Here is a 133,890-nt window from a genome sequence, read left to right on the forward strand (position 1 = left end):
AACCACCGCCACCAACCAGGCAGTCATCTAGCACCCACACCAACCAGCCAGTCATCTAGCACCCACACCAACCAACCAGTCATCTAGCAACCACACCAACCAACCAGTCATCTAGCACCCACACCAACCAGCCAGTCATCTTTCCCCCACACCAACCAACCAGTCATCTAGCAACCACCTACACCAACCAGCCAGTCATCTTTCCCCCACACTAACCAGTCATCTAGCATCCACACCAACCACCCACACCAACCAGTCATCTAGCACCCACCCACACCAACCACCCACACCAACCAGCCAGTCATCTTTCCCCCACACCAACCAGTCATCTAGCACCCACACCAACCAGTCATCTAGCACCCACCTACACCAACCAGTCATCTAGCAGCCTCCTACACCAACCAGTCATCTAGCAGCCACCTACACAAACCAGTCATCTAGCAGCCACCTACACCAAGCAGTCATCTAGCAGCCTCCTACACCAACCAGTCATCTAGCAGCCGCCTACACCAACCAGTCATCTAGCAGCCACCTACACCAACTAGTCATCTACCACCCACCCACACCACCCACCCACACCAACCAGCCAGTCATCTTTCCCCCACACCAACCAGTCCTCTAGCACCCACACCAACCAGTCCTCTAGCACCCACACCAACCAGTCATCTAGCACCCACCTACACCAACCAGTCATCTAGCACCCACCTACACCAACCAGTCATCTAGCACCTACACCAACCAGTCATCTAGCACCCACACCAACCAGTCATCTAGCACCCACACCAACCAGTCATCTAGCAGCCACCTACACCAACCAGTCATCTAGCAGCCTCCTACACCAACCAGTCATCTAGCAGCCACCTACACCAACCAGTCATCTAGCACCCACACCAACCAGTCATCTAGCACCCACACCAACCAGTCATCTAGCAGCCACCTACACCAGCCAGTCATCTAGCAGCCACACCAACCAGTCATCTAGCAGCCACCTACACCAACCAGTCATCTAGCAGCCACCTACACCAGCAAGTCATCTAGCACCCACACCAACAAACCAGTCATCTAGCACCGACACCAACCAGTCATCTAGCAGCCTCCCTACACCAGCAAGTCATCTAGCACCCACACCAACCAACCAGTCATCTAGCACCCACACCAACCAGTCATCTAGCAGCCACCTACACCAACCAGTCATCTAGCACCCACACCAACCAACCAGTCATCTAGCACCCACCCACACCAACCAGTCATCTAGCAGCCACCTACACCAACCAGTCATCTAGCAGCCTCCTACACCAACCAGTCATCTAGCAGCCACCTACACCAACCAGTCATCTAGCAGCCACACCAACCAGTCATCTAGCACCCACCAACACCAACCAGTCATCTAGCACCCACCTACACCAACCAGTCATCTAGCAGCCACCTACACCAACCAGTCATCTAGCAGCCACCTACACCAACCAGTCATCTAGCAGCCACCTACACCAACCAGTCATCTAGCAACCTCCTACACCAACCAGTCATCTAGCAGCCACCTACACCAACCAGTCATCTAGCACCCACACCAACCAGTCATCTAGCACCCATCCACACCAACCAGTCATCTAGCACCCACCTACACCAACCAGTCATCTAGCAGCCTCCTACACCAACCAGTCATCTAGCACCCACCTACACCAACCAGTCATCTAGCACCCACCTACACCAACCAGTCATCTAGCAGCCACCTACACCAACCAGTCATCTAGCAGCCTCCTACACCAACCAGTCATCTAGCAGCCACCTACACCAACCAGTCATCTAGCACCCACCTACACCAACCAGTCATCGAGTAGCCACCTACACCAACCAGTCATCTAGCAGCCTCCTACACCAACCAGTCATCTAGCAGCCACCTACACCAACCAGTCATCTAGCAGCCACACCAACCAGTCATCTCGCACCCACCAACACCAACCAGTCATCTAGCACCCACCTACACCAACCAGTCATCTAGCAGCCACCTACACCAACCAGTCATCTAGCAGCCTCCTACACCAACCAGTCATCTAGCAGCCACCTACACCAACCAGTCATCTAGCAGCCTCCTACACCAACCAGTCATCTAGCAGCCACCTACACCAACCAGTCATCTAGCACCCACACCAACCAGTCATCTAGCACCCATCCACACCAACCAGTCATCTAGCAGCCACCTACACCAACCAGTCATCTAGCAGCCTCCTACACCAACCAGTCATCTAGCACCCACCTACACCAACCAGTCATCTAGCAGCCACCTACACCAACCAGTCATCTAGCTCCCACCTACACCAACCAGTCATCTAGCACCCACACCAACCAGTCATCTAGCAGCCTCCTACACCAACCAGTCATCTAAAATTCTCCTACACCAACCAGTCATCTAGCACCCACCTACACCAACCAGTCATCTAGCAGCCACCTACACCAACCAGTCATCTAGCACCCACCCACACCAACCAGTCATCTAGCAGCCACCTACACCAACCAGTCATCTAGCACCCACCTACACCAACCAGTCATCTAGCAGCCTCCTACACCAACCAGTCATCTAGCAGCCACCTACACCAACCAGTCATCTAGCACCCACCTACACCAACCAGTCATCTAGTAGCCACCTACACCAACCAGTCATCTAGCAGCCACCTACACCAACCAGTCATCTAGCAGCCTCCTACACCGACCAGTCATCTAGCAGCCTCCTACACCAACCAGTCATCTAGCAGCCTCCTACACCAACCAGTCATCTAGCAGCCACCTACACCAACCAGTCATCTAGCACCCACCTACACCAACCAGTCATCTAGCAGCCATCTACACCAACCAGTCATCTAGCAGCCTCATACACCAACCAGTCATCTAGCAGCCTCCTACACCAACCAGTCATCTAGCACCCACCTACACCAACCAGTCATCTAGCAGCCTCCTACACCAACCAGTCATCTAGCAGCCTCCTACACCAACCAGTCATCTAGCAGCCACCTACACCAACCAGTCATCTAGCAGCCTCCTACACCAACCAGTCATCTAGCAGCCGCCTACACCAACCAGTCATCTAGCAGCCACCTACACCAACCAGTCATCTAGCACCCACCCACACCAACCACCCACACCAACCAGCCAGTCATCTTTCCCCCACACCAACCAGTCCTCTAGCACCCACACCAACCAGTCCTCTAGCACCCACACCAACCAGTCATCTAGCACCCACCTACACCAACCAGTCATCTAGCACCCACCTACACCAACCAGTCATCTAGCACCTACACCAACCAGTCATCTTTCACCCACACCAACCAGTCATCTAGCACCCACACCAACCAGTCATCTAGCAGCCACCTACACCAACCAGTCATCTAGCAGCCTCCTACACCAACCAGTCATCTAGCAGCCACCTACACCAACCAGTCATCTAGCACCCACACCAACCAGTCATCTAGCACCCACACCAACCAGTCATCTAGCAGCCACCTACACCAGCCAGTCATCTAGCAGCCACACCAACCAGTCATCTAGCAGCCACCTACACCAACCAGTCATCTAGCAGCCACCTACACCAGCAAGTCATCTAGCACCCACACCAACAAACCAGTCATCTAGCACCGACACCAACCAGTCATCTAGCAGCCTCCCTACACCAGCAAGTCATCTAGCACCCACACCAACCAACCAGTCATCTAGCACCCACACCAACCAGTCATCTAGCAGCCACCTACACCAACCAGTCATCTAGCACCCACACCAACCAACCAGTCATCTAGCACCCACCCACACCAACCAGTCATCTAGCAGCCACCTACACCAACCAGTCATCTAGCAGCCTCCTACACCAACCAGTCATCTAGCAGCCACCTACACCAACCAGTCATCTAGCAGCAACACCAACCAGTCATCTAGCACCCACCAACACCAACCAGTCATCTAGCACCCACCTAAACCAACCAGTCATCTAGCAGCCACCTACACCAACCAGTCATCTAGCAGCCTCCTACACCAACCAGTCATCTAGCAGCCACCTACACCAACCAGTCATCTAGCAGCCTCCTACACCAACCAGTCATCTAGCAGCCACCTACACCAACCAGTCATCTAGCACCCACACCAACCAGTCATCTAGCACCCATCCACACCAACCAGTCATCTAGCAGCCACCTACACCAACCAGTCATCTAGCAGCCTCCTACACCAACCAGTCATCTAGCACCCACCTACACCAACCAGTCATCTAGCAGCCACCTACACCAACCAGTCGTCTAGCTCCCACCTACACCAACCAGTCATCTAGCACCCACACCAACCAGTCATCTAGCAGCCTCCTACACCAACCAGTCATCTAAAATTCTCCTACACCAACCAGTCATCTAGCACCCACCTACACCAACCAGTCATCTAGCAGCCACCTACACCAACCAGTCATCTAGCACCCACCCACACCAACCAGTCATCTAGCAGCCACCTACACCAACCAGTCATCTAGCACCCACCTACACCAACCAGTCATCTAGCAGCCTCCTACACCAACCAGTCATCTAGCAGCCACCTACACCAACCAGTCATCTAGCACCCACCTACACCAACCAGTCATCTAGCAGCCACCTACACCAACCAGTCATCTAGCAGCCACCTACACCAACCAGTCATCTAGCAGCCTCCTACACCGACCAGTCATCTAGCAGCCTCCTACACCAACCAGTCATCTAGCAGCCTCCTACACCAACCAGTCATCTAGCAGCCACCTACACCAACCAGTCATCTAGCACCCACCTACACCAACCAGTCATCTAGCAGCCACCTACACCAACCAGTCATCTAGCAGCCTCATACACCAACCAGTCATCTAGCAGCCTCCTACACCAACCAGTCATCTAGCACCCACCTACACCAACCAGTCATCTAGCAGCCTCCTACACCAACCAGTCATCTAGCAGCCTCCTACACCAACCAGTCATCTAGCAGCCACCTACACCAACCAGTCATCTAGCAGCCTCCTACACCAACCAGTCATCTAGCACCCACCTACACCAACCAGTCTTCTAGCAGCCTCCTACACCAACCAGTCATCTAGCAGCCACCTACACCAACCAGTCATCTAGCACCCACCTACACCAACCAGTCATCTAGCAGCCACCTACACCAACCTGTCATCTAGCAGCCTCCTACACAAACCAGTCATCTAGCACCCACCTACACCAACCAGTCATCTAGCACCCACCTACACCAACCAGTCATCTAAAAGCCTCCTACACCAACCAGTCATCTAGCACCCACCTACACCAACCAGTCATCTAGCAGCCTCCTACACCAACCAGTCATCTATCAGCCACCTACACCAACCAGTCATCTAGCACCCACCTACACCAACCAGTCATCTAGCAGCCACCTACACCAACCAGTCATCTAGCAGCCACCTACACCAACCAGTCATCTAGCACCCACCTACACCAACCAGTCATCTAGCAGCCACCTACACCAACCAGTCATCTAGCACCCACCTACACCAACCAGTCATCTAGCACCCACACCAACCAGTCATCTAGCAGCCACACCAACCAGTCATCTAGCAGCCACCTACACCAACCAGTCATCTAGCAGCCACCTACACCAACCAGTCATCTAGCACCCACACCAACCAGTCATCTAGCAGCCACACCAACCAGTCATCTAGCAGCCTCCTACACCAACCAGTCATCTAGCAGCCATCTACACCAACCAGTCATCTAGCAGCCACCTACACCAACCAGCCAGTCATCTACCACCCATACCAACCAGCCAGTCATCTAGCAGCCTCCCTCACCAACCAGCCAGCCACCCACACCAACCAACCAACCACCCACACAATCAGTCATCTAGCAGCCACCTACACCAACCAGTCATCTAGCACCCACCTACACCAACCAGTCATCTAGCAGCCTCCTACACCAACCAGTCATCTAGCACCCACCTACACCAACCAGTCATCTAGCAGCCTCCTACACCAACCAGTCATCTAGCAGCCACCTTCACCAACCAGTCATCTAGCAGCCACCTACACCAACCAGTCATCTAGCAGCCACCTACACCAACCAGTCATCTAGCAGCCTCCTACACAAACCAGTCATCTAGCACCCACCTACACCAACCAGTCATCTAGCAGCCACCTACACCAACCAGTCATCTAGCACCCACCTACACCAACCAGTCATCTAGCACCCACACCAACCAGTCATCTAGCAGCCACACCAACCAGTCATCTAGCAGCCACCTACACCAACCAGTCATCTAGCACCCACCTACACCAACCAGTCATCTAGCACCCACACCAACCAGTCATCTAGCAGCCACACCAACCAGTCATCTAGCAGCCTCCTACACCAACCAGTCATCTAGCAGCCACCTACACCAACCAGTCATCTAGCAGCCACCTACACCAACCAGTCATCTAGCAGCCTCATACACCAACCAGTCATCTAGCACCCACACCAACCAGTCATCTAGCAGCCACCTACACCAACCAGTCATCTAGCACCCACACCAACCAGTCATCTAGCACCCACCTACACCAACCAGTCATCTAGCACCCACCCACACCAACCAGTCATCTAGCAGCCATCTACACCAACCAGTCATCTAGCACCCTCACCAACCAGCCAGTCATCTACCACCCATACCAACCAGTCATCTAGCAGCCTCCTACACCAACCAGTCATCTAGCACCCACCTACACCAACCAGTCATCTAGCAGCCTCCTACACCAACCAGTCATCTAGCAGCCACCTACACCAACCAGTCATCTAGCAGCCTCCTACACCAACCAGTCATCTAGCACCCACCTACACCAACCAGTCTTCTAGCAGCCTCCTACACCAACCAGTCATCTAGCAGCCACCTACACCAACCAGTCATCTAGCACCCACCTACACCAACCAGTCATCTAGCAGCCACCTACACCAACCTGTCATCTAGCAGCCTCCTACACAAACCAGTCATCTAGCACCCACCTACACCAACCAGTCATCTAGCACCCACCTACACCAACCAGTCATCTAGCAGCCACCTACACCAACCAGTCATCTAGCAGCCTCCTACACCGACCAGTCATCTAGCAGCCTCCTACACCAACCAGTCATCTAGCAGCCTCCTACACCAACCAGTCATCTAGCAGCCACCTACACCAACCAGTCATCTAGCACCCACCTACACCAACCAGTCATCTAGCAGCCACCTACACCAACCAGTCATCTAGCAGCCTCATACACCAACCAGTCATCTAGCAGCCTCCTACACCAACCAGTCATCTAGCACCCACCTACACCAACCAGTCATCTAGCACCCACACCAACCAGCCAGTCATCTACCACCCATACCAACCAGCCAGTCATCTAGCAGCCTCCCTCACCAACCAGCCAGCCACCCACACCAACCAACCAACCACCCACACAACCAGTCATCTAGCAGCCACCTACACCAACCAGTCATCTAGCAGCCACCTACACCAACCAGTCATCTAGCAGCCTCCTACACCAACCAGTCATCTAGCAGCCTCCTACACCAACCAGTCATCTAGCAGCCTCCTACACCAACCAGTCATCTAGCAGCCTCCTACACCAACCAGTCATCTAGCAGCCACCTACACCAACCAGTCATCTAGCACCCACCTACACCAACCAGTCATCTAGCAGCCACCTACACCAACCAGTCATCTAGCAGCCTCCTACACCAACCAGTCATCTAGCAGCCTCCTACACAAACCAGTCATCTAGCACCCACCTACACCAACCAGTCATCTAGCACCCACCTACACCAACCAGTCATCTAGCAGCCTCCTACACCAACCAGTCATCTAGCACCCACCTACACCAACCCGTCATCTAGCAGCCTCCTACACCAACCAGTCATCTAGCAGCCACCTTCACCAACCAGTCATCTAGCAGCCACCCACACCAACCAGTCATCTAGCAGCCACCTACACCAACCAGTCATCTAGCAGCCTCCTACACAAACCAGTCATCTAGCACCCACCTACACCAACCAGTCATCTAGCAGCCACCTACACCGACCAGTCATCTAGCACCCACCTACACCAACCAGTCATCTAGCACCCACACCAACCAGTCATCTAGCAGCCACACCAACCAGTCATCTAGCAGCCACCTACACCAACCAGTCATCTAGCACCCACCTACACCAACCAGTCATCTAGCACCCACACCAACCAGTCATCTAGCAGCCACACCAACCAGTCATCTAGCAGCCTCCTACACCAACCAGTCATCTAGCACCCACCTACACCAACCAGTCATCTAGCAGCCTCCTACACCAACCAGTCATCTAGCAGCCACCTACACCAACCAGTCATCTAGCAGCCTCCTACACCAACCAGTCATCTAGCACCCACCTACACCAACCAGTCTTCTAGCAGCCTCCTACACCAACCAGTCATCTAGCAGCCACCTACACCAACCAGTCATCTAGCACCCACCTACACCAACCAGTCATCTAGCAGCCACCTACACCAACCTGTCATCTAGCAGCCTCCTACACAAACCAGTCATCTAGCACCCACCTACACCAACCAGTCATCTAGCACCCACCTACACCAACCAGTCATCTAGCAGCCACCTACACCAACCAGTCATCTAGCAGCCTCCTACACCGACCAGTCATCTAGCAGCCTCCTACACCAACCAGTCATCTAGCAGCCTCCTACACCAACCAGTCATCTAGCAGCCACCTACACCAACCAGTCATCTAGCACCCACCTACACCAACCAGTCATCTAGCAGCCACCTACACCAACCAGTCATCTAGCAGCCTCATACACCAACCAGTCATCTAGCAGCCTCCTACACCAACCAGTCATCTAGCACCCACCTACACCAACCAGTCATCTAGCACCCACACCAACCAGCCAGTCATCTACCACCCATACCAACCAGCCAGTCATCTAGCAGCCTCCCTCACCAACCAGCCAGCCACCCACACCAACCAACCAACCACCCACACAACCAGTCATCTAGCAGCCACCTACACCAACCAGTCATCTAGCAGCCACCTACACCAACCAGTCATCTAGCAGCCTCCTACACCAACCAGTCATCTAGCAGCCTCCTACACCAACCAGTCATCTAGCAGCCTCCTACACCAACCAGTCATCTAGCAGCCTCCTACACCAACCAGTCATCTAGCAGCCACCTACACCAACCAGTCATCTAGCACCCACCTACACCAACCAGTCATCTAGCAGCCACCTACACCAACCAGTCATCTAGCAGCCTCCTACACCAACCAGTCATCTAGCAGCCTCCTACACAAACCAGTCATCTAGCACCCACCTACACCAACCAGTCATCTAGCACCCACCTACACCAACCAGTCATCTAGCAGCCTCCTACACCAACCAGTCATCTAGCACCCACCTACACCAACCCGTCATCTAGCAGCCTCCTACACCAACCAGTCATCTAGCAGCCACCTTCACCAACCAGTCATCTAGCAGCCACCTACACCAACCAGTCATCTAGCAGCCACCTACACCAACCAGTCATCTAGCAGCCTCCTACACAAACCAGTCATCTAGCACCCACCTACACCAACCAGTCATCTAGCAGCCACCTACACCAACCAGTCATCTAGCACCCACCTACACCAACCAGTCATCTAGCACCCACACCAACCAGTCATCTAGCAGCCACACCAACCAGTCATCTAGCAGCCACCTACACCAACCAGTCATCTAGCACCCACCTACACCAACCAGTCATCTAGCACCCACACCAACCAGTCATCTAGCAGCCACACCAACCAGTCATCTAGCAGCCTCCTACACCAACCAGTCATCTAGCAGCCAGCTACACCAACCAGTCATCTAGCAGCCACCTACACCAACCAGTCATCTAGCATCCTCATACACCAACCAGTCATCTAGCACCCACACCAACCAGTCATCTAGCAGCCACCTACACCAACCAGTCATCTAGCACCCACCTACACCAACCAGTCATCTAGCACCCACCTACACCAACCAGTCATCTAGCAGCCTCCTACACCAACCAGTCATCTAGCACCCACCTACACCAACCAGTCATCTAGCACCCACCTACACCAACCAGTCATCTAGCAGCCACCTACACCAACCAGTCATCTAGCAGCCACACCATCCAGTCATCTAGCAGCCTCCTACACCAACCAGTCATCTAGCAGCCACCTACACCAACCAGTCATCTAGCAGCCACCTACACCAACCAGTCATCTAGCAGCCTCATACACCAACCAGTCATCTAGCACCCACACCAACCAGTCATCTAGCAGCCACCTACACCAACCAGTCATCTAGCACCCACACCAACCAGTCATCTAGCACCCACCTACACCAACCAGTCATCTTGCAACCACCCACACCAACCAGTCATCTAGCAGCCATCTACACCAACCAGTCATCTAGCACCCTCACCAACCAGCCAGTCATCTACCACCCATACCAACCAGCCAGTCATCTAGCAGCCTCCCTCACCAACCAGCCAGCCACCCACACCAACCAACCACCCACACAACCAGTCATCTAGCAACCACCCACACCAACCAGTTATCTAGCAGCCAGCCACACCAGTCAGCCAGCCAGCCAGTCATCTAGCAACCAGCCAGCCAGCGGCAGCCCTGCTCTGCTCTGTGTGCCTGTTACCGATGTGATTTCCCTCTGACAGCTGTGAATACTGGGCCCCCTTCACCAGGGCAGCTTTGATCTCTGCCTCTCTGTCACTCAACATTAGTTACCCCTCAGAATGGAGAAACTCTCTCTCCCTCTCTCCATCTGCCTTTAACTCTCTCTCTCTCTCTCTCTGCCTCCAACTCTCTCTATCCCTCTGTCTCCAATTCTCTCTTTCTCTCTCTATTTGGGTGCACATTTGTGAGTTGGTTGTCAAGGGTACAGTAGCATCATTTGGTGCAAGATGGACCAGAAAGCAGTATTTTGCATTGGCCTTGGTAGGATAGTCAGCCATTGGAACTGATGTCTTCACTTCTAAGGGAACCAATTAACTATCAGTCTCAGTGACTCTACCCAACCTCACATATCTACACCAAACCACACACACTCTTGTCAACGTTCCCAAATTGACTGTACTGGGGCTAATTTCAGGTTTCGTCTGACTTATTTCTCTAATTACAGCTTCCACAGATCATGCTCTCGCGACAGGCCATTTCACATTGCCTGGCGCTATGATCTAACCCCAGTATGAACCTTTGACATCAAATATCTTGAGCCTATAATGAGTAGAGTCTAAAGGTTGTCTGCTGCGTTCAACAGAAAAATCCCACACCTCACAAACCACTTTCTTTTAAGTTTCCTGTCTCTCTTTTGGTCTATGTTGAAGAGTGAAGTCAGTCAGAAAGATGGAGCCAAACATTGCTCACTCAGATATTCAATACCACTTCATGGAATTGCCTTGGGAGGTAGGGGACTCAAGTTCAATGTGTAATCCCAATTAATTTCAATGTCTATCATGTCACAAGCAGGAAATAAAAAAGTGTGTTAAACGGTTGGCTTCCATTGAAAAACATTTAGCAGGACGTCTACTGTACACTATATGATCTAACCATCAACATATGTTTACTTCTTCCACTACGGAGCCCCCACCGTAACTGAAAAATGTGTTTTTCAGATCAACCGTCAAATGTAACCCTCTCGTGTGAAAAGCACCTCACAAAAAGGGCATAGTGCTTTGCCAGCATTGGGGCGGGTGGTTGGGTGTTAGGGAGGGCTATAGATTGTATGGGCGGCAGTAATCCCATTGGCTCTGCATTTCAGCAGGGGAAGCATTGCCTGGATTCTAAATGCTGGGGAGAACGTAAGAAAAAAGCCGTCTAGAAAAAAAATATTAATAGAGAAGGCCCTGTGTGAGACAATAAGCCTGCATTGTGTGGCCTCCTCCCACCCATGTCACACTGTACCTCTGGTGTGACATCATTCACTATGGGTTGTCCCTTTAGTCCAGGCTCAGACAAAAGAAGATAAGAGATTTAGCTAAGAATCAGTTGAATATACTTATGTACTGATGCTATCCAGGGGCATGATCTTGATTTTATTAATTTCGTTTATTCATTCATAACACGTTTTGTGTGGTCTTTTTTCGGGCTGAAAGACCCTCAGACTCAAGTGGTTGTGGTTACTAAAGACAGCAGCAGATCTGAAAAGAGAGGAAAGTATTTACTTTGTATTTAGTTTGAAAAGGTTTCAGGCAATACAAATGAATAAACATGTGGACTTTTACAATACATAGTACTGCCTTTTACAATACACAGTTTTTCCTTTTACAGTACTTAGTGCTGCCTTTTACAATACAGCGGCTTGCGAAAGTATTCACCTCCCTTGGCATTTTTCTGATTTTGTTGCCTGACAACCTGGAAATAATATTTGTATTATTTGTGAAACAAATAACAAATAAGACAACAAAAACAGAAAACTTGAGAGTGCATAACTATTCATCCCCCCAAAGTCAATACTTTGTAAAGCCACCTTTTGCAGCAATTACAGCTACAAGTCTCTTGGGGTATAGCTCTAAAAGCTTGGCACATCTAGCCACTGGGATTTTTGCCCATTCTTCAAGGCAAAACTGCTCCAGCTCCTTCAACTTGGATGGGTTCCACTGGTGTACAGAAATCTTTAAGTCATACCACAGATTCTCAATTGGATTGAGGTCTGGGCTTTGACTAGGCCATTCCAAGACATTTAAATGTTTCCCCTTAAACCACTCGAGCGTTGCTTTAGCAGTATGCTTAGGGTCATTGTCCTGCTGGAAGGTGAACCTCCGTCCCAGTCTCAAATCTCTGGAAGACTGAAACAGGTTTCCCTCAAGAATTTCCATGTATTTAGCGCCATCCATCATTCCTTCAATTCTGACCAGATTCCCAGTCCCTGACGATGAAAAACATCTCCACAACATGATGCTGCCACCACCATGCTTCACTGTGGGGATAGTATTCTCAGGGTGATGATAGGTGTTGGGTTTGCACCAGACATAGCGTTTCCTTGATGGCCCAAATGCTCAATTTTAGTCTCATCTGATCAGAGTACCTTCTTCCATATGTTTGGGGAGTCTCCCACATGCCTTTTGGCGAACACCAAACGTGTTTGCTTATTTTTTTCTTTAAGCAATGGCTTTTTTTCTGGCCACTCTTCCGTAAAGCCCAGCTCTGTGGAGTGTACGGCTTAAAGTGGTCCTATGGACAGATACTCCAATCTCCGCTGTGGAGCTTTGCAGCTCCTTCAGGGTTATCTTTGGTCTCTTTCTTGCCTCTCTGATTAATGTCCTCCATGCCTGGTCTGTGAGTTTTGGTGGGCGACCCTCTCTTGGCAGGTTTGTTGTGGTACCATATTCTTAAATTTTTTAATGATGGATTTAATGGTGCTCTCGTGGGATGTTCAAAGTTCTGGATATTTTTTTATAATCCAACCCTGATCTGTACTTCTCCACAACGTTCTCCCTGACCTGTTTGGAGAGCTCCTTGATCTTCATGGTGCCACTTGCTGGTGGTACCCCTTGCTTAGTGGTGTTGCAGACCCTGGGGCCTTTCAGAACAGGTGTATATATATTGAGATCATGTGGCAGATCATGTGACACTTAGATTACACACAGGTGGACTTTATTTAACTAATTATGTGACTTTTGAAGGTAATTGTTTGCACCAGATCTTATTTAGTGTCTTCATAGCAAAGGCAGTGAATACATATTCGCGCACCACTTTTCAATTTTTATTATTATTATATTTTTTTTAAACAAGTACTTTTTTTCATTTCACTTCACCAATTTGGATTATTTTGTCTATGTCCATTACATGAAATCCAAATAAAAACCAATTTAAATTACAGGTTGTAATGCAACAAAATAGGAAAAACGCAAAGGGGGATGAATACTTTTGCAAGGCACTGTACATAGTGCTGCCTTTTACAATACATAGTACTGCCTTATGTTTTCAAGCATATTCCAATATTTATTCGATAACTGGTTTTATTATGAACTGTACCATACACTCCCAAGCAGCCTGGTATCATAGAGACAATCTGTTCCTGCTTTGATTCAAAGCCCAGCCTCAGAGCTTGGTAGTAGTGAATTACATTACATTCATCAGTAGACTGGTCCATGAGGACACACGCTGTGTGACTCAACAGCACATCTCTCAACAGCGGTCACCTCCAGTGTCTAGACACATTCATTCTCCTTCAACCTGCCTGAACTTCAATGATGCCGTTTTGAATTCAGGGCCAATAAAAGCCAGGTTGGGGAGAGGATAAACGGGAGGTTGGGGGATCTGGAAGGGGGTTGTGGGGGTTGAACTCTGCAGCCTCCGGTTGTTTATATCCAGATTCATTAGGTCAGTAAAATACAGTCCTCAGCAGGATAAGTGGAATCTCCACCATCAACAGTTTGATTACCACTACCGGGGGGATACACTCAGACAACGGGTTCAAGTTCCCAATGTCAGTGTTTGTAATTCGAACTGCTTGACTCCAGATGAAGTATGTCTGGACTGTTTCCACATGGATGATTTGTCTGTTTATAAATGTATGTCGATTTAATGTCCATATGTGATATTTGTATTTTCTTGTTTTTGGCATTTTTTGGGTTATTCTCAGGAACAGCAGGGGACCATCCTATAACAAACAATAAGACGGTTATAGCAGCGTAGTTGTATCACTAAGATTCGTGTGAGTGGCCTGTTTCGCACACTATGCAGCGGGTCAAGTTCATCGACGATACGTGCCAAGCCGAGCAAATCGTCCATCCCCAGAACGAACCATGCACTGCCTTATGTCATCATGAACGTTTTATGCGTGGAAAAATAACAAGCTGGAAACCCAAGTGCTCAATGTAGAAAAAAAGCTAAACAAAAGGCTTCTGTTGTTACTAAATCAACGTTAATTTGCGACTTGGCAGCCCCTGCTTTAAGGAAGCCTGTGGTAAAAGGGTATTTCTTTCACATTGCTATCTGATGTCCTGGGTGGATTTTGTGTGATCATCTGGCATGACCTTGTAGATCTGAAATCAAGCCGGAACGACTTTCTTGAAAAGACGTCATTGCATATGTCTAACAGTAGATTTCTGTGTATCCAATTGCAAAGATAACAGTGAAGCATAGTTAAACCTTTGTCAAGGAGATACTGCATCCGATATTCCCCCTCTGAATCTAAATCTAAGCACAGCTGAACTGGTCAGAGAGAGAGAGAGAGGGAGGTAAAGAGAGAGAGAGGGGGGGTGGGGGTAAAGAGAGAGAGCGAGAGAGGGAGATAAAGATAGAGGGAGATAAACAAGAGAGGTGGAGATAAAGAGAGAGAGCGAGAGAGGGAGAAAAGAGAGAGAGAGAGAGAGAGAGAGGGAGACAAAGAGAGAGAGAGAGAAAGAGATGGAGATAAAGAGAGAGCGAGAGATAGATAAAGAGAGAGAGAGGGAGATAAAGGGAGAGAGGGGGAGAAAATGGCACGCTTAAAAAGAAAGTCACATTCATGAAGAGGGGAACCATTCCTGCATATTCTAAAATGAAATGAAAAATGTTATTCTCTGTGGCAACAGGCCCATTTCAGGATGTAAGGCTAAGGTATAAGAAACAGGTGAAGACCAAGAAACCAGGCCCGTTTTGGGTTTGGAGGGAATACATCATGCAGGTTCATCTGACATGGTGTTGATGACTCCGTGTGACTTGTCAATTGGCCCTGAACGACCTGAACGTCACCTGAGCACTAGTACAGCTATTACTGTAACTATGCCTACATGAAACAAGGCCTCGACATGATACAATGAGCAATCTGAGAGGCACCACATTTGTCATCATTTGGTTGGAGATTAATGTGTGTCTCGATGCATCACTAACATGTGTTCCCTGTCTGAACTCTGACCCTGTCTGAACCCCGGCCCTGTCTGAACCACGACCCTATCTGTGTAGTGTCCAGTTACTGTAACTTTGTGTATGTGTGTGTGCGTGCGTGCCTGCGTGTGTGTGCGTGTGCGTGTGTGTGTGCGTGCGTGTGTGTGCGCGTGTGTGTGCGTGCGCGCATGCATGTGTGTGTGTGTGTGGAGAGAGAGAGAGAGAGTATACTGAGATAAGAGAGAGGTGATGTTACAGTAGGTGCTAGTACAGGTCAGAGACTAGTCAAACACACTGGACAAATAGCCCAGGGTCATATTCGTTTACACTCCACTTCAGAGAGAGCAAACGGCTATGATTTTCTTACAACCAAACTGCCATTGCCAGAAGGAGAAAATAAGACATTTCTGGCACATCAGAGAATCAACTGAGTACTGAGGTATGTCTTGCAACTCAAGATTATCTTAAATACGAATAATCTATAATAATACTATAATAATAATAATCCTTTAAATTGTATCAGCATGACATCATTGCGAAGGCCCTAACTTAAAATCAAGAACATTGTTATTGAAAGTGTTTTCTTGGGAACTAGATCGTGTTATTGTTCCATTAGGGTGGCCTTTATTTGGAAATCAGACCAGTCTTGTGCAGTTAGTGTAAATGTGAGTATTCTGTGTTCAAATCGCCTCAACAACACACATCGTAGCATTATTAGCCTTCCTTCATCAGATGGTTTCAAAAGGTTTTATAGAAGTCAGGATGAAGCCGAAACAAGACTCATGGGTTGGAAAATAAGACCTGCATGTGTGCTTGAATACGCATGTAGTTCTTCAAAAAGATGAAATTGTCTGGCTCTAGACCTGCATTTAATCAAACCCTCAACATGACTGATGAGTTAAAACCAAGAAAAAATAAATTAGCTGGAATTCATAGGATAGAAAAAAAGCTCTCTAAATAAATGAAACCTGCACTTGATTACATCAAGTAATGAGATGTTTTTTTGTCAACCGTATTTTTACGAGCTGAATAAACAGCTCTCTCGGAGGGAAGGCTAGCTACATTGGCCAATCTCTGGCATAGTGAAATCTGAATCATTACAGTAGCTAAATGATTTTGGGCAATCAGCAATGGAAGATTATTTCCCTTTTGGTTGGACTCTCTGAGACTTCACCTCTATCTGAGGGAAGGTGAGGGGCACACAAGGTTCATAATATGGAGTAAACAAAAAAAAACGTTTTTACAACTTGCTCGTAAAAGACTACTTAAATTCAATATTTGTTTTTCTCTCTTAATAAGAGAACTAGAGTGTAAACAAGCCAGCCAATTCTAAAGCTTCTCAGTTAACTACTTATCGCATGTCTATTACTCTGTCCACACAACTTTCCACAACAGTATTTTCCACTTTGTGATAACCACAGAAAGAAACCACCAACATACATGCATATACTGAAGTAATTGACGGTAATAGAACAACTGTTGATTAGCTTTGCAGCAGTGCAGTAGTGAGTGTTTTATTTATAGTTGTTGGCTCTATAGTTGGAACAGTGGGTCTTTGTCTGCAGACAGAATGGTGCTCCCCATGGGTACACCACAGGATCCCAGCTCTCACAGGCACAGGGAAACTATACATTGGAATACTTGACCTCCTATGAATGTTTTATTAGCTAGGGGAGTGAATAAAAAAAAAAAAATCACCCGCCCCCAACACACACACACACACACACACACACACACACACACACACACACACACACACACACACACACACACACACACACACACACACACACACACACACACACACACACACACACACACGGTCTTCAAACTTAATGAGTAGTGCCTGAATGCAGCATCTACAGTAATGCTCTAGTTGACTTGTGAGGGTAAGGGAAGGGGTGCGGGAATTGGATAGGGAGAGGTGTGAATCATGCTTAGCCCCTTATAATATGATCACTCTTTTGTTGCTGAGAATTTTCCTACACAGCAGGAAATGTACACTTGTAGTGTATTCAAGGTTTAAAAAGGATTCTAAAGTTTGCAATTTCTACTTTAAAATGTCAGACTTGATTTGTCCTAAAGAAAAATAGATCAATCCCTATTAAAAATGTATTTGAATTCTAATCCACATAATAATTCACATTTACTGTTGCTGCAGGATGATTTTTGTGCTGTGGCAAACTGGCTCAAATTAAGATCTTACATCTGTAGTGCTCTCACTGCTATGGAAATATAGTTTATCAAAATGAAATAGAAGGACGCAGAGCTTTTTTTCTTCTTCTCCAAACAGAGGTTTCAAATCCAAGTAATATCCCAGATGCAAGGTTAAGAACTGGGATCTCTTCACTCATTGGCTTCTGTTCTATGAAGTATGGCTCTTGAGCTGTACAGCTCTATGTCTTGAGATATTAATAAAGTTTAAGAATTACTTTCCCAAGTGCTCATTCAAATAAAACACTATATTCCCCTTTCTGGTTTGAAATGGAGCTCATTCGTGCACAGGGGATATGTTTGAAGAGCTCTGCAGGTTTTACTTTGAAGGCCTTCACATCAAGGTGATGGGGGATTTTCCCTCCAATGGATCACTGTCTTAGTGGGATTTTGGTCTTCACTTTGAGGTGGTGTATTATTCGTTTGAGGGGTGAAAACTTAGATTATTACTGAATCACCCGCTGAGGATTCCCTTACGGCTGCCCATTTAATCAGCGCTTGTCATAGCTTGGACCACAGTGCCGAGATACAGGAGTGCGAGCCAACTTCCTTCCCCCGTGATGAGATTACTTTAGGAAAACTTCCAGAATCTTCTCCTCTCCCATGACACACCTACCTCCGTTGTGCACAAATAGACGTACAAGTTCGGCTCCGAAGTTATGGAAGTCTTCATACAGAGAATTGAACCATCTTCTTGACAGACTTGTGCAAATAAAGTCTGCAAAAGCGTTTGCAAATATTCTGCCTCTCACATCTTCATTTTCAAATGTGCTCTGCAGACGTCGTTAACAATTCATAGCCCCAGGCCTTGCTCCGGAGTTGCATGTCCCAGCACCTGTTTGAAGTGTTTGGTAGCCAGTCTGTGTTTCTTCGGGGGTTTGCCTTGCTCTTTCATGTATTTTAGTCATGTCTATCACCTTAAACTTAATTAGCTGCGCACACACACAAAACTTTGTGAGGTGCTGTTGAGACAGATAAGACCTGTGTGGAAAGCAAATGGACAGATAATGAAGCAAAAATGAGATGTGCTCTGAAGCTGTGGGTTATATGACAAGGTTTTGTGAGCTGTCTCCAAAACAATTGCAGTGTTGCATGTCCAGGAGCTCAACCAGCCGACCTGCTACCGCGTGTATGGCTTATTTGATTTTATTAGGATCCCCATTAGCGGACGCCAATGGCTACAGCCAGTCTTCCTGGGGTCCGACACACAACAAAAAAGACATTACAGACTAAAATACTTTACAATTGACATACATTTAAAACATTAACGAAGACATTGCAGACTTACATACACTGAGTGTACACAACATTAAGAATACCCTCCTAATATTGAGTTGCACACCCCCAGTTTTTTGCCCTCAGAACAGCCTCAATTCATCAGGGCATGGACCCTACAAGATATCGAAAGCGTTCCACAGGGATGCTGGCTCATGTTGACTCCAATTCATCCCACAGTTGTGTCAAGTTGGCTGGATGACCTTTGGGTGGTGAACCATTCTTGATACACACAGGAAACTGTAGAGTGTGAAAAACCCAGCAGCGGTGCAGTTGTTGACACAAACCGGTGCACCTGGCACCTACTACCATACCCCATTCAAAGGCCCTTAAATCTTTTGTCTTGCCCGTTCACCCTCTGAATGGCACACATACACAATCCATGTCTCAACTGTCTCAAGGCTTAAAAATCTGTCCCCTACCCCTTCATCTACTCTGTTTGAAGTGGGTTTACTAAGTGACATCAACAAGGGATCATAGCTTTCACCTGGATTCTCCTTGTCAGCCTGTCATCGATAGAGCAGGTAATCAGAATGTTTTGTACACTCAGTGTATATAAAAAAGACACACATTTGCACAAAAAAGACACAAAGTATACAATAAATAAATAATACTACTAATAATAAAGCTAAAGAATTGTGCAAGACAGAGGGAGTTAAACTCAATTTTGCCATGGGGGCAGACCAGAGGAGGCTGATGAGAGAAGCTATAGGAGGACAGGCTCATTGTAATGGCTGGGATGGAATTAATGGAACTGAGCCAAACATGTGGTTTCCACATGTTTGATATGTTTGATACCGTTCCATTAATTCCATTCCAGCCAATACAACGAGCCCTTCCTCCTATAGCTCCTCCCACCAGCTTCCTCTGGGGCAGACATGTCGTCATAATCACCAATGGCATTCAAGTCAGCACCAACAATGACCTGCGGTCAATATACAGTATTTGCACATTCGTGAGCTATAAAAAAAATCTCACTAAGATCTTTTGGAAACGTAAAGTGTCACTGTGTATTGCACTATGAACAGTAGGCGTATACTCTTTGTGTGTGTATTGCATGTATGTATGAGTGTATTTATTTGTGTACGGTGTGTGTGTGTGTGCAAATGTGGAAATATGGTTGTTGTCTTCTGTACCGTGCAGTTGGCTGGACAGCGAGATCTCTGTTGCTCAGACTAAGGTGTGTCTTGCCCGCTGAGGAGTTGTCTAGGCAAGAGCTAGAACTTGTCCTGGATCACGCTGTCAGGCCATCACACTTCAGACTCAAAGCAACTGTACTGTGAACAACTGTTCAGAAAAGGATGTTATAGAAAGGGATGTACAGTGGGTTTTACTGATCATATGGGGACTAAAGTAAACCCCTGAGCAGTGTGTGTATCCCATCTTAAGATAGCAGAGACAAGTTTAAGAAGCTTAGAAGTCTTAAAGGACCTTGATGAAAGACTTCAGGCAGCCAATAAGCATGCACGCACACACACACAAACACACCAGGCTCTTATTTTACAACCTTTAACTAAAAAATTGCAAAGTGGAGGTGACATTTTTACAAGTTGTTCCAGCAGGGAAGCATGCTAATTTCAGCTAATTTACTTGTATTCCGCTATTCTCGCACTTTATAGAGCTGAATGTAGTGGAAAACGGTTCTTTTGACAGCTTTGGAACCGACGCAAAACAATCAATTGAACTTTATTCTCTACCGTTCTAGTTTGTTAGGAGGAATAACTAGCAGACATATAATGTTGTGAACCCAGGTTATGGTGACATCGTACAGAACAGGATTTCCCAAACTCGGTCTCGGGGCCACCCCAGGTACACTTTTGCATTTTGCCCTAGCACTGCATAGCTGACTCAAATAATCAAAGGTTGATGGTGAGTTGGTTATTTGAGTCAGCTGTGTAGTGGTAGGACAAAAAACAAAATGTGTACCCGGGGGGGCCCAGGACCGAGTTTGGGAAACCCTGCTATAGCACGTCTTTCACTCTTTTCAGGGTATAGTTACACAGCTGCCTTATAAAACCAACCTCTTCCTCACTTTGCATTTTGTCTGTTGGCTATAAAGATATCCTTTAACTAGACTCCTCATCTCCTGTTAAATCATCCTTATTCCACCAGTGGACCACTCTGCTACAAGGACACTTCAAGCACGTCTGAGCGTTAACCTCCACGGATCGGTGTCCCTAAACCGGGACAGTTTGTTGCTTAATGGAGCATTAACATAAAAGCTATGGAAGTGTAGCTGGGGCCATGAGTGTTTTCTAATCACATGACCTGGCCCGGATAAACTCAGGGCCCTAAGTATGTATGGCCAATCTCTTTCCTGTCATGATCTTATCACTGCTATAGCCTACAGGAGTGCCTCAACCTGGCTCCAAGAGCAAATTAGCCCAGTGAAGCAGGCCCTCCCATCTTCCATAAGCTTGACATTCACCAGGCTGTTTTGACGAACACTGACCATGTAAAATGGAACCAATACGCAACTGTAGAAGTATTTCTGTCCGTATTATCTACCAATGGAGGAAAGCATAATATGTCAGGATTTACTGATGTTGTCAATCCAGAGTGAACGAGGTTTGTAGCTACTGGCAACAGATGTCCCTCTGTGAGTTAAAAAAGAGTCACGTTGGAGCTCGCTTTACCCAAATAAGTGGTCATGACTACTGGGTGGGGGATTGGTCAACTCACCAAATATCATCCAAGAGGCCAAATCCTTCAGCGTGGAGTTTCCACTTCAATATGTCTGTCAAAAATTCAAGTGGTTCTCATAATTTGAGCCTTTCCTGTTTTGGGGCCAGCCATCAGGGTGGGTGAGTGCTTAACATTGGGACCTTTAAAGATGGCTGTATGGAACTGACTGTGCATAAAGCTGTCCTTCATAAGGGATACTGCAGTACACCCAAACAAATGCACCGATCAATATGACATTTGTTACCAAGCCACCAAAGCACAGCTTATGGAATGGGAGTATGTAATCGGAAGACAAAAACGATTTGGAGCAGTTTTTGTCGAGCAGCGGGGGTGTGTCTGTGTTGTGGGAGGTGTGCCAACGACCACGGTGTTAGTTGGGGCTGTAGTGGGCCCATGACCACCCATGCTCTGGGAGAGAGAAAGTGTGTGTGTGTGTGTGTGTGGTGTGTGTGTGTTGCCTGAAGAACACCAGCACACAAAGCCCTGTCCCCTCCTGCTGTGCCGCCTGTGAAAGTCAGCTGCTAATGGCCCCATATTGAACATATAAATACCATTCCATAAATGATTAGCCACACCAGCTAACGAATGGCTGTGGTTTCCTCCATAGGAGGAAGGTGTAGCCAAACAATAAACAACATGGTGTTTTATGAACGTCCCCTCATTGAATCGTTTCTACATCAGCAAAATGCTGGCTATAGCATTGTAATGGTCAGGCTAAAGTGTGTATTTTTCCTTTTGTTCGACTGAACGGATGAAAACATTTACTGTAAACTCTCTCTCTCTTTCTCACACAACCCCCTTAACCCCGCCATGCTGGATGTGTCCAACAAGTTGCTTGGAGCCATGAAAGTCTTTACTCAAAACCAATGTTGAAAATAGTTCAGCCAAATAGACAACAATACTGACCATAAACGCTGGAAAACCCGGAATGACTTGGAAACCCCACGGATCATAATGGCGTGTGGTTAATATATTACTATTGACCTTTGGGTTGGACTGAGTAATATCTATTCAATATTTATCCTCCTCCACCATTTTCAGAGTGAAAGAAACCACAAGCCTATGCGATTCATTCTTTTTCTTTTAAGAAAATAAAGTACAAAGATAGATTGGTGCCAGAATTATTGTAAATGCACAGCATACAAGTCAATGTGTACCATGATCTGTAAAATACAAAGAAAATCACAAATCTATCTCCATAATAAATGCCTAACCTTTGACCAACATCGATATGTCTTTTCTATAGCTCACATGTTCTATCTCTTCACTGGTTATTCATTTGGGAGCAAAGTCTCAGACTGAAATCCAAATATTCCTAAAGGTACTGTTTCTGTGGAAACAAAATATCAATTTGTTTGACGTCTGATTAACAAAATGATGATGAAACTCCACACACAGGCACCTGGAGAAGGCACGGAATTCATCCTCATGAGAAAAGGACTTGACACATTTCTCCTGAAATGATAGCAGAATCAGCATATTCAGAGTCATTTTTCTCTTGGCAAGGAGACATCACCGTAAGTGAAGCCGAGTTGCAACTGTCATCAAAGCCAGAGGGTGGAATCTAGTTAGTGAGAATAATGGTGTCCTTAGCATTGGCAGATGGAAGAGAGAGACTTGCCAATGGAAGGTATACTCATATCCTCGGCTCCGTGGTCATTGTCGCAGGAGCAGTCATGGAAATATAATATTTTATTATCGCCCGCAATTTTGGGAACTTCACACGAGGTTCAGAAGACAGCAAGAGTGGGTAATTATTGTGAGTGTTCAAGCCAAGCACTTTGCTCTTAAAAGTAGGACACATTTTGCATGCTAGCAGGACGGAGGAAATAGGATTCCGAGTGTAAAACGGACAGACACTGCAGTCTCTCAGCACTCTGTCCTCTTGATGCTATTATTTGTGTTGTTCTTGGACTCCTGGAAACTGCTGGAGGCCCAGGAAAGATCGCCATTGACATGTAATTATTCATCAACGAAACAATTTATTTCCAAATGAGTTTGTCATAGAAATTCTCTCAGAACCATTCCCGTGGAAGAAGAGCTATGAAGATTTGTTCACATCTTCACATTTAGGTCTGCAGTATATACAACAATTGCAAACAAGTGTAAAATTAATCTCACTTTAATCAATGTGAAAGAGTTGATCCAACCCTGTTGCAGTGAGTCTTCAGGTGCACAATTAACGTTTGGGAATGGTATATTGGTATATTGGTATATATAGACGGGTATATTCCTAGCACAGTGAACAGCCCCGGGGAGAAATGTAGTTGATGATGTTCAGTCAGTAAAAACGGAATGGCTTGCTTCTTTAAAAGGTGCAATCTGCAGTTGCTGCATCCATATTTTTTCACTTAATTCTTGATTCTTGAAGAACATAACGTATATTCATGAGCTTAGTTCAATTGCCACACCCCATTCGAACCCAAAACACACAATGTTTTACTCCATTGTTTGTAAACAAAGTAAATGTGAACTGACACTGCGTAGCATCAAAACATGGTAAACATGATAGTTGAGAGTGGTTACATTTCTACAGCCCCGTCCCTCAGCTTTTTACCAAAATGTTGTTGTGCCGAACGGTTTGTTATTGTTTCAACTGCGGATTGCCCCTTTCACTTCATCCAGTAAGCATAACATATTAACATTGCTTTCTCTTCTATGGTAATAGTGGAACTGTACACTGAACAAAAATATAAACGCAACATGCAGCAATTTCAAAGATTTCACTGAGTTACAGTTCATATAAGGAAATCAGTAAATTGAAATAAATGAATTAAGCCCTAATCGATGGATTTCACATGACTGGGAATACAAATATGCATCTGTTGGTCACAGACACCATTAAAAAAAGATATGGGCGTGGATCAGAAAACCAGTCAGTATCTTCTTCAATGGCTGTGCGAAGTTGATGGATATTAGCAGGAACAGAAACACATTGTCGTACACGTTGATCCAGAGCATCCCAAACATGTCTGGTGAGTATATAGGCCACGGAAGAGCTGGGACATTTTCAGCTTCCAGATATTGTGTACACATCCTTGCAACATGGGGCCGTGCATTATCATGCTGAAACATGGGGTGATAGCGACGGATGAATGGCACGACGATGGGCCTCGGGATCTTATCACGGTATCTCTGTGCTTTCATATGGTCATCGATAAAATGCAATTGTGTTCGTTGTCCATTGCGTATGTCTGCCCATACCATAACCCCACCTCCACCATGGGTGTTTAATCAGCTTCTTGATATGCCACACCTGTCAGGTGGATGGATTATCTTGGCAAAGGAGAAATGCTCACTACCAGAGATGTAAACACATTTGTGCACAGCATTTGAGAGAAATAAGCTTTTTGTGCATATAGAACATTTGTAGCTCATGAAACACTTTACGTGATTCGTTTATATTTGTCTTCAGTATATATGTTAGTGTTTACAAATGTTATCATCATAGTGTCATATCTCTCCTCCTCTTTTCTATTTGCGACATGCGGAATGTCATGTACTTATTTACCTTATAGCCTGTGGGCACGGCCCAATAATGCACATTCCTCACGCTTGCTGTTTAACCAATGGGCTCACAATGATCACCTTCCTCTCTCTCAACCAATGGGCGTAAATCTTGGGATGTATTTATGTCAACTTACCCTTGTTCTCTCACTTTCTGTTTCCAGCAACCACCTCCCCACCACCACCAGCTTAAGGCCTGTCATCAAACTCCTTTTTCCCAGCAGGGGGGTCTCTGGCACCGAAGATCATTCCTATTTTAATGCATTTTCATATTGCACTTAGTCTCGGTTGTTCATTGAGTTAGCCTTTCCTCGAATGAACTGAGAAACAGAATCTTATTTCGACAGTTCTCCCTGGACCTCTGGCCCTCCATGGTTAACCACTGCTGCTATCTGATGGTGAGTCTGCTGTGGTAATGGATAAGGGCCCCTGGTCCTTGGCAGACTGACTGTACGGTACTGTGCTTTATTGTACACCCAGCAGATGAGGATCACTAGCACCATCTATTGGTTTATACATAGTGACCCTGGATATGTACCTCACACACACACACACACACACACACACACACACACACACACACACACACATGATTCAATCTCCTGTCATGTGCTCCTACAAAGTCAACAAAGATTTCTGTAAGCAAAGAAAGTATCTAAAAGTCGGACATGAATCTCAGTGCATCACCCATCTCCTCCTTTTATGTTGGGGACCTTCACCAGCATGTCACCTAAGATATTTCAGTATGAAGATATGTAGAAACTGCTTCTCCAATAGAAATCCCTGATCACGCTTGTAGGTGATGTAATGGCGACGTTGGCTAGCTAAGCTCATGCGTAGAAACACGTCATCGGGTCTAAAGGTTGTCTCGCGCTGAACTGCACATGTGCAGGCCGTCAAATCAAAGTCAGTCCTTCGATGTAAAGTTGTTTTTGTCCGTTTTTCACTTTCACACGGTTGGAGTAATAACATGTTCAACTACTTAAGACGTTGACTCGTATCTAGGTTGTGCCTTTAGATTTGGAGAAAATGAACAACTAAGGAAGAATGTTTCACTTCTCTCATTGACTTCTCAAACCTCAGTCTGGTCTGCCGAGACTGCTTCACAAGCATTCCCGGAAGTCTTTCGATGTTGGGCCTCTGGGTTTAGAAACTCTGTGATGTCACCGAGGATCAGCTCCATGAGCTGTTCAGTTCCGTCGGCCCATTATACTCGAATCGAAGGGACATCACCTGCCGATTGCTGGAATATGTTTATGTCAACAACTATCAGCCAGCCAATTCTGAGTGAGCCCCGATCGAGTTCAACTATGAGATGTTTGAAGGAAGAACTCTGCTTATCATATCGTCTCAGCCTAACCCCCTGAGGAAGAGCGGGGTGGGTAATGAGAAAAAAGTGGTTATTGGGCACTTTAAGTCTCGCAAAGAGCGTGAAGCGGAAATTGGAGCCAAGGCCACTAACCAGTTCATCAAAATGTTGGTTCAGAAATGGATGAACATTTCCCAAGCCCCAGATGCCATCTCAGCTGATGGCCACCCAGTTCTTGGTCAAGCGACCTAGCAAGAAGTATGAACGCCCTGCCTTCTGCAGAGGCAGTATCACCGTAAACGCTGCGTGGCCAATGCAGATGTTGGATTGTCCATGCAGTGCCTTTCAGGTGGGGGAGGCAGTGGTGCTGCTGCATGCCCACCAAAAAGGAAATACATCTGTCAACTCTGTTGGAACTTGAAGCCCAGAATGGGACTGAGAGCCTTGAAATGTGCTTAACATTGAAAAGCTTAAAAAACAACACTGAAATGGTCTGCAAGATAAACTATTTCTGTATTTGCAAAGTTTTTTTGTTTGTTTGTATTTGGCCATGTCTAGATAAAGATAAGCTCAATCTGATCGAAATTTGAAAGTTGATTAAACAAAAAAAGTTGAGGTTTGAGATAATGTGAATATGAGAAAATTCCTTTGGTTTATTTTACTGTGTCTGTGCACAAAATATCAAATTGTATATAAAGAGACAAGCTGGGCATTTAAAATTGCTGGCTGTAATAAAATGGCAAAAATCAGACTCACGAACGCATCAATGGAGGCTGCTAAGGGGAGGACGGCTCATAATAATGTCTGGAACGGCGATAATTGGAATGGCATCAAAAAACATAGAAACCATGGAAACCATGTGTTTGATACCATTCCACTGATTCCGCTCCAGCTATTACCAAGAACCCACCGTCCCCAATTAAGGTGCCACCAACCTCCTGTGGCACGCAGAAACACAGATCAAATCAAATCAAAGTTTATTTGTCACGTGCTCCGAATACAACAGTGAAATACTTACTTACAGGGTCTAACCAATAGTTCAAAAAAGGTGTTAGGTGAACAATAGGTAAGTAAAGAAATAAAACAACAGTAAAAAGACAGGCTATATACAGTAGCGAGGCTATAAAAGTAGCGAGGCTACATACAGACACCGAGTAGTCAGGCTGATTGAGGTAGTATGTACATGTAGATATGGTTAAAGTGACTATGCATATATGATGAACAGAGAGTAGCAGTAGTGAAAGAGGGGTTGGCGGGTGGTGGGTGGCGAGTGGCGGGACACAATGCAGATAGTCCGGTTAGCCAATGTGCAGGAGCACTGGTTGGTCGGCCCAATTGAGGTAGTATGTACATTAATGTATAGTTAAAGTGACTATGCATATATGATAAACAGAGAGTAGCAGCAGTGTAAAATTGGTGGCTGGGGGGAGGGGTTGGGAGGGGCACACAATGCAAATAGTCCGGGTAGCCATTTGATTACCTGTTCAGGAGTCTTATGGCTTGGGGGTAAAAATTGTTGAGAAGCCTTTTTGTCCTAGACTTACCACTTACCATGCGGTAATAGAGAGAACAGTCTATGACTGGGGTGGCTGGGGTCTTTGACAATTTTTAGGGCCTTCCTCTGACATCGCCTGGTGTAGAGGTACTGGATGGAAGGCAGCTTAGCCCCAGTGATGTACTGGGCCGTACGCACTACCCTCTGTAGTGCCTTGCGGTCAGAGGCCGAGCAGTTGCCGTACCAGGCAGTGATGCAACCGGTCAGGATGCTCTCGATGTTGCAGCTGTCGAACCTTTTGAGGATCTCAGGACCCATGCCAAGTCTTTTTAGTTTCCTGAGGGGGAATAGGCTTTGTCGTGCCCTCTTCACGACTGTCTTGGTGTGTTTGGACCATTCTAGTTTATTGTTGATGTGGACACCAAGGAACTTGAAGCTCTCAACCTGCTCCACTACAGCCCCGTCGATGAGAATGGGGGCGTGCTCGGTCCTCCTTTTCCTGTAGTTCACAATCATCTCCTTAGTCTTGGTTACGTTGAGGGATAGGTTGTTATTCTGGCACCACACGGTCAGGTCTCTGACCTCCTCCCTATAGGCTGTCTCGTCGTTGTCGGTGATCAGGCCTACCACTGTTGTGTTGTCTGCAAACTTAATGATGGTGTTGGAATCGTGCCTGGCCATGCAGTCGTGGTTGAACAGGGAGTACAGGAGGGGACTGAGCACGCACCCCTGTGGAGCTCCAGTGTTGAGGATCAGCGTGGCAGATGTGTTGCTACCTACCCTCACCACCTGGGGGCAGCCCGTCAGGAAGTCCTGGATCCACTTGCAGAGAGAGGTGTTTAGTCCCAGGATCCTTAGCTTAGTGATGAGCTTTGAGTGCACTATGGTGTTGAACGCTGAGCTGTAGTCAATGAATAGCATTCTCACATAAGTGTTCCTTTTGTCCAGGTGGGAAAGAGCAGTGTGGAGTGCAATAGAGATTGCATCATCTGTGGATCTGTTTGGGCGGTATGCAAATTGGAGTGGGTCTAGGGTTTCTGGGATGATGGTGTTGATGTGAGCCATTACCAATCTTTCAAAGCACTTCAAGGCTACGGACGTGAGTGCTACGGGTCTGTTGTCATTTAGGCAGGTTGCCTTTGTATTCTTGGGCACAGGGACTATGGTGGTCTGCTTGAAACATGTTGGTATTACAGACTCAATCAGGGACATGTTGAAAATGTCAGTGAAGACACCTGCCAGTTGGTCAGCACATGCCCGGAGCACACGTCCTGGTAATCCGTCTGGCCCCGCATATTGACCATATTGAGTATATTGACCTGTTTAAAGGTCTTACTCACGTCAGCTATGGAGAGCGTGATCACACAGTCGTCCGAACAGCTGATGCTCTCATGCATGCCTCAGTGTTGCTTGCCTCGAAGCGAGCATAAAAGAGATTTAGCTCGTCTGGTAGGCTCGTGTCACTGGGCAGCTCGTGGCTGTGCTTCCCTTTGTAATCTGTAATAGTTTGCAGGCCCTGCCACATAAGACGAGCGTCGGAGCCGGTGTAGTAGTATTCAATCTTAGCCCTGTATTGGCGCTTTGCGTGTTTGATGGTTCGTCGCAGGGCAAAGCAGGATTTCTTGTAAGCTTCCGGGTTAGAGTCCCGCACCTTGAAAGCGGAAGCTCTACCCTTTAGCTCAGTGCGAATGTTGCCTGTAATCCATGGCTTCTGGTTGGGGTATGTACGTACAGTCACTGTGGGGACTACGTCCTCGATGCACTTATTAATAAAGCCAGTGACTGATGTGGTGTACTCCTCAATGCCATCGGAAGAATCCCGGAACATGTTCCAGTCTGTGATAGCAAAACAGTCCTGTAGTTTAGCATCTGCTTCATCTGACCACTTTTTTATAGACCAAGTCACTGGTGCTTCCTGCTTTAATTGTTGCTTGTAAGCAGGAATCAGGAGGATAGAGTTCTGGTCAGATTTACCAAATGGAGGGCGAGGGAGAGCTTTGTAGCGTCTCTGTGTGTGGAGTACAGGTGATCTAGAATTTATTCCCGTCTGGTTGCACATTGAACATGTTGATAGAAATTTGGTAGAACCGATTTAAGTTTCCTTGCATTAAAGTCTCCGGCCACAGGGAGCGCCGCCTCTGGGTGAATGGTTTCCTGTTTGCTTATTTCCTTATACAGCTGACTGAGCGCGGTCTTAGTGGCAGTATCTGTCTGTGGTGGTAAACAAACAGCCACGAAAAGTATAGCTTGTCCCATGATTCCTGCCACTACATAATGAGACTCCTCCCCCTCTATTTACATAACCACAGCAGAGGAATAATAGCCGTCCATGCATGGACTCTAACAGTAGACAGTAACACTATGAAACTGAACTGTCTATCACACAGTGCCAGAGGACTTTACAGTAATATGCTATGCCTGCCTACATTGATTGGTCGTGAGCAGTTGTTGAGTGGTTAGCTCAGTTTTAACATGTACTATGAGTGTGAATACACTGCTGACATCTGGTGGAAAACACTTGTGTTGACAGTGATTGATTCACGTCGTCTGCCTCCTCCACTCAGGATGTTGGGGCTTTCTGCATGGCTGGATCCAGGTGGAGACAATGTGACCCCAGAGGTCAACTCCGATTAGCCACATTTCCTCTTGTGTAGCTCTGACAGCACTCTGATACTCACCCACCCGCTCTCATTCATCAGTGTTTCATTACATGGACGGCCTGATGATTTATATTATATGACCATCGTAAAGACCAGGGTACTTGCCACCCAAAAACAGCCCCAATGGAAACCAGCATGAATCTTTATGGGTACAAATATACATTTGGTCGTACTATGCTGAGAGATGGACAGATACAGAGCTAGAATTTACAGTTCTGGCATGCCCTGCTTCTTGTCCTGGGGGAAGCATTAGAGGAGGAGAGAGGGAGCGAGGGAGGAAGGATTTAAAGGATTCTTTGAGCTCAATGCCATTATCTTAAAGTCAAATAAAATGGGCCTGGACTGAAGCTCCGGGGCGTTGTTAAATTTCTTCTCTTCTCCTCTCGGAGCTTCCCTGAGGCTCTCGTGTTTCTGATCGGAGGAAAAACAATGTCTTTAATTTGACTTTGCTTGTTTGGATTCTGGTTCTCAGGGTTTGACGTTCAGAGGCAGAGAGAGAGAGAGTGAGGTCTTGTAAAAGCAGTGCTGGAGGGCTGTGGTCTCACTGCATTTCACGCAGGCTGATATTAACGGCTCAGTGTGGAGGCCCACGATTTGTCTGTTTACTTTGGCCATGACCCTGGGTGGTAATACCCTGCAGCGATGGTATAGAACCTAGAGGGTATGGTGGAAGAGAGCACACGCAGTGGATGGCGGATGGAAATGACCAGCTGAGGCCTGTCTGGGGATTACATGTTTTTTGGTTGTGCTCTGCTGCCTGGGAGGGTCCCCGTGAATGAAAGTGACATGGCATCCTCGTTGCATAGTGTTATTTCACTGATCTGACTGAACGTGAATTGTCATTATGTTGAAATGATTTGTGTTCTCTCTCTCTCTCTCTCTCTCTCTACCTCTTTCTCTTCATACTGTAAAATGAAAACAGCCAGCTTGATTCATTTCCTTCGCACTTTTTCTCATATAATCCTGGACTGGTCTGTGAGGATACACACCATATGGCGGCAATGGAGCATGTTTTATATAACTGGAAGTTCGCCCCATTAACCCAGTATTTTAAAGTCCCCATGCAATGCTCTACTGTACTAGGCTTCCTGTGTCAAGGTGAGAATCAACACTCAACTCTAACATCTGAGTTTAACTCCATGGTTGTGAACTTGTGACTGTGGAAAATAGGCTTTGGTGAGGCCCTAGAAAAGTATAATGGGGAGAGGGTTGGAAAGAGGCCCAACTAAACACTGAATGTGCACTTTTGTTGAGTTTGAGTTACCAGGAGGTACACATCACTGGAGTAGATAGAAGATGCCCTTTACCACTGACACAGAATCAGATATAATATTAAATTAACGCTTAAAGTTAGATTAGTGTAATCTGATCCTAGATCTGTGGTAAAGGTAAACTTCTACTTCAAGCCCTTTCTCCATATCCCAATGGCTGTTTCAGGTAATGGCAGAAGTTTCACCTTGACTGAGGCCCATATTTCAGGTTTTTGGCTTCACCTGCAGCAACTGCAGTGTTTGGGGAATAACCTCCATTTCCCTAAGGCCCTTTGATCCATTCTGCAGATGTTTCCCCTCAGGAAGAGGTGAGTGAAAATGGGATCTGTGAAGTCTTTTGGATACTGTGCACCTAGTTTTTCCAAGACCTTTAGTATTATTTAGCCAAAGGCAAGACTGACGTGGGATCTGTGGGAGAAGGACAAAGTCAAAACGACTGTATGGAGTATGACTATAAGCTTGAAAACTGGTAAAAATCTCATCACCAAGTTGAACAAAATGTAACCCCTCTGTGGGCGAAAGTCTTTAACCTCAAAGTCAGTGCAACGCAAAACCCTGAATACATCATTCAAAGCTGTCACCCTCCTCTCCCCCCAGAAGCCAACCCCATCCCCTAGCCAACCACGTCCTACACAATACCGAAACGGGGTCTGCTGTGCACAAAACACCCGGACTTTGTTTTCGTTTCCTAAAGTGGAGAGACTTATGCTGTGGATTTCCGTTACGGGATGTATTGAAAGGCTCTCCTGTGTGTTACCGTGCGGTCATCACAGGGACCTCACACGGAGAACAATGTCAACATGTTAACATTGGACACCAGGTCCAGCCTGTATAGTTCCTTCTCTATTTTTCTCTTCCCCCTATTCAGTCTGCAACCCGTTGGACGTATTGAATTTGACACACTTTCACTGGTCCTTTTTAAACACTCTTTAATAGACAGCGAACCTCAATTATCTTTCTCCTTGTGTTTTTCCTCATCCCCTCAAAGCTGGAATGAGCCAGAAACTTTACAAGTTGGCCGGCTACCACTCATAATGTACAATTAGTACTGTTTCGATTGTCAATATGAAGTATGTGGTCAGGCTGTAATCACAGTTAGGATGTCTTTTTCCACTCAAATAATATCTCAACATTTGTGATTTTCTTACTCACCTTCTCTGAGGCGGTGGCTTTTTCCATGCCTCTTGGCCTCATCAGCAGGTGATGCATTTGAAGCCTTCTCAAAAATAACAGTGTCCCCCTTTAATCGTAGCTTGCCACTTAACACATTAGCACAGTCACTTTAATTGGGGAAATAGCTGTGTGAGAAGCACATCAAAGACACAAGCAGAACACACACACTCACGGACGGAGATGGATTGCGCGTCAGAGCTGTGGAAAAAGTGAATCTTTCAAAATCTCTCATAATAGAGGGAGAAGGTTTCAGAGCTGCCAGACTGCGACACCATGTCCATTCGTCTAGCTGGGTTTTTTTCTCTCTGTTATTCTGGAGGAGCAGCAAGGTTGGCACTCTCTCTCTCTATAAATATATACACAGTGTTATAAAGTCAGGTCTGCAACCCCGGAGCCACCCACAGTGAAACGGACTGAGTCAGAGATTCTGATTTCCATGATCTCGGTGGGAGTCACGTTCAGAACCCTGTCCCAAATGACTTTACCGCTGTAATTCACCAAACCTCCTTGGGATCCTACTTCTTTTTTTTATGACCATGCAGCACTCACTATTAAAATTGCCTCTCGCTGGCAGTGGCTGTGGATAATGTGACCACAATGGAAGACATTGTGGAGGATTCACCTAACCACAGAGAGGATCCCCAAACCCACTGATTGCCGTCTCTGCTCTGGCTCAGTGGGAAGAGTGAGGAGAACATCAATGTCCCAGGTTACCTCTACTTGAGACAGCGAGAGAAACAGCGAGTGAGAAATAATGAGAAATAGAGGGAGAGAGAGAACGAGGGGAATGGGGTAGAAACGAGGGAACCAAGCCCAAATGGGAACCATATTGATCAACCAACGGTGGGTTTCCCCCGAAATACAGTAACCCTTATTTACGAGGGGAGTTGAAGGGTTCCTGGTCAGGGGAGCGGGGTTCATCTCTATCCCCCCCTATCCAGACTCCCAAAAGAGGATGGCCCCCTGGCTTGTATTCCCTCTTGGGGGTTCAGTCTACTCTGGAGGTCAAAGCCAGTCTGAAAGCGGACTGGTGGTTGGTGAAGAACATTATACATCCTCTTGGGAGCCACTGGATTTCCAAACACAACATGTAGATGCTAAACTCATTAATGTACCTCCCTGTGTGTTAACATACAAAACACACACACAATCTGGAGGCCACGCACTGCAAGCCTGTGTACATGCCAAATATCAGCACCACCAGCTTGCACCTACACCCGAGGCTGTCCAAGCGTGCCACGTGGGGCTGGTATTTAAACAGCGTCTCTGCAGAGGCCTGCTTCATGTAGCCGTCACAAGAGCAGCCCGCTTCCAAAACGAGCACCTCCCCCAAAGAAAAACTATATCGGGCATATTTGGCACACATCAACATCAAACCAGTTTCCCCTTACATAATAATTCCAGCACGTGTGCTGTTGGTGAGACTACTTGTCTCACCTCGCTGGCTATCTGGTCAACAAATCAAATCAAATTTTATTTGTCACACGAGCCAAATACAACAGTGAAATGCTTACTTATAAGCCCTTAAACAACAATGCAGTTTTAAGAAAATACCAACAAAAAAAACAAGAGATAACGAACAGTAACAAATAATTAAAGAGCAGCAGTAAATAACAATAGCGGGGCTATATACAGGGGGCACCGGTAGAGAGTCAATGTCAATGTGCGGGGGCCCCGGTGTTGAAGTAACAAGGCGGTCATGTCTAGCAATGTACAAATCCTTCTATGAACAGCAGCCCTTCACAACCTGGGCAATGGACTCCATTACACTTGACTCATGTATAATACAACATGGATCATGGTTTATAGGGTACCAGAGTGCTAGATTATATTTAGTTGGTAGAACTTGCAGCCTCACCTTAACAGTAAAGGTGAGAATGTCCTCGCCACACACACACACAAACACACACACACACACACACGCAAGACCGCCGATGATGTCTAGAAGAGGTCTTTAATACTGTAGAATTCAGAAACAAGACCAGAATCTTACGTAACTATTTCTCGCCCCATTGATGGGTACCCATCATGCAGTGTGGCTCTAAGGACCATGTCAGAATCAGTGGGATCCTGCAGACGTTTTGACTAAACAGAGGTAGGAGTTAATTCAAAGATGAACGTATGAGTGTCTCAACAGTCAGACGTAAGGTTCATTCCATGTGTTTCAGGGGCTGCCACCACTCTGCATCATATGGCGTTCTGTAGCTCAGTCTGTAAATAGAGGAAAAGATCTATAACAAACCAAAAATCTAGCAAAACGACTTGTTAGTGAGAAATCTTTGGTAAGACTTTCCCCAACCGACCTGGGTTTGAGGCAAAGGAGAGATGAGATAGGGACAGCAACAGTGGGTTGTGAATCATTTTTAGCCCTATGCTGCCTCCCAGTGGACAATACCTTTATGGCTCAAATAATTAGTGTTAATTGCTTACCTTTTCTTTGATTAGGCACTGCATTAGTGGTGCAATCTGTCCGAGATCACCCTCCAGGCTATAAAATACACTGTTGAATAAATAAATAATAATATATGAATAATACATGTAAATGTAAATTGTCCAGCAGGATAAAAAGGTAGAGGGCATGCCATGTGGCCCTGGGCATTATGTAAATATCAGTTCAAATCTGGGATCCATTTAACTAGTATGTTTTACCTGCATATGTGTGAATTGATAGTTGCACTAGCAGGCAGCGAAAGGCTGAGATCACTCTGTAAGAGCTCTGTTCTGTTCGACCTTAAATAGATGTGATCAGTGGATATCAGTGGATATTGGCCAAAGTACTTCACCTAACTAAACCCAGGTCACACCTTAACTGGCTTACCACAGTCAAGGTTTTACTCTGATGACCTGATCTCTGCTCATGAACACCGCCAGGGGGATATATAGACTGGTTGGCTGACAACGTCACGAAAACGATGCGTCCACTTCAAAGGGGGCAGAAGGCCGTGTGTTGTTATGGTTCTGGATGGCCAGATAGCTAGCAACGACAAGAAACTGCCAGGTGGTGAATCGTAAGTTCCTAGTTTCAGCTCGTTTTGAACTTGTTCTTGATACCATGTCTTGTTTTGAGATGTCTATGCTACTACGGCAAAATATTTGCCAGCTAGCTAAACAACAACTGTAAAAATGTATTTGAGAGACAACAAGTGCTCATTGTGCAATTTTATTTATGTTTAACATAAACATTGGAGACAAAATATAGTTTACATTTTATCAACGATCTAAGCCAACCCAGTCTGTTTTGCCCCTTAGTTGAGCATACATTGGTTTTGTTGCTGAACAACCAACCTTAGATAACAGTGAGATGTATTTAAAACCTGTTCAACTCTGACTCCCTCTAGTGGCATTTTGTAAACGATGCATAATATTGTATACTACCCTCATAAAGAATAATAACATTTCGGTTTCAAAACTATAAATCTTACAAACAAATGATTAATATTGTTAGAAAAGGTAAGAACTGAGGGTATCTGATAAATGTGTCAGAAACATTACAGAATCCTGAAATGTACAGGGTTTCCCTCACTTTTTTCATCATACAGGAATAATGTTTCATATTACAGGAATAATGTTCCATATGACAAAAATGACATTCATATGAGGAGAAAGCAGAAGCCTCTGCCTACCCAGTTCTGTGAATATATCCCCTGCCTGATTCCCAGTTTGTCCACGAGACAGGAGTAAGAGAGTACATGATGTCTCTTGTCCATGTGAAACCCGTTACATCTGGTTTTGGTAGTGAGTCACAAAATGGCTAAACAGATTGACAGACTGACACCTTAAAATGATCCTAGCAATCAGAGCTATCAAGTTAAAAAAATAAAAATAAGACACAGACAGGTGAAGAAACGTTAAACTTATTTTCCCATTTACCATTCCTATTGAGAACGAGTGAGAGATCGATGGCGCATGTGGAGGATGCATACAAGGTAATGTGTATAGAGAAGAAAATGCATTGCTTTACAAAGACCGTCAGAGTGTACCCTTTCCCTGCATACTAAATGTTTGCACTTTTGGTGACTTGACCTACATTGCATACTCTATGAATTTGACCATAGCACATGCTTTATGCCCTTCATGGGAGGTGGTCTGGGGTGAGATTCTGATGGTATTGCCTGCAGTAAGATTTGAGTTTGATTTACAATTAAAAAGAAAAGGGATTTTCTTGTCTGGATCCTCTCATGTGTAAATAAATAAATAAATGCAGCTTTCACAAGCCCCATGTTATGGAATAGGTACAAACCTTATATCGGCGGAAAGAGGGGTTTGAGCTGCAGCCACTACAAGAAACGGTAAGTCTCTAGTATAAACACACTGGGAGCTACTCAATATTCAAAATGACGTCACTTTGTGACGCACGGGTGCGTCAATCGACGATCAGGTTATTAAAGCAGGACGGGGGTTAAGTCCTGCTTCTTTATCAGGCCTCCCTATGTGACCATAGTACCTCAACCATACACCTTTTCTATGTTTGTAGACTGTCTGTCTTTCTATGCCAGAACTGAAACCACATCCGCATTCAGGGAAAACCACACAGTTCACAGAGCCCCTCACCATACAGTCCCCCTCACCTTCAAACCAATTGAGCTTGTGTAATAGTTCTCTCCTCATTGTCAAGGGTTCACACTGTAGAACCCCCACGCCCCCAGTCCAACCAACTCTCTCGCCTCTTCTGGTGTTCAACAGAATCTTGGAAAAGAGAAAAGGTCATTGCCTTGATCTGAATATATATATTTCATACATTAATGTCACTAGACTTTAAACTAACTATTATTTACCTAAATAGCAAGAGATTTCCATTGTTTAGCATTTTCTTCACCTCACATGAGTTGACCTCAGCAGTGCCTCCTGGCTGTTGTAACATGACACAGTTGGTTCTTGTCTGCGGGGCGACTCATCCAACTCCTCTGACTCATAGAACGCAGAGATGCTGAAAAGAATAATTTCATAAATATTCAGGTCACATTTTTGCAGTCTTTAAACTGAATCTGACATTATGAGGTATCTTGTGATTTGTCTTGCAGTGCTGGTACTGCCCATCCACCCACCATCCAGGTGGGTTCTGTAATCCATCAGGTCAGGCCCGGGGCTCTGCTACAGGGTAGGGAGGGCCAGGCGTCTCCCCCTGTCCTACTCTTTCATCTGGACAGATCGTCCCCTGTCCCGCTCCTCGAAGATCTCCTGTCTGTCTTTCAGGAAGTATATTCCTGAACTCCCATTGGTGCTCACTTACTGTGGTGTGACATCACTCAGGTGCCAAACAACGTTTCAATGGGAGGCAGAATTCCTTGGAAGATATCAAAATGGAAAGGGAAGGAATGAAAAATACATGCAGCTTGATGTTAGCCTCTGCATAAAAAGACAACTTCTTTAGGTGTGAAAGATGAAAATGTGTCTTATAAAAGCTAACATTTAAATGAATTAAAGCTATTACTTTGTGAAAGGAAAAACTGTAAATTGGATTATGTTGTCTGCCCTGTCCGGATAGCAGGTTAGCGTTTTTCATCATGGATCTTGTTCTGGAGGCACAGCCACAAAGTCATAAAATCAGATTTTAAACCTAACCCTAACCTTAACCACACTGTTAACCCCAATGCCTTTTTTTAATTTTAAATTTTATTTTACCGTTATTTTACCAGGTAAGTTGACTGAGAACACGTTCTCATTTGCAGCAACGACCTGGGGAATAGTTACAGGGGAGAGGAGGGGGATGAATGAGCCAATTGTAAACTGGGGATTATTAGGTGACCATGATAGTTTGAGGGCCAGATTGGGAATTTACCTAACCCTAACCTTAAATTAAGACTAGAAAGCTAGTCTTCATTTTTATGAATAAAACCTATTTCTACTTTGCAGCTGGCCTATCTAAGAGAAAATCGCTCAGTTCTGCCTCCAGGACAAGACTCATGGCAATAAACATCAACCTGCATCCGGATGTGTAGATGTGTTTACCTGGAGCAGGACGGCACAGAGACAACCGAACTTCAGGAGGAGAGCCTCTCAGCAGCGTGACCACCCTCTACATGCCAGAGAGACAACCGTCACTCACTGTCACATCCACAACTATGGAATGATGGGTTAATTATGGAATGATGGGTTAATTATGGAATGATGGGTTAATTATGGAATGATGGGTTAATTATGGAATGATAAATGGCCATAATAATGTATAGTAAGCCTTATAATGAGTAGTGATACAGAAATATTGAACGGATCAATCACACTGAGTGAAACAAAAACCCTATCTCTCACACTACATTTCCACAATATCTCTGTCTTCCAATGATCCCACCCACCCCCATATACAGCATGCCAACTCACAGCTCTAGCTACGGTTGAACAATCGTATTACGTCACACCAGTCTGCGTCTATATTTACCTGGTAGGACAATCCCTTCAGCGGTTCTCCATTGACTGCCAGGATGACGTCTCCCTCCTGGATCCGCCCACTCTCTTCCGCTGGCTGGCCAGGGAAAAGCTTCTTGATCCGGACAAGACCACAGCCCGAGTCTCCTTTCAAGGGGTCGAGCTCAGGGACCAGGAAGCTGAAGCCCAAGCTATTCAGCTTCTTATTCAAGGTCACCTCCAAAGTGTTCCCTGTAGGGTGGAGGGGTTAGGGGATTGAAGTGTGTCAGAGTTCACCTTGGAGGCTTGGACTGTGGATCCAGACTGGGTAGCTGTCAAAAGGTAACACTCTCTCTCACAAAAGCCGAATAGACCTACTGTATTCACTCACACTATACTGATAAGATGGTTTAGTTGCCTGTCAGTGGGTGTGCTTGCTTGTTTTTACACCATCTGCTGGTCATTTTTGTCAGTTTGTTTAAGCAGATTTCTCCTGTTCGTCTGGCTGATTTCTAATCCCTCCTTCAGTCATGGACAATGCTTCTGAGCTCAGTCCCTCGAAGCACCAGTGTTCCCCTTACACTAAAGTTCCCTTGTCGATGATATACTATCCCTTACCGTCAGACACGAAGCTGTAGTCCTTGGGCTTGACCAAGAAGGGGGTGATGACGGCAGGGCAGCTGTTGTTCCTCTTCTGGGTGATGTCCTGGTGGGAACTCTGAGGGGAGAGGCAGCAACCTGTGTCTGGGCTCAGAGACACCCAGGGCAGGCTGTTCATGTTCTCCCTCTCCAGGACCAGGGTCACCACCTAGGACAGGAAACAGTTACATAAAGACAAACAACAGTTAATGCTTCTCATTAGTCCGTACCTTTCAGAAACTAGTTTTAAACTACTCTCTTCGAAAAAAAGGCTTCCAAAAGGGTTCTCCAGCTGTCCCCATAGGAGAACCATTTTTGATTCCTGGTAAAACCCTTTTAGGTTCCAGGTAGAACCATCTGTGGAAATAGTTCTAGATGGAACCCAAAAGGGTTCTTCAAAGGGTTCTCCTATGGGATCAGCCAAATAACCTTTTTAGGTTCTAGATAGCACCGTTTGTTCTAAGAGTGTACTGTATATACACAGGTATATTCACATTGCACAAGATAAACAGCACATAATCAGAACAATGTTAAAAAGTCAGTGTTTGTTTGCACTCAGTTCTGTACAGTTCGGTTAAAGGCAAACGCAGAAGCAAAACGATGATGGTGTTGCCTTGCCCTGGTGTTGCAGCTGAGATATTGATGTTCCTTTACCTTTCCTGTTTTCACCAGACATTCCACAGCCTGCTGATATGTGAACCCTTGAAACCTGATTCCATCAACTTTCAGCAGTCTGTCACCTGTTAGATGCACGCACGCACGCACGCACTCACGCACACACGCACGCACACACGCACGCACACACAAACACATCTAAATTAAATTTGCGCAGCAATAATCCAGTATAATGTTCTTCTAAATGTCACTATTATTCCAGGTGCTTTACTGTAACAGAGTAGCGCTTGTTCAGCATTATACTGTACCTGACTGAATGCGGCCATCTTGCTCAGCAGCCCCTCCACAGACTAGGCTTTTGATGTAGATACCTCCATGACGCAGGCCTGTGTTCACACCCCCCTGACAAATCAGAAACACAAGGTTATTATCCAACAACATGACAGTCTCGGTTGAAATGAGAGTGTATCAATATACTGTACACCATAAATAACATTTGCATGTCTGACTAAATGCTGAAGCGGCTTAATATGACAATGTACCATAAAGGGTTAATTCCCCATCTTTTTTTTCATACTAATATAATAAGTCGCTACTCTCTGGGCTCTACTTTAACAAACCGAACGCCAAGGTAAATCTTAGCTCTGGCAGTAGGGCTACAGTTCCAGGGGTGTGTAGGCAATATTTGTGCCATTTTCACTGCGCGAATTATGTGCGCAATAGCTGGCGGTGCCGCAAAAGGACAGGGTTTTGATGAATAAATAAATTAGAGGTGTGACGAGGGCTTGGCTTGGCCAAAAGACGTGTTTCATGGGTTAATACTGCATGCTGTTGTCTCATGTTCTGTAGGTTATTGACGGTCTTTGAGTTGTCATCAACAGTAATTCGGCTGGGTGCACGGAATATTCTCTTCCTGGTTCATTGTGGATCGATACAGTTTATTAAATAGCATAGGCCACAGTAATGAGTAATAGCAACAGTAATAATTAATGCAATGTTTGCTCAATATGTTCGGCGTGTTGACAGTCAACATTGTTGCAATTGGCTTTAACCAGTATAGGCCTTAATGCAGCGCACTTTTCCCTGAAATAAAACATACTAGGCTACCGTAAATTGTATTGCAAGTGTTGAGCACGTTCTCAATAAGCAAGACACCGTTGATAGGGCCTTAAATGACTGATTCATTTGAATAAGTTTGGAGCAGCCAGTCTTTGGTAACCAGACAAGAGGCGCTCTTTGAAAATGGAGTTTGAAATAAAGTTTGCACGGCAGGTTGGCTTATGTGAATGGAGTATATTGCAAAAGCCTCACAAGTAGACCACTTAGAAACCTTTTATGGATAGGGTACTATGCCAATGCATTGCCAGGATAAGGAAGCCAGCAGACACATTGCTGTTGTACCAGAATTTGTTAGAGTAGGGTAAGTGAAGCTTAGAGGGCTTTTATAAAAATGAAATGGAAAAACAAGCAATTGTTACAGGCAAATAACTTAAATGTTTCTAAATACGAGTGTGACCGGATCATCTCATGTCTAGTTCCATGATTGGCTTATACAGTAGGCTACAGGGAGGGTTATTTAAGCAAAAAAAGAGCAGGTTAAAATAACGTACAAACTAACCCTAACCCCACATAGTGACAAATAAAAAACATTTTAATAACGCTTTGGTGATTTAAGAATGACTGTATGTGGTCTCACGAGTCAAACCCTTTATAATCGTCTTTACTACTTGGCAAATGCATTAGGCAGGACAAAAGAAAACAGTCTTCATTGAGAGGAGGGGAGGTTATGACTGGTTTTTAAATCCGATGAAACTACATGGGAGGTTTACGGGCACAAAACGCACATCTATCTTATCCCATTTGCATTTTGGCAGTGGGCGTCACGGCTGGATAAGCTGCATTTCCGCTGTTCAAATCCATGCCAAAACCAACCGCGTTACCGGTAAGATCAGCTTTGGTTGGTCTCAAATATCCCCACCAGAGCTGCCAGAAATTGGCACTTTAGGGCACGTTTTTAAGGACACACCCCGCCGACCTCTGTGCAAGCGAGCTCATATAAGACATGTAAATGACCGATCCTTGCGCTAGGGTTTGAAAACAGAAGAGTGCAGGTTTTAATAGGGCGTGCGTTTGACAATTGCGCTGGCTTGACGCCAGCCGAAAATAGAGCCCTCAGGCTGCTAGGTGAGAGGGATGTATCAAGAATAAAAGGAATATAGTATGTTTATTTGGTTATACGATCTTACACTCTATCGCTCTGTCTCTCACACATAGGGGGTAAACGAATAGAATGTCTGCCAACAGACACACCGGGAGTGTGGTGTGGGATGCTCTCATCCCTGATCCACCTTCACATCATCCGAATCCCAGTCAGGCCTAATGAGAATTAACAGGCATCTTAATGACGTCTTGGATGGCTGTTACTCCTCCCTTTCTCTCTGCCTCCTGTGTCTCTCTCTACATGGAACCCAAAAGGGTACTACCTGCATCCAAAAAGGGTTCTTCAAAGGGTTCTCCTATGGGGCCAGCCGAAGAACCCTTTAAGGTTCTAGATAGCAACAGACACACCAGGCGTGTGGTGTGGTATGCTCTCATCCCTGATCCCCCTTCGCATCAACCCAAATCCCAGCCAGGCCTAAAAAAAATTAACAGGCCTCTTAATGACCGCTCGGTAGGCTGTCACTGCTCCCTTTGTCTCTGCCTCTCTCGATCTTTCACTTCGCTCCCTTGCTCTCTCTCCTTCCGTCCCTCCTTCTCACCCGCTCAATCTCTCTCTCGTGGCCTACTGTACTGTCCAGTAAGCAGGCAGGCTCCAAGCTGCATGCTCTAGTGGGTCCAGCTCCAGCTCCTCCCTCTCCAAGGTGATTAACCCCAGGGGTCTAAAGGATTACTACCCAGAGACACAGAAGCAGCTGACTTCCTGACTAGACTGATTTCTCTATCCCAGACTTAAATACAGTAGGTCCATCTCCCTATAGTACCACTGACCAGTAAAATAAACCACTTCCGTACAATGGAGTGAGATCACCGATCTCCGATCAGATGTTGAGGAAAAAATGGGAGCTTGTCTGACCCTCTCTTAGGGTATTGGGTGGGAAATGTTTTCTCTGGCCGGAGTGTGAGGTTATATCATGTGTATAACAGTCATTTCTAGAGCTGTCCTAGGGAGTTAGACGTGAAATAGTTAACTTACAGCGATACTGATCCCTAAACCTACTCCAGCTTTCTTCTTCAGCTCCACAGAGATCTCATCACCCCTGAAGCAGTTTGTGGAAGGAGACCTTGAGTGGCAGTCCTGGATAATGGATAGGGAATAAGAGTTCATGATGAGATTAAGATGGATGATACAATTCACAACAAAGGCACGATTCTATTGTATTTGTTTCTATTTGTTCATTTAATTGACATTATGTAGAGTTGATTGCTCATGTTCGTTGTCTTGTTTGTGTACAAAATGAATACAATTGTTCCCCAATCTTAGCACATGTGGAGTATTATCCTTAACATGGAGGAGATGATGGTCAGTAGCCATTGGTTACCTGAGCGTTGAGGATGCGTACATCAGGGAGTTGCAGTCTACTGCCAGTCTTTGGGGTCAACATGACACACACGATCTCATCCAGGTCGTCCTCCCCAGAGCGCATGTTAGTCCTCGAAGTGGTCTGGGACTCGTAGTTCTTCAATAGCGGAGATCTCACGTTGTTGGGTGTCGAGGAAACTGTAAAGAAACATCAACAAAAACACACCAAAAAATCCACATTGTAATAAAAGTTGAAATGTGTAATTATCAACTAATAGCGAAAGCCTGGCAATGTATGTAGTGATGATCCAGAGAGGACAAAAACGTTAATTCCCATTTGGAGCTCTAACTAAAACATCTAGCTGAAAAGCCAGTCTACTAAAAATATATAGTTTATCACTGAATGTAAATGAGCCTGTCAAAGGTTTGGACACACCAACTCATTCCAGGGTTTTTCTTTATTTTTACTATTTTCTACTTTGTAGAATAGTAGTAAAGACATCACAACTATGAAATAACACAATCATGTAGTAACCAAAAAAAGTGTAAACAAATCAAAATATTTGATATATTTCAGAATCTTCAAAGTAGCCACCCTTTGCCTTGATGACAGCTTTGCACACTCTTGGTATTCTCTGGTACTGATTGGTACTGTATATACGCACTTCCAGTACCTTTGGGCTGGGTTACGATGAGTGTGACCTCCTGTGGGCTGTTCTGCATGACCTCTGCAGCCTCACTGAAGGTCATGCCCTCCAGACTGGTGTGGTTCACAGAGATCAGACGGCCACCTGAGGGAGAACATCACCACAACATTTCATATAAATAATCATGTTGTTGGTATCCACCTAGTCCTGGTCCAGAATCAATAGATACCCTTAGCCCCTATCCAATTCCTTCAGATTTGTAAAGACCATAAAAATAGGGGATACGAAAATAGACTGGGAGTTGCATCTAAACTCAGCAAAAAAATAAATGTCCTTTTTTCAGGACCCTGTCTTTCAAAAATAATTTGTAAAAATCCAAATAACTTCACAGATCTTCATTGTAAAGGGTTTAAACACTGTTTCCCATGCTTGTTCAATGAACCGTAAACAATTAATGAACATGCACCTGTGGCAATTAAGGTCACAGTTATGAAAACTTAGGACACTAAAGAGGCCTTTCTACTGACTCTGAAAAACACCAAAAGAAAGATGCTCAGGGTCCCTCCTCATCTGCGTGAACGTGCCTTAGGCATGCTGCAAGGAGGCATGAGGACTGCAGATGTGGCCAGAGCAATAAATTGCAATGTCCGTACTGTAAGACGCCTAAGACAGGGAGACAGGACGGACAGCTGATCATCCTCGCAGTGGCAGACCACGTGTTACAACACCTGCACAGGATCAGTACAACCGAACATCACACCTGTGGGACAGGTACAGGATGGCAACAACAACTGCCCGAGTTACACCAGGAACGCACAATCCCTCCATCAGTGCTCAGACTGTCTGCAATAGGCTGAGAGAGGCTGGACTGAGTGCTTGTAGGCCTGTTGTAAGGCAGGTCCTCACCAGACATCACCGGCAACAACGTCACCTATGGGCACAAACCCATCGTCGCTGGACCAGACAGGACTGGCAAAAAGTGCTCTTCACTGACAAGTCGCGGTCTTGTCTCACCAGGGGTGATGGTCGGATTCGCGTTTATCGTCAAAGGAATGAGAATTACACCGAGGCCTGTACTCTGGAGCGGGATCGATTTGGAGGTGGAGGGTCTGTCATGGTCTGGGGCGGTGTATCACAGCATCATCGGACTGAGCTTGCTGTCATTGCTGGCAATCTCAACACTGTGCGTTACAGGGAAGACATCCTCCTCCCTCATGTGGTACCATTCCTGCATGCTCATCCTGACATGACCCTCCAGCATGACAATGCCACCAGTCATACTGCTCGTTCTGGGCGTGATTTCCTGCAAGACAGGAATGTCAGTGTTCTGCAATGGCCAGCGAAGACCCCGGAACTCAATCCCATTGAGCACGTCTGGGACCTGTTGGATCGGAGGGTGAGGGCTAGGGCTATTCCCCCCAGAAATGTCCGGGAACTTGCAGGTACCTTGGTGGAAGAGTGGGGTAATATCTCACAGCAATAACTGGCAAATCTGGTGCAGTCCATGAGGAGGAGATGCACTGCAGTACTTAATGCAGCTGGTGGCCACACCGTTACTTTTGATTTTGACCCCCCCTTTGTTCAGGGACACATTATTCCATTTCTGTTGGTCACATGTCTATGGAACTTGTTCAGTTTATGTCTCAGTTGTTGAATCTTGTTATGTTCATACAAATATTTACACATGTTAAGTTTGCTGAACATTAACGCAGTTGACAGTGAGAGGACGTTTCTTTTTTTGCTGAGTTTACTTTCAGTAAAAACGGTTCCAAAGTGGTTATTTGGCTTTCCCCATAAGAGACCCCTTTTTGGTTCCAGGTTACCCCTTTTTGGTTTCAGGTAGAACCCTTTTGGGTTCCATGTAGAACCCTCTGTAGAAAGGGTTCTACCTGGAACCAAAAGGGTTCTACCTGGAACCAAAAAGGGTTCTACCTGCCACCAAAAAGGGTTCTTCAAAGGGTTCTCCTATGGGGACAGCCGAAGAACCTTTTAAGGTTCTAGATAGCACCATTTTTTCTAAGAGTGTAGATAGGGCACTAGTCATGACTAATTAACCGGCAGTGTCAAGAGAAAAAGCTTGCATGAGAACTTAAAAATAAACCTGGCATGCAAGGCTATTGTTCACCAATGTGCCCAGGCGTCATAATCCGGTGTGAGCTTTGTGAAGAGAAGCCCAGAAATAAAACCTAGTCACCTACCTGGTCTGATGCGGCCATCTTTATCCGCTGGTCCTCCCCGCACGATGGACGCTATGAAGATACCCAGGTCGTACTTCCCCACCGTGTCTTCTCCAACTATCACAACACCTGAATAAATAAAAGTACTTTTCCATTTTAGTTCTATTCTACAACATATCCTTTAATGGATATATGACTAAATGTTGTAAGCGATGAACTTACCGACGCCGAGCTTTGGGTCTTTCTTTAAGCACACACAAATGACTTCTCTCTTTGGTATGACTCTCTTCGTTTGGGCAAAAACATCTGTTGACAGAAATACCGCAGCTACCTTTTAACGCATTACTGTACATTAACCGCAGCAGCTCATAAGAAACCCGTATGCCATTTCTTTGGATGATATTGACAGGCTACTACAACGGTTGCGAGGATGTCTTCCGCACGGTGCTCGGCTTTGGAACGCTTCCAGAATGTGAACACTTGATCCTGTACCTGATTACCCAGTGTTAAGGGGTTAATTTTCTTAGGAGCTGATCATCTATCCATACCTCTGCCTGCTGAGGACATGGGGTTGACCTCTGACCCACACTTCCCAGACCCACGAGTCAGGGCTGGAGACAGTTTCCCAGGCAATGGTCTCCTTCTGCTGAAAATTATACAGGGAGAAATTACTTACAACATGCAGGGAAATAGAAACACTTACAATATGCAAGAAATGAAATGCAAAGGAATGTACAGTAGTGTATACAGAAAGAGAATACAGTGAAGGATACTTTACCCACTGGACACAAACTAGTTGAATCAACGTTGTTTCCACGTCGTTTCAACAAAATAATTCAATGTGATGACGTTAAATCAACGTGGGAAACCAAGTGAATTTGCATAAAGTCATCAACATAAGGGGATTTCGTAATTTTTTCACCCAACTTTTAACCTAAATCCAATGACATGGTGACATTTGTTGATTTCACGTTGAATTCACGTTACTTGACAAGTCAACCAAATGTCATTCAAAAATAGATGTTGAACTGGTGCCTGTGCCCAGTGGGTATCCTCTCCATCACTCCTACCCCTGCTCGTGGAGGACACGGTGCTGTTTGATCCGCGCCTCGATCTTGGCGGCGATGTCATCACACAGTTTGGTCATGGAGCCGTCCTGCGGTGTGGCCAGACCGCTGTCTGTCAGTACGGTCTCAGAGTTCCTGTTCATCCGGCTGTTCATCTGGCTGTTCTGTGCCCGACACACTGCCGCATATTGCACTATGTTGTCCTCTGAAAAGAAAAAAGGGCTCTTTCGTTCAAATCAAGGTTGGTCAAAGGTGGCTATAATGAAATCAAGATAGATGTAGATCCAATAACTGTGCTATAATCCAATGATCCAGAAGTTTCTCTTTTTGGCCGATCAATAAGCCCACGTGGTACATTAGCGAGATATATAGCTTATTAGCTATATACTATATATGGCTGAAGGGTCTGGCAAAAAATATTCACCAAGAACAGGACACCAACTGTATAGAATCAGAACAAGCTGTCACTAGACACTATTTACAGGAATGTAGAAGAGGTTATGGTTTGGGCCAGGAGTTTTCTTGACCATGTGACTTTAACAGTTATGATGTCATTATAAAATGTTCCGACCTGAGGCCAGACTGTGTCCGAGCTGGCGAGAGTTCATCTCATTGTGAAACTTGTGCTGGGCAGAGCAGAGGTTGCACAGGTATGAGGCCGTCTTGGATCTCTCGGTGACAAAGGTGTGCTTTCTCGCGCTCCCTCTGCTCTCGATGACAAATTTCCGACACTGTGGTGGGACAGAGAGCGAGGAGGGGTTAAGGCATTTACAGACATAACAAGCTAACAAAACAACAGCTACAGAATTCACTGACTAAACAAACACTTTAAAGTCAACTATATTCACTTTCAATATTTCTCAGTTTCCTTTATTAAAATGAATCTCCAGCGATAAAAAAAGAAAAAGAAAATACTTTTACTGCTGAAAACTAATATCCCAAGTATAAATAGAGTAAATACATACACTAAAAGGGTAAAAATAAATACATTTTGAGCATAATAGTGCATTTTAAACACAGCTGCAAACTTCAAGGAGTAGGGCAATCAAGGAGTGTGGTCTGATGGAGTGGTCTGATGGAAATCCGTTTTGTCATCGGCCTCCCTCCTTGCTTGAAGAACAATAGAGAACCAATAGAGAACAAAAGGGTAAAGGCCAGGGGGGTTCGATCCCGGGCTGTGTCGCAGCCGGCCACGACCGGGAGACCCATGAAGCGGCCAACAACTGGCTCAGCTTCGCCCGGGTTAGGGGAGGGGTTTCCTTGTTTCTTTGCCGGGATGTCCTTGTCCCATCGCGCTCTAGCGACTCCTATGGCAAGCCGGGCGCATGCACGCTGACACGGTCACCAGTTGTACGGTGTTTCCTCCGACACATTGGTGCGGCTGGCTTCCGGGTTAATAACTTCTACTTGGTCCCAATCCCGGATCTGACTAGCATAGCCTAGCATCACAAGTAAATACTAGCATCTAAATATCATGAAATCACAAGTCCAAGACACCAGATGAAAGATACACATCTGTGAATCCAGCCATCTTTTCCGATTTTTTAAATGTTTTACAGGGAAACCACAATATGTATTTTTGAATAGCTAACCACGATAGCAAAAGACCCAACCGCATATTTTCAAAATTTTTTTTACTGCATAGGTAGCTATCACAAATTCGACCAAATAAAGATATAAATAGTCACTAACCAAGAAACAACTTCATCAGATGACAGTCTGATAACATATTTATTGTATAGCATATGTTTTGTTCGAAAAATGTGCATATTTCAGGTATAAATCATAGTTTTACCTTGCAGTAGTCTCACCAAAGCAGCTAGAATAACTACAGAAACTAACGTGAAATACCTAAATACTCATCATAAAACATTTATGAAAAATATACGGTGTACAGCAAATGAAAGACAAACATCTTGTGAATCCAGCCAATATTTCAGATCTTTTAAGTGTTTTACAGCGAAAACACAATATAGCATTATATTAGCTTACTACAATAGCCTACCAGCCGCATTCATTCAAGGCACGTTAGCGATAGCGAATAAACCAGCAAAAGATATAAATGTTTTCACTAACCTTCTCAAACTTCATCAGATGACAGTCCTATAACATCATATTACACAATACATATATGGTTTGTTCGAAAATGTGCATATTTAGCGGTACAATTCGTGGTTGAACAATGTGAATACTAGCCAAACAGCACAAAATAATCTGGATATATTTCTGACACTCACATCATCTAATCAAATAACTAATCATATACTTTACTAAAAAATACAGGTTGGACAGCAAATGAAAGATACACTAGTTCTTAATGCAACCACTGTGTTAGATTTTTTTTAAATAACCTTATTACGACATACAGCTTACGTTATAGCGAGACAGCGCCCGAAATCTGGGCGGAATATAGTCTAAACATTTTCGACAGAAATACGAAATAATATTATAAATGGTTCCTACTATTTGATGAGCTTCCATCAGAATCTTGTACAAGGTGTCCTTTTTCCAGAATAATCGTTGTTCGGTTGTAGAATGTCGTCTTCATCTGTCGATTTAGCTAACAAAGATGGCCTTGCGGCACGCAAGTGCCCAACTCACCAGAACGCATAACAAACAAAATACCGAAAATCGCAATCAACTGATATAAACTGCTATAAGTCGGTTTAATATAACTAGTTTATGATGTTTTTAACACACATATCAAATAAAATCAGAGCCGGAGATATCTAACGTCGATAACGACAGCTTTTCAGAACGCAATCCAGGTGACCGATTCGCGCCATGGTGAAGAAATTAAAGAGTGGTCGCGTCATTCCAACAGGTCTTATTCGGCCTCAGGTAGAGCTATACACCCCATTCCAATTCTCACTGCCTACTGACATCTAGGGGAAGGCGTATGCAGTGCATGTAGACCCATAGATTCCATGAAAATTAATAAACTGACCCTGGAACAGAGCCCTCGATTTCAGATTTCTCACTTCCTGACAGGAAGTTTGCTGCAAAATGAGTTCTGTTTTACTCACAGATATAATTCAAACGTTTTAGAAACTAGAGAGTGTTTTCTATCCAATAGTAATAATAATATGCATATTGTACGAGCAAGAATTGAGTACGAGGCAGTTTAATTTGGGAACGATTTTTTACAAAGTGAAAACAGCGCCCCCCCCCTATTGAGAAAAGTGTGTCAAGAACCAGTGTGGCTTGGCAGGGTCGTGTTTCGGAGAACGCAAGGCTCTCGACCTTTGCTTCTCCCAAGTCCGTACTGGAGTTGCAGCAACTGGACAAGACTGTAAATCACGAAATTGGGGAGAAAAAGGGGGTAAAAGAATATATTATAATAAAAGAGGGGGAAAAAAGAAAGGAAAGGCTCCCCCACTTGTGCCATGTCATGAGGATACCAGGACCACCTATTGAGATGTGCCTTTTGTTAAGTAAATCAGGATTAACACCTGATTTACGTTTTTGAGGTGAAAAGGAGATTGGAGTGCCACTTTAAAATAAAAAAAAAATGAGTTTTGCATTATCTAAAAAGGTATAATACTCACAGAGGAGGAGATACTGTTTGTTTCCCACCAGTGGAATGTCTGACTCGTGGAGCGAGAGCTATCTTTAACCTCATACACTATGACTCCTCTGGCACACACTCCTAGGATCAGCTCTCCGATGACTGGCTTCTTCTCGCGCCCCACGCGGTAGAACAGAACACCGTACTCAGGAAGCTGCTGGGTGGCCTGGGAAGGAAGTTAGACGTTAGAACTGGGTCGTCACTAGCTTCCACAGCCACAAAGTCATAAACCACGCCTATTTCTACAATTTCTCTTTATTACATTTTATTTTAACCCTAACCCTAACTACACTGCTAAACCTATGCCTAACCCTAACCTTAAATTAAGACCAAGAAGGGAATTTTGTTTTCATAAATTTTTATGATACTTTGACTTTGTGGCTGTGGAATGTAGTGGAAACCGGGAACTGCCGATGTGCAAGTTTACCACACGGGCTAAGAATACAAGCCAAACGTTTATGTAAAATACGATATTACCATATGTTCACCATTAGACCACTGTGCAGGTGCCACAGCCTTTTGGTGTAATGATTCAAATATCAGTCCACTGAGTATGGAACTAATAACATGAATATAACGATATAAAACGTAGAACTCTATGAAGCGTTTTCATTGGTTCATGTTACCTTGAGGAACTCAAGCTCGGACTCGTCGGTACTCATCGTGGAGTTGTTGGCATGTAACCGTAGCAACTCCTCCTTTAGGTAAGGCAGGGCTCTTTTCTCCATGACGCTCTTGGCAATGTACTGGTCTGGTCGATAGTAGTTCCTCCCATAAACCTTTATGTAAAGATCAGACAAAGTTAGTCATCACTCAACTATAACATTTCCAGAGCTAATATTACGAAATACTAACAAGGTAATTGATATTTAAGTATGCAGATCAATCCGCCTAGACCTTGACCAGTCATGTGACAATTGTGTGATACAGCATATCAAAGATACTTCATGACCATATAACTCAAATAAAAAAGTAGCAAACACCTCAGGCATGCAGTCTCCATACTCTGCTTGGAGAGCCAAGGCACCCAGATATAGGCCTGTCTCTTCATGGCAGGACAACCTGTCCTCCAGTATATCTTTCCTCAGCTGTAAGTAGTACTGGTGACGAGTCAGTTTGTGCCTGCCAAAAAAACACAATATGCTTACATAGAGAAATCGGTGGACCATCTACAATGTTGCCTGACCTCTATGGATTCTATAGGTCGTCCTTCAATACAACACAGTGTGAGCATAGGAGGATGTGTCGTACTGTACTTACAAAAGTAGAGCAATGTCGTGGACAAAGAATTTGACCCTGAAGAAAAGGACAAACGTGGACGTGGGCACTTTCCTCCAACTATCGGGGGCAACCTTGGATATCTTTGTGTCATTGTCCAGGAAGAAAAACTCATTATCTAAAAACCGAGACAAGATGAAAAAGAGTGACATGCTTAACACATCAACCATGTAAAGACTTTTTCAGAACTGTAGTTAAACAACAACAAATCAGCAGGTAGTGGACAAGAGCCATTCAAAACAAAAACACTCATGAACCTGGTCAATTACCATCAATGTAAGCAAGGCCAAAGTAGAAGTGTTCAACCAGGTTGGAGTGGGCAACAATCATATCAAAGACATCCCCTCCTCCTGACTTGACGTCACACTTAACCAGGATGCTCTGTCCGTTTGGCATGACCACACTCAGCTCCCTCATAGTGGAGGGAGACTTCCCTTTCTTTGACTGGATTGACAGACAGAAAGATAGTGATTAATAGATAGACAGGCTGGTGATAGTTGGGATGATGTGAAAAAGCATTTGATGATGGAGTTCTTGATGATGAAAAGTCATAATTACAACAATGGATCCGGGCAGCTCCAAGACAACCAGTGGCTCATCTAACATTCGAAAAAACTCTGGACCCACATCCTGCACAGAAAAAAAGAGGGAAACGTTAAGAACTACACTACGTGACAAAAAGTATGTGGACACCTACTCGTCGAACGTCTCATTCCAAAATCATGGGCATTAATATGGAGTTGGTCCCCCCATTGCTGCTATAACAGCCTCCACTCTTCTGGGAAGGCTTTCCACTAGATGTTGGAACATTGCTGTGGGGACTTGCTTCCATTCAGTCACAAAAGCATTAGTGAGGTCGGGCACTGATGTTGGGCGATTAGGCGTGGCTCGCATACGGTGTTCGATGGGGTTGAGGTCAGGGCTCCGTGCAGGCCAGTCAAGTTCTTCCACACCAATCTCGACAAACCATTTCTGTATGGACCTTGCTTTGTGCACAGGGGCATTGTCATGCTGAAACAGGAAACGACTTTCCCCAAACTGTTGCCACAAAGTTGGAAGAACAGAATTGTCTATAATGTCATTGTATGCTGTAGTGTTAAGATTTCCCTTCACTGGAACTAAGGGGCCTATCCCGAACCATGAAAAACAGCCCCAGACCATTATTACTCCTCCACCAAACTTTACAGATGGCTCTATGCATTGGGGCAGGTAGCGGTCCTGGCATCCGCCAAACCCAGATTCGTCCGTCGGACTGCCAGATGGTGAAGTGTCATTCATCACGCCAGAGAACGCGTTTCCACTGCTCCAGAGTACAATGGTGACGAGCTTTACACCACTCCAGCCGACGCTTGGTATGGCGCATGGTGACCTTAGGCTTGTGTGCAGCTGCTCGGCCATGGAATCCCATTTCATGAAGCTCCCGACGAACAGTTCTTGTGCTGACGTTGCTTCCAGAGGCAGTTTGGAACTCGGTAGTGAGTGTTGCAACCAAGGACAGATGATTTTTACGCGCTGCACGCTTCAGTACTCGGCAGTCCTATTCTGTGAGCTTGTGCGGTTTACCACTTTGCAGCTGAGGCGTTGTTGCTCCTAGACGTTTCCACTTCACAATAACAGCACTTACAGATGACCGGGGCAGCTCTAGCAGGGCAGATATTTGACGAACTGACTTGTTGAAAAGGTGGCATCCTATGATGGTGCCACGTTGAAAGTCACTGAGCTCTTCAGTAAGGCCATTCTACTGCCAATGTTTGTCTATGGAGATTGCATGGCGTGTACTCGATTTTATACACCTGTCAGCAACAGGTGTGGCTGAAATAGCCGAATCCACAATTGTTTTATATTTATACTATATCTTCTGGTATTTCAACCCAAAATGTCACATGACTCTATGATATCATACCTTGGCTGTCTTTTCATTAAGACTGACAGTGGACTCGTTCAGATACACATATGGTATAGGTCTGATGCTGCCACGGCGAAAGCCATCCAGGTAAGGGCGACAGGGGTTACGGAATTGATAGCTGCAGTAACTCTCTCTGTGACGTAACCCCTGGGCAAATCTGTAAGGAAAAAAGAATACATGGATTCTTTAATTTATTGTCCACAGACTGTTGGGTGAACTATCCCTTTAAAAAACTACATTTGTAAAGCTGATACTTTGTGTATTACGGTCAAAATGAGCCTTTGTTGTTTGAAAGGCGCCGGCTAGGTTCTTACCCTCTGCTGAGCTCGGCTTGGAATGTTGAGTTGCTTCTGTTTCTCAGCGCCCAGGTAGAGTTATGGTACGAGGCACTTCCTGAGAAACTGTGAATCCTCTCTCTGACCATCTGACTCTGGTCAGTAAGTTGAGGACCGTTCTCAGCCATAGACACATGATTGACCTAGAAAACCCAATACAATTGCAGCTACTGAATTAGAAAAGTTGCACTGACCTATCGTTAAAAATAACCGCATGACACAAACCCAGCTTCAGATCGCAGCCGAGACAGACGTTCAGCCAGGAAAGAGTCCGTAGTGTCACAATATGGATGCCAACATATTTCTATGAACTTTGACCTTATGTCATCGTGCTGGATGGCACATGGAGTGTAGGGTGACCCCTGGCATGCTTTAGTGTACATCACTAAGAAATCAGCGGGGTGCTGTGGTATTACCCTAAACGAAAACGAAGACATACAGAGCTAAAAGATCGAGTTAATGACTTCATGTCTCCCCCACCCCTTCAACGGATGCTTTATTTAATTAGGCAAATCAGTTAAGAACAAATTCTTATTTACAATGACGGCCTACACCGGCCAAACCTGGACGACGCTGGGCCAATTGTGCGTCGCCCTATGTGTAGCCTATACCAAACTGGGCAAGACTGATCTCAATTTCAGCTTATCGATAACAAATGGACAAAATGAAGAGATAATGACTCACATATGACTGCCAAATGTATACCTGTAGACCAGGGTATTGCATACACAACAGCCAGATAGATACAGTGATACCTATACTGACTACAGGTGCATTTCATTCACCAAAGGAAATGTGGGTGAACTCACAGAGTCCCTAAACACATCTTCTACTAGCTGTTTGATGAGCTTCTCTGGTGGGGGCAGTTGAGCAGTCTTGATGTGCTGGTCACAGGTCTCCAGCACGGTCACGAGATCCGCTCGTCTCTGGACCGTGTCCTCACACATACTCAGCAACAGGTTGTTCAGTTTGCCACTCAGCTGAATGGGCTGGTTTTGAGGTAGTTGATAATCAACGGACCAGTAGAGGGTCATTCCTAGGGAATATACAACCATCTGGGAAAAAAACACAAAAATGAGTCAAATCCTTCCAGAGGAATTCATGTAAAACCAAAAGTCAAGAACCAAAACAGTGGTGAGATGTCATGCCAATAACCATAGGAGTTTTCCAGACAGCACAGACAGATCTGGAACTACGCTAGTATTTAAAAAAAATGTGTACCATTTTTTTTAACCGACTTTGAGATTCTACTAATGAAAAGCGCTATATAAAATACATCTATTATTATTATGATTACTCTAAGAGCAGGATTTATTGATGACCTTTTCTGAGGCTGTCCTGTTGGAGGCAGCGTGTCCATCCTGTACCTCTGGAGCAGTGAAGGAGCCCAGGTCCCCTGACCGGGCACAGCTTTTAAAAGCAAGGTTCCCACTGGATGACAGTAACATAGAGCCGGGGCTCAGTACACTGCACATGTTACCAGGACCTGACAACAAGACAAAAGACAAAAGCCATACTATTAACTTGCATGTCTGCATGGCTATAGGAATAACTCACTCCAAAAAGGTATGTTTGTCAGACGTTAGAAGTAGAGCAAGATATGATATGGTGGTGCCTATCTTTCCCATTAATTTCAGGTTTGAGGCCTATTTGTTCTAATGCATAAAGAAGCATGTAACAACAGAAGTCATGAGATATTAGACCACTTTTGACGTCTGCAAACATCGGACAAATGTTTGATGGGCCATGAACAATCCCTTTAAGACCTAAAGATCCTTTTAGCACCTGCCAGTGGGTATTATCATGGGTCAGGAATGAGATATAAATGTGCCCAGGTACCTTTGTGGGAGATGTCCGTTAAGGCCTCGGCGGTGCCCAAAAGCAGACGCCATACCTCATCCTCCTCCAGAGGTGACCCCCGGGCCTCCAGCACCTCTGCCAGGGTCACGAACGTGCCCATCCTGGGGGACACAGCCATGGGTAGATACAGTCATATATTATCTAAGGGAGGGAATATTTGTTGTGATTTAAGTTCAAACGCTGTACTAGCGAACTTTATTCCTAGTTACATGTACATACGTACAGTATCTACCTCAATTACCTCGTACCACTTCACATCGACTAGGTACTGATACCCTGTGTATAGAACCAAGTTATCGTTACTCATTGTGTATCTATTATTACGTGTTTTTTTTCATTTCTGTTATTTCTCCATTTTATTTTTCTCTGCATCGTTGAGAAGGGCCTGTAAGTAAGCATTTCACTGTTAGTCCACACCTGCTGTTCACGAAGCATGTGACTAATTCAATCTGATGTTATTTGATGAGCAATATATGTTTCATCATAGTCTCTGTGAAAGAATAAGCGAAGCTGAAATTTGGATTACAATGAAACTGTTGAATGTAAGAAACTTAATCATTTCCAGAATAATTCCTGAGTTTTAAAAAGGGTCCACACAACCGTACTGTCTTATCGCATAAATCATTATCTCAAAGTGATCCTCTTCGCTGAGAATATAGAGATATTAGGATAACAAAGGTACATTTGGCCCATTAAACAACTATCTACAGATAAATATCTAGTGTACAATGAGTAAGGCCAATGCTTGGTCTAATGGGAGGCAATACAGACGCCCCCTCCCCCCATCTGTTTCTTTCCCCCTCTTCCTCACACACGCACACCAGGCTTTCACACATTCAAACTGAGCTTTCAGTTGGCAAATACCGGTAATTGGCTTTCACAGAGCCTGAAGGATTTGCTCTAATGTCTCTGCTCTCCCTGTGCCTTTGATTTTTTTTCTCCCTCTCGTCACCAAGGTGACGGCGAAGCGTTGAGATGAGAAGTGACAGTGCTGAGGTTCTCTGACATATTAAATTAGTTTACCTCGTGTACAATTTCACTAAACAGCGATGGCATTTTAGAATTAGGGTCGTTCCACAAGAAATTGGGACAAATAAAAACAACATTACTGAATGTAATTCATGAAAAAGTATTTTGGAGCAAGGAGATTGGAACAACACATGAGGTATTTTGGTTTTGTGTGCATATAAAACCTTATTTTAGAGGTATGCTGGTTCACTCTTCTTTAAATTAAACCTCAAAGTTGTGGAGTTATACACTGACTGAGTGGTAAATGGAACAACAAGGCGGTATCCCATTTCACTCTAAAATCATACGTTGATTACTGAAAATATAAACTAAATCAAATGATAACACAGAACTATAATAAAATTAACGTCAGCGATTTAATTGATTGTGTAGCATCTCTGGTTCCTGCAGGTGGAAACGTCTCCAAAAATATATACTCTAGGGAGTTAATTATGCTGGGTTCGTCATTACAGTTAAACAATATATCGTGTAGCCTTGTTAGTGTTTTGAATCGGGGATAACAGTGGGTAGATGGGTATTCATACTGTAGCTAAACTCAAATTAAATAAGTAATCTTCATACCAATACTCAGAGTGAGCTGAGGCTCTGTACCAGCATTTGATCAAGGATTGATCTGGACCAACAAAGGCTGTCCGGGAACACCAGGTTTAGTGGGAGATCTAATTGCTACAAAGCCATTATATCTGCTCTACAGGAACACAGTAGTTCCTATTGTTTTTCAACCTGGGTGCAGTTGAACAGGACAGCATTTACAAGCCGAGACTAAGCATTTTCCATCTTGGGTCATGATGACATTACTTTAAAAGTAGTCCTATAAGATAGCGTTTCTCATAAACAACAGCAAACTGAGGATTTCTTTTATCCCAAAATAAGTAGGTAGGCAATCCCTCAACTGTAACACACAAGGTTGTGTTTTCTGACAGAAGAGAGTAAGCACTACTGCTGCAATAACAGGCATCAGTAAAATGGCAATACTGTATCTTAGATTAGAAGGCGGAAGGCAGGTACAAAGGTCATCAACAAAGTGAGACTTATTGATATTTAGGTAGTGGGTACCCCCATTACCTAAATATCACGTTCCCAATTGGTTTACTCTGAAAATAAACAATTATCATACATCATGCTGCCCAGCCCCAGGTCAGACAGGGTAGGTCTATTTTTGCACCAGGACAGTTTGTACAAAAATATATAAATAATTTAAATATAAAGGCATGATAACTGGCTATATTCATGCTGTCGTTGCATTTAAAACATATTTACTTACTCTTATCCTAGCAAAATATCAAAATCACTTGCCCAATAATTAAATTGATGTGCTGAAACTATCGATGACGATAAACTCTTTAGGTTATTGTCTAGAAACTGTCGATGGAATATGTTGTAATTAAACTGTAAATACCTAATGGCAAGATCGGGCCACAATTACCTCCCGATGACATACCGGCATTCATTCACTTACTCATTGGTCGTGTTCCCGCAACTTTTAGACATTCATAGAATACCACATTTTGTGTTGAATAGATGTAGGTCTATATTTTTGGGCAATTCTATCCAATTAAACCCAGAACTTTACCTAATTTCATTCAATATATGAAGAAGTCCCTCTTCAGAAAACCTCCAGCTCGAATGTAATCTTCTCAAGCATCACACCGCATTCCACCTGTGGCTGTACTCTTCATTCGCTACTTTTTCTAGCCAATCAGGCGAATTTTCATCTATCCATAATTCCATCACAAGATAGCGTGGAAATAAGTCATTTTCTCAATTGAATATAATGTTCTGTACACAAACGTAGCGATGTATCGATACTGGGTTTTCGGTCAATTTGGACTATTTTTAGACTCCAGGTATAAGAACTCAATTGGATTACGCAGGAGCGGTTTGACAAGCAGCAAGGTAGTGGTCAACCAATCGGTGTGGGCAAGAACATTTAGCTAATCTTTCAATAGTAAAGTGATACACGTATTGTTCTGCTCAATTCTACTAATCCAACCCATGTTAATAATATATATGTATATATATATATTTTTTTTTACTTCGACTATAATGTGTGATTGTTGTTCGGCTAAAGTCACCAACACTTTCTTTTTCTCTTGCTATCTGTTTTACTTTCTTACGCTCTCTCTCCCTCTCTCTCACACACACACACCATTTCCATTCAAAATCCTGACGCTAAACCTAACACCTAACTCCTGACCCTAACCCTAATTGTAACCCTAAAAGAATGACGCTGAAGTGAATAATACTTCAATTAGTTGGGGCGAAGGACATACTACTCATCCCGGGAGGCGTTATAGAGGCCAGTGTGTGGGATACCAGATGAGACTAGGTTGGCGAGTGGATAAACCGCATTTCCCTTCCGTTCTATTGGCGAACGTTCAATCCACTGGAGAATAAACTGGACAAGCTCTGTTCGAGACTAGCCTATCAACATGATCTGTAATATCCTATGTTTCTCAGAGCTGTAGCTGAACCAGGACATGGGAAATATAAATCTAGCTGTTTTTTCTATATATCGGCAGAACGGCAACAAGCCGTAAGCAATGAAGAAAATGCTCACCCAGAGAGCGGGCGCTAAGATACAAGACTGTTTATTAGTACAGACTGGAATATGTTCCGGGATTCATCCGATGGCATTGAGGAGTTCGCCACAGTCAAGTGCATCCATGTGGTCGTCCCCACAGTGACTTTTGTTTGCCAATTATTCTTACTTTTTAACGGCGTTGTTGGGAAAGGGCTCGTAAGTAAGCATTTCACAATGAAGTCTACAGCTGTTGTATCTGCGCATGTGAAAAATAAATTGAAAATAATTTGATTTGAACCCTGAACCTAACCCCTAAACCTAAAATAGCTTAGGCCCATGAGAACAAATGCACAGTTAAAAAGTAAGAATAATTAGCTGGGAGAATTTTTCTTGTTTTGCTATCCTTGTGGGGACTTTTGGGGATTTCCGGTACCCAATCTCAATTCAATTCCTGGGGCTCTGTGGAGTCTGTTTGTGTTTGTGAACATAGCCCCAAGACCAGCTTGCTTAGGGGACTGTTCTCTAGGTTAATCTCTCTGTAGGTAATGGCTTTGTTATGGAAGGTTTGGGAATCTCTCCTTTTAGGTGGTTGTAGAATTTAACGTCTCTTTTCTGGTAATTAGTGGGTATCGGCCTTATTCTGCTCTTTGTGCATTATTTCATGTTTTACGATGTACACAGAGGACGTTTTTGCAGAATTCTGCATGCAGAGTCTCAATTTGGTGTTTGTCCCATTTTGTGAATTCTTGGTTGGTGAGCGGATCCCAGACCTCGCAACCAAAAAGGGCAATGGGTTCTATTACTGATTCAAGTATTTTTAGCTACAAAGATGACTTTTGAGGAGTAAGACATGTACAGTTGAAGTCGGAAGTTTACATACACTTAGGTTGGAGTCATTAAAACTCGTTTTTCAACCACTCCACAAATGTCTTGCTAACAAACTATAGTTTTGGCAAGTCGGTTAGGACATCTACTTTGTGCATGACACAAGTATTTTTTCCAACAATTATTTACATACAGATTATTTCACTTATAATTCACTGTATCACAATTCCAATGGGTCAGAAGTTTACATACACTTAGTTGACTGTGCCTTTAAACAGCTTGGAAAATTCCAGAAAATTATGTCATGGCTTTAGAAGCTTCTGATAGGCTAATGGACATCATTTGAGTCATTTGGAGGTGTACCTTTGGATGTATTTCAAGGCCTGCCTTCAAACTCAGTGCCTCTTTGCTTGACATAATGGGAAAATCTAAAGAAATCAGCCAATATAATATAAATATAGTAGACCTCCACAAGTCTGGTTCATCCTTGGGAGCATTTTCCAAACGCCTGAAGGTACCACGTTCATCTGTACAAACAATAGTACGCAAGTATAAACACCATGGGACCAAGCAGACGTCCTACCGCTTAGGAAGGAGACGCATTCTGTCTCCTAGAGATGAACGTACTTTGGTGTGAAAAGTGCAAATCAATCCCAGAACAACAGCAAAGGACATTGTGAAGATGCTGGAGGAAACAGGTACAAAAGTATCTATATCCACAGTAAAACGAGTCCTATATCGACATAACCTGAAAGGCCGCTCAGCAAGGAAGATGCCACTGCTCCAAAACTGCCATAAAAAAACAGACTACGGTTTGCAACTGCACATGGGGACAAAGATTGTACTTTTTGTAGAAATGTCCTCTGGTCTAATGAAACTAAATAGAACTGTTTGGCCATAATAACCATCGTTATGTTTGGAGGAAAAAGGGGGACGCTTGCAAGCCGAAGAACACCATCCCAATCTTGAAGCACGGGGTGGCAGCATCATGTTGTGGAGGTGCTTTGGTGCAGGAGGGACTGGTGCACTTCACAAAATAGATGGCATCATGAGGCAGGAAAATTATGTGGATATATTGAAGCAACATCTCAACAAGTCAGGAAGTTGAAGCTTGGTCGCAAATGGGTCTTCCAAATGGACAATGACCCCAAGCATACTTCCAAAGTTGTGGAAAAAATGGCCTAAGGACAACAAAGTCAAGGTATTGGAGTGGCCATGACAAAGCCCTGACCTCATCCTATAGAAAATGTGTAGGCAGAACAGAAAAAGCGTGTGCAAGCAAGGAGGCCTACAAACCTGACTCAGTTACACCAGCTCTGTCAGGAGGAATGGGCCAAAATTCACCCAACTTATTGTGGGAAGCTTGTGGAAGGCTACCCGAAACGTTTGGCCCAAGTTAAACAATTTAAAGGCGATGCTACCAAATACTAATTGAGTGTATGTAATCTTCTGACACACTGGGAATGTGATGAAAGAAATAAATGCTGAAATAAATCATTTTCTCTACTATTATTCTGACATTTCACATTCTTAAAATAAAATGGTGATCCTAATTGACCTAAGACAGTGAATGTTTACTCGGATTAAATGTCAGGAATTGTGAAAAACGGAGTTTAAATGTATTTGGCTAAGGTGTATGTAAACTTCTGACTTCACCTTTATTAAAGCAACAGATATCATTAATAAGAAGGGGCTAGAAGCGTCTTATATGGTGAGCTACCAAGTGACTAGAACAGGCAAGCCACATACTATTGTGGAGGACTTGATTCTTCCTGCTACCGCGGATATGGCTGGGACAATGCTGGGGGAAAAGGCCAACAAAAACTATACAGGCAATGCCTTCAAACAACACTGTTTTATGACACATCAGTGAAATGGCAGGAGATGTTTTGAAACAATTACTCTTTCGCATACAAGCCAGTAAATTCTATGCGTTACAGCTGGATGAGTCAACAGACGTGGCGGGCCTGGCACAGCTCCTGGTATATGTCCATTATGTTTATGGGGGGGTCAATTAATGAAGACAAATGAACTCAAGCTTACGGACAATGTAAAATGTGATATAGCGAAGCACTTGATTGAGTTGGGTGCGCAATTACGCCAGTACTTTCCCGAAACGGACAACACAAACAACTGGATTCGTTATCCCTTTCATGCCCTGCTTCCAGTCCACTTACCGATATCTGAACAAGAGAGCCTCATCGAAATTGCAACAAGTGGTTCTGTGAAAATTGAATTTAATCAGAAGCCACTGACATATTTCTGGGTAGGGCTGCGCTCAGAATATCCTGCCAGCTGTGTCACTAGAGATTCTGGGTTCAGTCCAGGCTCTGTCGCAGCCGGCTTCCCACGAGCCGGGTTGTGACAAAAACTCACACTCATTCTTATGTTTAATAAATGTATCATACAGTGTGTGTGTGGCAGGCTTACAATGATGGCAAAAAACAACATTGGAGAGTGCACTGACCCTGGTGCTAGAGGGGGTACGCTGCTGGAGGTTGAATGTTTGAAGGGGTACGGGACTATAAAAAGTTTGGGAACCACTGCTCTACTGAGATTTACTGTCAGGGCCCAGGTCTGACAGAATCTGTGCAGAAGATCTAGGTGCTGCTGTAGGTTCTCTCTCGCTCTATGCACGCGCGTAAGTGCGTGTGCTTATTATGGCGAGATCACAGAGGTGAAATGCCTAAATGCCTCTAATTTGTCCTGCATAGTGTTGCTACATAAACTAATACCGTGAGAAGTAGGCTACCGCAGGCTATACAACACCGCAGGACGATTTGCTCTTGAATGTCACCTAGTTCTCATCGGCAACTTCCGGCAAACATCGCAAGGTTTCGACGACATCGGTATGAAATGGCAGAAAATGCCTCTGTGTCACGGACTCAAAGATTAGGCTACGTAGTACACATGTATTTGGCAGAACCAGGCCTGCCAGTGGAAGCAAACGCAGTGGATTCAGAGGTTGTCCTACTAAGGAAGAAATAATATAATATCTTCAAACATTCTGCTGTATATTTCAACGGAAGACCAGAAACCGCGGTTTGACAGTTTTGGAATTTCTAACGCGTTCTTTTGGAGTAGGGTGAGTTCGATATTAAACCTTTATAAGACATGTTATTGTTTGCAGTGGGGGAGGGTATTCGCACTGATGGGTTGCAAAGAACACAGAAAATACATTAAATAACAGCAATTAGCTAGCTGGACCATATTGTCAAGTTTTGGCTTTTAAAGACATACACCGAATAAAAAAAAGATGGCTATTGGATATTCTCAAACGCGCACGAGAGGCTACAAAATGCGCAAACGTTACATTGTAAGACTAACTACCTGCTAACAGCTAGTGCTACATTGTAACAACGACCTAAGTATCTTCGCGGCATATAGGCTACTGACAACATCAACGGCGTGGTTACATTTGCCATGCTATATTTGGATTTGTAACATCACCTTATTTCTAAAATGAATGAGAAACACAAGCCCACCATTCGGTCATAAATGGGCTTTTGACAATTAGCCTACCACCAATGGACTAGTATAAACTTGTGAGTGTAAGTTAACTTATTGCCTGCTGCTAGTGCGTCAAGCCGATTTCTATTAAACAGGTGAGAGGTGTATAGTTGCAATTTGTCTACATTTAATCCAATATACCTAAGAATAGCAGAATAATGAATCGACGACTTTATGATCACATCGACAACCATCTATCATAATATGAACGCTATTTATCATGTAAATATGGTTAAATCATATCTTAATTTGACTATCTATTCAATTAAAGATGAATACAATTTCGGTGATGTTTAGTGTCGCATGTTGTTTTTGAAGGATTTTGGACACCTTCATTAACCATTCCAGGTGTGTCATATAGAAGAATGACCTCCGTAACAGATGAAGCCAGATGCTTTTGGCACATTGCTTCTAATCGTGATGTCTGCTCTGTGGTGATAGGCTTCAGTGTCTTCATTAGCTGGAAAAGTAGGCTGGTGAATCCCAGAAAAACACATAGATAATGTGAGAAGTCATATTAATTTAGGTTAGATGTAGACCCCAGCTGGGCATTGTGGTATGAAAGAGAGTCATGGATGGCCCTGAATGATTTGACAGCTTGTTTGAAAGTTTCAACAACCCATTTTCATGTTCAGCTTTCTTCCAGTTATGCATTTCATTTATTCCTTGAAATGAAATGGCCCCCATTTTACTGAAATGCCCCATACCGCGAACGTGTGATTAGTGAGAGACCTTGAAACAGCGTCAGACGATGTTGCGCGACGACATGCTGCATGGCTATGGTTCTCTGCCTCCCTCTGATCGCACATTCTCTCAGATTCTCTGTGATTTGAAGCAGCACTCATCTAAGTTTCACGTCTAAAGACCAACTGACATGTCATAAAAATGCTCACATTCCAGTGATAATGTGGTGGAAAAAAAGTGTCATTCATGTTGTTTTAATAAAATTACACGCATATCATTCAATTTAATCTGACTGTATTGCTATGGTCATCCTGTTGTTCACACCGCCATTCATTCTGCTCCAGAGCACACAATTGGATGGAGCGACTGCACAGAAACGATTTCATTTTGAATTTGGCAAAGCATTCTGTTCAGGCTTCTCCAACCCCTGTTTTAGTCCCTCCATCTCATAGCAGGGCTTCAGGCCGTTGACATGCCTTTCAACCGAGATGAAAAAACCCTGCTGAACGCCCCTTCATGTGGAAAAGGGGAAGGGGGTGGCTGTATAGGCGTATGGAGGTCAAGTCATGGTCTGTTGACCGTGCAGCCATCAGCCAGTGAAAATGTCCTCAGCACAAATGTTCTAGATTTGACTAATGATTTCTTCTTCTAGCTCCTTATCAAATCCAGCGCTCCCTCCCGCTCTCCTTTTCTCTCTGTGCCTCAATACTTTCTTCCATTTGCCTGAACAATGAGTCTTAAATGTACATTTCTGCATGCTCAAATGGTCTATGGACAGTGGTACTAGTCCCTCTTGTTGTGATAGCTGTGGGATTTCTCTATAAGCTAGTGATGAACTTTTCTAGCGCTGGCCAATATCTCGCCTGAACAATCATCTAAAGACATTGTGTTCGTTTTACATTTTCTATGTTAAAATCGAGCCCGGACGTCTCGTTACTATTGTGGCAAGGAAACAAAACACAAAGTGGATTTAACTTCTTCAGGAAAACAGCCCTAATGTTTGAAATTAACATACTTTTAGTGTCATCCAGAGTCACATTTTAGTTATTTTCCCTGCTTTTCCACACAGTATTTTACATATAGCAGGTTTTTAAAGGACCAGAGTGTGGTCTGCTTTGTTTTAATTTTTGCCATAGAAAACGTATTGCGACACTGGTATCCTCACAGCCCTAGTTCAAATGCTAGCAAAGCACAGCCACAACCCCCAGGAAATGCCCCTGTTTTCTGATATTGGAGAAGTTTTTAAAGCTGTAGAAGCAGGATGTATGCAATGGATTTTTTGAGCTGAAGGTTTGGCCAGCTTAGGCTAACACAATTGTGGCTGAAACATTGGTCCCTGTTTAGACCACAATTGATTGGTGGTGGCAGACAGTTTGCTGGGCTTTTGTTTTGCTTTGCAGTGCTCTGGTTTTACATTTTTGAAAGCTGTGATCCAAATCCTGGAATGAATTTGTACAGTATATTGATTTATGATAGGATATAAAATACCAGCTAATCCTATAAACCCAGAACTATAATGTGTTGTAATGCATTTACACCTATTTAGATTAACTGTATGTGTAATGCAGTATACCCTCGCTAGCCTAAATGACCCAAATGTCATCGCTATTCAGGGGGGACTTGATTTCTCTCATATACTGAATCATTTCGCCTCATGAATTTTGACACACAATGCAGCCTCTGTCAATCGTATTCCCATAGATTGACAGCTATGGCTTGGAAGGTCCAGGTAATAAGCTGATAATATGCTAATTGCTTTTTTATCTTTCTGTTTCTTCTCCCTCTGTCTTAGGTCTTGAGACAGAAGTCCCACTTGGATGCCCAAAACACACACTTTGTCCAGATTTCATCATGAATCGGAATAAGCGTGAAAAGGAGTATTACAGTTTAGACGTCGGGGATTCCACTTTTACGGTGTTGAAGCGCTACCAGAATTTAAGACCCATAGGCTCCGGAGCACAAGGAATTGTCTGGTGAGTAGATGGAGCTGTGAATTGGAAAGGAAAAGAGATGCCCTGTAGCCAAATGCTCATTTTCCAGTGGCTATGTTAGAACTGTGTGTGTTACTCTGGGAAAGAACATCTCGTCTGAATCATACTATAAAATATCACAATTTGCCAGCTATTTGAAATGGTATTGGAAGTCAATGTGATAAAAACGTTATTAGCTGCTGTAGGTTGAAATGGCATTGGAAGTCAATATGATACGTTATTAGCTGCTTTAAGTTTGTTTATATGCTATATGTTTGCCATTGGTCCGGTATTACACTTCAATCATTTGGACCCTGATATTGATCTAGGATGTGGGAAATAAGGAACAAAACTCATATTTCATTAAATATATATATATATATATTTAATGCTAGCCTTCTTCAGATACATCATAAAGTATGGACGTACATTTGTATTTTTGTGTTTCTAGCTCAGCGTATGACCACAACCTTGAACGAAATGTGGCAATTAAAAAACTCAGCCGGCCTTTCCAGAACCAGACCCATGCCAAAAGAGCTTACAGAGAACTGGTGCTTATGAAATGTGTCAACCATAAGAACGTAAGCTATTCACCTCTCTGAATCTGTGTGTCTGATTCGAAAAAGGGGAACAGCAAGTAGGAAAGGGAGTTGTCCCGATTTATAGAAAAGAAAGTTGCGAAAGCATTTTCTCTTGTACAATTGAACCAAAATGTAAGATTCACCACAGATCATTCTAGAATGCTGCGATCCTCTTGTAGCTCTTACATGAATTCTTGATTAATTTTTCTAAAATGTCATTGTCTATTTGATGTGGTGTTGTTCATTTTCGGAAGAACCCTTCTGTAGTTTTAGCTCGCCCTTAGGCAGCATATTGTCAGCATGAAATGCAATGTTCCTACATACGCTGCTCACACAACTATGATGCACTGATGCATCTTATATCTCCACAGATTATTGGCCTATTAAATGTATTCACGCCACAGAAGACGCTGGAAGAATTTCAAGATGTGTAAGTAACGTCATCGTCGCCTTTGCTTATAAAATCAATAAGGATAAATTGCAATACTGTATAATCTCTGTTTCCTGGTAGGCTGTAGTGCTGAAATGGCCAAAAGTGTATTTTGGATGTGTGTTTTTTTGTACAGTGTAGTGGGGACCAGGGTCTATTGTGGGATAACTGAAGGGTTAGTACATTGTAGTGCATGGGAGGAAATGTGATTCAATCTCAGAGCGGAGGGAGGTACTTTGAGAATCTCTGTCTTTCTGATTTGGATCTAAAAAGAAAAATGAACATCATGGCTGGGGGGTAAACAAGCCCGTTGCACTATGACGGAGTATGACGGCGGAGCAGTCCACTCCTGTGTTTGTGTGCGTGTATGTATCCTGCAGCATCACACAATAGAATACATTTGAGTCATTTATGAAGTAATTTACAATGCTTTTTTAAGAAGTGTAATAGACCAGGGTTTTTCAAACTTTTCTTGCCCAGGGAAAACCGGTGACCGAGGGACCACCATCATATGTTAGCAAAAAAAAGAAATCACATCTTGTCATCATTAAAAGATGACTGCTATGGTGTGTGGTCATCCACACTTCCTCCCAAAATGGCTGCTGTGCCATTTTTTTCCCCCTTGCATTACTTGACATAGATCCAGAAAAACTAGATGTGTAAATCCATAACTGGCATAGTTCTGGGTGAATGATAATGGCAAGTAGAAGTAATAAACATTTTAAAATTAATAGATTTGGTCAACAGTTATTATTTTGACCTCCCCACAGTTTATTGGAAGAGGAAGTGTGAACTCTAACATAATTTATTAGCTAGAAAGGTAACTTGCAGTTTTTAATCTACACAGTTTGGCATCGAGCTGAGAAACACTTTTGCCGTTTTAAGATAATTTCCTTCAATTCTATGTATTTTGCTATGGCTAATGCTGTGTTCCTCTGCTCAAACATTTATAACAAAATCAATGGACATGTGGCCTGAATGACCATTAACGTTTATTTTATTTTAGATTCTCCCTGACTGTCTAGCTGTTATTTGATTGTTAGTTCTCAGCCATTATTTATATATACACACTACCGTTTAGAAGTTTGGGGTCACTTAGAAATGTCCTTGTTTTCATGGAAAACATACATGAAATGGGTTGCAAATTGAATAGGAAATATAGTCAAGATGTTGATTAAATAATGATTTTTAATTGAAATAATAATTGTGTCCTACAAACTTTGCTTTCGTCAAAGAATCCTCCATTTGCAACAATTACAGCCTTGCAGACCTTTGGCAGTCTAGTTGTCAATTTGTTGTGGTAATCTGAAGAGATTTCACCCCGTGCTTCCTGAACCACTTCCCACAAGTTGGATCGGCTTGATGGGCACTTCTTACGTACCATACGGTTAAGCTGCTCCCACAACAGCTCAATAGGGTTGAGATCCGGTGACTGTGCTGGCCACTCCATTATAGACAGAATACCATCTGACTGCTTCTTCCCTAAATATTTCTTGCATAGTTTGGAGCTGTGCTTTGGGGCATTGTCCTGTTGTAGGAGGAAATTGGCTCCAATTAAGCGCTGTCCAGGGGGTATGGTGTTGCAAAATGGAGTGATAGCCTTCCTTCTTCAAGATCCCTTGTACCATGTACAAATATCCCACTTTACCACAACCAAAGCACCCACAGACCATCACATGGCCTCCGCCATGCTTGACAGATGGCGTCAAGCACTCTTCCAGCATCTTTCAATTTTTTATGCATCTTACGAATGTTCTTCTTTGAGATCCGAACACCTCAACACCAGTGTCTGTGTTATTTTGCCCATCTTAATATTTTCTTTTATTGGCCAGTCTGTGATATGGCTTTTTCTTTGCAACCATGCAAAGAAAAAGGCCAGCATCCCGGAGTCGCCTCTTCAATTTTGAAAGTTGAGAACAGTGTTTTGCGGGTACTAATTAATGAAGCTGCCAGTTGAGGACTTTGAGGCGTCTGTTTCTCAAACTAGCCACTCTAATGTACTTGTCCTCTTGCTCAGTTGTGCACCGGGGCCTCCCACTCCTCTTTCTATTCTGGTTAGCTGTTCTGTGAAGGGAATAGTACACAGCGTTGTACGAGATCTACAGTTTCTTGGCAATTTCTCGCATGGAATAGCCTTCAATTCTCAGAACAAGAATAGACTGACGAGTTTCAGAAGAAAGGTCTTTGTTTCTGGCCATTTTGAGCCTGTAATCGAACCCACAAATGCTGATGCTCCAGATACTCAACTAGTCTGAAGGCCAGTTTTATTGCTTCTTTAATCAGAACAACAGTTTTCAGCTGTGCTAACATAATTGCAAAGGGGTTTTCTGATGATCAATTAGCCTTTTAAAGTGATAAACTTGGATTAGCTAACACAGTGTGCCATTGGAACACAGGAGTGATAGTTGCTGATAATGGGCCTCTGTACGCCTATGTAGATATTCCATTAAAAATCAGCCGTTTCCAACTACAATAGTCATTTACAATGTTAGCAATGTGTACACTGTATTTCGGATCTATTTGAATGGACAAAATATTTTTCTTTCAAAAAACAAGGACATTTCTAACTCACCCCATACTTTTGAGCGTTAGTACGCATAAACACAAACTACCGGTCAAACGTTTTAGAACTCCTACTCATTCAAGGGTTTTTCTTTATTTTTATATTTTTTACATTGTAGAATAATAGTGAAGTAACACACATGGAATCATGTAGTATCCAAAAAAGTGTTCAACAATTCAAAATATATTTGAGATTCTTCAAATTGCCACCCTTTGCCTTGAGGACAGCTTTGCACACTCTTGGCATTCACACTCTTGGCATTTCCCCCGCAATTGAAATAATATGAAGGGGGGAGAGAGTGTGAGAGGCTCACTCATTACAGCAAACAAGCAGGTACGCTTTTATTACAGGAATCATGAGAATAATGCACTTCACTGTTGAACAAGTTCATGGTTTTATCCACCCAGAAATAGGACGTTTTGATTGAGGTGACCAGGTAGAATGTGCAGCTTGCACCAGTCGGAACAATTAAATGGTCACAGTCTGAAGCCCTGGTGTGTGAGTGAGAACGCGAGACGTGTGCACTCTGTGCATATTCTTTCATGTGTGTGGGTGTATCTGTGTGCGTCTGCCTGTGTATGCATACGTTTGTGAGTGTATACGTGTGCACTGCACATCTTTCTGTGTAATGTCATCCACCCTCCCTTCCCTCCTCTGTATCCGTCCCCAGGTATATTGTGATGGAGCTGATGGATGCCAACCTGTGCCAGGTGATTCAGATGGAGCTGGACCACGAGCGGCTGTCCTATCTGCTCTACCAGATGCTGTGTGGCATCAAGCACCTTCACGCCGCGGGCATCATACACAGGGTGGGCACACACCACCACACCTTGCCTGGCCAAGCAACCTTAATATGACCCAGTCCTCCTTTGTATTCCTAAAGGGTTCCCTTCTCTTACAATGCATTCACCTTTGGAGAATAAAATAAAAATAAATAAAAATACATTTCATTGGTGTGGTGTGAATGGAACTTAAGCATCGGTAGAGAGTTATCTATCTCTAAAGCGTATCCCCCTCCTGTCCCCCAACCTCAGGATCTGAAACCCAGCAACATCGTGGTAAAGTCTGACTGCACGCTGAAGATCCTGGACTTTGGATTGGCCAGGACAGCGGCCACGGGCCTCCTGATGACCCCGTACGTGGTGACCCGCTACTACCGCGCCCCTGAAGTCATATTGGGCATGGGTTACCAGGCCAATGGTGAGTGAGCGACCGAGGGATCGGCCAATTGGAGCTGTGCGTGCCGCAGAACGCTGTTTGTCGCTTGCCCCGCCCACAAGGTCCTGAGACACCCACCTTCAGCCACCCCCCCCCCCCTCCCGTGTCAGTGTCACAGTCAGAGGGGTAGGTGGCACGCCTGGCTATGCGTTGTGGGTTCCTTTCCTGCTGCATAGAGAGCCAGTGCACAGCAGGCGTAGTGCTTGTGTTTTGTAGGAGGCTGTCCAGAGACGGCGCAGCTGGACTAGATGTCAGTGTGATCCAGTCCCTAGTTTGGCTTGTCTTTAACAATTAACGTTTACTGCAAGAATGTGCAGATGTGATGGGGCTTGATATCTCCGAATCATTGGACTCGCTGCGATAAAATTCAAAGATTAAATACGAGGGAAAAAACTGCCTGAAAATATGGGCATCCCTGCAGTGTCTAAAAACGACCCAAACTTTCCTGCTGACTTGTTGCTTTGCCTTTCTTCTTCTCCTTCTTTCTATGCTACACATATTTAGTGGATATATGGGCTGTGGGCTGCATTATGGCAGAAATGGTTCGCCACAAAATCCTTTTTCCAGGAAGGGACTGTATCCTTGTGCTGCTTGAAGCAGTTCAGTTCTGCATTTGAAAAAAACATCAGTTTATTTTTGAAGGCTTGTTACAATGGATTGCGGAGATCATGTCAAAGAGCAACTGTCAAAATGTATTTATCTTCTGATATGCCTGACACCTCCACTCCCCCCCACACCTTCCCTCTATCCCCCAAAGCACCCAGTGCTGTAGCTTGATGCACTTCTCACTTATGCAACAAGCACCTGAAATAGAATTCGACAGTGTTTTGCGCTTTCATTTTTTACCAACACAATTGCAAAAGATACCCTTTTAAATCATATTGTTTGATGTACTTCTTCAAAGATAAGCAGCCATTTTGGCAGAAAATAAGAAATGGACCCTGTCCTAACACAGAATATCTAATATCAATGATTGACTGGTCGATCTTTTATCAATGATCAAAAATTGGACTTTGTCTATTAAACTAATAGTATTAATTTGCCCCAGTGAAAATCTTGAGGGTTTTATGCATTTCTGCTGTCATAATACAGTTTCTGCAGGCCTCGGGTGTCAATGTCTTGCTAGTCGAAAGCCAATGTGGGCAGTTCTTTGGCCCACTTCCACTTTGTTTAATAATATGCCAGATAGTGAACCAAAAAACCCTCACCTTATCATGATGCACTGCCTAGTCGCACACTGACAGCGGTTTGACATGAGAGTTGGCATGCCTTCATTTTCTTTGTTTGTATTCACACACATCACCTTGTCTGCATCGTAATTACTTCCTTGTTTTATGATTTTTATTTTGTATTTTTTTGGATTGCTATGAGTTCTGCATGCTAATTTGGTTGTCATTCCACTTTTCAGTTGATGTCTGGTCTATTGGCTGCATCATGGCAGAAATGGTCCGAGGTAGTGTGTTGTTCCCAGGCACAGATCGTATCCTTCCCTGGACCCTCGTCGTCCCTCCATTGTGTGTTTGAATATTTGTCTGTATGTGTATGCAAATGTGTTTGTTATGTGTGTGTTCTGGTGGTCAGCGTATCATACTGCGTTTACATGTTAGTCATTTAGCAGATGCTCTTAACCAGAGCGAGTTACAGGATCGATTAGGGTTAAGTCCCTTGCTCAAGGGCACATCGACAGATTTTTCACCTAGTTTGCTTAAGGTTTGAAACCAGCGACCTTTCACCCTATCCAAATTACTTTCCACTGGGTTGGGTATATGTGAAAGGGTTTGTAGCTGTCAGCGGCCATTTCAACTCAAGGGAAAAGTGTTCTGATCACTTCACCTCATTACACAGTCCCACGTCGATGCTCGTGGCTTTGTTTTCAGTCTTCTTTGTGTCTGTCTCACTGGAGAAGAGGTGATCGAGCAGCTTTCCCTTGGTTCCTCAATCACAGTTGTTCTACAACGTCAACAGTGAAATAAATTCGCCTCCTCTGTGTCCAGTGTCCGTAATCCTCCTCCTTTATCCCAACTACAAGCACAAAACCGTGCCAATATTCCGCTTGTGAAAAGCCTCTTTGCAGCATTTGTCTTACATGTTGGAACGTCAGATATTGATCAGTGGAACAAGGTGATCGAGCAGCTGGGGACTCCAAGTCAGGAGTTCCTGATGAAGCTCAACCAGTCAGTGAGGACTTACGTGGAAAACAGACCCCGCTATGCCGGCTATACCTTCGAGAAGCTCTTCCCCGACGTCCTCTTCCCAGCCGACTCAGAGCACAACAAACTGAAAGGTAAGCGGGGAGAGCACACGCCCCTGGGGGACACCCAGCATGGAAACTGCAGTATGGTGTATCATTGTGAAATGCAAAATGTCTCATACATGTCTGTATGACTAGAATATCCCATATATAGTAGTCAGTTATTTGCTGAATATAAGTATATTATGTGCCTAACACTGTCTCTGATATGCACTAACTAATCGAGTCCGACTTATGTGATCAATTGGAAATTCCACGGAAAGTAGTCTGATGATCATGAATAGCATTTTATGTGGTGGTTTGAAGCCTTACTCTGCTTTGATTCGGATCATGTTTGACTAAGGGACTCTATTCTGGCCCACTACACTAATTTATCAGCACAGTGAATGTCAGCCGAGGGAATGAGAGGGGAATTTTCCCACGCCATTAATTTATCTATTTGTCTCAATTGTCTCGCAGCAAGTCAAGCCAGAGACCTATTATCGAAGATGCTGGTAATAGATGCATCCAAACGTATCTCTGTGAGCGAGGCTCTCCAGCACCCCTACATCAACGTGTGGTATGATCCAACTGAAGTGGAGGCGGTAAGCACTTACTGGCCCATTATGTGGGCGTGGAGGGGTGGTTCTTGTGTTAATGATCTACTCTTACGTTAGATAATAACATGACTCTTCAGATCTACTGTGCGTGTGTGTTTTTATTTTCTATGCGTGCATATGCCTCGAAATACACATTGAGTGTTGAGAGGGAACGTCAAAACAGCCACACGCAAAATGATGAAAGCCCTGTGTTTGCCTGCCTGTGAAAAGCTTAGCCCGGATCAGATCATAAAACTCCCTGACTGTTTAAGCAGGGGATCTGGATTTGACATCCATTGACAGCCAGGTCGTCATCACCGAGAGTGCACTTGCCATTTTTCCTCTGTCAACCAATCAGACCCCGGCTACCGTAAAGTGCGGGGGTGGAGAATGAGATGTTGCACTCCACTCAGTCACTCGCATGCAAACGTTCCTCACAACTGACAAAATCGGCCTTGAGACGTGTAGATTTGGCTGCAGTGCAGCGCCTTGTGCAAATGTATCAAATTTGATTGTGACTCAGCCAAGTGAAGAGAAGGCCAACAGTCCCCATGACACCCCACTTAAAGTACACTGTGCCCTGTCCTGTTCCTCTTGCAGCCCCCACCACTGATCACAGACAAGCAGCTGGATGAGAGGGAGCACACGGTGGAGGAGTGGAAAGGTACATTAGAGAGCGAGAGAAGCCATTTTCCTTACCCATGCTTTGATTCATACACTTTGAGCATGTTTAAATGTTTCCACTATGTTACATTGCAATTGCACATTATTCTAAGACTCTACATCTCAAGATGTTCTTGTGGGACATTCAATCTTAATATTTGAGTTTTATGCAGGTTTTGCCCTTTGTCTGTCTCGGTCCTAAAATGCCTGTCTAAAGTGAGACGTGTTTATGGTGCATCCTACCCCTCCCTGTCTAATCTAAACCTGGTCTGGTGATCTAACCCTGCTTCCTTTGGGAGCGTGATAATGACGACAGGGCATTCACACCCAAGTCTAGCAGAGCCCTGTTTATTATGCTCTATTCTCAAGTGTGGACTCCGTGTCATATCATGCTAGCAATGTTCCTGTCTGTCATGTTCTTCTTAGGTTTATGTCTCATGTCTAGGGTTGCAAAATTCCCGAGATTCACAGTTTTTCCAGAAATCCCAGTTGGAAGATTCCCAGATATCCTGCTTGTTCCCTCCTAATTCCAGGAATCTTCTGACAAGAATTTCTGGAAAACCTGGGAGTTTTGGTGTAGTTACCAGAAGTTCAACTGTAGGCACTCTTTTGACTAAATCTTGTGATCCATTGCAGATTTGATATACTTGGAAGTCCAGGACTGGGAGGAGAGAACGAAGAATGGAGTGATCCGGGGACAGCCAGCGTCTTTAGGTTAGTTTAGAGAGTTTTCTGCAAGGGCAACCTAGCACTCAAACTCTGATAGTTATACTCTATAACTAGTTCTTATAACTTGTTCCTGGTCAGGTCTTATGGTCAGAGAAATCTCCTGGTTCTAGAGTACTATGTGTGGGAGCAACAAATTGAGACTGGCACAGTCTCTCTGCCCGTGGTTGACTTCTGCTCCAGATCCAGCTCTTAATGAAGAACCGTTCCTCTTTCTGCCTAACCAGAAGTGGTTTAAGTCTGACTTGATACCCCCTCTCTGTTTCTCCATACATGTAGCACAGGTGCAGCAGTGAGCAGCAGCTTCCAGCAGCACCCTTCTGCGTCGTCCTCGTCCGCCAACGATGTCTCCTCCATGTCCACTGACCCCACCCTGGCCTCGGACACAGACAGCAGCCTGGAGACGGCCTCTAACACGGACCCGCTGGGCTGCTGCAGATGACCATCACCCTGCCCTGGTCCCTGTCCCACCAGTCCCTACACTTGTCTTCGATGGTGTAGAGTTTAGGCCAGTTTTGATGTTTGTTTGTAAAAAAAGAAAAGAAGAAAAAACATTTTTTCCCCTTAAAGTACTACTACATTTTATTACATTTTATTAATATTTTTTTAGTCCAGGCTGTAATATCAATTTATTTTTAACCTAAGAACTTTATGATTTCACTACGCTGCAGTTTTGGCCAATGGTGATATTTTGAGAATGTCTGTAAAAGCTTTTTACATGCTTTCATTTTGTATCTTTGTTTTTAGTTTCATCTACTTCTATTTCAGGCTACTGCTGTTTCAACTGGCCATATCAATGTAGAATGAGTTTGTACAGATTTTATGGTGAATATATTTTTTTCAAATTTAGTTTGCAGTGAGCCATTCTACCCATCATTTATGATTTTAGTACTCCCCTTCCGAATATTACTATTTCTTTGTCTATTCTAATCTCTTTCATATAGAATACTGTTTAAGGCATATCCATTGGGTTGGATTTTGAGATATACAGTTTTCCTCGTGAGTCACTACCTCCTTGAAAAAAAAAAAAAAAGTTTATTAAACCGCTTTCTTTTTTTCTTTTCTTATTAGTTTAGTCTTAAAATATCTCAAAATGCTGTTAGATTCCTGAACCATTTTCTCTTTTGGTAAAAGAAGACATTTAGTATTTCTTTTTTGTTGTTGAATTTTTGTCTGAATTTTCTTTTCCAATATTATGGGTGTTACAGTATATGACGGAAATGGCGCAGATAGGTCCAGAAAGGAAACTAAGGAGCTTTTGATAATTTTCTTTGTTTGTCAGTGCTGAAGGCACTGGTCAGTTATTCTCCAGTGATTATTTTCTACAGGTTTACTCTTTCTTTGACAGTGGGGCTATGTTGTACGCTAGGACTGAGAAACGTGGCAGTGGTCGTACTGTACAGGTGAATGCTGAAGAGCTTTGTGAGAAATAGTATGTTACTAGTTAGAACACATGACTTGAGACGGTTGAAGGTATATGAAGAATGTGTTTCGATTGAGTCCAAAACAGGGACGTAGAGAGGGCTTGTGTATGTAGTGATGTTGGTTGTCTTTGGAGGGATGGACATTCTGCAGGCTTAAAGCGCAGAAACAAACTATTTAAAGAAACAAGGTTCCTAATCTGTGCTCATGTTATTCATGTAATATAAGTGTGCAGTCAGCTTGCAGTGTATTGAACATTTCAAATTGGAAAATGAGTGTACAATACGTAAGTAATAAGCTGGATCTCAGAGAAGATAATTGGCTGAACCCTTTGCAGAACTTGTACGTATGCATGCACTAAATAAATGTCACCCTATGCTTAGTACATCACAAAATAGCTACAGAACCACTTCAAAACCCAAGTGAATCAGTGATTCTGAACTGTATGCAATAATGGTGTCCTTTAAAAAAAAAAGAGGCTTTTAAAAGGAAAAAGTGCCTGTGGTTTGTCAAGCATTCATTCCTGAGTATCTAGGAAGAGGATGAGTAGGCCTGTTGTGTCGAGGTCAATAACGTTTCCTGATAATGACTAGTAGTTTCCACAAATAAGTCAATCACATTTGAGGCGTTTATCGTTAATGTATTGTACATTTTCTTTTCCTACGGCATTGGTAAGTCTCCAACTTTACGGTCAATGTTCTGTCAGGATGATGTATGCTTCTGATTATTTTAGCTCATACATTTGAAAATGTTTCAGAAAGGGGGCAGTTTTATCAATGTAGGTCTTTCATCAAAGTAAAATACGTTTTTTTTAAAATTACAATGACTGGTAGGTGTGTATGGTTTGCGGCTTTACTTTGCATAATGAGAATGTGCTTGATGATTTTAGGAGGGAAATTATCATACTGTTTTGCCTCATTTCCTCAATATTAAGCCAAATGTATTTGTGCTGAATGGTGGCTGTGGCAGTGTAGCTGTTATGCGGTGGTGTTGAAGAATGCCTGTGCTAAATGATGGAGTTGTTTCAGAATGTAAAATACCATGTAGTGTGTTGTTGAATGGTCGAAGGGGAAGGTATGCAGAATAACAGCCAATCATATGTATCCATTATTATAGTAGCTGTGTTGTAATTCAATTATGATACATTTTTTATTTTAAGTGCTCTTCTGTTTCTTAACCCAGCATTATTAGGGACACATTCAGAATTGTTTGACTTTCTGTGGCTTTTTGCTTTTCTATCACATCTCTCAAAATTGTGATTTTTAAGTAGGCTTTGATGAACTACCTCACACTCAATTTCTACAAGTTCTTGGATACCTAGTTGCCCACATGATTAGCTATCGAAGACATGTGAATACAGATTCCGTTATTTATTTATTTGAGAGTGTACTATTGTCAATGTTAGGAAACTTCTAGTTGTGTACGGTGTGTACTTCACCTAGTTGTTTATGTAAATGTCATTTCTCCCCCCCTCTTTTTCCCTCTTGTTTTTACAGTTCATGTGCAATACCTTCTGCAAATTATGCTAGTAGTAAACTAAGTGATGGATCTAGCCTGTTACTTTGTATTTTTCTGAAGGTAGAGAAATGTTTGGTACTGTCAATTCATGTTTTCCTTTTTTATGAATTAGGATGATTCCTTGTGACTTTTAATCTATGATGTTACGTAATCAGTCCTATACCAGTCCTTAATCTATGGCCAGAGGCGGTTATATCATGCATGGCCAATAGATTTTGATTGGGATCAGGCCAAATAATGATAAAGGAAAAAATGTAAAAGATAAGTAATGCCTAAAAACAAACTCATATATATATGGTGCTGGTTTGTTATGCAACTAGTTCAACATGTCTGGCTCTGCATCCCGACCGCAGCCAATGAAAAGTACACTACTGGAATAAAAACACTGGGATCTGATGATGCCAACTTTAAAAAAACATGTACTGCAAAATAAAAGAAACAAAATTTGATTCGTGCATTTGTAGGTCTTTTTTTTGCACTTGATCTTAATATGTGGTATAGTATGTGGGAATTGTAAGACACTCTGAGCTAAGTAGAAGATGCACTGAACACAAGCTTGCTGACCCGTACATAAGGTATCAGTCACGAAATGACACCTGTCATCTTTATTTACTTAGATTGCCATAATGCCATTCATTACAAGTGTGTAGATTCATAATAAATAAGCAACTTAAATCTTAATCAAAGACATAAGAAACATTCAGCCTAAGTTTGTTTTAAGAGATACACATTTCAACTGCAATCATCGACAGGGCGAACACTAGATGCTTGTCTATAACGGTTGTCTTTCAAAACACCACCTCGTAAACATTAGCATATGAAAAGAGTCTGTATAAAATGTAAAAACAAAAAATAGTCACATTACCTTAATGAATGCACATTATTATACTGCTTATAGTGGTCTTCAAGAACCAAATCATGTTTCGTGTTCAAGCCTCAAGACATTTCTATGCAGTAGCAGTAATCATTTGCTGAAAAAGGGGATTCTATCAAGTTTCACCACATGCAACACTCACATGAGAATGTTCTGGGAAATGTATATAGTTGTTATCCATTCAAATCTATATCAATGTTTTAAGAATTAGTTTAGGCTCAATTTACAGGGCTGGCTTGATCAACAACACAGTTACATTCACTAAAGTATACACCATTTTTCAAAATGTTCAATGAATGGCGGTGCATAAAGATGTCAGAATTCAGGTTTGACTTCATTGTTTTACCGCTACAGCCTGCGACATGGTTCAACACGCCAATAAATCAGAACATTATACTTTGTTTTTAAATCGCCGGCGTCTTGGAACTAGAATTGGGATCATGTATACTGTGCTAACGACAACACTGGAGTACAGGAGAGCAATACAGCAAACTTATCAAACGAGGTATTTGCGGCAAGTACATGGGGGCCACCATCTTTAAGCACCTCCACGATTTTCGTCATACTGCAAGTGACTCTGAGGATGTCATGTGGCTCTTCAACAAATTTGGAGTAGTGATAAAGTTAAGCAATACATGTACCATGTGAGTATTATTGACAGTAATTGACTAACTACACCTCTGGACAAGCACGCAACATTTTCTTTTATCAAATTCAAAAAGACTGCAAAGGCACAGCCAGCACACTTCTTCATTGTTCCTTTGAGGGCAGTAGTCAGCTTCATGTGCCCCAAACCAACATGGCGGCTTCAACCCTGGTCCTTAGCAGAGTCCAGCTTTGGTAATGTTGTATTTGCATATTGTGTACTGTTGTAGGCAGCATATGATTAACACAGCAGGGATTATTGTATAGTCATAATGGTAGCAGTTGAAACCCTTTGCTTTACATTAAAAATATACTGACAGAGTTGACCAGAGTAAACCAAGGACCGAGGCTTTGTCACCAAACGACACGGAATTCCATCCAGATAGATACTCATGGTAGTCATAGGCACACTTTGAGGCCTGAGGAAACATTGAGAGACGCAGCTGCCTGCGTTGGACAACATGCAGTATTATTCACTGAGTCCATGTAGTTGTCAGTCTTGCTTGCCAGACTCATGGCACTCGGCTGTGGGAAGAGACTATAGAGGTCTATAACCAGGGCTATTAAATGTCACTAGTCCTTGCTCCCAGAGCCAGGTCCCCCAGAGTGGAGAAGAAGTCCTCCATTTCCTTCTCCAGGAGCCGGTTCCTGTTCTCTGCGTCGTGACGGGCTCGCTCTGAGTTGCGGAGCTTGATCTCCAGCATCCGCTGCTTTTTTCTCTCCTGCTCCATCTCCTGCTCCAGACGCTCCATCTGAGCACACAGCTCCGCACTGGACTCCTCCAGCCTGCAGGGGGCACACACACACACACATGTTGATTTACACAAATGTAGAGCTGGCGCTCCTTAATACATGTAACCCGAGAAAGATTGTTGACAGATTTACAGCAATATTGAGTATTTTAGAGGGGGAAATACTTTATTCCTTTGATTTTTTGGGACACTAGGAATCAATCTACTCAGTGCATATTTTGTTATGTTCACATGAACTGTTTCTCAGAAGTTTCATTAAAAATTCTGACTTATAAACCCCCATAGTACAATAAATAACCTTGCAGACTTACTTTTTGATCCTGGTCTCGTAGGCCACCTTCTGTTTCCTCAGCTCATCCTTCAGACCCTCCACCAGGCTGGTAAGTGCTTTGGAACCGCCATCATGGTCTTCTGGCGTCACGATGGACGGCACCACCATATTGGCTATGGTGTTCCCGTTGTCACTGCAGCCTGCACTGCTAACACACAGTTCCATGGCTTCACTACTGTCCTGCTCTTGCTCTGAGACCCTATCTCCAACTCTCTCCTCCACCCGGCCTCCCCTCTGACCCTGGCCCGGGCCCTGGGGTGAGGCTAGCTCCTGCCATTGGCACTCCTCTAGACCCTTCCCATTACCACAGTTAGGCCCTGAGGGCTCGCTGCCTGAGTCGGATGCGGAGATGTCACAGGAGGAGGTAGACCAAGGCGTGCTGGCTACACTAGGGCCACTGCCCATGCTGGAGGAAGATGTGACGTTGTCGTAAGTGGACAGTCTCTGGGAAAAGCCAGTGGAGTCCCTGACACGCTCCCCCGAGGAGGTGCGCCTGTGGCTCCTCAGAGAGGACAGCCCGTTCATCAGCCAGTTGCCACTGGGGGACACGGTGGTGACGTCGACCTGAGGAGGGGGCCGTGGCGTTGAGGTGCCCTTGAAAGAGTACTTCCAGGAGGGAAGGTTCTTGGTCTGCTTGCTGGGGCTGACCACCGTCTCCCCCTTCCCTGAAGGAGCTAGTCTAGGTGGAGGGGTGGTGGCAGCACAGAGCTTTGCGTCCAGAGAAGAGGCGCTGCTGCAGGCGAGGTCCTCGTTGGGGTTGGTGGGGCAGTTCTGGAGGTCCTCCTCAGAGATCCAGCCACCGATGCTGTGCTGCTGGAGCCGTTGGCCCTGGAGGGTCACCTCTGGCTGGGGAACAGGGACCTCCAGCTCCCCCCTCCCCGAGTACAGACGGTTATGTTCACTGATCAGTACGGTCATGAGGCTTTGGACTAGGGAGGTCCCTTTACAGGAAATAAAAAACAATAAGGAACTATACTGTACAACGCTGCTCTACTTTAGATTTGACATGTTTTATGAACTAGAGATAGACAAGATGAGTCATGAATAGATAACATGCAATAGTGACGTTTCTCTGTACTCCGCTTTCCAAAGGCTAATGTACTGTATCTACTCTGCCTCATACCTCCCAGACAGTTGTATAAAAAAAATATTAGGAATGTCTCATATGATTAATACAGTGCCTATTAATATCAGTATAATATAAAATGAATGAGAGTTCACACCTTCCATAATAGCCACTGGGTCCTCCATTTTGGGTCGGAGGATATTTGGTCCAAATACTGTGGCCAGGTTCTGTACACTCATCTTGTTTTTGTTTGCGTGAGACTGGACCTCGTCAAGAAACCTACAAAGGAAGGCATGGCACGGTGGGACGGAATTAAAACGATATGAAAATGGCACCGTGATAAAACAAGATATTTGAGATCTTCAAAAGAAGGAGTTGTATGTTTATGGACGTACATGCATATATACTTCAGGAGATTGTAGTTGGCGGGAGGAAGATTGCTCACTTGCTTGCTCAGCTCCTGTACACCCTAAAAGATGAGATGAGAACATACAGTATCACCATCACTTGTTTCTTCACATAGACAACATGTCCTTGAACACTGGCTTCTATCGAATGACAGAGCAGTTCTGTTCTTTGGCTTCGGTGTCATAGTGTGAATACTAACATGAACTGGAACTAGTGCAGAGAAGTGTCTCTTACCTCCTCCACGTCTTTGGCCAGCAGCTGAGCACAGGAGAGGAAGTCCTCATACTTGGAGAAAGGGACCACAGGCTCAGGCAGTTCACGGAGGTAGAGCTTCAGCAGGGATGCCACCGTGTGGACGTCAGTGTTACTGCAAGAGGGTACAAAATAGTTATCTAGAGTGGTCTACTAACTGTATGAATCAGTCCAATAGCAAGTGGCCAACAGTAGAGGGATTTATTGTGTTTCACAGGCGGCTGGTGGCACCTTAATTGGGGAGGACGGGCTCATAGTAATGGCTGTAATGGAATGAAGTCAAAACATCATACACATGGTTTACTTATGTTTGATACCATTCCATTCACTTCATTCCAGTCGTTGTTATGAGCCATTCTCCCCTGACCAGCCTTGTGTGTATAAACTGTCACAGTACAGGATGCGTACTCAGAGCAGGCACTGACCAGCTGTCTTCATTGACATTTTCAACCTCTCCCTGACTCAGTCTGTAATGCCTACATGTTTCAAATAGACCACCATAGACCCTGTGCCCTAGAACGCCAAGGTAACCTGCCTAAATGACTACCGCCCCGTAGCACTCACATCTGTAGCCATGAAATACTTTGAAAATCATGGCTCACATCAACACCATCATACCAGAAATCCTGGACCCACTCCAATTCACATACCGCCCAAACGGATCCACATATGACGCAGTCTCTATTGCACTTCACACTGCCCTCTTCCAACTGGACAAAAGGAACACCTACATGAGAATGCTGTTCAGCGTTCAACACCATAGTGCCCTCCAAGCTCATCACTAAGCTAAAGACCCTGGGACTGAACACATCCCTTTGCACCTGGATCCTGGATTTCCTGATGGGCCGCCCCCAGGTGGTGAGGGTAGGCAGCAACACATCCGCCACACTGACCCCCAGCACGGAGGCCCATCAAGGGTGTGTGCTTAGTCCCCTCCTGTACCGCCTGTTCACCTACGACTGCGAGGCCACACATGATATCCAACACGACAGTAATATGCCTGACCACTCACGACGATGAGACAGCATACAGGGAGGAGGTCAGCGACTGCCAGGACAACAACTACTCCCACAATGTGAGAAAGACAAAAAAGCTGATTTTTGATTACAGGAAAAGGAGGGCCGAGCCTGACTGGTTGATCACTTCTTGGTATGGCAACTTCTCAGCATCCGACTGCAATGCGCTACAGAGAGTAATGTGTACGGCCCAGTACATCACTAGGACTGAGCTCCCTGCCCTTCAGGACCTCTATACCAGGCGGTGCCAGAGGAATGCCCTCAAAATTGTCAAAAACTCAAGCCACCCAAGTCATAGACTGTTCTCTCTGCTACCGCATGGCAAGCAATAACGGAGAGCCAAGTCTGGGACCAAAAGGCTCCTGAACAGTTTCTACCCCAAGCCATAAGACTGCTGAACAACCATTAATCAAATGGCTACCCAGACTATTTGCATTGACCCCCTTTTGCACACTCACTGGAATCTAACCATAAGCTCGCAAATACCACACACACACACACACACACACACACACACACACACACACACACACACACACACACACACACACACTGCTACTATCTGTTTATTATCTATTTATAGTCACTGTACCCCTACCTACATGCACATACCTCAATTACCTCGACTGACCCGTACCCCTGCACATTACCAGTACCCATTGTATGTAGCCTCGTTATTGTTATTTTATTGTGTTACTATTTTTCCTTTAATTAATTTTTTTACAGGCTTGGAAGTAAGCATTTCACACTAAGGTCTACACCTGTTGTGTTCAGCGCATGTGACTAATAACATTTCATTTTATTTGACTGTCAATAATTGACCACTGCCACCATTACTGTGGCCACCACTTCTACATCCAGCTGAACAAATAGCAAGTCAGCACTTTTTGCCATTCAATAACAGCGAATGCAGATCTACCTGTCAAACAGAGGCTTATCCCCACAGTCAAAGGCTTCCTGTAGATCCTTTACCAGGTTAGCCTGCCCTGGCATTCGAAAGAGGCCCTCCTCATCCAGACCTCGTTCCTTTATGAAGTCCACACACTGCTCCACCAGAAGAGGTGCCAGGCGGTGCCCAAATTTCTTCTCATACTGGACGGTGTCTTCTAAATGCTGGCCAAATATCCCTGCAGGCAAAAAACATGGTTTATATTTTATGATGGTTGTCATTCATTCAATTAAAAAAGTTTTAACATATTAAAATTACAAATCAATGGAAAGTTATCATCAGGAATACCAATATGCAGTTTGTCAACATTCAGTAGTTGGATGAACAGTAAACACAAAATGCAAATTAAATAAAGGAGAAACAGAGAGGAAGGAAAAACAGTTCAGACAGTCTTCACATCTACATCGATCAATCGCGCACCGCATCTCACCTGATTGTGCGCAACACCGCCTCTCAACACAGTCGCAACCACTAGACCCTGACAGATCAGAGTAGTCGTAGTACGTCATCGAGCAAGTGCTACACAGAATCAGAGCGCGCTTTTCATACATTCCAAAGCCACATTTACCAAGCAGCGACGGTCGAAGTAATTCAATCCAGTCTGGCTCGTGCACTCGAGATGACTGGTTTTCTAATAACACGTAATGACACATCTATAGACGTTGGTAATAGCGCAGCGTCCGAGCAGACGTGAGAAGAGGATGAGCAAGAGATAAAAGGTTTGGTGGCAGATAGTCAGCACATAAAAATTTAAATAACAGACATGGAAGCGCCACGGGTTCTGCCAGCAGTATTCCTGTTAACGACAGTTCTATAAATTGGCAACAGTTCTATTCTTGATGGAGAGCGAGAACTGGAAAGCATTCCTGCAGCCATGTAAATTCGAGACGATGGAAACGAAATACACTCCAGTGCAACAGAACATTCAGGGGCCAATACAAAACGTGCCAATAGGCCTCAAATACTGTACAGATGAAATCCTGCTGTTATCAGCAATCTCGTGCATATCCTCCTGATGTAAAATGGAAATGATAGCCAACCGTTTTCAGTTTAGGCCCTATTTACATGAATTAGACATGTCGGGCTAAAGAAGAGTGATCTTCGTCATTGCACGCTCCTTTGAAAATGTAATGTATGAAGCCACAAGTACTGTCTACAATACAGTGCCTCCCTTCCAGTTCCAGAGAGTTGGTTGGTTTAAAGTTACGGCAATGATCACAGACACACTGTGATCCTCCTATTTATAACGTCCTTTTTGTAACATAATATCTGTATATTCAGCTGCCTCCACACAACCTAGCCTAGTTATATTTCTGGACACACGTCAAGGATAGTAGCATACAGTAGACTAGCCTCCAGTGCAACGTTAGCAACTGTACAGGGTGTAAAGACAGACTAGTGAGGAAATGAAGACTTCGAGCTCTGAAAGGACCTTTTATTCTGTTCTGAACATACAGTGCATTCGGAAAGTATTCAGACCCCTTGTCTTTTTCCACATTTAGTTAATTACAGCATTATTCTCAAATATATTACATAATGACAAAAACATTTTAGACATTTTTGCAAATGTATATAAAAATATATTTAAAAAAGATGACATTTACATAAGTATTCAGACTCTTTACTCAGTACTTTGTTGTAGCTCCTTTGGCAGCGATTACAACCTTGAGTCTTCTTGGGTATGACATTAAAAGCTTGGCACACAGATCCTCTCAAGCTCTGTCAGGTTGGATGGGGAGCATCGCTGCACAGCTATTTTCAGGTTTCTCCAGAGATGTTTGATCGGGTTCAAGTCCGGGCTCTGGCTGGGCCACTCAAGGACATTCAGAGACTTGTCCAGAACCCACTCCTGCAATGTCTTGGCTGTTTGCTTAGGGTCGTTGTCCTGTTGGAAGGTGAACCTTCGCCCCAGTCTCATGTCCTGAGAACTGGGGCGAAGCAGGTTTTCATCAAGGAACTCTCTGTACTTTGCTCCGTTCATCTTTCCCTCGATCCTGACAAGTCTCCCAGTCCCTGCCGCTGAAAAACATCCCCACAGCATGATGCTGCCACCACCATGCTTCACCGTGATGCTTGGCATTCAGGACAAAGAGTTCAATCTTGGTTGAATCAGACCAGAGAATGGTCTGACAGTCCTTTAGGTGCCTTTTGGCAAACTCCAAGCAGGCTGTCATGAGCCTTTTATTGAGGAGTGGCTTCTGTCTGGCCACTCTACCATAAAGGCCTGATTGCTGAAGTGCTGCAGAGATGGTTGTTCTTCCATTTAAGAATGATGGAAGCCACTGTGTTCTTGGGGACCTTCAATGCTACATACATTTTGTGTTACCCTTCCCCAGATCTGATCCTCGACACAATCCTGTCTCAGAGCTTTACGGACAATTCGTTCAGCCTCATGGCTTGGTTTTTACTTTGACATGTACTGTCAACTGTGGGACCTTACATAGACAGGTGTGTGCCTTTCCAAATCATGTCCAATCAATTGAATTTACCACAGGTGGACTCCAATAAATTTGTAGAAACATCTCAAGGATGATCAATGGAAACAGGATGCACTTGAGCTCAATTTTGAGTCTCATAGCAAAGGGTCTGAATACTTATGTAAATAATGTATTTCTGTTTAAAAAATGTTTTTTAAATGTTTTTGCTTTGTCATTATGGGGGTATTGTGTGTGATTGACAAATATTTTTTATTTATTTAATCAATTTTAGAATAAGCCTGTAACGTAACAAAATGTGGAAAAAGTCAAGGGGTCTGAATACTTTTCGAATGCACAGTACGTCATAAGATCTTCTGTCTATCAAACCACTGACCCCATAAAGCACTAGACAAAGACGTTTGAGTGACATATACAAAGAGCATAATGTGAGCCCGTACCAGAATATGCTTTCACTGAGATTTAGAGTGCATTTTGTAATCATTCTGTCTAGTAATATAACTCTGGGCAAAGCAGTTTACCTCTAGCCCGGCTAAACCAGCCTGAACAAAGCAAAACAACGGTGAAACATAGCAAAATCATTTGGAATGCCAGGCTAGTTTACCTCCTCCAAAGGGTGCCCAGATGACCCGTCTTATGGCCTTGACCCAGTCATCCATGTCACTCTGAGAGTTGGCCATGAGCAGAAAGGCCTCATGACTGAGCGCAGCACGGTCCTTTTCTCCTCCTGGACCACCTGAGCGAGAAAGAGAGAGAGAAAGAGGAAGAGAGAGAAATTGAGAGAAAGAAAGAAAGAGAGATGGAGAGAGAAAGAGAGATGGAGAGAGTGAGAAAGACAAAGAGAGAGATGGAGAGAGAGAGATGAGTGGAATTAGTCTTTGAAAAGTACATATTTTTGCCAGACTCCAATCTTGGGGAAGACTGGACTGATGTTAATTAAAGGTCAATGAGTCCAGCAGCCACTTCAATATCCTCCCATGTTTTTCCCCATACCACAGCTCTACAGGGGGAGATGGTGTCCTTCAAGATCCCATCCCTGTACTAGGCTACAATATGAGATATTGTGAATGGTCAACAACCTCTGACTCCTCAAAAATCTAATTGTCAAAATTAAAATTCTGATTCGATTTTCAGCAAATCAAGCTAATTATCATCTGCCCTCATCTCAGACCTATCAGTAAATAATGTTGTAACTGGCATTAGTACCACTAGATGGTGGAGTTGATTTGTTTAGAATACAGTGACAGCTACAAACTTAACAGAATGACTGAAATACCGATATAGACTACGTGTCTCAATTGATTGACCCTAATTGTCACATTTAAGTGATTAATCAGATATAATTATTTATATGTCATTTTACTGTGGTCCAGTTCTATGTTATGGTATCTCTTGCCATGTTACTCAATAGCATTTAGCTTCGGGAAGGTAAACCAAATATAAACAGCAGTGCCATAAAGTTAAATGCCTTTGTCACCCAGCTCAGCAAACTCACACCTTTATCACTGAGCAGACCAGTTGCTGTGTACTCATGTGACTTCTACACTCTTAGAAAAAAGGGTTCCAAAAGGGTTCTTCGGCTTTCCCCATAGGAGAACCCTTTTAGGTTCCAGGTAGAACCCTTTTTGGTTCCATGTTGAACCCTCGGTGGAAAGGGTTTTACCCTTTGGTTTATTTGGTTTACCTTCCCGAAGCTAAATGCTATTGAGTGCCTATAAGTGTAACAAATCAAAATGAATACAATCTGAACAACCAAATAATAGAATATTGCACCATATCAAAGAAAAATAAATAACAATGTATAAAACTGCAGCATCCCACTTAAAACATCAAACTGGTCCATATTTTCTCTCTTCTTTAGAGGGAACGGATGTGGCCACTATGCAGAGTCTCCCTGTCATGACTTTAGTAAGGTAGGTAGACAGAGGCCTTGTTCTTCCACCAGCTCAGAGGATCTGCAGATCTTTGGAGGAGGGGCTCCTCCAAATAGGATTGGACCTCCATTATGGCATCTACTGAGGGATTCCTTCGTACTGCATCCCCAGTTGCTCTCTCGTCAAACAGCATCCAAACAGCAGACGTTTGTGGCACTACTGCTTGTGCTTCTACTCCATCTGATCTCTCTTCTTCTTATTGCCCTGGTGCCTGAGCCAGCTGACTGCTGGGGCTGTCCCTCCCTGCTGCTGAGGTTATTCTTTGAAGAGCCTCATCAATCGCTCTGGCATCACTGAAAGCAAACTTCTTAAACCTGGGGTCAAGTCCAACGGTTTCTGATAGCACGTGATTATATTCCATTCTGTGGAACTTTCTGTCCATTGATGAACATAGGGTGTCCATGAACTCTGTCACACGTCCTGTGGTTACATTTGCTTCTCTCTGGCGGCTGGGTGTGATTCGCTGAAGACCCTTACACAGGAGTATCATTTTTGAGGCTGTCACATAGCTGAAAGGAAAGAACAGTAACTTATTAGTTCAGGTTCATGTTTTGTCTACTGATACTACATTCTCATCTACTGCTCATATACATACATAATACTGGATTAAATAATGATGTAGTAATAACTGTTTACTGTACCTCTCTCCACTGATCTCCACAGTGACCTGCTCCAAGGGTTCCAGGACACTGTACACCTCCTCCACCACCTCCCATTCCTCTTGGGTCAGAGCATCAACAGGTGCATTGACAATGGCCAGGGTAGAGATGATGGCATCCTTTGACTCAAGAAACCGCTTTAACATATAAAATGTTGAATTCCACCTTGTAGTGCAGTCTTGTTTAGGCCTCAGCTCAGGCATCCCCATCTGGCGTTGTGTAGACTTTAGTTTTTCAGCACCTACTGTGCTCCTGTGGAAGTATTCCACAGCTGCTTTCACTTTGTCCACAGTGGGCTTCATCACCTTCAGAGCATATCTTACAATCAGGTTGATTGTGGGTAAGACATGGATGATGGGTCCATTTAAACATTTTCATGGCTTTGGTTATGTTAGCTGCATTGTCGCTAACACAACATACCACTTTTCCATCTAATTGCCATTCTCAACAGTTTCTCTGTCAAGTTCTCTGAGGAGTGTGTCGCTAAACTCAAAGCAGTCCAGAAAACAGCTAGACATCAAAAAATCTTCAATGAAGTGACATGTAACCAACATGTAAGAAGTGGTTACCCTTGATGTCCAGCACTCAGTGGGAAGGCAAACTGCAGTAGCTTTTTGGACTCTTTCCCGCACTGAAGCCTGTATGCTCTCGTACAGTTATGGAATAAGTGATTTTGAAAGGGTTTTCCTGCTTGGAATTGTGTACATTGGATTTAGACTATTGCTATAATAATTTCTAAAAACCTGTCCTCCACGATCGAAAATGGCTGGAAATCGGTGGGAATCATCTTAGCCAATATGCAATATCAATTTGACCTTGTTTTGCTACAGACTTTGGCATAAACTGGTCCATAGAAGACTGCGTTGCTGTGGGTCACAGAGTAGGCCTACTTGACTGAGTGGATACGTTGAGGTTTTGGCTCCACCACTATCACTAGCAGGCCCGCTAGTTTCTCGAAGCTCCGCTAGCGCTACAGCTAGCTTCACAGTTGGGTGCACAGTTTGCATATGCCAGTGTAGGTTGTGCGTAGAACCGGCTTGATAGATTTTGTTTTGGCAAATTCTACACTGTGCTCTAACATAGTATACATTATTAAAATGCATCCAAATGCTACTGTGCTTCCGACTCATTTTCCAGCTATTGTTTTCACAGCTGTCCTTCCTTTCTCCTCGGCTTCTAAGTGTGTGACTAGTGCTAGCAATCTCGTCACCATCTCAAAATGGAAATCTGACAAACAGAATCCATCTCCTCAGTACCTGTAAATGAATGAAGTTGACACCGACCAGAATAATTATCCTTCGGAATAGGGTCCTCTCCCACATTGCTTGGTCTGCTGCTCCATCATTGTAAGCTTGCATGCATGATATTATACATGCTACGATTTTTTGAGCTTGTAAAAAGTTATTTAGCTTACTGTTTATGATTAATAGCCAGAATAGTGGTTTCACTGTGAAACTAATACTGCATTGGAGCTGATGTGCTTCTGAGTAGGCTTGCATTGCGATTAGGCTTGCATTGCGAGTAGGACTGCAGGCTTGCATTGTGAGTAATTCATATAACTATCACACCGTGCATATTATTTTAAATTACATTGATTTAAGATTTATATTTGTTGATAACTAATATTGAAAGGTGATATGATGCATTCTAACTAGATTAGAAGGCCTAGGCTACTTCATCCTAATGTAAGCTAATGCATTGGATACAAAACAAATACTGGCATGTGATAAAGGACAACATATCCAATATAATTATGTAAATGTGTATGAAAAATAAATATATATTCAATTAAATGAATATAGCATTGTAATATGATTGATGCCTTTCTCTCCTTGCAGTGGATTAGACAGATGCAGTCACCAGATACTGTAGATGCCCAAGCCTCTCAACCAGAAACATGAGACATCAACAATTGTAGTTTTAAATAAATGTTAACTTTTTATTGGTTTTCCTGTATCTGTGCATGAGTCCTTAAAACACAGTCCATTGTACAAAATAAATAATTACCAAGTGAGGGATTTCAAGGAGATTAACCTCCAACATTCATAAGCTTGTTCAGTACATAATCTTGTTCAGCCAAAGTGTTGTTGTTTTTTTTGACAGGACCGGAGTTTACAGTTTTGTTCCAGCCCTTCACTAACACCTAATTGTGGTCTAAATTGAAGACTTGTTCAAAGTGCAATACCCTGGGTAATACCCTGGGTCAGACATCACATCTGTATCTTAGAAAGAGCTTCATAAATTACAATGTCCTAACAAATCTGCATGATACACAATAACATGGGTGAATCTATTTCTATCTAACATTGTGATGTAACACTCCTGAATAATATCCTGGGATATGGTGATTATGCTGGTGCCTGGGAAGTTCACACCAAGTTATTTACATCTGCAGGGTGTCATGGTGGGATCCTTCAACCTGGAACAAGTAGAGACAAGGGAGTAATTAACCTCACTGCGGTCCCGTGTGGCTCAGTTGGTAGAGCATGGCGCTTGCAACGCCAGGGTTGTGGGTTCAATTCCCACGGGGGGGAACAGGATGAATATGTATGAACTTTCCAATTTGTAAGTCGCTCTGGATAAGAGCGTCTGCTAAATGACTTAAATGTAAATGTAAATGCTCAAATTTCACTAACGTTACTGGTTCAAGTTTCTGAAGCCACAACTACCTTTATTAATGTGCAATCGTTTTGTTAACAGTTTTGCATATTTTTAGGCTTGGTCAAGTTGTTTGCAGTAAGAGTAGAATTCCTTAGCTTCTAATTTGAACTAGTAACACCAACCCCAATGGTGCAACACAATAGGGGAAGGGAATGTGGCAAGAAAACGTTAGCTAGGTAAACAGACACTGCATACAGCTAGCTAGCAAAACACTCAACGAAATGCACAAATAACTTGGCTGGCTAGCAAGCCTAGACTGAACAATACACAATGAACAGCTGTTAATGTTTTACCTCCAAACGAGTCGGGCAGGACTGTTTTCTCCTGCCAAGCCAATGTAATGGAGTGAAACGGGATCAGGTGCCCACTTTAGTTCTTAAAAATAAAAAAATATTTGCGACATGTCTTTAGCTGGCTAGCAAGTTCACCAGTTCATGACTTAACTGTCCGATTCTTCACAATTGACCCATTGCTGAATCTACGATTAGTTAATTTAGTTGTTCATCTCTAAACATACGATAAGCAGGATGAGATCGCCTGCAAGTTAGTTATCGTGTCCGCCCCATCTCGTCACACACTGGTTGAATCAACGTTGTTTCCACGTCACTTCAATTAAATTACATTGAACCAACATGGAATAAATGTTGAATTGACGTGTTAGCTAGCTAACTTGGCAACAAGCGGATAAATACCAGTTACTCAGCATTTTAATCAAACATTCATATGAAAGTAATTTGTTGATTTTTAAAAACATAATTTCATGAATAAACAAACGTTATACTTACATTAAGCAAAAGTAATCATCTTTCTTCTGGAAAATGCTATCCCAAGCAGGGACTTCTGTTGGCCATTAATTCAGAGGTTAAAAAAAAAAAAAAACTTTCGCTGCGTTAAGGGATTTTTTATTTTTTTAGGCTCACTATCAGGGAAAGGATGATACCTTGTAAGTTGTAGAACTGAATGCATTTCAATGAAATGTGTCTTCCGCATTTAACCCAACCCCTCTGAATCAGAGAGGTGCAGGGGGTTGCCTAAATCGACATCCACGCCTTCGGCGCCCGGCGAGCAGTGTCTCCCTATACTGCCTTGCTCAGGGGTAAACGACAGATTTTTACCTTGTCAGCACGGTGATTCGATCCAGCAACCTTCCGGTTACTGGCCCAATGCTCTAACCAACGGCAAAAGCTAGTCTTACTGGGGTCCGATATAACCATTAACATGTATGTGTGTGCATCTATCAGTTAACGGCTACCTAAATCTATCTATCAATGGCTACCTAAATATGATCCCCAATCAGAGACAACGATAAACAGCTGCCTCTGATTGGGAACCATATCAGGCCACCATAGATATATAAACCATAGATATATAAATCACCTAGACCTACAACAACCCTTGACATACAAAAACCATAGACAATACAAAAACGAACGTACCCACCCTAGTCACACCCTGACCTAACCAAAATACACTGCTCAAAAAAATAAAGGGACAAAACTCCTGTTTTGGGGGGTGTCTTGCTAATTGGGGGGTGTCTAGTTTTGGGGGGTGTCTTGCTAATCTTGCTAATCACACTTCTGTGAAATCAAACTGTCCACTTAGGAAGCAACACTGATTGACAATAAATTTCACATGCTGTTGTGCAAATGGAATAGACAAAAGGTGGAAATTATAGGCAATTAGCAAGACACCCCCCAAAACAGGAGTGATTCTGCAGGTGGTGACCACAGACCACTTCTCAGTTCCTATGCTTCCTGGCTGATGTTTTGGTCACTTTTGAATGCTGGCGGTGCTCTCACTCTAGTGGTAGCATGAGACGGAGTCTACAACCCACACAAGTGGCTCAGGTAGTGCAGTTCATGCAGGATGGCACATCAATGCAAACTGTGGCAAAAAGGTTTGCTGTGTCTGTCAGCGTAGTGTCCAGAGCATGCAGGCGCTACCAGGAGACAGGCCAGTACATCAGGAGACGTGGAGGAGGCCGTAGGAGGGTAACAACCCAGCAGCACGACTGCTACCTCCGCCTTTGTGCAAGGAGGTGCACTGCCAGCGCCCTGCAAAATGACCTCCAGCAGGCCACAAATGTGCATGTGTCAGCATATAGTCTCCCAAGGGGTTGTTCCACCTTTGTGGCAACAGTTTGAGGAAGACCCTTTCCTGTTTCAGGATGACAATGCACTCGTGCACAAAGCGAGGCCCATACAGAATTGGTTTGAAGAGATCGGTGTGGAAGAACTTGACTGGCCTGCACAGAACCTTGACCTCAACCCAATCGAACATCTTTGAGAATAATTGGAACGCCGATGGCGAGCCAGGCCTAATCGCCCAACATCACTGCCCGACCTCACTAATGCTCGTGGCTGAATGGAAGCAATCCCCACAGCAATGTTCCAACATCTAGTTGGAAAGCCTTCCCAGAAGAGTGGAGGCTGTTATAACCCATGATTTTGGAATTACATTTACATTTAAGTCATTTAGCAGTCGCTCTTATCCAGAGCGACTTACAAATTGGAATGAGATGTTCGGTGAGCATGTGTCCACATACTTTTGGTCATGTAGTGTATGTTCGCCCTATGGTTGGTATTGTCATCGCAACAACTTAGTCCTTTTTTAACAGACTAAGGGCAATTTATCTATTTGACAAGTATTCTGTAAAGTATTTAATTGGTTACCACACAAAATCTACTGTGGCAATTTACTTGACAATTTGTATGAATGGAAATTAACATTGGTGTAGCCTACTGACTGTTATTATTTTATTTGTTAATAGTTTCCTATTTACGTTTATCTAAAAGTGTAATTTCTTATCAAGATCAGGGGGAAAATAACCATAGACTGTCCACATTTGAAATGTGTAACTACATCAAGTCAATCAGGGGATTGATTTATTTGTGCCAGAAGGGCGTGGGCTGGAGTCGTATCTCAGTGACACGGTAGGCCTATACAGTGGGGAGAACAAGTATTTGACACACTGACGATTTTGCAGGTTTTCCTACTTACAAAGCATGTAGAGGTCTGTAATTTTTATCATAGGTACACTTCAACTGTGAGAGACGGAATCTAAAACAAAAATCCAGAAATTACATTGTATGATTTTTAAGTAATTAATTTACATTTTATTGCATGACATAAGTATTTCATCAACTACCAACCAGTAAGAATTCCGACTCTCACAGACCTGTTCGTTTTGTCTTTAAGAAGCCCTCCTTTTCTCCACTCATTACCTGTATTAACTGCACCTGTTTGAACTCGTTACCTGTATAAAAGACACCTGTCCACACACTCAATCAAACAAACGCCAACCTCTCCACAATGGCCAAGACCAGAGAGCTGTGTAAGGACATCAGGGATAAAATTGTAGACCTCCACAAGGCTGGGATGGGCTACAGGACAGTAGGCAAGCAGCTTGGTGAGAAGGCAACAACTGTTGGCGCAATTATTAGAAAATGGAAGAAGTTCAAGATGACGGTCAATCACCCTTGGTCTGGGGCTCCATGCAAGATCTCACCTCGTGGGACATCAATGATCGTGAGGAAGGTGAGGGATCAGCCCAGAACTACATAGAGCTTTTTTTTTTTTGTATAGAGCTTTTTGGTCTAAACTCCACTTGCCGTGTTTGGAGGAAGAAGAAGGATGAGTACAACCCCAAGAACACCATCCCAACCGTGAAGCATGGAGGTGGAAACATCATTCTTTGGGGATGCTTTTCTGCAACGTAGACAGGACGACTGGACCGTATTAAGGGGAGGATGGATGGGGCCATGTATCGCGAGATCTTGGCCAACAACCTCCTTCCCTCAGTAAGAGCATTGAAGATGGGTCGTGGCTGGGTCTTCCAGCATGACAACAACCCGAAACACACAGCCAGGGCAACTAAGGAGTGGCTCCGTAAGAAGCATCTCAAGGTCCTGGAGTGGCCTAGCCAGTCTCCAGACCTGAACCCAATAGAAAATCTTTGGAGGGAGCTGAAAGTCCGTATTGCCCAGCGACAGCCCCGAAACCTGAAGGATCTGGAGAAGGTCTATATGGCGGAGTGGGCCAAAATCCCTGCTGCAGTGTGTGCAAACCTGGTCAAGAACTACAGGAAACGTATGATCTCTGTAATTGCAAACAAAGGTTTCTGTACCAAATATTAAGTTCTGCTTTTCTGATGTATCAAATACTTATGTCATGCAATAAAATGCAAATGAATTACTTAAAAATCATACAATGTGATTTTCTGGATTTTTGTTTTAGATTCCGTCTCTCACAGTTGAAGTGTACCTATGATACAAATTACAGACCTCTACATGCTTTGTAAGTAGGAAAACCTGCAAAATCGGCAGTGTATCAAATACTTGTTCTCCCCACTGTATGTGTGCACTGAAGGCAGCGTCCCTAACCGCTAAACCATCTCAGGCCACAATTGAATTCAATTTTGACAGTTAATTCATAACCTTAGGATACACTAGACATTTGTATGTCGTAGTCTGGTGGAGACCATGTTCTATCTTGTTGTTAATCTATATAAAACAACGGTTGTGTATGGCTGAATTATAGATAAATGTTTGTACATTTGAATGTTGCAGTAACTAGGCCTAGAGTTTGCGCAATCAAGAGAATATTAATTTGATAGCAAGCCTGATCCCAGTGATTCGACTACCTCTGCATGGAGAGAAAGAGCTCTGATAATTTTTAGCCACTCACAAGGCTCATTTGAATTTCCTGATGCGGCACAAATTCTCTGCAACAGAAGTTTGATCAAGTTAAGAGCCGACATCTGTAGATTTCCTGTTAGTGCATTTCTACTATATTACTATAGTCTTAGAATCAGTTGAAACCCCTTATGCCTGAGTAAAAAGTAATGAGAATTCCCTTGCCTTCATAAAATATTGCATTATGGTCTTATCATTTGACTGGTGGAATATTGGTTCCGTGAAGGTATACTGTATTTCCCACTTGTCTTCTGCTTCAAAACAACTTACTCATATACCAGACAGGCATAAAGCAATAATGCCCAGCTAGCTGCTGCCATCTGATATGAACTTCAATAAAACAGAATAAATGGACTCCCACTGTAGGAGGTGATCATATCATTCACCAAATATACCTTCTAACCGTCTTCTCTTTGTTGGCTACTTTCGGTTCTAAAACATAGGACTCATATCGTTACAGCTTGAAAAGCACTTCTTCAAAAAGCTTTTCCTTTATGTGGTCTGATAGGAAAGCTAAAGCTTCTCAGACCCAATTCCTGTCGTTTATAACCGTGTAGACCAGATGGATCCCTTCCCACCAGGTTGCCTAGCCAACAGGAAAGAGAGAAATCAAGCAAGTGATAAAGATGTCTTGCCGACGCAGACATAAAGGAGCCTGAACACAGCCAATAGTTTCTCTTCCAGCCCACTGCCAGGCGGATAAGACAGCTTCACAAAATCAATCAAGAAACGTCAGACTGTCAAAAATCTAAGAAAATCCTCTGTTTGAAGAAAGAAAGTAAAACGATTTGATTTGGAGACAAGAGCTCTGGGATTTAATGAAAGTAAGTCTCACTCCTACAGAGCACAGTGAAGGGCTGGTATTTTGAAAAGGACACTTCATGTTCCACAGAAAACTGCAATGAAGGTCATTTTTTGATGATAATGATTCCCTCAGGTTGGTAAATGTCAGACTGCCCACTGTGCTTGTGGATGAATGGATCCTTAGTGGAAGATGAAGGATGGGTTTTACTGCGAAAAAAAAAATTCTTCTTATCGCTGATTGTACTGTGTGAACTTAGTTAACTGACTACAGTAAATGGTAAGCAGTGGCGTTGTGTGTGTACGGTATGTGTGTGTGGTCAGTGTTAATAATTGGCCGGAGAATTATTCTGAGGATTGGGAGTGGATTAACTCCTGTTGACCATCGTGATTGTCCAACCTTTGTTGGATAATCAGAAAAGTTTACCCTTCAAGTGAAATGAAGGACTCTTCACAAAACCTGACTGCAGTATGTTATACAACAACAGAGCCACCAACTAAAGATAACACTTCTTTGAGCCCCTATAGTGCCCCTACTAAGTACACCTTCTGTCGGGGTATGACAGACTGCACTATGGACAAAACAAGTGAAATCCACAACAGACTGATGAATCTCAACCGCCAACCTGGTCTCATAGCATTTCCATTGGTTCTGTATGTAAATCCGAAACACTCCATTTAGTATGATATGTTACGTTTCGTGTGGTATGTATTAATTTGTGGATGTCCATCATCCATTTCGTAGGATATGTTACGAATTACAATTCGCATGATATGTTACAAATTGCAATTCGTACAATATGTTACGAATTTGCAATGCGTATGATATGTCACCAATTGTAGCTATAGTTAGCTAGGCTAGGGATTAGGGTTAGGGGATAAGGTTAGGGTTAAGTTTAGGGTTAGTAGTTAGGTAAAATGGTTAAGGTTAGGGGAAGGGTTAGCTAACATGCTAAGTAGTTCCAAAGTAGCTAAAAAGTAGTAAATATTTGCTCAAATTGTCCTTGATGAGATTCAAACACGCAACCTTTGGGTTGCCAGACGTTCACGTCCAACCCAACCAACCACCCTCCTTTCGTTTATTCCTTAAGTAATCATCTGTCTTATGTAACCATACCAAACCTAACATATCATACTAATTTGGGTGTCACGGATTTACATTTACTACAGTATTTTACATCTAATCTATGAGACCAGGCTTCAACCACCCATAGCTGTCCAATGTACATTGTAATTACAGTACATTACATGTACTCAAATTAAATTAAATTACATTTCCCAAATATAACTCTTAAAAAGGTAGCTAGCATTACCTTGCAGGTGTTCCTGTTTGAGCCCGGTGGGCTTACAGCAGGCCAGCCCCATTCCCATGCTTCACTGAGGGGAGCTGACAGTGCTACAGCTGGGGCATGAACGTACACACTGCCCTCCTGGAGGTTGTATATCTTTATCCACAAACAGGTACTACTGGGCAGACGGTGCCAATAAGGCATGCTCGATGCCAGGAAAAACAAAACCCCAAAAACAAGTCCCTTCTTATTTTTCATCCGTTCACACGGCCCCTCATTCACTAACATGGGCAGCAGAAAATCCCTCTATCCCCTAGCTCCCCTATGGAGAGGCAGGTCCCAGAGGAAGAGCTAAGCTCTCCTTGTGTTGCCTTGCCTTGCTCTCCCTCCCTGGCTGTGTGCAGCTGTGCGTGGAGTGACAGGAAGATGGGCTGCTCTTCCTTTCCTTACCAAACAAACCTCCACCGTCCCCACACAGAAAACAAACAGACCCTGCTAATCAATTGGGAAGCCTCTGGCTGGCTTGCTTTGTGATGGTGATCTATAGTATGTCTAAACCGCAACCGCAATGTAACCGCAATGTACTGTATCAATGTAATCATGTTGTTGGATCATACGATGCTGTAGGCTAGTTTGTCCTACTAACCCATATTTAAAAACCCATACACAAAAAATGAAACATGAAAATATATTTGATATTTGAGATTTTTCAAAGTAGCCACCCTTTGCCTTGATGACAGCTTTGCATACTCTTGGCATTCTCTCAACCAGCTTCATGAGCAATGCTTTTCCAACAGTCTTGAAGGAGTTCCCACATTTGCTGAGCACTTGTTGGCTGCTTTTCCTTCACTCTGTGGTCCAACTCATCCCAAACCATCTCATTTGGGTTGAGGTCGGGTGATTGTGGAGGCCACGTCATCTGATGCAACACTCCATCTCTCTCCTCGGTCGAATAGCCCTTACACAGCCTGGAGGTGTGTTGGGTTATTGTCCTGTTGAAAAACAAATGATAGTCCCACTAAGCACAAACCAGATGGGATGGCGTATCGCTGCAGAATGCTGTGGTAGCAATGCTGGTTAAGTGTGCCTTGAATTCTAAATAAATCACTGACAGTGTCACCAGCAAAGCACCCCCACACCTCCTCCTCCATGCTTCACATTGAGAACCACACATGTGGAGATCATACGTTCACCTACTCTGCGTCTCACAAAAATCTCAAATTTGGACATCAGACAAAAGGACATATTTCCACCAGTCTAATGTCTATTGCTCGTGTTTCTTGGCCCAAGCAAGTCTCTTCTTCTTATTGGTGTCCTTTAGTAGTGGCGTCTTTGCAGCAATTCGACCATGACGGCCTGATTCACACAGTCTCCTCTGAACAGTTGATGTTGAGATGTGTCTGTTACTTGAACTCTGTGAAGCATTTATTTGGGCTGCAATTTCTGAGGCTGGTAACTCTAATGAACTTATCCTCTGCAGCAGAGCTAACTCTGGGGCTTCCTGTGGCAGTCCTCATGAGACCCAGTTTCATCACAGTGCTTGATGGTTTTTGCGACTGCACTTGAAGAAACTTTCAACGTTCTTGAAATTTACTGGATTGACTGACGTTCATGTCTTAAAGTAATGATGGACTGTAATTTCTCTTTGCTTATTTGAGCTGTTCTTGCCATAATATGGACTTGGTAGGGCATCTTCTTTATACCACCCTTACCTTGTCACAAAACAACTGATTGGCTCAAACGCATTAAGAAGGAAAGAAATTCCACAAATTAACTTTTAACAAGGCACACCTGTTAATTGAAATGCATTCCAGGTGACTACCTCATGAAGCTGGTTGAGAGAATGCCAAGAGTGTGCAAAGCTGTCATCAAGGCAACGTGTGGCTACTTTGAAGAATCTGAAATATAAAATATATTTTGATTTGTTTAACACTTTTTTGATTACTACATGATTCCATATGTGTTATTTCATAGTTTTGATGTCTTCACTATTATTTTACAATGTAGAAAATAGTAAAAAAATAAAGAAAACCCTTGAATGCGTAGGTGTGTCCAAACTTTTGACTGGTACTGTATGCAAGCATGACTGTAAGTCGCTTCGATAAAAACATTTGATAAATGGCGTGTATTAATTCCAGCATGCTACTCAGAGACATGGGACTCAAACCCAGCACTTAGCTCGTTTCCTTTCATAGACATGGGACTTAAACCCAGCACTTTGCTTGTTTCCATCCATAGACGTGGGACTTAAACCCAGCACTTTGCTTGTTTCCATCCGTAAACATGGGACTTAAACCCAGCACTTAGCTCGTTTCCATCCATAGACGTGGGACTTAAACCCAGCACTTTGCCTTTTTCCAGCCGTAAACATGGGACTTAAACCTAGCACTTAGCTCGTTTCCATTTCTTACGCAACACTATCTGGGGTCATGAAGTGAACCATTGTTGTAGTTGCTGACAGTTTATGCATATCAAGTAAGAAGAGCTCACACTGAAGCTCAGATGAAATGTAGGTATGCATTAATATTGTCTACTTTTCCAACATGGGTTACATTACTCAAGTAAACAAGGTCATAAACCAATCAGAATCACGTCATTTCACACAGCAATTAACTATAGAGACTTACAAGGATCTTGTTGTAGTCTATCCCTATTCCGTGTCAGCCTGGTCTGTAAGGAATGATCAGACAGACATTCAGCACTGACAGCAAGCTGAACTCAGAGCAGAAGTACTGTAAGTCTTTAGAGAGGAGGACTGTCCCTTTGTCTAGAACTGTTACCGGTGTGCTTTATAAAACCCATGGATGTTGCACGTGTGGGGGAAGGGGATAGACAAACAGATATTTGATAAGGCTGAACTTAGTTAAATACTCTGTGGGAGAGCTGGGGGCAGGGGGACAGGCTCCAAGTGTGTGTGTGTGTGTGTGTGTGTGTGTGTGTGTGTGTGTGTGTGTGTGTGTGTGTGTGTGTGTGTGTGTGTGTGTGTGTGTGTGTGTGTGTGTGTGTGTGTGTGTGTGTTTGCACATGCACTGGCTAAACAAGTAGCCTGCAATAATGAATTCGCTGAAGTAGTCACGTTTACCCAGGCTTGTGCTTTAGTGTGTGTGTGTTTGTGTATTAGTGCACCATCCTTTCCTGGCTGTTGTTTCCCAGCTGGCTTTATGGCTAGAGACCAACACAAAAGGAAGCTTAGCCTTGAGTAGCCCCCTTAAGCACAGACAGCATTTAAAAACCACACATTATTACAACTGCTCCTTCATCTGATAGCCTTTCAGTCATAGCCGTATACTTTCAGTTGAACCAAAATGGATTGTTGGATTTGGCTGTGTTTTGGTTCATTGCTTGCTTTCTAGGTCCCAAGGGTATTAGGCCTCCCAAACTAGTTTAATAAAGCCCTTGGATATGAGGACAGAATAAATGCTATCAGAGAGGCTCATTTGGTCATCCAGGATGTCTATCAACGTAGATCTTCTTGTGGAAATGAGTGGAGATGTATCATGCCTCCATGTATCATCACCTGCCAAACTTTGGACCCCAAAGAAAATCTAGCTACTTGTACCCTTGACGAGTTAGTCTCAGTTTGCAGGGGCCTTTGCTTCTCTTTCGTTTGTACAGGGCAAGGACCTTAAAGTGTCCACAACAAACACGACCTGCAAGGGAGTTTATTGCCAGAGCTCATGCATGGAGAGTCAGTGAGTTGAGACCCAGGAACACCCTATCACCCAGCCTTGCTCTGAAAGGATGACGCAACGCAGTAACAGGAAACGAAAGGTGCTAAGAGGAATTCATCAAACGTATATGAACATCATATAGACAGTAGCGTCAGGAGTCATGGGCTCTCTAACCCCCTGCAGTCAAAAGCCAAATTGTTAAACGAATTGCAGGCACTGCTCTGTGCCAGAACCGGTGTTGAAATGGATAGTATGAATGAGGACATAGGACCATCGGTCCAAAGTGGATCTGACTCCATACTGTATGGAGACATTTTGGCTGATATGGGTCAATGTATTATTCCCTGTGGACCCACTGTAAGAAGTGTACAGAAAGCTTCCCTGCGCCTCTGTTGAAGCCTTACAGTAATGCTTGTTTACCATGATCCCCTGTTTCCCAACCCCTCTTACTAAAGTGCTAGAGTGGATCTTTATCGTAGTGCGAAAGTCAACCTAAGCCCTCAGTGGCTGTTCATTTCAAAGCTGAGAAGCAAAAAAGCTTTTCATTTAAGCTGATTAAGAATAAAACAAAGGGGAGAAAGAGAAACAAAACAAGGGCCTGAGGGTTGAATATCTTGTAAACATTAGATGTAGGGGGTATTGAGGGGATGAGTTGGGTTTGGGAGTGAAAGGTATGTAAAGTGCACAGACCAGATTGAAATTCAATCCCCTTTCTATTCTCACCGTCGCACTGTTTTAATGGTCTTCAGAAATGGCTGTGTCTGCCTGTGTGCTGCCTGCCTGGTCCATCCACACTTGGCTGATTGGGGTCACACTCTCCTGCAATATTTCCTCAGCATAAATAAAACACACAGGGACCCACTGGCCCGTCGACAACAATAAACAGGGGGAAAAACCACCAAGCAAATACCCTTTACTGAGTGATATAGCTAACTCGCATACTCTGAGTGACTTTCATTGAAAATGACCATTTGGCTGTATTGAACGCGACCAAAAGCTTGAAGAGCTGATTGAGTAGGGTCTTTCCAGCACACTCGCCCCCAGACGACCCTGTGTGTTGTCTGTGTATGGGTGTCAACAGTAACAGACTCCTGATAGACATGAGACCCAGGTATTGGGGTCGATAAGCCTGGACAAGCCTAGGAGATTCTCTTTTCTCCCTGAGGTATTAATGTGTTCTTCGAGATTAGTTCGGATTCTGGAGTCTTAGTTTGGAAATGATGTTATGAGAGAGATTACCATCCACAGGATTTCGAAAGCAATTCTTAGCTGGTCATTTAATTGCACAGTGCATTGAGTGCAAGCTCATCTACCAGTCAGTAGTGTGTACTGTATGTGTCCTACATCTACATTCTCTACACCAGACGCCGTTGTTAAACATCAGCATTGCCCCCTGCTGGCCTACTGTGGTATTGAGAAAACTGCAATGTTAAATATCAGCTCTGTGCAGTGATGCCTGACTTTGACAGCACATGTATTTTTTTTTGTGAGAATAGGAGAGGGTTTGGCGTTGATGGATCACCTCACCTGGAACGATTTCAAAAAGATGTCTCCCTGGTTCTTCTGAGTTGGCGGTGAGCTCATTCACCTGACAGCCCTGCAGGGGTATGCAGCCCTGGAACGAACAAACCGAGAAGGACTTAACTGGAACACAGGAATCAGCAGCATTTGGGAATCGATCAATTTGAAACCAAAGATTAACGATACCTCAGTGAGACTCTAATCGATTAAATCACAAATATTGATTAAATCATGATGAGAATATTAGGGTAGAAAATAGACCGAAGATCTCGTTATTTATATTAATCTCTTTAATCTATCCAATGATGAAGATGTACACATTATCAAATGCAGATCGATAGTAATTTAACAACGGAATCAAGGCCTGTTAATTAGAGACTACGCAGAAGGAAAATTGGTCTCATCCTACCAGTCTGGAGCTGGCACTATCCCACATCAAACAGGCTGCGATCTTCCAAATGGCCAAACTAGAGGCCAAGCTGTCACCACATTAGTCGCCATGGCAACAAATTGGTAGAACGTTGGCGCAGGGCTAGCAGCCCCGTGTGGCTCAGTTGGTAGAGCATGGCGCTTGCAACGCCAGGGTTGTGGGTTCGTTTCCCATGGGGGGCCAGTACAAAAAAAGTATGAATGTATGTACTTGTAAGTCGCTCTGGATAAGAGCGTCTGCTAAATGACTTAAAATGTAAATGTAAATGTAAGCACACCTCCCAAGCGTACAATGTGGCTTGAATACTGCTGGTGGGAACGAATGAATGAGAAGAACCAAAATGTAACTCAAGATCTGAGATTGTTTTTCCTTCAGAATGTGTCTTGGAGCAAACTCTCTGGCTCTAACACCAATCCATTCCTTAATGACCTGCTCTACATGATGAGGAATGGCTATAGATCGCTTTTGTGCAAATGTCCTTCCTCCAATTATAATTTCCTTTCATCTCAGTGTGAGACCTTGATGTGTGATGTGCCTACGCAGTGCCCTGCTCCGATTCCTATTGATTAGATGGGGGGAAAGCGTCCAGATTGACACTCGCACACATCCTGAATACTGCACAGGGAGGTGTGTGTGTAGAGAAATCAGTTCTGGCTGGATGACTATTGACAGCCTGTGACTAAAAGGTGTCAATCAACAGGTGTCGTGACTCATGACCAACACTGAGTGACGGTATCAAAATTATGTTTTATCCTGATTTTCCTCCTAGGCAAGGCACAATGACAATGTAATCCATCCAGGCTAGGTCATGGTATAGAAAGATCTTTATTTTCTATTGGCCATTTGACCTGCGTGTCTCAGGAATGGATGGAAAAACCACAGCAAACAAGCAAAGTATTTGTGGAGATGTTACGCTCGTCGTTGGAATGAGGAGACCAAGGTGCAGCGTGGTAAGCGTACATCTTACTTTATTAGATGAACACCAAAAAACAACAAAATATAAACGAACGTAACATTCTGCAGGCTACACAGTAACTATACAAAATCAAGATCCCACAAACTAAGGTGGAAAAAAGGCTGCCTAAGTATGATCCCCAATCAGAGACAATGATAGACAGCTGCCTCTGATTGGGAACCATACCTGGCCAACAAAGAAATAGAAAAACTAGAATGCCCACCCAAATCACACCCCGACCTAACCAAATAGAGAAATAAAAAGGCTCTCTAAGGTCAGGGCGTGACAGTACCCCCCCCCCCCCCCCCCAAAGGTGCGGACTCCGACCCCAAAACCTGACTCCATGGGGGAGGGTCCGGATGGGCATCTAGCCTCGGTGGCGGCTCCGGTTCGTGACCCCGCCCCGCTCCGCTTCCGTGGAACCGGACCGTGGATCGTCGCCGAAGGCTCCGGACTGTGGATCGTCGCCGGAGGCTCCGGACCGTGGATCGTCGCCGGGGACTCCGGACCGTAGATCGTCGCCGGGGACTCCGGACAGTAGATTGTCGCCGGGGACTCCGGACCGTAGATTGTCGTCGGGGACTCCGGACCGTAGATCGTCGCCGAAGGCTCCGGACCGTAGATCGTCGCCGGAGGCTCCGGACCGTAGATTGTTGCCGGAGGCTCCGGACTGGGAACCCTCGCAGGAGGCTCCGGACTGGGAACCCTCGCAGGAGGCTCCGGACTGGGAACCCTTGCAGGATGCTCTAGGCTGCAGACTGTCACTGAAGGCTCTGGACCGCAGACTGTCGCTGGAGGCTCTGAACTGCCGACTGTCGCTGGAGGCTCTGGACTGCCGACTGTCGCTGGAGGCTCTGAACTGCCGACTGTCGCTGGAGGCTTCGGGCCATGGATCATCACTGGAGGCTTCGGGCCATGGATTATCAATGGAGGCTTCGGGCCATGGTTCCCCACTGGAGGCTTCGGGCCATGGATCATCACTGGAGGCTTCGGGCCATGGATCATCACTGCAGGCTCCGGGCCAAGGATCATCACTGGAGGCTTCGTGCCATGGATCATCACTGGAGGCTTCGGGCCATGGATCATCACTGCAGGCTCCGGGCCATGGATCATCACTGGAGGCTTCGTGCGTGGAGCAGGCACAGGATGTACCAGGCTGGAGACACGCACTGGAGGCCGGGTGCATGGAGCTGGCACAGGATATACTGGACCGTGGAGGCGCACTGGAGGTCTGGAGCGTAGAGCTGGCACAACCCGTCCTGGCTGGATGCTCACTTTAGGCCGGCAAGTGCGGGGCGCTGGCACAGGACGCACTGGGCTATGAAGGCGCACTGGAGACACAGTGCGTAGAACCGGCACACATTGTACCGGAACGGTGACACACACCTCAGTGTGAGTGCATGGAGGAGACACAGGACGCACCGGACTGAGGAGGCGCACTGGAGGCCAGATGCGTGAAACTGGTGCATATGACACCGGACTGGTGTCACGCTCCTCAGCACGCCCGTTCTGCAGTACTCTCAACGCCCACACCTCTCTCTGGAATCTTTCGTCGAGTTCCTCACTCGACTCCCTGACTGGCTCTGGTTCACCCCTGGGCTCCCGCCGACCACTCCGTGTGCCACCCCCCAAAACATTTTTGGGGGGCTGCCTCTCGGGCTTCCGTCGTGGTTGTGAACCCCGGAGTCGTCGTTGATCCTCCTTCGCTGCCTCCGCCTGCTTCCATGGCAGGGTCTTGTCTCCTGCCATAATCTCCTCCCATGTCCATGATATTCTCCACTCCCTTTTCTCCTGGGCCCAGGATCCCTGCTCCTCCTGGCCACGCTGCTTGGTCCTTTGGTGGTGGGATCTTCTGTCACGTTCGTTTCGAGATGGATTGGACCAAGGTGCAGCGTGGTAGAAATGAGACTTTTATTTAAATGACACCGAAGAAAAAAAATATATACACTGCTCAAAAAAATAAAGGGAACACTTAAACAACACAATGTAACTCCAAGTCAATCACACTTCTGTGAAATCAAACTGTCCACTTAGGAAGCAACACTGATTGACAATAAATTTCACATGCTGTTGTGCAAATGGAATAGACAAAAGGGGGAAATTATAGGCAATTAGCAAGATACCCCCAAAAAAGGAGTGATTCTGCAGGTGGTGACCATAAAAACGAACGTAACATGCAGTGCAGAAAGCAACTACACACAAACAAGATCCCACAACTAAAGGTGGAAAAAAGGCTGCGTAAGTAGGATCCCCAATCAGAGACAGCGATAGACAGCTGCCTCTGATTGGGAACCATACCCGGCCAACAAAGAAATAGAAAAACTAGAATGCCCACCCAAATCACACCCCGACCTAACCAAATAGAGAAATAAAAAGGCTCTCTAAGGTCAGGGCGTGACAGGATAGGATCTGAACCTGCGACGTTGACTTTATAGTAAGGTCCCAAATTCAACCAAATAAAGGATGTCAGCTAACCTCTGTAAGAACATGAAGAAGAGCTTAGGTGTGAACGTTCAGTACCTGTGGCTTGGTCTCCTCCTCCTCTTTGTAGAAGAAAAGCTGGTCGGAGCGTAGGACAAACCATCTCAGCTGCCAGTTCTTCATGATGCTCCTCTGTTTCTTCAGCCAGCCAGCTTTCAGAGCCCCCTCCTGGAGACTGGGGGAGGACGGGCGGATTGGGCCCCGGGACACATCTCCCATCACCATGCTCTTGGACCGGGCTGGAGAGTGGAGATACACATACAAACATGAATACAAATACACATTTAAGCAGCAGGGAGACAGGCACATACACACAGTGTGTGTGCGCTCCAGGGTTGCCATGGTGAGGCACATACCACACACACCATGTCCCGCCCTGGAGCTGAGGCTGAGGCCCCCCTTCCTCCCACGGGTAGAGGTGGCTGGAGACCCACCCGGCACAGGGAAGAAAGGAGAGGCCTCAGGTGATATAAGCGATTAATGTAAAGCCCCTGGAAGAGAGTTATTGTCAGTTCTGGCAGACCAATAGAACCAGGAACCTGTTTGAACTGGGATAACAAGGCCTCCTGGGATTGTCTCTGGGTTTTAGTGTAATGTGAGCTCAGTCAAGGACCGTTTCAGATGCAGTTCATGTCAGGAGGCTCTGGAGTCCCGCGCTGTCCCTCATCCTGTATCAGTATCAGTCTGCTCTCTATTCAACACAGTTGATGAAATGAGATACATTAAAAAGTACAGGAATCACTCAGTATTACACAATATCTTTTTTCAGAGAGAAGATGGCGCTGACAGACATGGCAGTTCTTCTTCTAGCTCCTAAGCAGCTTTGCAGTATTTTTTTTTTTTTTTTTGTGTTATTTCTATTCAACTCAAATACAAGCATTTCACTACACCCGCAATAACATCTGCTAAATATGTGTATGTGACCAATAAAATGTTATTTGAATACAGTACAGCCTGTGCAGAAAGTAACATCTGGTGATCACTAGTGGAAAAAACAGCATGCTTTGATCATGCCATTTTCCAAAATCAACTAAACCCTGAATACAGCTTCTAGAGACCATCCTGAGAGAATAACCACTCAGCAACACATCTCACGGAGCCAAACAGCACCAAGGCAAACAAGACTAAACTATTTGATTATGATGTATAATTTATAAGAATCAATCCAGCATCCTGCGTGACACACTCAGGATCAATGCACAGATGGCTTAGAAGCGGAAGGGGGGGATGAAAATCAATGTTTGTTCTGTCATTTCTCTCTTATTCTCCTTCTGCTTCTTCTTCTTCTTCCTCTTCTACCCCGATATGGGATGGATATGGGATGGAGGGCCAGGAGTTTCTCACATGGTCAAAGAAAACTCCTGACCCTAAGGATGGGGAAGGCTATGGTATAGATGAAGACACCCGGAAAAGACACTTCCCGACATATCCCCGGCACCACCAACCATGTTTCATTGGAATTAATTGATAGTTCAAACTGTTCATTCATTTACAGTCATTGTATACTATACTCTTTGGTTGTGGGCTTGGCTGTGGCACGACATAGCATGGCCACTATAGCCTAGACATCATGGTCCCCTTCCACTCCTACCTCCATCGCTGCCTGGCTCCATTCCTAATCGGTTAAACTCACAAGAGGAACATGGGCCGTATATCACATTAACCATCTCTCTCTCTCCGTCTACAACCATCCCTCTCTGCCTCCGTCACCGTGTCTGGCTGCACTGCTGGTCCCACTCAATCACAGCCCTGTGTTCTACCCTGGAAGCCTTATTAGAGTAAGTGCATACTGTACACTCAAGAGTCATGGAGGGAGTATAAGCATGGTTAGTACAGTGTCGTTTCAGCTCTTTTGTTTGAATTGGTTTATTGTGAGAATTAATTTGAATTGGTTTATTGTTTATTGCCTTTAAATACAATGGGCTCTAGTCAATCTGTTCAAAGCTGAAGCGTTACAGATTCCACACAAGAAATGTTAAGATCATTTCCGATTGAGCCCGACATATTCAGCGTTTACCGTGAATACAGTCTCCGCAGAAGCGGGAACATTGCCTTTAAATTTCAATCATTCTCTAAAGCTGAACTTCTGCGATGCGGATTGAATAGAACCCAATATCAAAGAATTATCGAACAAGAACAATATTGTCTTAATTGGAACTATAACAAGAAGGTCTTTCACTACTGTAGTCATTATTCGGTCATTCCGGACAGATGTATTTCATCAGTGGTGTTTCAGGACACAGTGGCGGTGTGGGTTTTCTAAACGGACGTTTGGGGGAAACCTCATGAGTCTTGTTTTCCAGTTTCCACACTGTCTTTTCAAATTTGTCTCCACAGGAAGAAACCAACTGGGTCCAAGAGGAATAAAGGAATGATTTGTAAATGTTCCCATAGTAATGTCATGTACTGTAGTTCGCACCAGCTGTTGCAATCCGTGGGCGCTTTGGAATACACTGCCCAATTATCTGAGTCAGTGTGTGTGTGTGTGTGTGTGTGTGTGTGTGTGTGTGTGTGTAGGCCAAATGCTACACTGAGCCAGTTTGGACATTTCTCCTCACAGTGATTCATACCTTCCCTGTGTTGACATGGGTGTAGCTACAATGTGGTCTCACTCAATTTGTAACATTGGGACTGTGGTTCAAAGTGAACATTTTCACAAAATACTAGCAATTCATTGAGTGTGCGTTCATACTAGTTCTTTCCATGTTTAAAGTTAAGTAAATGGATGATTCACTCTCCCAGTAGCTCTGGGATTCAAACCCACACTTGCTATCCCCTCCATAGGATCTATAGTTAGCTTCAATGAACAAGTAGTAGATTGGTGGTCCACCATCTTGATTCTATGTATCGTGTACCCCCTGACCCTAGAGAATAGTCTGCCAAGGATGTGCATCATGAGTAATGTATATTGTGTATGAGCTTCATTAATACCATCAATCAATGAGCTAATGTCTAAAAGCGCCAGCTAAGATGTGCTCTGTATAACCTGTTTATTTAGCATGCTTAAATGTGCTGCTACTAGCGTATGGTGTATATGTCTAACCCATAGTAATTACACATTGTTGGATTTAATCCACAGCAGAGCCATATATTTAGAGATTTGAGACATTGAGGTTTCTGCAATATGATGCATTTACATGACACTACCACATTCTATGGCAGCCATGTTGGCTCCCCATTAACATTACATGAGGAATATCATGTCTGGAATGAGCATTATGACGCGTTTACAAGACACTACAACATTCTATGGCAGCCATGTTGGCTCCCCATTAACATTACATGAGGAATATCATGTCTGGAATGAGCATTATGACGCGTTTACAAGACACTACCACATTCTATGGCAGCCATGTTGGCTCCCCATTAACATTACATGAGGAATATCATGTCTAGAATGAGCATTAGGATGCAGCCACGTTAGCTAAACACATGGCTCTGGTCCATAGTAATGACATAGACTAAGTGTGGCTGTTTTCCTGTTGATCTCATACCTACCTTACAGTATGATGTTTCAACGTGGGTGAAGACTCAACCCAGAGATAGTCATCATGACCGTAGAGAAATATGACTGCATGATTGCATTGCACACACACGTACTATGGCCTATATCCAGTCACTATTGTTAATGCACTTTTGAGCTGTGTATTCATCATCCCACGGTATAGACGTATAGTCCCCTCTCCACATCGAAGAATAGCTATCCATTAACCTGTCACGATGGGTAGACTTATCAGCCACAAGACAAATTACCTGGCTCTTTTTCTCCAAGCATGGAATCCATTTTGAGAAATGAAATTTCCTGAATCTGGTTGCTGTGTGATTTATGATGCCTGGGAAGGAGCTGGGAGAGTTACAGGTGCATCATTTCCACTGACTCATCTGCGGTTGATGAATGTATTAACCCATTGAGAATTAGTGGAGTGTTTGCGTTGCCGGAGAAACTGTAGTAGCCTCCACTCGGATTGGGGGGGGGGGGGGGGGGGGGGTAATTATATATGCTGTGTGTGTGTACTGCTGTGCCTGTAGCTTAGCTGTCAGTACTGTCCATGATGTGTAATATAGTACAGTAGCGGGATCTCTCATCCCAAAAAAACATGGTGAGGAGAAGAGTGAAACAGCTGCGATGTGGGCTGTTTAATGAGGTTTCCATGGACCAGGAAATAGATTTTCTATGGACCAGGACTTGAAATTGGATTTCGTCATGTGTTTTGTTGAATGAATAAAAGGAAGCAATCACATTCCAATTACAACATCTATGCAGAAAATGTGTGTATCTTAGAACCACAAAGCTAATTGAATCTATTTAATTAATCCATTTTGTTTCTCAAACACTCTCAATTGTATCTTATTTCAGAGAGAATAACAGAACAAAGATAACAAAGTGACCTATCCCTATATCCAGTGATATTCACCGTTTCACATTCACTATCTAAACACACCTGCATCATTTTGACGTTCACCATTCAATGCATCAAAAGCAGCAATTGACAGACAAGCATCTGATCAGCATTATCAAGATGAAACAGGAGATGATGATGTCATTGACAGCATCGTAGTAGAACGACCCGTGTGTACCGCCCATATGCTCCATTCAGATATGTAGTGGTAGTAGTAGTAGTATGGTTAGGTAGTAGTGGTAGAGAAAAATACAACGCGCTCGGCTCTCTCACCTCTCCTGGTCTGTCTAATCTTGGGACTCAGCATGGCTGTCATCGTAGGAAGACCACACTCTCCCCTCTGGGCATGTTCATCCGTCCGTCCGTCCGGCACCCCACCCCTCTTGCTCTTGCTCTCTCTCACTCTCTCTCAACACACCATCCTCTCCTCTGTCCTGCCTCTCCTCTCTTCTCTCCTCTCTGCCACTGACGTTCTGCAGTAGGCAACAGCAGCAGCAGCAACAGCAGGCTAGGGGGCTGAGGCTGAGGGGGAGGGATCCCTCCTCCTCGCACACGCTCAGTGGCCTCCACCCACCCCTGCTGCATTATTCATCGCCAGGGCGACCACGCCGGTAGGGAGGGTGGAGGGAGGGGGGATCTCATCCCACTCTTACTACACCACACTGACAGGTAAATGCCTGTGTGTGATCAGAATGTCCTTTCAAGCGCAGGCTTCACTGGGGCTGAAACACACAAGGAGTAGAGCTGCTGTTCTCTCTCTTCCTCTCTCTCTGGCTGGCAGCTACCATCTTAATCGGCTACAGCTGTGTGCTTCCCGGTTTTTCACAGATGTTCTGACATTTTCTCACTTTCTCTCTTCTTCTCCCTCTGTGTTCTTCCTTTTCTTTCTCTCATCTCTGCCTCTCTCATCTCTAGATCTCTGTATATTATCTCTCTCTGCCTCTCTCATCTCTAGATCTCTGTATATTATCTCTCTCTGCCTCTCACATCTCTAGATCTCTGTATATTATCTCTCTCTGCCTCTCTCACCTCTATGTCTCTGTATATTATCTCTGCCTTTGTCATCACTAGATCTCTGTATATTATCTCTCTCTGCTTCTCTCATCTCTAGATCTCTGTATCTCTCTCTGCCTCTCACATATTTAGATCTTTGTATATTATCTCTCTCTGCCTCTCTCATCTCTAGATCTCTGTATATTATCTCTCTCTGCCTCTCTCATCTCTAGATGTCTGTATATTACCTCTCTCTGCCTCTCTCATCTCTAGATCTCTGAATATTGTCTCTCTCTCCCTTTCTCTCTCCCTCATTTCCGCATCTCTCTAAGAATGTGTCCCTCAGTCAGGCAGCAGCAGCCCAGATATCCTCCACTTCTTCTCTTCATCCTCATCCTCCTCCTCCACTTCTCCCCCTCTTCATCCTCCTCTTCCCATATGGAGGATAATAGCTTTAAATCCTCCATTGCAATTGAATCAGCACTGCCCTGTAGACCACAGATGCTCTTATTACAGAGCCCAGAGGGGGGAGGGCAACACACACCCTAGCACAAGCCCAAAATGAGACAGCAATATAAACCTCACCACCATGGATAGCGTATAGGGCTATGGTTAGGGTTGGGCTGGGCACTGCTGTTTTTGTTCAGTCATAACCACTGGGCTGCTCATGAAATATGGGCTCCTATGTCTATTTCAGAGGTGCATCACATGTTGTATTGTTGTTTAGTGGTTTAAGATGGATTGTTTGAAATGGGAAATATCATGTCACTAGCTGTGTGAAAACCTGCAAGCAATGCTGTACAGTAATTAAGCGATAAGGCTTAAGGGAGTGTGGTATATGGCCAGTATACCATGGCTAAGGGCTGTTCTTATGCATGACGCAAAGTGGAGTGCCTGGATGCAGCCCTTATCCATGGTATTGGCCATATACCACAAACACTGAGGTGCCTTAATGCTATTATAAACTGGCTACCAATGTAATTAGAGCAGTAAAAATCTATGTTTTTTTCATACCTGTGGTATACTGTCTGATATACCACTGCTGTCAACCAATCAGAATTCAGGGCTCGAACCACCCAGTTTATGATACACATGTAGCCTCTCTTCTTGTGTCAATGCATGTCCTTGTACTGAATTGGAATATGCTGACTAGCGCTACTGCTGACTGTCTACAAATGGGAATCCAGAGCTTTGCTCTCAAGTTAAATATTCATCAGAGGAGGCTGGTGAGAGGAGCTATAGGAGGATGGGCTCATTGTAATGGCTGGGATGGAATAAATGGAAGGGTATCAAACACATCAAACATATGGAAACCCCATGTTTGACCCGTTCCATTCATTCCATTCCAGCCATAACAATGAGTCTGTCCTCCTATAGCTCATCCCACCAGCCTCCTCTGATATGAATAGTTTAACCTAAGGACATTTTCATAATGGATACGTGTGGTAGTTGTTGTGAGATTGTCTTGGCTGTCTGTTGAAGGTGTGATGACTTAGAATGACTTATTGATTTGCAGTGTGTTCAAGAATCAGCCATCCATTCTTATGGGGCCGTTTGGCAGTGACTGTATTGACAGAAGGCTTTGCAGATCTGCACCATTTGTTTCTACAGTAAAGATTTTTTTTCGATGGTTGACACTGTGCCAGACATACTATTCAGTATACTCAATGTAGCGTTAGTCGGAATGCTGGGGACTTACACTTCATTAAATATCTGGCATCTAAAGAAATTAATGGGTCGTTTACAAACAGGTATAGACTAAATTACTTCACAGATTGCTGTTCTACTGACAATTATTTAGGATGCGATGAATGGAAATCTGCGTCATATCTGGGTGGGCCCTTACTGTAATGAATGATGTAATTGAATACAAAAATGAAAAGCTATAACCACTGTTTGGGCTATTCCAGTGCCAATCATTCTTTAATCTTCTTCTAAATATTTAATACTATATATTCAGTTATACCAGAACACAGACATCTGTAGTAATAATTTGATGTGGGAGGTGGACTCCAACCACGCTGAGTGCATTCTACAGTCATAATTGACCAGTGAAAAATCCAATTGGGGCTTATTAGTTCAAACCTGTAACGTCTGTATAGACAAAGTTGATTCCCATGTGCCCCTGCAGCTCCCGTTCTCCCCGACACAATGCCTAAACCCCCATTACCCTGTCACTGGCAATTAGCAAGGGCCATCATTTCATCTGCTAATGGATGTGATGGGGACAGCAGAGTATGTGATTCTGACAGCAGAGTATGCACTGGCTGCCACGTATGTCTGAATGATGAGTGTTAAAGTCCATCACACGCACGCACGCAGGCACGCACGCAGGCACGCACGCAGGCACGCACGCACGCACGCACGCACGCACGCACGCACGCACGCACGCACGCACGCACACACACACACACACACACACACACACACACACACACACACACACACACACACACACACACACACACACACACACACACACACACACACACACACACACACACACACACACACACACACACACGGCTTCTGCTCCACTGCATTCTGCCAGCCTGACTGTCGGAGTGTGTGCATGTGTGTGTGTCTGTGTGTACTGGTGCATTGATTTCCTATAGCGCTGACACAGTGGTGAGCAGTGTGTAAAGCAAAGCATGTTAGACAGCTCACCTGTGACAAGGCTGCATAGACAGAACACAGAAAGGAGGATCTTATAAGATACCGCCTCTTAACATTGATAGTGACCAGATCTTATAACGGTCAGATCAATACTGTGTAGTTTCTGTTGGCTAACTAGTTAATCTATCGATTTAGCGTCTTTATCTTCTTGTTGACTCAGCACTTCTCTGGTCAGCGTCAGCCCCAGGCAGCCATATTGTAAATACGGTGTAATGTTGGAGATGGTGATGACCTTGTATCTCAAGGGTTTATTCAAATGGAAGATAGGGTAATAGCAAGGCTGTTCCACTGAGGTGTGTGCACAGACCTTATCAAGCCGTCACGGTTGGTGCAGAAATGTGTTGGCAGTCTTTGCCAGCCTGGTCCCAGATCAGTTTGTGCTTTTGCCTACTTCACTGTCATTGTCAAGCCAAACATAAAGTACCAGTCAAAAGTTTGGACACACCTACTCATTCAAGGGTTTTTCTTAATTTTTTTACCATTTTCTACAATGTAGAATAATAGTGAAGGCATCAAAACTATGAAATAACACAAATGGAATCATGTAGTAAACAAAAAGTGTTAAACAAATCAAAATGTATTCTAGATTTTAGATTCTTCAAGGTAGCCTTTGCCTTGATGACAGCTTTACACACTCTTGGCATTCTCTCAACCAGCTTTTCCTGGAATGCTTTCCAACAATCTTGAAGGAGTTCCTACGGCGGTTGGAACCAAAAATCTCAAATTTGGACTCATCAGACCAAAGGACAGATTTCCACTGGTTTAATGTCTATTGCTTGTGTTTCTTGGCCCAAGCAAGTCTCTTCTTATTATTGGTGTCCTTTAGTAGTGCTTTCTTTGCAGCAATTTGACCATGAAGGCCTGATTCTTGCAGTCTCCTCTGAACAGTTGATGTTGAGATGTGTCTGTTACTTGAACTCTGTGAAGCATTTATTTGGGCTGCAATTTCTAAAGCTGGTAACTCTAAAGAACTTATCCTCTGCAGCAGGGGTAACTCTGGGTCTTCCTTTCCTGTGGTGGTCCTCATGAAATCCAGTTTCATAGCACTTTATGGTTTTTGCAACTGCACTTGAAGAAACATTGAAAGTTCTTGAAATGTTCCGTATTGACTGACCTCCATCTCTTAAAGTAATGATAGGCTGTAATTTCTCTTTGCTTATTTGAGTTGTCCTTGCCATAAAATGGACTTGGTCTTTTACCAAATAGGGCTATCTTCTGTATACCACCCCTAGCTTGTCACAACACAACTGATTGGCTCAAACACATTAAGAAGGTAAGAATTTCCAACAAATTAACTTTTAACAATGCCCACCTGTTAATTGAAATCAATTCGAGGTGACTACCTCATGAAGCTGGTTGAGAGAATGCCAAGAGTGTGCAAAGCTGTCATCAAGGCAACGTGTGGCTACTTTGAAGAATCTGAAATATAAAATATATTTTGATTGTTTAACACTGTTCTGGTTACTACATGATTCCATATGTGTTATTTCATAGTATTGATGTCTTCACTATTATTCTACAATGTAGAAAATAGTAAAAATAAAGAAAAACCCGTTGTGTGTCCAACGTGTGTACAAACCTTTGACTGGTACTGTATATTTTTGCCATAGGTTTCCAATTGTCTGATTCATCCCCCCTCCTCTCCCCTGTAACTATTCTCCAGGTTGTTGATGTAAATGAGAATGTGTTCTCAGTCAACTTACCTGGTAAAATACTAAATAAAAACTATGTCTGGGATGTTGTTGTCTTGGGCCTAGTGTGATTCCTTACTGGAACAGAAGAGACAGATAATCAGATGAAGAATGAGAATGAAATCATATTTATTAACAGAAACATGTGACAGGATTTAGAATACACCAAATGAGAATACTGTATAGTGAAGCTAAGGCAGGTTATCTTCCAATCGTTTGTTGAAGAACATTACAGTAGTCCAAACTCTAGAGGGTGGTAGAGTAGAACAGACCACAGACCCAGCAGCTTATAAAAAGCTGTGGTTACGGATGTGTGACTGTAACCTCTGTAATGTTTTTGTCTTCCAGAATTCCTGATATGCTTAATATACATTGTTTGTAATAAGTAGCTATCGCAATGGAGCACCTGGACTGTTCTCATCTTAAATAATCTGTCCTTGATGACCTTTTGATGACATCATGTTGGACCTGGTTCCTGGTTCTGTCTTGGTGGAATAGAGCTTCCCGGAAGGGACTTTTTTGTAGCAGGTTAGGAGAACTTACGCAGCAGATTAGCATAAATAATGCAGTAGGTTAGGAGTATTAGGTTAAGGTTAGGAAAAGGGTTAGGGTTAGCTTAGAGGCTATCCTAACCTGCCATGAAAAGTCACTTCCGGTCATAGCTGTACTCCATCTAGTCACAACCCTGGTTCCTCAATCACCTCCAGGTGGCCTGGTCCTCCTGCGCCACCGAGTTGGGTGTGATCAGGCCGGCGAAGATGGACCTCCCATGAGCAGGGGCTCTGCTTAGCCTGCTGTCCAACCTCTGCCTGGCGTCTTTGACCTTCTTGAGGCAGGAGGTACACAGGCAGCTCTCCCTCACCAGGTACAGACATTCCACCCTCTGGATGGGGTCTATGCCTTTGTCATCCCCCGAGGGGATTGGGTTACACTTCAGGTTGACGCTCTCAAGGTGGGGCAGGTTGCGGAGGCACTCGGGCACCCGGGTCAGGCGGTTGTTGAACAGGCCCAGGTGGCGCAGCTCCTTGAGGGCTGCGATGGAGGACGGGATGCTTTCAAGGAGGTTCATGCCCAGGTTGAGGCTCCTCAGCTTCTGCAGGAGGCCAATCTCTTTGGGGAGTCCTATACTGCTCAGTAGGTTGTTACACAGGTTGAGGCTGTTTAGGTTCTGGAGGTGCCCGATAGCTTCCGGAACGTGGTCCAGCTGGTTGGTGTGGAGATCCAGCGAGCGGAGGTTGACGAACTTGTCGATGGAGTCAGGGATCTTCTTGAGCATGTTGCGGCTCAGGTCCAGCTCGTCCACATCACACAGCTTCAGGATGCACTTGGGAAAGCTGGCGATCTCCATGTTGCTGAGGTCCAGCCGACGTTTGCCGTCCACGGTCAGCTTCAGCGCCAGCTTTGCCATCTTCAGTGTGATCTTCCGGCCTTTGGGCTCTTTTGACTGCTTGTTTCCCTTGGCCATGGTGCTTGAGTAAATAAAGGAGATGCAACTTGTTATGAGTTTAGTGTTTAACGAGTTGGATTAGAGGTGGTTTCCTTGGTTAAGCTTTAACCTGTTCCATCAATATGTTATTCCATTTTCTATGGTTCTAACTACTTCAGGGATCGTAACAAAGCTGTTAATTTCTCCTTTACACATGAAGTAGACAGAAGAACAATGGAATTACTAGTAGAACCAGAACTTGATGTAATAGATATTGCCATAATCCCTTGTATCGATGACAATAGGTAACTAAGCTCATCACATTACAGCTAAGGACATGACACAGCCGGCTGTTGTTTGCCACTGTAGCAGAGAATGAACATACACCTTGACCACAAGAACTCTCAATCCCATCTTTTAGTAGAATAAAAGAGTGAATAGTCATTGATTTTACTGTATAGCTTGTCTTTAAATTAACAATTATAAATAAGTTTAACCTATTCTCACATTCCCCCTATTTAACCTAACCTCTTACAACACTGACATCAACACTAGAATCTGCTGTATGACTTTTCATCAAGTTTCTTTTGTTCTGAACTTATAGAATAGAAGAAAAATATGATGTTTTGTTTCTTACCAGCATTGGAGTTAGTCCACCTCCCCCAGATCAGTGCAGAGCCAGAGAGGGTGCAATCTCCAGAGCGAAGACACAGGAATACTCTCCCAAGGTACAGCCGTGTTTGTCGAGGATCATTCCATCTCCCTGGCTGTGAATTAAACATAAGAGCCACCGAGAGCCATGTAAATAAAAACCAGGAAGTGCATCGCTCTGACGTTTTTAAGTGGACACAGCTGAGGCCCTGTGTTTAACTGTCAGCCTGGCCTGGGTACACTGTGAGTGTTGCAAGCTTTGTCACGTTTTTTTCTTTGTAACCAAGCAACTGAATTTTGTTTATAACAGGGTCTGAGGCCAACAGGGAAAAAGCTAGTGTACTGTTGTTGCTGTTAATACCTTACTGTGCACATTCTGTACACAGTTAGCATACAGTTGAAGCTCAGAACAAATAAGCACAAATAAGCCTGTCATGTTGAGACATAAATGGTGGAAAATCTTAGACTATTTTCGTGTTATATTCTCATATTTCTCAAGTCTTTTACTCCTACATTTACTTCCTTGTACATGGAAGTACCTAAGTGGGTCCTCATCCTACAGGATTAGAAAAGCAAAAACAACATGTTTTCTTTTACTTGGAGATAGAGAGATTGATCTTTGGCTATTGGAAGCCCTAAGAGAGCATTGTAATTCAACATAAAGACATCGAGATGGAGTCAAAAGTAGGGCATATAAATTAACTTGTCCCCTTCGGTCTGGTCCCCTTCCCGTGTTTGTAAATAGCATAGACTATGACCCACATCTCAAACTTCGCCCAATTAGTTTTATGAAATCTGTCACATGGTTCATAAGACACCTTAAAGCCACACACATACCTTATAGTGACATTACTCAACCCTGTCAACAAGTGTATTTTTAGCCAGATGGATATTTCATAACACATTCAAGATACACTAATCTCAGTCAGTATCATTTAGCACCAATAGATGGCACCGTGATAAGGGGTGATGGAAATTAAATGAATGTTACCTTGATCCAAAACTTTAGCAGCACAGATTCATGTAGAATTCTTACCATTCCATGATTTGGTATTCTACTGAGAATGGTTCTAAGAATGAAACAGGTATTTATGATGTCACTCACTGTTGTAAATCGATACATTCTAAATCTATGGTCAGTCTTATTTTTATTTATTTATTTATTTTATTTCACCTTGATTTAAGCAGGTAGGCAAGTTGAGAACAAGTTCTCATTTACAATTGCGACCTGGCCAAGATAAAGCGAAGCAGTTCGACACATACAACAACACAGAGTTACACATTTGCATGTATATGAAATATTTTGAGGTCATTGTTGATATAAATGTAATCTGAAGGAGGACTAGCAGTATAAAAAATGCTATGAAAAGTAATAGCGTCTCTGGTGCTTGAAAATACTTAAACGTACCTAATAAAGCACACATTTCCATCAAATCTGTGCTCTTGACATTTACCATGGCCGTTGTAAATTTAGTTTGTTTGACAACTGAATCTGGTGTCAATAAAATGTAAGGGTATCGTTTACCCTAGCCAGTTAGACAGAACCAACTTCGCTTCAGTGCCTGAATTTCACATAGACCATATGCAAATGTATGCATGTAATGAAGACAGACAGACGAACTGACCTACTTAATTGAGCAAGGCCCACTGCACCTTGTGGACCTTTGAATTGGCTGGATAGATTACGCTTGATGATCTGCAGAGCGAGAGAGAGTGAGAGTGAGAGTGAGAGTGAGAGTGAGACTGAGACTGAGAGAGAGAGAGAGAGGGCGAGATGGAGAGGGCGAGGGAGTCGGCGAGGGAGAGAGAGAGAGAGAGAGAGGGAGAGAGCGAGAGAGGGCGAGAGGGTGAGGGCGAGACGGCGAGGGAGACAGAGAGAGAGAGAGAGAGAGAGAGAGAGAGGGAGGGTGAGAGGGCGAGGGCGAGGGAGACGGCGAGGGAGAGAGAGACAGAGAGAGAGACAGAGAGAGAGAGAGAGGGAGAGAGAGAGGGAGAGAGGGCGAGAGGGTGAGGGCGAGGGCGAGACGGCGAGGGAGACAGAGAGAGAGAGAGAGAGAGAGAGAGAGAGAGAGAGAGAGAGAGAGAGAGAGAGAGAGAGAGAGAGAGAGAGAGAGGAGTGAGAGAGAGAGAGAGAGAGAGAGAGAGAGAGAGAGAGAGAGAGAGAGAGAGAGAGAGAGAGGGCGAGGGAGACAGCGAGGGAGACAGCGAGGGAGAGAGAGACAGAGAGACAGAGAGAGACAGAGAGAGAGAGAGAGAGCGAGAGAGAGCGAGAGAGAGAGAAAGGGCAAGAGGGCGAGAGGGAGACGGCGAGAGGGCGAGGGCGAGAGGGCGAGGGCGAGAGGGCGAGAGGGCGAGGGCGAGAGGGTGAGGGAGACGGCGAGAGGGAGACGGCGAGAGGGAGAGTGTGAGAGTGAGAGAGAGAGGGGGAAAAAATGGTGTTCCAAAAAAGGACCAGTTGCCAGGAGCGTAAATACAAATTCCATCTAGACACCGTTGTCCTCGAGCAGAGAAAAACTATACATACTTCGGCCTAAACATCAGTGCCACAGTAAACTTCCACAAAGCTGTGAACGATCTGAGAGACACGGCAAGAAGGGCCGTCTATGCCATCAAAAGGAACATCAAATTTGCCATACCAATTAGGATCTGGCTAAAAATACTTGAATCAGTTATAGAACCCATTGCTCTCTATGGTTGTGAGGTCTGGGGTCCGCTCACCAACCAAGAATTCCCAAAATGGGGCAAACACCAAATTGAGACTCTGCATGCAGAATTCTGCAAAAATATCCTCCGTGTACAACGTAAAACACCAAATAATGCATACAGAGCAGAATTAGGGCGATACCCGCTAATGATCAAAATCCAGAAAAGAGACGCTAAATTCTACAACCACCTAAATGGAAGCAATTCCCAAACCTTCCATAACAAAGTCATCACCTACAGAGAGATGAACCTGGAGAAGAGCCTCCTAAGCAAGCTGGTCCTGGGGCTCTGTTCACAAACACAAACAGACCCCACAGAGCCCCAGGACAGCAACACAATTAGACCCAACCAAATCAGGAGAAAACAAAAAGATAATCACTTGACACATTGGAAAGAATTTACAAAAAAACAGAGCAAACTAGAATGCTATTTGGCCCTAAACAGAGAGTACACAGTGGCAGAATACCTGACCACTGTGACTGACCCAACATTAAGGAAATCTTTGACTATGTACTGTGAGCATAGCCTTGCTATTGACAAAGGCAGCTGAAGGCAGACCTGTCTCTCAAGAGAAGACAGACTATGTGCACACTGCTCACAAAATGAGCTGGAAACTAAGCTGCACTTCCTGACCTCCTGCCAAATGTGTGACCATATTAGAGACACATATTTCCCTCAGATTACACAGACCCACAAAGAATGTGAAAACAAACTCCCATATCTATTGGGTGAAATACCACAGTGTGCAATAATACCACAGTGCCACAGAAATACCACAGTGTGCAATCACAGCAGCAAGATTTGTGACCTTTCGCCATTAGAAAAGAGCAACCAGTGAAGAACAAACACCATTGTAAATAAAACCTATATTTGTTTATTTATTTTCCCTTTTGTAATTGAACTATATGCACATCATTACAACACTGTATTTATACTTAATATGACATTTATTTTTTTCTTTATTCTTTTGGAACTTTTGTAAGTGTTATGTTATTTGTACATTTTTATTGTTTATTTCACTTTTATTTCACTTGCTTTGGCAATGTTAACATATGTTTCCCATGCCAATAAAGCCCTTAAATTGAAAAATAATTGAGAGAGGGAAAGAGAGAGAGAGAGGATGAGGGGCAGGAGGGGGTGGGTGGGGGGGGGGGGGGGGGGGGGGGTTATATCCACAGGTTTTTTGGGTTGTCCACAGACAGAAACCAAGCTAGACAGATCCCCCAGGTCATTGTGTCTGTCAATGGGATCCTGTTTCTGGTCCCCAGGAGGACAACACATCACAAGGGCCTCTTGTTTACCTGTGTTCAGTCTGTCATCCTCCCCTGTAAAAAGAGCTCCGCTTTACTTGAGGGGTGATGATTCCTCTGTAACAGTCAGACAACCAGTTGAGTGTAAACACACATACCTGCATTTCATTAACTGGTGTTTTAACTAACCTATTCATTTAGTTTATTATGGGTTTATTCTACTTATACACACTGATTCTATTTATTGTTTCATTCAAGAAAACCCTCTAGTAGCTGACAATGTCAAACGCTAACACTCAGCAATCAATCATACTTGGCTATCTACTGCTGCGATACTAGCACATTGGCCAAGTGCTGAGGCTGGACTGCTGGACACAACGGCTGCATTTAGACAGGCAGCCCAATTATGATATTTCTTTCACGAATTGGTCTTTTGACCAATCACATCAGCTCTGAAAAAATATCTGCTGTGAAAAAAATTGGACATAATTGGTCAAAAGACCAATTAGTGGGAAAAATATCGAAATTGGGCTGTGTGAACACAGCCATTCGTGTTCACATCGTTGTTAGCAGGACGTCCGTTCTGTCCGGTCTAGCTTTCCTGACAGTGTATGTTACAGCCTCTCGGTTTTCTTCCTCTGTTATTGTGTAACTGCTCCATTGGGTATGTCACTCCCTGATCTGTTTCACCTGGCCTTGTGCTTGTCTCCATCCCCCTCCACCCCCCATCCGAGCTTACCCGAGTTCTCCAAGAGCCTCCGGAGACTGCCGATTCACATCTTCCCGAGCCGATGCAGCTCGGCAGGGCTAGGCTATCTCCAGCCGAACGCGTACGCAGACTTGAGACCCAGAGTTGTCTGTATTGCGTTCCATCCTGCGGTGGGGTGACAATTCCAAGTCTCTATTCATTGACTCGGGGGCCGATGTGAGTCTCATGGACATTACCCTGGCGTCCGAGCTGGGCATCCCCACTCAACCCCTCTCCATTCCCATGGGTGTGAGAGCACTGGACGGGCGCTCTATAGGCCGGGTCACCCACCAGACCCACCCCTCCCGTCAACCTACGAGTGTCGGAACCACAGCGAGACGATACAATTCCTGCTGGTTGACTGGGCTACTGGTGCCATCGTGGGCTGGAGCCCATCCTGCCACACTCATTGCCTGACGTCAGCTCTGCCTGCCCCGGGACGTCTTCCTTGGGGCTTGGAAATTTCCCCGGACCTCTCCGCCAGCTCAACAGAGTACCAGGACCTCTGGGAGGGGTTCAGTAAGGCCCGGGCCACTTCGCTTCCGCAGCAACGACCTGTATCCAACAAGGTCAAGCCTGAGGAGCTGGTACGCCACTGTAGTGCCACGGCTACATCCCCGGAAGCTGAGACTTTTCCCCCCCGCTCCAAGATCATTAGCCCCTCTGCTGTTTGTCCTCTGTTGCCCCGTACCCTCCGTACGTTTCTTAACTTGGCTCTGTCTAGAGTCAAAACCTTGTCTGACTGCCCCTTGTCTTCTGTTTCTAGGCTCATCCCTCCCCCTGTGTCATCGGTGGCCAGCCAGCATACACTGTGAGACGCATCCTGAAGGTTCGTCCACGAAGCAGTACCTGATTGACTGGGAGAGTTATGGCCCAGAGGAGAGGTGCTGGGTTCCCGCTAAAGACATCTTGGACCCGGCACCCATCGCCGACTTTCACCCCCGCCACCCCAGTCTACCAAGTATCCACCTGTCGTCCTGTACCTTTGCCGCTACTCTGGATTATTGACCCCTGCCTGCCTTGACCTGTTGTTTGCCTGCCCCTGTTGTTGCAAGAAACATTGTTAATTCAACACAGTCTGCACTTGGGTCTTACCTGAAACTTGGTAGGGTCACCAGGTACAGAGGTTTCATTATGTGTTAAATATTTAAGGCCCCAAGTGACTAATTGTCTGATGATACTCAAAGAGGATTTCTGTACAATTCTCATTTCTTTTCTTGGCATGTTTTTGACTGCTGAGCTGTTTTGTTTTGTTATTGTAATTCCTTTCAAAGATAGCCAAATTAGCCATGTAGCCTATTCAAGGGATGAGTTATAGTTTGTTGGACATCATGTTTAGGAAAACTGTCAAGAATGGGCAGAAACATGTCGTTCTGTTTATTCAAGTCCTGAATGGATGGGGTTTTGTTCTCCTCTGACTCAATACAACCCCGTCATACAGTCTAAAGATCCAATTTAAAGAGCTCTTCCTTATATACATGTTTCTGGAGTTACTTCGAAGGTACTTGACTGAGTATCAATAATGATTATACTTGGAAAAGTTGTATAATGTGTCTAATGGTGCTATGATGTCCAGGAAAATGGAAGGGCTTGGTGGTGAGAGAAGTTGGATACTGTGCCATTGCTTACCGATGTGATTGTGGAAAACAACTCTGTCGATACAGAAGAACATCTTGAAAAGAAAATAGTACTCTTCTGTACTCTGTAAAAATGTAATGCTTCGTTCATAGTGTGTCACTAAGGACTGATGTCATCAGCATGGGAGCAGAGGGGATCAGTTACCAAAACGGTTTTCATTAGTTACGGCCCAACACTTTCAGTGTGAGCCAATGACCTAAACACTCTTTGAACACAATGAGTGTTTAACAGAGCCAGTGGGTAATTTGCAGTGAGACATGACATGGCTAAATAGCCTAAACCATTTATTTCCTATAGCTTATTGAGTCTGAGTCAGAGATGTCAGACTGGTACTTTGACAATCACGGTACCTATTACCACACAGGATATACGTAGGCAACAGCCACACTATGTTTACTGTACACTGCAATTCAGAAACTTTGTGATGTCTGGAGACTTGAGATCTGACCCCCTCCGTGACACACAGAAAAATGTGCTTTGATTTATCACGTATTTTTCGCTGGCCTCTGTAGTTTAATCTGTGTGCAGGGCGGGGAGGCAGACTGTTGTTTGTGTCTATTTAAAGTCTATCTGTTTGCTCCCTCTGTCAACCTGTCTGGGCCTGTCCCCCTCCCTCCCTCTCTCTCTCTCTCTCTCTCTCTCTCTCTCTCTCTCTCTCTCTCTCGCTCTCTCGCTCTCTCGCTCTCTCGCTCTCTCGCTCTCTCGCTCTCTTTCTCTCTCTCTCTCTCTCTCTCTCTCTCTCTCTCTCTCTCTCTCTCTCTCTCTCTCTCTCTCTCTCTCATTACAGTCCCTCCTTCACAAGAGGAGACACTCCCTACCCCACCCTCCATTTCCCTCAATTAAGCACACATGGAGGTATGATCAAACCACAACATCTCTTTTTCCTGCTACTTGTTCAATTTCCCTTTTCCTTCTAACATGTCATGAATAATCATTGACTTTTCACTGAAGTGATATCCTGTTGAGGTTTGAAAGAAAGCACAAGGAAACATGCCATTAACCACTGACCATATGCATCCGCTTTGTGTTTATACAGCACATATGATACATTATATACACACATATGATACATTATACACACACACACATATGATACATTATACACACACACATATATCGTCGCTGTCTGATGAAACCCTATCTCCAAAACAGAAACTTTTCAGTAAATGAAAAAAATGACCATATTTTCCCATTAACGAACATACAATTATGAAACTTCAGAAGCTATTTTGTATACATTTTTTTGGTCCTAGAGTCATGAAATGTTGAGAGTACATTGAGGGGATATATTGCTTTCAATAAATGAAAAAACATTTCAATTGGCAAACATTTTGTTACAAGGTTTTCATCAGACAGCGACGACGTAATTTTCAAATGACAAAAACAAATAACAGAAGCGCTCCAAATGGAATGGAGAGTAATGTTGATGAGTGCGGGCGACGGCACTCTCCGGGTGAAACGAATGGCAAAGGAAAAGTGCAGAGGAAAGTGCAGAGTTCAGCGTTCACACATGGTTCTAGTTAGAGGTCCACGCAGTGGCCTCCCATTAAGTCAAATGTGGTTTGGAGGAGACTTCAATTTTCACAGTTTAAAAAGGTTTTAAGACGTTTTTCTCACCCCAGGACGTTTACTTTGAGCCATTGTGTAGATGTGTGTAGATAGATATAGATAGATTTCGTTGTTGTCAATGTATGTGGGAAGGATTTGTTTTTCCTACATGGAATCGTCTCACTGCACTCTGGTGATTATTAGTCAATGTATAGATCTTCATATATGAGAGAGAGAGAGCTGGTGGATGTGGAATGGTTATGGTGCCTGAATGTCTGGCATTTCAAGTTCACAGGGGGTGAAAAAAAATACTGTTGTTTTGCTCGCTTTTCCATGGTTAAATCCAAGGGGTCATTAAACATACGAAGCATTTTTACACACACTTAAATTCACAGAAAAGTAAAAACCAGAAGACAAAATCTCCACTGTTGAGCAGATCTTGAGAGATAAAGAAACGGCATTTGGTCATTGGTGTTGTTCTTATCAGGAGTAAAAAATAAAAAATAAAAAAACCTTAAGTAATCATGTGCTATGTACTCATAAGGTGAGAGGAAAACACTGGTGCCACAAGTCAAACCAAACAAGGCCTTCGTTTGCAGCCAGTTAAACTGCTCTGTCACAGCTGATCACAGCTCTGGGTACAAGTGTGTCGCCAAGAGCCCGTTGACTTTGGCACCAGTTGAAAGAGCTGCGTGATAACACAAGTAACACAAATGGGTGGGCGTCTAATTGTTGCCTTAATGTCAACCTTTGCAGCTGCAGTACTGCTGTAATAACATATGCAGAAGATGACAGACATCATGCAGATGTTGTGGGAGGTCAAATAAAAATTCAACACAGTACAGAAAACCTGTTTGTATCTCATCTCATTTTGGCTTTGTAAGAAAAAGAAAACTTGCCAATCACTTATTGAAATAGACAATATAAAACAATAATGCTGATCATAAATATAACATTTTGTACATGAGCTTCAGCTAAAAGTGGTGTGTTTCTCATACTTGCCTCTCCTCAAAGAGGATCTGGGCGTACACAGTGCTTGTGCACGAGGCTTTGTTGTCCGGCAGAGGCTTGACTAGCTCCAACTCTGCATATGTCAGGCTCTCCTCTGCGATCTTCGGCTGCAGGGGACAAGGAGAAAGATTAAACGTGGGAAGAAGCATACTCGTCAATTGAGTTATTCATGTTGTGTCTTTTAGAATATGATACTGGACAAAATGACCTCGAGATAACAGTCACATATACACAAAAATCGAATGAAGTAAAACTTAAAGTAAAACAACTTAAAGGAACGTGTTAGATTTCTGGACAGCCCTCTACTGAAATACTGTAGGTGTTGCCTTTTAAATTGTATGTATGAACCAGGAGTTACCCCAGAGCACTTACCAAGACCACTTTCATCGGTTGTACCTTTAAAAGTTTGGGCTTTGGGATTTTGTTTGCTATGGGTGCTGTGGAAGAATACAATGATTACATACTTTATGCAGATAGGGAACACATTGTCTGTGTCACAAGAAACATTTCCCCCCTAAAACCCAAACCCAGAACCAAAATGTTCTCCGTCCGCAATGTTTACGTGCCCGTCCTGTCATTTATTAGTGATGATTTGGACGCAGACGTCAAAGCAGAGTTGAACAGACATTCAACGGTACATGACATGAACTCCTTGTGAGACAGATGCAACACTTTAAAACTGCCCAACATCAGCCTATTCGTCTCAAGGGTAAACAAAAATATCATCATCAAGAGCAAACCTTACACTCTTGACCATAAACTTTGCACCATTTCTGGTAACACACTGATATCACAAAGACTGATATAGAAGTTGCTTTGCTCTTTTTCCAGTTTATCTATGCCAGCACGTACGGTATAGTAGATCCATATAAGGGCTCAAAAGGTAGTGGCAAGTAAAGCAATGTTCCTCAGATAATTCACAACGTCTCTAGCATCAGGAAACAGAGTGTTCAGAACTCCTTTATCCTCTGATGATCACTTTAACCACATTCCCTCCCCCAGACCACATACCCAACTGTGGGTATAAAGATAGGCTTCTACGAAAACATACATGCTTGGGTAAGGGAAAATGTGATACAGATGTATGATGTTGTTGATAGACTGTCTGTTTACCTTTAACTGGTATCTCTGGTGGTATCTCTGACTGGGCTTTGCTTCGTTTCTTCCTGTACCTCCTCTGCTTTTTGGGCAAAGCAGGAGACACACTGACTAGACTGGTCACCGTCTCCCCTGAACTGCAGACAGCAGACAGGCATGTTTACAGCAGAATTAGAGCAGGGAAATGTAAGTAGCCATCACGGTCATGGAAAAAAATAGTCTGTGTGTACCATAGTGGCTAAAGTACAGTATAAGTCACAGTTACTTTAGCTTGGATGATGAAGCTTACCTGTTCTGGAGGCTCTTGACCAAATGGTAGTTGTCTATGAGGCAATGAGACAAAACATAAGCGCATGAGGGGCAAAAAACATCCTGCAATGTCATCAAAAAGCATGCCTTGGCTTTTACATATCAGAGTCCATTATCTTGAAATGATCTGGTAATATGGCCCAGATGAGGGCTTCAGTGTTGGATGGAAGGAGCAGGGATAGAGGGTTTACTCACCTTTTAACTTCTTCTTCCTCTGAACATATTGGCAGGTCACCGCCACAGTGAACATGCACATGCACACCAGTCCCACAGAGCAGATCAGCACAGCGCACAGGTACACGTCTGAAACACACGAAACCGACCAGATTGGTCACAGTCATACTATCGTACCACCCTGAAGACTCATGTTTCAGCTTTTAGTCACTTATGCAGAAATATCTTTGCCATTTATGACCTATGCATTGTTGTTGCGCTATTTTAGTCAAGTGCAATGCAGAGAACAAGAGAGTCGCGTTCTTACCTTCAAACAGTCTCCACAGACTCTCCTTGGCCGTGGTCGCTGGTAGGACATGCACTGAAAGGAAACCAGGGAAAGTCCATGGTCATCAGTGTGTCAACCGTCCCGCCTGATTATACATTTGCGATACATCTAATTGTACGTGGCTCGGCGTTGGATGACAGCATTGAGGTTATCCTCTCCCCTGGATCCTCTTCCTGAATCACTGGCTAGTGGTAGCTAACACCCACCGAGTTGTCCTGAAATACCCCAAACCGCGAGCAGCTGACAACAGCCTCTCTCACACATAGCAGCCATCCTTAGCTTAGCTAGCCACCAGAGCTCCAGGGTTACTGGGCTGAAGCCTGGCTGGGTGTCTGGGTGTGCTGCACGTTAGCCTGTCCACGGGGTTTAAACTGGGTCTGTGCCATCCAAGATCATTGGGACTATCACGTTGAAGTTGAAATGTAAAATGGTCAAGGTAAGGGTTAAGGTTAGGGTTATGGTTAAGGTTAAGGTTAGGGTCAGGTTTGGAGTAGGGATGTTCCAAGGAACCCGGATAGCACTGACCCTTACGCTGGGGTTACCTCTAGAGTATTTCCCTTCATGCTAAACCAGCAGCACTTGCTTTGTTTGTGCCGACCATAATTATGGCCTACATTCAACTATTTTGAAACGTTAGTCTGGGGTAGATGACAGCGAGCTATGAGTCTTGGCTCAGTATTTGCTGTAGTTGTGTTCGCCAAGTATGTACTTTTTTTGCCACACGTTTTTTTACTGTAAATTATATAGCTTGTTCCTATCTAGGTGAAGCTACACTCGATCATGTGTTTTTGGTTCCCAAGTCTGATTGAGGAGTCCCGAATATACTTGATAGTGGTCATCAGAAATCAAGCGTATAGTATCGTGGTGCAGAAGACTCTTCTTTGCCATGAATCATATAGTATGACTTCAATAGGACATTATGAATATGCACTGAGCCAAAAGGCCAGCTGCACATTCTGGAATACTATGAATCATCTGAATCTGCAGCACTGCATGGAGCCAAAGAAGTGTCTCTCACTGTTCAATTGATTCCATTCATGTGTGCTCTCCCTTTCTTTTTGATAGGAAGTCTCTCATTATAGATCGAATGAATAGCATCCCTAAGACAGATCTGCATTCTGGGATAAATACTGTCTTCAGCAATCAACAGACCAATTCAATGGGTCACTTTGGGCTACGTCAGAGTATTCATCAAACGTAAAGAAAAAAGATACGAAATGAATACCAGTATGCAGTGATGATCCATACAAAAGTCCTCATCACAAAAACCTTCAAAACATCCTTCCCTTTAACGTCGTTTTCCTTCACTTTTCTCCATCTTCTTTGCATCACCCTCTTTCCCTGTGTGAGGCCCCGAGCATGCGCTGACCAACTGGTAAGTGTCGTCACTGACATTTTCAACCTCTCCCTGTCTGACTCTGTAATACCAACATGTTTCAAGCAGACCACCATAGTGCCTGTGCCCAAGAACACTAAAGTGACCTGCCAAAATGACTATCGACCCGTAGCACTCACGTCTGTAGCCATGA

The 133,890-nt window shown here is 44.1% G+C and overlaps 5 protein-coding genes across 10 annotated transcripts in view; 1 reads left to right on the forward strand and 4 right to left on the reverse strand.

The window, feature by feature from the left end:
• Window positions 1–34,962: 34,962 nt before the first annotated feature.
• LOC129835308 (tyrosine-protein phosphatase non-receptor type 13-like) lies at window positions 34,963–57,501 on the reverse strand. Its single transcript, XM_055900933.1, has 29 exons — window positions 57,381–57,501; window positions 56,864–57,027; window positions 56,351–56,596; window positions 55,533–55,684; window positions 55,204–55,372; window positions 53,859–53,930; window positions 53,570–53,744; window positions 53,283–53,418; window positions 53,006–53,144; window positions 52,649–52,801; window positions 52,003–52,188; window positions 49,026–49,185; window positions 48,458–48,659; window positions 47,936–48,033; window positions 47,610–47,693; window positions 47,409–47,516; window positions 45,238–45,354; window positions 44,583–44,761; window positions 44,237–44,338; window positions 41,352–41,445; window positions 41,083–41,168; window positions 40,408–40,597; window positions 39,824–40,041; window positions 39,397–39,463; window positions 38,493–38,731; window positions 38,223–38,374; window positions 38,016–38,133; window positions 35,878–35,947; window positions 34,963–35,658 (listed from the first exon to the last, which is right to left on the reverse strand). The coding sequence occupies exons 1-25, from the start codon at window positions 57,499–57,501 to the stop codon at window positions 38,694–38,696; spliced, it is 3,456 nt and encodes a 1,151-aa protein (XP_055756908.1). The 3' UTR covers window positions 34,963–35,658; window positions 35,878–35,947; window positions 38,016–38,133; window positions 38,223–38,374; window positions 38,493–38,693.
• Window positions 57,502–64,621: 7,120 nt separating this feature from the next.
• On the forward strand, window positions 64,622–80,342 carry LOC129835622 (mitogen-activated protein kinase 8). Of its 3 annotated transcripts, none has more exons than XM_055901448.1 (12): window positions 64,622–64,864; window positions 67,766–67,946; window positions 68,395–68,524; window positions 68,896–68,954; window positions 72,188–72,326; window positions 72,552–72,717; window positions 74,144–74,215; window positions 74,837–75,019; window positions 75,446–75,570; window positions 76,165–76,228; window positions 76,864–76,941; window positions 77,238–80,342. In XM_055901448.1, exons 2-12 carry the CDS (start codon window positions 67,825–67,827, stop codon window positions 77,393–77,395), a joined length of 1,296 nt encoding a protein of 431 aa, XP_055757423.1. In that variant the 5' UTR covers window positions 64,622–64,864; window positions 67,766–67,824; the 3' UTR covers window positions 77,396–80,342. The 3 variants fall into 3 exon arrangements, with proteins under 3 accessions (XP_055757423.1, XP_055757348.1, XP_055757492.1); XM_055901373.1 differs by lacking the exon at window positions 74,144–74,215 and adding an exon at window positions 73,240–73,311 and having other exon boundaries at window positions 64,623–64,864; XM_055901517.1 differs by having other exon boundaries at window positions 64,624–64,864; window positions 77,233–77,334.
• Window positions 80,343–80,464: 122 nt separating this feature from the next.
• LOC129835382 (rho GTPase-activating protein 22-like) lies at window positions 80,465–115,596 on the reverse strand. Of its 4 annotated transcripts, XM_055901051.1 has the most exons (10): window positions 114,391–114,752; window positions 109,757–109,956; window positions 105,858–105,945; window positions 89,226–89,357; window positions 86,157–86,364; window positions 84,204–84,336; window positions 83,957–84,030; window positions 83,719–83,840; window positions 82,476–83,436; window positions 80,465–82,198 (listed from the first exon to the last, which is right to left on the reverse strand). In XM_055901051.1, the coding sequence occupies exons 1-10, from the start codon at window positions 114,431–114,433 to the stop codon at window positions 81,976–81,978; spliced, it is 2,184 nt and encodes a 727-aa protein (XP_055757026.1). In that variant the 5' UTR covers window positions 114,434–114,752; the 3' UTR covers window positions 80,465–81,975. The 4 variants fall into 4 exon arrangements, with proteins under 4 accessions (XP_055757026.1, XP_055757165.1, XP_055757086.1 ...); XM_055901190.1 differs by lacking the exons at window positions 105,858–105,945; window positions 109,757–109,956; window positions 114,391–114,752 and adding an exon at window positions 103,287–103,569; XM_055901111.1 differs by lacking the exons at window positions 105,858–105,945; window positions 109,757–109,956; window positions 114,391–114,752 and adding an exon at window positions 100,684–102,522.
• Window positions 115,597–119,489: 3,893 nt separating this feature from the next.
• Window positions 119,490–121,689, reverse strand: LOC129835802 (leucine-rich repeat-containing protein 18-like). The gene is made up of 3 exons (XM_055901594.1): window positions 121,541–121,689; window positions 120,179–120,946; window positions 119,490–119,555 (listed from the first exon to the last, which is right to left on the reverse strand). The coding sequence occupies exons 2-3, from the start codon at window positions 120,940–120,942 to the stop codon at window positions 119,540–119,542; spliced, it is 780 nt and encodes a 259-aa protein (XP_055757569.1). The 5' UTR covers window positions 120,943–120,946; window positions 121,541–121,689; the 3' UTR covers window positions 119,490–119,539.
• A 7,200-nt stretch (window positions 121,690–128,889) lies between these two features.
• The window catches only part of LOC129835928 (V-set and transmembrane domain-containing protein 4-like), a 16,446-nt gene continuing 11,445 nt past the window's right edge, over window positions 128,890–133,890 (reverse strand). The window contains exons 3-8 of the mRNA XM_055901658.1: window positions 132,341–132,394; window positions 132,055–132,162; window positions 131,840–131,873; window positions 131,566–131,687; window positions 130,825–130,889; window positions 128,890–130,559 (exon numbers count right to left, since the gene is read on the reverse strand). Coding sequence (XP_055757633.1) covers window positions 130,434–130,559; window positions 130,825–130,889; window positions 131,566–131,687; window positions 131,840–131,873; window positions 132,055–132,162; window positions 132,341–132,394 — 509 coding nt within the window. The 3' untranslated portion in view covers window positions 128,890–130,433. The remainder of the gene's footprint in view (window positions 130,560–130,824; window positions 130,890–131,565; window positions 131,688–131,839; window positions 131,874–132,054; window positions 132,163–132,340; window positions 132,395–133,890) is intronic.

The sequence above is a fragment of the Salvelinus fontinalis genome, chromosome 1, assembly GCF_029448725.1.
Source record: "Salvelinus fontinalis isolate EN_2023a chromosome 1, ASM2944872v1, whole genome shotgun sequence".
NCBI lineage: Eukaryota > Metazoa > Chordata > Actinopteri > Salmoniformes > Salmonidae > Salvelinus > Salvelinus fontinalis.

Bases quoted from the DNA above. Each gene is read 5' to 3' on its own strand.
- LOC129835382 (XM_055901051.1), bottom strand. From the start codon at position 114,433: ATGACAGCCATGCTGAGTCCCAAGATTAGACAGACCAGGAGAG. The intron at 89,358-105,857 runs GTGAGGTGATCC...TTTCTCGCTCAG, and splicing joins TCTTTTTGAAATCGTTCCAG to GTGGTCCAGGAGGAGAAAAG. The intron at 86,365-89,225 runs GTAAACTAGCCT...TTTTGCCTGCAG, and splicing joins CTGGGCACCCTTTGGAGGAG to GGATATTTGGCCAGCATTTA.
- LOC129835308 (XM_055900933.1), bottom strand. From the start codon at position 57,501: ATGGGCACGTTCGTGACCCTGGCAGAGGTGCTGGAGGCCCGGGGGTCA. The intron at 53,931-55,203 runs GTATGATATCAT...TTTTCTGTGCAG, and splicing joins TTAATGAAAAGACAGCCAAG to GATGTGGGTCCAGAGTTTTT. The intron at 41,446-44,236 runs GTAAGTTAACTA...CTGATTTGTCAG, and splicing joins GTTTAGGGATCAGTATCGCT to GGGGGTGTGAACACAGGCCT.
- LOC129835622 (XM_055901448.1), top strand. From the start codon at position 67,825: ATGAATCGGAATAAGCGTGAAAAGGAGTATTACAGTTTAGACGTCGGG. The intron at 68,525-68,895 runs GTAAGCTATTCA...ATATCTCCACAG, and splicing joins AATGTGTCAACCATAAGAAC to ATTATTGGCCTATTAAATGT. The intron at 72,718-74,143 runs GTGAGTGAGCGA...TCCACTTTTCAG, and splicing joins CATGGGTTACCAGGCCAATG to TTGATGTCTGGTCTATTGGC.
- LOC129835802 (XM_055901594.1), bottom strand. From the start codon at position 120,942: ATGGCCAAGGGAAACAAGCAGTCAAAAGAGCCCAAAGGCCGGAAGATC.